Below are 144,179 nucleotides of genomic sequence, written 5' to 3' on the forward strand. Positions count from 1 at the left end.
CTTCCCTCAGTAAGAGCATTGAAGATGGGTTGTGGCTGGGTCTTCCAGCATGACAATGACCCGAAACATACAGCCAGGGCACATAAGGAGTGGCTCCATAAGAAGCATTTCAAGGTCCTGGAGTGGCCTAGCCAGGCCTGAAAAAATCTTTGGAGGGAGCTGAAACTCAATGTAGCCCATCGACAGCCCTAAAACCTGAAAGATCTGGAGAACATCTGTATAGAGGAGTGGGCCAAAATCCCTGCAGCAGTGTGTGCAAACTCGGTCAAGAACTACAGGAAACGTCTGACCTCTCTAATTGCAAACAAAGGTTTCTGTACCAAATATTAAGTTCTGTTTCTATTATATCAAATACTTATTTCATTCAATAAAATGTTAATTAATTATTTAAAAGTAATACAATGTGATTTTCTGGATTTTTTTTTTTAGATTCTCTCACAGTTGAAGTGCACCTATGATAAAAATTACAGACCATTTTTTTGTAGGTGGGAAAACTTGCAAATACTTATTTTCCCCGCTGTAGATTTGAAATGCCCTATTCATTGCACAGGAATAGTTTTCCGGGAATAATTCCTTTAAGGGTCCAGTCACACATCCGCAATTCTGTTCAGCATTTTGCAGGGCCGCATGATGTGCTGCCCGGATCCGGAATTGCAGATCAGCACTTCCTGGTCCGCAATTCCGTTCCCGAAAAAAAATAGAACATGTCCTTTTCTTGTCCGCAACTGCGGACAAGATCAGGCATTTTCTATTAAGTGCCGGCCACAAGCGGTCCGCAAAATGTGGAACGCACATTGCGGGGTCTGTGTTTTGCGGATCCGCGGATCTGCAAAACACACGGACGTGTGAATGGACCCTAAGAAGAACTATACGTTTCACTCACACAGGTCTGGACGCCTGGGGAAGAACAGGTGATGCCAGCCTGTAGTGCCTTAGTACTGGTATGGACCAGTGTGTTTGTTTCGAGGTAGCAGAGGTCAGCCTTTCACCCTAATAGCCAAGTTACTGGCCAGACAGTCTAGGATTTTCACGGTGAATATGAATCGCTTTGTCTGTGCATAAGGCCCCATTCACACAACAGTGTCACAGCCGTGCGGCTCGACAGAACACGGGCACCAGCCTGTGCACCCTGCATGCTGCGGACAAAGATAGGACATGCCCTATCTTTGTCCACAACATACAGATTGTGGACCATTGAAGTCAAATGGTCCGCACTGAGGTGCACATGGCCGATGCCCATGTTTAGCGATCTGCAGTCCGCAAAATGGGGTCTTAAGCAAATAATGTTGGTTAAGGCCAGTTTGAATAAGAAACCTCTGCTTTGAGCTTCTTGGTGCTGTGACCCCGTCTAATCCAGGAGATGAGGATCCCCAACATTTTCCTTTCACTCCATCACAGGTACTTGCCTCATGAAAGGCATTATAAGGGTGGGCAATACGTATAGAGGACGGACCTTTTAGACTACTCGAGCAGCCACAGGATGGGGATAAATGATGGAACGTGGTTAAGCGTGTGCACAGCACACCGTGTGCTATCTGCATCCGTATGTCCGATCCATAAAAAAGATAGATTTTGTCCTATTCTTGCCCGTTGTGCAGACAAGAATAGGCATTTCTAACACAGGGAGGAATGTGCGGCACCGCCTAACGGATATGGTCATGTGAATGCCCCCTAATGTTTTTTTCTTCAGTTTCTCCTGTTGCCCTAGAGAGGGGAGGTGGGTTGTTAATTGTTAATTTATTCCTATGTATTACATAAAATAAAAAATATATTTAAATAAAGGTGCAGAAACGAGGAAAAAAGATTGGTGGTTGGGGTTAATTATTGTAAGTTTACGAACATGATATGAACATAATTAAAGGATTGTCCCATTAAGACAACTTTTCCAAAAGATCCGTCATAGGGGCTTAATACCGGAAAAAAAACACTTCCATTTTATGCCCATTCATTGTCAATGGGGAGAAAACTGAACTGAACAGAATGGAATGCTCCAAAATGCATTCCGTTCCGCTTGCGTTCCCATAGCGGAGAGCAAACCTCAACATGTTGTAGTTTGCTTTCCGTCCTGGGATGCAGAGCAAGATGGATCCGGCATGACTCCCAATGCAAGTCAATGGGGACGGATCTGTTTTCTCTGCCACAATAGAAAATGGATCCGTCCTCCATTGACTTTCAATGGAGTTCATAACGGATCTATCTTGGCAATGTTAAATGGGTTCTGCAGTTTGCTTAACCTGATGATCTAGCCTCTGGATAGATCATCAGCATCTGATCGGCAGGGGTTCCGACACCCGGGACCCCTGCCGATCAGCTGTTTGAGAAGGCAGCGGCGCCCCAGGAGCGCCGCTGCCTTCTCAGTTTACCGCAGGCCCAGTGACGTCACGACTGGTATCAACTGGCCTGGGAGCGGCTAAGCTCCATTCAAGTGAACAGAGCTTATCCCCGCCCACGCTAGTTGATACTAGTCGTGATGTCACTGGGCCTGCGGTAAACAGCAAGAAGGCCGCGGCGCTCCTGGAGAGCCGCTGCCTTCTCAAACAGCTGATTCGCTGGGGTCCCGGGTGTTGGACCCCCGCCGATCAGATGCTGATCTATCCAGTGGATAGATCATCAGTTTAAACAAACTGCAGAACCCCTTTAACGATAACACCACGCAACCTATACTAAATCGAGTGTGCAGATTACAAATCCGAAGTCAGAATTGTTGTAACGCGTCACGTAATTTTGCTATGCATAAGTAGGCCTAAATGAATTAAGCACTTGGAAAGCATTTAATAATTGTTTTACTCCAACAATTCCCTGATCTACATCAAAGTTTGCGTAGTAAACAGTGTATGAAAATGTAATGGGATAACAAAATTTCAAAAAGTCTTGTTTTTCAGTTTAAAAGTCTTGAGCAAGGCCCAGTAGTGTTAAAAGTGCTTCAGGTATCTGCTTTTGCGAATGGTCATATTTTCCCGTTGCAAAAACCAGCAGTAGTCCCCCATCATGTTGGGATTCCAGCAGCCTTGATACCTGTTCTCCATTGTAGAAATATCTTTATAGAACCGCTCTTCATGTTCGTCACTTACATGTCCCAAATTGGGTGGGAAAAGTCAAGATGGGAATGTAAGAAATGCACTTTCAATGACATTCGGCAGCCAAGTTGTTCATATGCTGTAAGCAGGTTGTCTACTTATTCAGCATAGTTTACAGCTCGTCTGTTCCCAAGGAAGTTCTGCACTACTAGCACAAATGCATCCCAAGCTGCAGACGCACTCGCTTTGTCAGATTCTTGCATTGATCATAAGTAGTGTATTTGCCACATATGTAGCAGACATTGTCTGTATCGTTAACCAGGGGCGTTGCTAGGGTCTCAAAAGATCCGGGGCCAATATGGCCCAATTATCTAAGTTGAACAACCGCACCACATTCCCCCTGCAAACACTAGCACTGAAGACATTTTACTGTACTTGCTATACAGCAGCACATACCTGTCACATCCAGGGTCTCCCAGGTGACATCTTCTCTGATGTAGATATTCTCTGTCATCATCATCTCCATTTAGTTCAGACACTTCTCTGAGCCGCCTCGTCTCTGCAGTGTGTGACGCACAGACATCTTAGCTTCCCTATTTTTGTGTACCCCCAAATACTATCCTTAAAGGGATTCTGTCACCTCGTTTTAGCCTATAGTGATGCGGACATACACGGCTAGATCGCCACTAGCATGTCCGCAATATACCTGTCCCATAGCACTGTGAAGGAGCCCAGCACCGCCCGCATCCTCCGAATCTCCTTCTTGCTCACAGTTAGATTGCCATAATCTCGCGATGCGCAAGCTTGCGCATGCGCAGTGCTGGCATAGTGTTCCTTCCCTGTGCTGGCATCAGTCTCAGGGAAGGAACTGCACATCGCGAGATTACGGCGATCTAACTGCGAGCAAGGAGGAGATTCGGAGGACGCAGGCGGTGCTGGGCTCCTTCACAGGGGGGCATGGCTGGGCTCCAAAAAGGTTAGTACAACCCCTTGGGCTCCTTACCATGCTCATTTACATTTCTATAAAATCATTTTGTAAACACAATAGAAGGACACCGCGCTAGGGGACCGGTATATTGCGGACATGCTAGTGGCGATCTAGCCGTGCATGTCCGGATCTCTATAGGCTAAAACGAGGTGACAGAATCCCTTTAAGAAAAATGAGTGCCCCCCTAGTAACCGTACTCCTCATAGTCCCACCAATAGTAATTCTCTTCTAGAATGCTCTCATTAGTAATACTGCCCCCTACTGGACCTAACAGTGATAATGCTCCTCAAGGGTGCCTCCATTAGTAGAAGAGCCCTCCAGTATTAATAATATCCTCACAGAGCCCCAGTAGAAATAAGGCCCCCTATTGTTCCCCCAGTGGTAATAAAGCTCTCTACAGACCCCTCAGTAGTAATAAGGCCTCCCACAGTGCTCTTAGTAGAAATAATGAGGATCCCGCCTATAGAGCCTCCAGTAGTAATAAGAACACCTATAATGTCCCCTGGATTTAAAATGCCCCCAGTATTTATACTGCCCCCTACTGTTATAATGCTCGCCCCTGAAGCGCCCCAATATTTATAATGCCGCCTGCAGTGCCCCCTGTAGTTATATTCCTCAGTTTAGTGTCCTCAGAAATTATAATTCCTCAGCACCTCCGCCATACAGTCCCATGTAAATAACACTATTCCCCTCCCTCCGCCATAGAGTCCCATATGAATACCATCATACCAGCCTCCTCCAATATACAGTTTCATGTAAATAACATCACACCATCTCTCCTGCCCCTTCCAACATACAGTCTCATGTAAATAACATCATCCCCTCCCCAGCCGCCTTCAACATACAGTCCCATGTAAATAACATCACCTCCTCAATATTCAGTCCCATATAAATAACATCACTCTCTCCCCCAGACACCTTCAACATACAGTCCCATGTAAATAAAATCACCCCTTCTCCAGCCACCTCCAACATGCAGTCCCATGTAAATAACATTACCCCGTAACATTCAATCCCATGTAAATAATATCACTGCCTCCCACAGCTGCCTTCAACATGCAGTCCCATGTAAATAACATCACCCTACCCCAGCCACTTCCAAATTTCAGTCCCATGTAATTAACACGGGAGAACAAAAATGCTAATAAAAACAAGGTGCAATGACTTGCTGATCTCATAGACCCATACTTTATTCTCAACTAGCAGAAGGACCTTGTTTCGCACGGGTATATTTCATCTGTTTCATTTAATGTTTGTGTGCGTCATTAACAGATAGACAGTATCCACTATAACAGTGACCTCTACAGCACCCCGCCCCTTTAACAGTAAACTCCACAGTCCCCCACCCCTTAACACTGCCCCCTACTTTAAAATGAGACCTCCACAGCAGCCCATCCCCTTAACTTTGACCTTCACAGAAGCCTGCCCCATTAACAGTGCATTTCACAGCACCCCACTCCCTTGACAGTGACCTCCTCAGGGGCCCACCCCCTTAACAGTGACCTCCACAGTACCCTGCTGCCTTAAGGCCTCGTTCACACTTCAGTGTTTGGTCAGTGATTTCCATCAGTGATTTGTGAGCCAAAACCAGGTGCAACTGTAAACACAGAACAGGAGCAGATCTTTCCCTTCTACCTCATGTCTGTGGAGGCTCCACTTCTGGTTTTGGCTCACAAATCACTGATGGAAATCACTGACCAAACACTGAAGTGTGAACGAGGCCTAACAGTGACCTCTACAGTGTCCACCCCTTTAACAGTGACCTCCACAGCGGCCTGCCCCTTTAATGCTAGGGCTACACGACATGTGTACCGCGACATTTTGTCTGAACAATTCTTATAATTATAGGCTATGGCAGTGATGGCTAACCTTGGCACACCAGCTATAGTGGAACTACGACTCCCAGCATGCTCCATTTATTTCTATAGAGTTCTGAGAGCAGCCAAGCAAGGGGGGGCATCTTGGGAGTTGTAGTTTTACCACAGCTGGAGTGCCAAGGTTAGCCATCACTGGGCTATGGTGTCGCACTGTGACATGCTGCGACACGACAGTTGCAAAAAATCCATCCAAGATGGATTTTTCTGCAACTGTCGCATCGCAGTATGTCACATGTCGCAGTGCAACATCATAGACTATCATAAAAATTGTCACACGACATTGGTGCGACATCAATGTCGCGCGACACATGTAGCAGTGTAGTTGTGCCCTATGTGTTGTGTAGCCCTAGCCTAAAGCTGACCTACAGCAGTGAAGAATTTATTTGGACTGGCAGTTAGGCTTTGTAGTGGGAGCTGCCGGTCCACACCCTTCCAGCACGGGTATTCCCGCATACCTGAGGTGAGCGCAGGTGAAGCCTACCCTAATCAAGGCGACAAAGCCCACCCCAGGCTGTCAGTCTGGGGGAAGTGTGTGTGAACCTGGAGCAGAGGCTCGGTGTCTGGTTTCAGTCAGGAGGACTAAGGGGCCTGATCGCATTCTGGTGTGGAACCGTATTTGTTGAGCGGACCGACTGAGACTTGGAGCCTGAGGCCCTGAGCATAAATCTGAGATTATAGGCGAGTCAGGGAAATCATAATTCTGTTTAGGTAGAGCCCAGCCAGGCAGGAGTTTATTTTGTATAACTGTTTATGCGGATGTGCCGCAATAAAACACAGTTTGTCCCTTAAATCCTGGTGTCCGTGAAGATATCTGTGAGTGTGACCCCCTGAAAGAAGGCGATCCCTAACAATTCATACGACCTTCTTTATAGGATTGCTGATTGTGTCTATATCCATTTGCCCGTTCCGCAAAATACATAACGCGTCCTATGCTTTGCCGCACAGTGTGGACTCATTGAGGTCAATGCCACATGGACCGCATCCGTATTTTACGAATCTGAGGTCATGTGACCGCACCGTAACACTGTATGCAGATTCTTTAGGCAAACTATAAAACGGTGTTCAATAGGTAATCACTTTAAGGAACCCATTTTTTTGTTGTATGAGGGGTATGTTCACAAGGGATGGGTATGCTGTGTATTTTCCCACAGTGGAAAACCCTCCGGGTATCTGCTAAAATTCTGCAGAAGCAAAATCTACACCAAATGGCGCAGACCTTGTTGTGGAATACACAGTATAAATGCTACAGGTTTTCTACTGATTTCACCCACAGCACTGCAAATTGTGAGATCTGCAGCATTTACTGTATTAACAGTATGGATTTAAAATCTGCCCCGCAGGTCGAGTTATGTTTGGGTTCCTTGGTGGATTTCATACACGGTATGGGCAAGATTCTGTAAAACCTCATCCACTTTGCAGGTACTCTAATACAGGCAGGTCTGCAATTGAAAATACGCAGTGTACAAGCAGGGTGTGAAATATATCCTGTTGGGGTATGGAATAAAAGCCTTACAAGTTCTATACTGACTAAGCCTACATACTGGATATTCAAAAAGGACAAATGCACAAAAGTCTGCAAAATACAATGGTACACCCACAATCTCTGATTTCACACAATATAAGAGGAAAATTTAAAGTCAACATCGCCTTTTTTTTTCCTAAGTTGGGAAGCAAACTGCAGGGAATAGACCAAGAGAAGTTGCATGAAATATTTATTAAGATCTACCCCCATTGCAAACACGAAAGCTTCAGTCATATTTTATTTAGAGAACGAAATAAGCCACTGTACACTTTTTTTTTTCTCAGCTGTTCATATCTACCCGTGAATTTCAATGTGTCCAAAACAGTCTTATTCAGCATCTTTTTTTTTAAAGGGAACCTTTTATACTGTACATGCAGTTCTATCTATGGGCAGCATGATACAGAGTGGAGCAATTATTATTATTTTTTAACATCCAATCTGGGGCTGATGGGATCTAATCTGAGGCTGATTGAGGGTCTGATGGGGAGCTGATCTGAGGCTGATGGAACTGATCTGAGGTCTAATAGAAAATATTTTTTTCTTATTTTCCTCCTTCAAATTCTAGGTGCATCTTATAGTCTAAAAAATACGGTAAGAGGAAAAAAAAAAAAAAAAAAAAAAAAAAAAAAAAAAAAAGACTATACAGATTTTGGTGTCAATTTGCAAATTTAAAGGGTTTGCTCACCTCCACTTCCTTCAGTTCCCCACCGCCTTGCTCTGGTCTCCATTTGTCAGCATCTAGTTTGATGCGGATCAAGTGGCCGCTGCAGCCAACCACTGGCCACAACGGAGACATGTGCCCATGAGTCATATCACTGGGTGATGGATACCAGAGACAGGGAGCAGCAAATATGTTTCCCTCCACAGGTCCAGCAACATGGGGGGGGGAGGGGGGGGGCAGAAAGGCCCCCCCCCCCCATAGCCGATCATCCCCTTTACAGAATAAAGCTATAGTTTGAGAAAAAAAAAAAAAATGTAATATCTTTTGCAGTTTTCCCCAAATAAAATAAAGAGTTAGGGATGTTAAAGCGACATGAGTAGTCTGGGACAATAAAAATTGGAGATGGTCGGGCATGGTGTGTAATGGGATAAAGGGATAAAAAACAAAATCTACAATCACCTGCTCTGGTTGTGCTGGTCCCACCTGTCCGGAAGTGTGATGTGCTGACTACCTGGATGTCACCACTACCAGTGGCCTCAGAGGTCATGTACCATGCCTGCAGACAGCACAGCTTATTGGATGGCAGAGGTGACATGGGAGGAGTTGGTAAGTCACACTTCTGACCAGGTTGGAACTGGAAATAGCGGGGACAGAGATGTGCCATGGGAACCAGTTTTTTTGGTGTAATCACACATCATGCTTGGCCATTCACACGGATCAGCTGTTTCATCAGCTGACCAAATCTAAACAGTGAATGGGTCAGGCAGTGCCATCCATTTCAAAAATTCTTGAAAAAATAGATTTACCATAAAATGGGATTTAAATAGCTCATTTTCTGAAGACACATACCCTTAAAAATCAAATAAAAGATAAAAGGAATATCTGGGTATGCATGACTACCATTTACTGGTGCTAAATAAGCAGAAATGGCTTTACTTTGGTCTGAAGTGGAATCATAGAATCTATCAGTCAGTGCCCATACAAATAGCACTCATGCACATCAGGTAGAATTGCAATTACCTTATTTTTTTGCCCTTTAAGACACACCCTTTCCCCCCAAAGTGGGGGAAATTGTCAGTGCATCTTATAGGGTGAATGCTCAATAGTACAGCAGGACAGAGAAGAGGTGAAAACAGCTCTTCCTGTACTCGCTCTACTCACCGCTTCCCGGTGTTCTCCTGCAGGTGTTGCGCGCTATGCTGTAACTTGCGTACAGAGTATGTCGGCGCGTTGTGTGACCTCACGCTGTGTTATGACAGGTCAAAGCACAGCAGGAAGAACACTGGATCTCAGGAGCAGCAGTAGCTGGAACAGTAGAGGCGAGTTGATTTTGCCTGATCTGAGGTCCGAGCTGTGGTCTAATCAGCATTGGGGTCTGACCTGAGGTCTGACTGGGGGTCTAAGCTGCAGAGTAATTAACATTGGGAGACTGATCTGAGAATTCATTAAGATTGGCGAACTAATGTCTGATGAAAAACAATTTATTTTCCGCCTCTAAAACCTACTGTAGGTGCGTCTTATGGTCATGCATCTAATAGGGCGAAAAATACAGTACTTTTATAAGCCAAAGAAAAGAATAAGTAAAGCTCTACGGAATATAGTAGCACTATATAAATGCGTGAAATAAATAAAATAAAACTTTAGACTTTATTGAAAAACAGGATAAGTGTTTATTGTTGCAGAATTACATTTTTTTTATACATATTTCATAAATGATACAGGATTTTACACATCTATATTTTGCTTATTTATAGGACATTCCTCCATGCTCCAAATCTCCCCGCACACTCACACATACCAGACCCTTTAGACATGATTCCTGTGTTTTTACTGTTCTTATAAACCATTTATACAAACAGGATCAGGCTCTTTGCTGCTGAAGAGGTCTAAGTCACTATTTCCTCTAGCTTCTTCAGCATCAGAAGTGCAAATGGCAAAATAAAAGCTTTCGATTTTTTTTTAGTGTTAAAAGAAAAATCTCCTGTTCAAGATCACAGTTACCCAAGCAGAAAACTTTAGGATTACGCTTTGGCCATCACCATATTAAGATGTCTTGTGGTGTTAAGCTGTGATGACTTCAGATAACCAAAGATCTGTGTAGTTTTTAGGGCCTCTACATGTACATGATTGTCGATCAGATTTGCTCCATAGCAGACATTCACGCCTAATAGACTACCATACTATAAAGATATGGATGTCATATTAAAGGCATGGCAGAACTTAAGAAAAACCAACCTCACACATCATGCCTGGAAGTGGTTTATTGCCAATCTCCTGCATGGATCTACAATCTTGGGATAATTACAGGACACAATAGAAAAAGATAGAAAGAAAAATATGGAAAATGGATTCAATCCACCTGAGAGGAGAGCCTTAGGTTAGAGGCAGTTACTTAAGACTACAGTTGGCAGCATAGCCAGCTATGTTCCACATGGGCACAAGATTTAGGCTGGAAAGGAGTCCATGGTAACGTAACTGCCAGTCAAACAATGCATGAAGAGAACATATATGTACTCTCCTCTCTCAATATATGCAAGGCACCAGTCATCTGGCTTCACTTCTTTAGTTCTGTAATCCTTTTCCCGAAGTAGGAGCCTTTCACAGTGGGGAGTCCTTAAAAAATTGTCTCTGCAAAATTGAAGCCCAATACCACCCATCATTACCCCCATGCCAACCCCAACAAGAAACTGCACCATTTTGATATATAAAGTCTGTGGAAGAGCAGCTTATTCCAAAGGAAAAAAGGCAAGAAAACCCCTGAAAACTTTGGAGCAAAAGATAGAGGCGATATTTCAGCCGTTGCCACTCTCCAATCCTTTAGTGGTATGTGGATACTGTACACAAAATGTAGACAAGGCTGGATATCAGGTAGGGCATCCAGGAAGATGTGGCACTTCTATCAACAGGGGATGAACCAGGAGATGTCAATCTTTATGAAGAGATTTGATGTTCATTGCATTAGAATAAGGTGGTAACCCTTCATGCAACCCTGATTTTCTACCCTACTGATCCTCCATTTAAGAGTGCAGAACAGGGAAACAACTCCCTCCCCAAGAAAACAAAACAAATTAAAAGAGAAAAAAATAAGACATAAAAACCTATCATGCACTGAGCCCCTGAAGTTTATATATAGCAAAGGCAGTGGGGAGGAGAGGGATGGGGAAAGGGGCATTTAATAAAGGGATTACAAGGGGGGCAAAAAAATTACATGCAGTTTCTTAAAATGCATAGCTGAAATTTGCACTGTGGTTGGGGCTTGGATTAACATTGAACAGCTTGCATGTGAACATAGAAAGGCATGAGCAGGAACCTGAAGTGTGTCAGGACAGCTAGGCACCAGATAAGAGACAAGCCTGGTGCTGAGGTTACTACTGGTCCAATGATTCTCCAAATGGCATAAATTGTGCGCTGTGTTAGTCATGTGTCTCCACTGAACCAGTGGACCAACCCAATGTGTCCTACAGGCCACATTCTAACTTTCTGTAAAACCATAGAAAAAAAAAAAAACATAAAAATGGTCAATCATAGTTCAGAACCTTTATCTTGTATTTATCATCCTTCTGCATTCATTGACAAATAAAACAATTGATATGGATTAAGTAAGAAATTTTCAAAGCCTTAGGAAGTCAAGGCTCCAAGGTCTCTTTAAATTCACTTCTTAAACAGCAGCTTAAAAAGTTAAAAAAAAAAAAAAAAAAAAATATATATATCAAAAATGTATGGAGGAAACACAAAAGAGGGAGAAATGGTCACCCATCCCAATACCACATCCCAGCTACCACCAATAATGCTTTAATTTCAAAGGCAAAAAGAGATCCACAGGTTTTGCTGGGGATTTAGGAGTCCTGCAATGATCTATCTTTGTCATCAATTTGTTGGATTGGGAGATGCATCTGCAGGGGATCACGCAGTCTTTTAAGATCCAACTCAACCTTGAGGACAGAAGGTAAAAAATACAGTGTTTTAATTTTGCGTTAAAAATTGCAGAAACTGTTATTGTACAACATGTAGGATTTTTTTTTTATTGATCCCATATGTAGAAGAGTGAAAAGTTAAAAAGTTGATAGATTTGAACTTTGTATTTGATTCAATTTACAGTTGGTGCTTGAAAGTTTGTGAACCCTTCAGAATTTTCTGTATTTCGGAATAAATTTGACCTAAAGCTACATCAGAGTTTCACACAAGTCCTCAAAGTAGATAAAGATAATCGAATCATATACAGGAGTAAAAAAAAAATAATTACAACATTTTTTAATTTATTGAGGAAAATGATCCAATATCACAAGTCTGAGTATGTAAACCTTTGGGATTGTCAGATACCGGTAATTTGAATGTGAAATTAGAGTCAGGTGTTTACAATCTATGGGATGACAATCAGGTGTGTGTGGTCGACCAGATTTGATTTAACCCCTTCCTGACTCTGGAAGCTGGAAAAATAAAAAAAACAATTCCGCCACAGTCTTATGGGTTTTGTTTTACAGCATTCACTAAGCAGTAAAACTGACTTGTGCTCTTCATTCTCTAAGTCAGTACAATTACAGAGATACCACAGTTTCATAGTTATTATTCTTGCATTTTAATAATAAAGATATTAAAAAATCTTTTGAAAAATACATATTTTTCTCATCATCGCCGTATTCTGACCCCAATAACTTTTTTATAGTTATGTCTCCGGAGATGGGTGAGGGATCATTTTTTGCCGAATGTCTGTAGTTTTTTCTAGTTTTAGGGTGTGTGTGACTTTTTGATTAAAAAAAAAAAAAAACTATATATTTTTTCCGTTACGCTATTCACGGTATGGGCGATGCCCATGATGTTGTTTTTTTTTTTTTTTTATTGTTTATTTCTATTTCGGGGGGGGGGGGGGGGGAGTGATTTGAATTTTTTTTATTTAAAAATAAATAATTTTATGTCCTGAAGTGGATCCCAACTTGCAATCATCAGAATGGGGGGGGGAGAGTGATTTGAATTTTTTTTATTTAAAAATAAATAATTTTATGTCCTGAAGTGGATCCCAACTTGCAATCATCAGAATGGAATTTCTTTAGAATAATGGTATTTGGTTCATTATTCTATACACAAATTGCTATATTACAAATTCAGTGCTGACACCTGGTGGCCCAAATTGTAAGATACAACCTGGCAGCCTAGTACATTACCAGCATAGAACGCTTTCTAAATCGCTCCTGCCCCAAAAGTGTATGCTTCCAGGTTTATGACTTCTCAGACGCCCACAGCATCTGAGGGGGTTAAATATCCGTGGTCGGCATTACCGCCTATCGCAGACATTAGCCATGGATGTCTGCTGGTGGCTATGGTGCGCGATCTGCTCCAGAGCAGGCACCATCCTTAAAGACCCGACGTCTACCATTGTGCAGATGTCATGAAAGGGGTTAGAGAAAAGGGATCAGTCACATCACATTTGTGAAAATATATCATGGCACAAAGAAAATTCGATTTCTGAGGATATCAGAAGAAAAGATGTTGATGCTCATAAAGCTGGAAAAGGTTACAAAACCATCTCCAAAGAGTTTGGACTCCACCAATCCACAGTCAGGCAGTTTTCTCCCAAAAAAAAACATTACTGCCCATCTCCAGTTTTCTAAAGAATACCTGGACAAGCCAGAATGCTATTGGAATGTTTTGTGGATGCATGAGTTTAAATGAGAAGCGTTAGGTTTGCAGAAAGGAAAACACTACATTCCAGCCCAAAAACCTCACCCGCCTGTGAAACACTGTATTGGTAGTATCATGGTTGGGGCCTGTTGATGCATGTGGGCCAGGATGGCTTGCCATCATTGATGTAACAAAATAATTTTGAATTACCAGAAATATTCAGCTGCCGTTTTTGCTGCACTAGAGGGTCACACCAGATACTGAAAGAAAAGGTTTACATACTTTTGCCACTCACAGACATGTAATATTGGATCATTTTCTGCAATAAATAAATTACCAAGTCTAATATTTTAGACTGATTAGTTTGATTTGCTTATTTTTATCTACATTAGGTCAAATTTATGCAGGAATCTAAAAAATTCTTAAGGGTTAACAAACTTTCAAGTTCCATTGTACATGATACAGAATCAAGCAGTCACTGTGCCACTCAATGTATTCTAGATTCCCTACATTGTGCCTTCACTACTACTGGACCACATTAATACCTACTGAAAATAACATGCCATCTATGTGACAATCTCATCCTGACAAACAGAAAAACGTTCGATGAGGTTAAAGGTCCATTCACATGTCCGTATGAATAGGTCCGCATCTGTTGCGCAATGGATGCGGACCCTTTCATTTCAATGTAGTTCTGTTCCGCGGCCCTGCAAAAATACTGAGCATGTCCTATTCTTGTCCACAGCCATGGACAAGAATAGGCATTTCTATCACAGGGCCGGCCAGGTGCTGTCCGCAAAATGCGGAACGCAAGACACTTGTGGACGTGTGAATGGACCGTTATTTGGAAGAATGCTCAACTGATTAATCAACATTAAAGGAATGTTGGCCAAACCCGATGATTTCGTTGGGCCCAGCCAATCAATGTGTATGTGGTCACTTAACTCTTCCCAATAGCAAATGTCAGGGGAAAGAATTAAAGGGATTCTGTCATCAGAATTTAGGCCTATAACCTAAACATACGGCCAGGTCCCTACTAATACACAGAATCCTAAAGTGACCTTATCAAATGTGCCTGTGGCTCTATAATCATATAAAATAGGTTTATATAACCTGTCACTCACGTCATAAATGTGTCCAAGGGGACGTCTCACGATGCAGGGAGCCCAGCTGCAGCCATCTCCTTTCGGTGCCCAGTGCCGCCTTCTGAATTTAAATCGCCGCCCTCCCTCTCATTAGATCCGCCTACCTAAACATACGGCCAGGTCCCTACTAATACACAGAATCCTAAAGTGACCTTATCAAATGTGCCTGTGGCTCTATAATCATATAAAATAGGTTTATATAACCTGTCACTCACGTCATAAATGTGTCCAAGGGGACGTCTCACGATGCAGGGAGCCCAGCTGCAGCCATCTCCTTTCGGTGCCCAGTGCCGCCTTCTGAATTTAAATCGCCGCCCTCCCTCTCATTAGATCCGCCTCCCTCTCATTAGATCCGCCTACCTCTCTAATGTCCGCTCTCCTCAGCCAGATCCCGCGCGTGCGCACTAGGCATCGCCTATACACCCGTGCGGACTCCTGGTAGCAGCCTCGTTATGCGAAGTGCGCATGCGCCGGCCCGCGCACTTCGCATAACGAGGCCGTTGCCAGGAGTCCGCACGGGCGCATAGGTAATACCTAGTGCGCACACGCGCGGGATCTGGCTGAGGAGAGCGGACATTAGAGAGGCGGCGATGACTGAGGTAGGCGGATCTAATGAAAAGGAGGGCGGCGATTTCAATTCAGAAGGCGGCACTGGGCACCGAAAGGAGATGGCTGCAGCTGGGCACCCTGCATCGTGAGACGTCCCCTTGGACACATTTATGACGTGAGTGACAGGTTATATAAACCTGTTTTATATGATTATAGAGCCACAGGCGGATTTGATGAGGTCAAATTAGGATTCTGTGTATTAGTAGGGACCTGGCCATATATTTAGGTTATAGGCCTAAATTCTGATGACAGAATCCCTTTAAACATGTCCTATCCTTCTTTTCTCAAGGGAGATAAGTTACTTCCAGAGCTTTGTGGCAGCAGCTTATTCCCCTCTATCAATTCAGAACACCTACACACTCAGCCAAGACGCGTGCATGTGTATGGCTGGGGGAGACATGAAGAACAGTAGTCAGCTGAACGCAGTGTATGGGCACCTTAAAGGGCTTCTGTCACCCCACTAAAGTGATTTATTTTTTTTGGGCTGGTGAAATTAGTTATATTGCGATATATCACAATATAATTGTGTTACTTACTTTGATCCAGCAGTTTCTTCAAAAAACGAAGTTTTATCATATGTAAATTCGGTCTCTACCAGCAAGTAGGGCGGCTACTTGCTGCTAGCTGCTGCAGAAATCCGCCCTCTCGTCGTGTTGATTGACAGGGCCAGCCGGGATCTCCTCCTCCGGCCAGCCCTGTCGGCATTTCAAAAATCGCGCGCCTCTGGATTCGGCGCAGGCGCTCTGAGATGAGGAGGCTCGTCTCCTCAGAACTCCCTCAGTGCGCCTGCGCCGATGACATCACCGAAATAGAAGACGTCATCGGCGCAGGCGCACTGAGGGAGTGCTGAGGAGACGAGCCTCCTCATCTCAGAGCGCCTGCGCCGAATCAACAGAGGCGCGCGATTTTTGAAATGCCGACAGGGCTGGCCGGAGGAGGAGATCCCGGCTGGCCCTGTCAATCAACACGACGAGGGGGCGGATTTCTGCAGCAGCTAGCAGCAAGTAGCCACCCTACTTGCTGTTAGAGACCGAATTTACATATGATAAAACTTCGTTTTTTGAAGAAACTGCTGGATCAAAGTAAGTAACACAATTATATTGTGATATATCGCAATATAACTAATTTCACTAGCCCAAAAAAAAAAAAATCACTTTAGTGGGGTGACAGAAGCCCTTTAAGTCATCAATGCTTGCAGTTAAATTAATCTCCAAAATTATATCAAGACAAGGTATACATAGACAATATACCAAGAAGTATGACACAAAAGCATACCTGAGCAATATCATCCTTGAGTCGATTGTATTCTAAATAATTAAAACCTGTTTTATTGGCCGTTTTATGGAAAAAATTTAAGTACTGTCTGTCTGTGGCATCTGGATAAATATATTCCTGCAACAAAAGAAAAAAAACAAAATAAAAACGTTACATCCAGCGGTGTCAGAATGTCCATGATCCTTATTAAGGGGTTGTCAAATTGTTTTTAAAATACTCAAGGGGGCAGACAGGCTTAAAAGAAAAATAAATAAAATCAGTATGATTTATAAAAGAAATTAAAAAAGCTTAACTCATCTGCTGAAGGGCCCTCAATTCAAGCACTGCAGGTCTGGTCCACATCGGGTTCTGGAGGCGATGATGTCATGTCCATCGTTCACTTGACTGCTCTGCCAACCACTCACTGGTCACATGCATATGAAGGGCAAGTGACTGCTGAAGCCAGGGACTGGCTGAGCAATCACATGACTGATGGACATCTCCACTTTTGGTCTGACCAAAAGCCCTGAGGGCTGCACTTATAGGGCAGGAACAAAGACTTTTAGCAGATTGTATTAAGCTTTTTTCGGTTATAATTCTTTTAAAAACAGTTGGAAAACCCATTTAATTATACTCTCTACTAGGTAACATGGCCAAGGCAAGAAGTCATGAAATACAATTACTATAATACTGCAAGCTAAGTGACAAAGTGGGTATTCTTGGTGCTGCTTCACTTGTTATCAGCTAGAAGTGCTATGGAAAAGACCCTCCAGTGTATGTGCCAATGATCACTCCATGAAATGACAGTTCCGCTCCTGTATTTCCCTGTCCTGTGCTCCAGTAGTTTAGCATCGTCACTAGGACATTGTGTGAATTTAAATCACATCCAGACTTTGACAAGACAGAGTCAATTGAACAAGCTGTCTTTGGTTATGGCTGCAGGCATCGGGCATGTAACTTCAGACCGTGATGACAGGCATGTTAAATGGTTTTCAGATTTTTCAGGTACAGAAACGGCCTTTTCTACAAATAAAATATTATACAGTTCTGGTAGTTTTCCTTTAAATGGGTCAGAATCCCGCTTAGGCAATCAAAGGATGAACCAGATAACCGCTGCAGCCAGCGACTGGACGAGCGGCTGGCATTCCCATGCCTTTTCTTGCTGCATCGGGACTGGATCTCAGGGGGCACTGTTGGAACAGCGGTGGGTGAGTATACTGACAGTGGTTTTATTTAGTTTTTTAAACCATATGCAGCTCATGGGTAGAATCATTTTACATGACTCAAATATCCCTTTAATAAAGGGGTTGTCTGGGTACAGAGCTGAACCCGGACATATCCCAGTTTTCTGTGAGCATGAATTGCGCAGGGCAAGGGCTTTTTTTTGGAGATTTGGTGACATCACCGGCACTAATGGGCAGGCCTTAGCACTGCCCTAGCCTGTAAAACGGCTTGGGAAGCGCTAAAGTCTGCCCATTAGTGCCGGTGACGTCAACGGGAACACTGCTAGGCGGAAGCCAAACTAACAAGCCCTTGCACCCTGCGCAAACCAGTGCAAGGCAAGGGACAGCATCGGTGCATGAAATACTCCGATGCTCATATCAGAGGGCCTGTCTGGGTGAAAATGGGGATATGTCCGGGTTTAGCTCTAAACTCTGACAACCCCTATAAGTAAACTCTCACCATTGAGGAACACGTTGAAGAATATTCGAAAACTGGAATAGAAACTATTTCCTAATATTAAACTTAAAATAGAATGGGAGCTCTACCTATGATATAGAGATAGTCATTTAACTGAGTAGGCAATGGAAGATATTCGATGTTTCTATGGCTGTCCATCTTTTCAGATTACTCTGGGTTTGGTCCTCGCAGATAATCCCACTTTATCTATGGTTCTGATGAGGGGATCCCTTCAGCCGCTTTCCTCCTTTCCGGGGGGGACATCTAAAGGGGCATGGCTTAAGTATATCAGCTTAAGAGACTTCTTGTCCTCCTTAGGCCCCAACAACACTATCTAGAGACCTCACCCCCTTTGAGGCGCTGTGCACCCAAACTCCCCCCCCCAACACACGCTTAGTGTCTCTGGTTTACGGGCTACTCCAGGGGAAAGATGATACCATCTCTGACTTACCCTTTGTAAGGGCTTGGGAAAGAAAGAGAATTAGGGAAATCTTTTCCTTCTGACCTATGGGAGAAGGCATTCGAGTTATCTCATAAGTCATCTATAAGCTGCGGTCTCCAGGAGAAGAATTTTAAGATTATGTCCAGATGGTACAGGACCCCGGTCCTGCTGCACTCTTTCCTTCCTTCCTGCCCTAGCTCTTGCTGGAGATGTGGTCGTGAGGAGGGCAACATGTCCCATATCTGATGGTTCTGCAGCAAAATCACTCCTTTTTGGGAAGCTATGATCTGTATGACATGGTCAGCGGTACCTCCTCCAGATAGACCCCTGAGGGCGCTTTGCTCTCCATGTTTTCTAGCTCAATCTCTGCTCTGAAAAAGGGTCTTCTGAGATTCTTTGTTCAAGCAGCACGCCTGGTTATCCCTAGATTCTGGAAATCCACATCCGCCCCTCTCCCTAGGGACTGTCTTATCACTTTTGAAAAAAATCTACAGAATGGAGGAACTCTGGGCGGAGGACATGGGTGACTCCACTAAGTTTTTAAAAATTTGGACTCCTTGGATCCTGTTCAAGGGATCTCCTGATTTTATCACGTGGCTGAATAGAGAAGATGTCGCCAGTTCCTAGGGAGACTACACCTTGCATGCAGAATTCCATTCTCTTTGCCTACACCAATAGTTGCGCCTAAGCTAGGGAGTATTCCACCTGCGTTCCGTGCGCCTTGGGAATTATCCTACATTGTCTATTATACCTCTACTTGTATTGTCAGGGATTCCCCTCCCCCTTTCCCTATGTGGTCCTGTCCTTGTTTGTTTTCTTTTGTTGTGTAGTATAAGTTGGAGCTTTCTATACCTCTCCACCCGTAACTGGGATTATGCGATACCTTTACAATGGAAGCTGGGATCACGAGTCATATTTCCACATCTATATCTCTAAAATGTATTTGCTTACATTAAATGTGATCGCCTGAATGTACACTTCTACTGTACACAGCTCGACTTGGAATAGGGCTGTTTTTCATTGCAATGTGCTTATATTGGCCCTTACTAATAACATCTTTTTAGATTACTTACACTACTGGATCATTCCACATCAGTCTATAGACACATCAGTATCTTTAGTCTGACACAGGCAGACTGCCAACAGTCTAGTCGCTGGTAGATGGGCAATCATCAGGATTTTCTAGTCCCACAGTTGCCCCTCAGTAGTGAGACAATTTTATTACAATGATAGAACTTATGTACTCATACATGTACATTAGGAAATGGCTACAAACGAAAACTGTATGAACACATTTTACTCTGTATTCATTCAGAGGTTGTCCCACAAAAATATTCTACACAGTTTTCAAACCAGCACTTGGATCAGAATATTTTTGTAATTGCAAGTAATTTATTGTAGCCACAGAGTTGTTCAATGAAATCTACCTGTACAGCGCCACCTGCTGTTTGCTCTTTTTCAAATTTCTTTGTCCTGCTCACAGAGATGGAAGCACATGCTCCATTCCATGCTTCATCTACCACCCATCGCATCAGACAGGACATGCCCCCCTAAGCTTGAAATAAATCCAGCAGAACAACTGTAGCAATGAATGGGGGGAGGTGTCTCTGGATCCACGTGAGGTACAGGGCTGGTTCTAGCTTTGTTAGAAAGAGGTGGTTTTCATGTACTGTATGTTGTCCGGTTTTCATTCTTTACATTAATCAAGGGATAACCCTTTTAAATGGAAACCTACTATAGGGACATGATTATTAGGATCAGTTTATGACAGGAGGCTTTACTCACCTTGCCTGTAAGTAGAAAATAACAATACATTCCAATGATACCGCTATAAGTAATGAAGTAAGTGACCGGCTCCATGATATCCCAAGAGTATTCCCACCACGTCAGGCGGGCGAGGATTCCAAACTGTACAGACATATAAGCTAAGCCGCCCCACTGGACAATCCTGGTCATTTTCGCCGCTTTCTGAGCAGCCTGAAGCCGAGCCTGTGCAAGACATTGGTTCACACATTACTTTATGTATGGCAACAGCAGATACACAATGAAAAAAAATAATACAAAGACAACCCCCAAAACTAAGGCTACTTTCACACTCTCGTTTGGTGTGGATCCGTCATGGATCTGCACAAACGCATCCGTTCAGATAATACAACCGCATGCATCCGTTCAGAACTTATCCGTTTGTATTATCTGTAACATAGCCAAAACTGATCCGTTTTGAACACCATTGAAAGTCAATGGGGGGGACAGATCAGTTTTCTATTGTGTCAGTGAAAACGGATCCATCCCCATTGACTTGCGTTGTGTGTCAGGAAGGATTCGTTTGGCTCAGTTTCGTCAGACAGATACCAAAACACTGCAAGCAGCGTTTTGGTGTCCGCCTCCAAAGCGGAATGGAGACTGATCGGAGGCAAACTGATGCATTCTAAGGGGATCCTTTTCTATTCAGAATGCATTAAGGGCAAAACTGATCCATTTTGGACCGCTTGTGAGAGCCCTAAACGGATCTCACAAACGGAAACCAAAAGGCCAGTGTGAAAGTAGCCTTATACTCCCTTTTCACAAAGAGAAGAAAGATGACTCTCAAAACATCAAAAAGTTTAGTTTTTCAACTGCTCTAACAGCTGTAGGTACCACCTATGGTTATAACTACCACCAGCATCATCAAGGGGGTCAGTCATCCCGGTCCTCCAGGTTGCTGGAAGTCCCTATCAGACATTTATTGCATATCAAGTGAAACGTTTGTTTGAATCAGACATTTTTATGGAACATCAATGAACGTGTATACAGTATCCAGAACTCCAAAATGGCCAAAAATATCTTGTTTTCCACAATGCAATTGATGTTTTACAAGTCCAGGGAAAGACATGAAATATCTACCAATGAAGATACTGCACTAGGATATTAAAAACTGTGGAACAATATCGATCCCATTCCAAATGTTGATCCCAAAGGTTATTCTTGAGGATTAGTAAATGATTACTTGTTGAATACCACCATCTCTAAAAGCTACCTACTCTCCATGCATCAATATTGTAAAAGAATAGTGAAGCGGAATAGTGAATGTTGTGCGGTATAATTTTAAAGGGGTTGTCCAGGATTTCACTATTAATGGCCTATGCATCCCCACAGATCAGCTGTTCTGCAGTAGCTCCCGCATCGGGGGTGGCCACGTGATCTACACAGCACAGCTAGTGGATAGAGCTGGTTACTGCAGCGTTGCTTCCAATTAAGTGCGCCTGTCAGTCCGCCATTCACTTCTATGGGGAAGATAGAGTGCTGTCAGACAGAAGTGAATGAAGCAGTGGACTGACATGTGAACTACTGCGCCATTCAGAGAGGGGACTCAGGGATGTCTTGGACTCGTAAAATCACCAACACAGCACTTTTGTGGGAAATGCCATATTTTTCATGGTTTTTTGTTCGCATTGTCCCCAAAACGCTTCAAAATAGAAATACAAAAATGCACTGTATAAAAATGTGTTTTGGTTTGTGGCTTTTTTCCTTTTCAGTGATTTTTTTTTCATATTGCAGCATGCCCTGGTTATGGCATTTTGCATAGGCTCTCCATGGATCTTGAAAAACAGGAGAAAAAAAGTTTTTTTTTTTTACAAAATGACAGAAAAAAATAATAGATAAAAAAAAAAAAGACACCAAAACCGCTTGTAGAAAATGCAATGAAAATTGAAAGTTAAGGCTTTTTCTTTTTAGAAGTCTTTGAAAATGCTGAATTAAAAGGGGTGTGAAGAAGCCATTACATACCTTTTCATGAGGTTCAAGTTGCTCCTGAAGCTGCTCTAGTCGACTGCAGAGCTCCTTCTCCCTGTTGACCTGGAAATCATTGATATGCATAGAAGTGTGCAACTGCTGCACAAGATGCTTCATATCATTCATGGTCGATGCATGTTCATGGCTTAATAGTTCTGGATAAAGATGGAAACCAAAATGTTACATGATACACAGAACTAATAAAATCCACAGTTATTTCTATACATATTAAAGGGAACCTGTCACCAGGATTTTGTGTATAGAGCTGAGGACATAGGTTGCTAGATGGCCGCTAGCACATCCACAATACCCAGTCCCCATAGCTCTGTGTGCTTTTATTGTGTAAAAAAAAAAAAAAGATTTGATACATATGCAAATTAACCTGAGATGAGTCCTGTCCCTGACTCATCTCAGGTTAATTTGCATATGTATCAAATCTTTTTTTTTTTTACACAATAAAAGCACACAGAGCTATGGGGACTGGGTATTGTGGATGTGCTAGCAGCCTTCTAGCAACCCATGTCCTCAGCTCTATACACAAAATCCCGGTGACAGGTTCCCTTTAAGTGAATCGGGCTAGCTCCATCTGTCTAAACATGGACAACTGCACCAGACAAGCACACTACATGTACAGTCAGGTCCATAAATATTGGGACATTGACACAATTGTAACATTTTTGGCTCTATACACCAATGGATTTGAAATTAAACAAACCAGATGTGCTTTAACTGCAGACTGTCAGCTTTAATTTCATCCAAATCAGGTGAACTGTGTAAGAATTACAACAGTTTGCATATGAGCCTCCTACTTGTTAAGGGGCCAAAAGTAATGGGGCAATTGGCTTCTCAGCTGTTCCATGAGCAGATAAAAGGTCCAGAGTTCATTTCAAGTGTGCTATTTGCATTTGGAATCTGTTGTTGTCAACTCTCAAGATGAGATCCAAAGAGATGTCATCAGTGAAGCAAGCCTCATTAGGCTGAAAAAACAAAACAAACCCATCAGAGAGAAAGCAAAAACATTAGGCGTGGCCAAAACAACTGTTTGAGACATTCTTAAAAGGAAGGATCGCACCGGTGAGCTCAGCAACACCAAAAGACCCAGAAGACCATGGAAAAACAACTGTGGTGGATGACCGAAGAATTCTTTCCGTGGTGAAGAAAACACCCTTCACAACAGTTGGCGAAGAACACCCTCCAGGAGGTAGGTATATGTGTGTTAAAGTCAACAATCAAGAGAAGACTTCAGAGTGAATACAGAGGGTTCACCACAAGATGTAAACCATTGGTGGGCCTCAAAAACAGGAAGGCCAGAGTAGAGTTTGCCAAATGACATCGAAAAAAGCCTTCACAGTTCTGGAACAACATCCTATGGACAGATAAGACCAAGATCAACTTGAACCAGAGTGATGGGAAGAGAAGAGTATAGAGAAGGAAAGGAACTGCTCATGACACTAAGCATACCACCTCATCAGTGAAGCATGGTGGTGGTAGTGTCATGGCGTGGGCATGTATGGCTGCCAATGGAACTGGTTCTCTTGTATTTATTGATGATGTGACTGCTGACAAAAGCAGCAGGATGAATTCAGAAGTTTTTTGGGCTAAATTATCTGCTCATATTCAGCCAAATGCTTCAGAACTCATTTGACGGCGCATACTGCAAAAGCAACCAAAGAGTTTAAGGGAAACAAGTGGAATGTTATGGAATGGCCAAGTCAATGACCTGACCTGAATCCGATTGAGCATGCATTTCACTTGCTGAAGACAAATCTGAAGGGAAAATGCCCCAAGAGCAAGCAGGCACTGAATACAGTTGCAGTAGAGGCCTGGCAGAGCATCACTAGGGATGAAACCCAGCGTCTGGTGATGTCTATGCGTTCCAGGCTTCAGGCTGTAATTGACTGCAAAGGATTTGCAACCAAGTATTAAAAAGCAAAAGTTTGATTTATAAATATTATTCTGTCCCATTACTTTTGGTCCCTCAACAAATGGGAGGCACATATGCAAACTGTTGTAATTGCTACACCGTTCACCTGATTTGGATGTAAATACCCTCAAATTAAAGCTGACAGTCTGCAGCTAAAGCACATTTTGTTTGTTTCATTTCAAATCCATTGTGATGGTGTATAGAGGCAAAAATATTAGAATTGTGTCGATGTCCCAATATTTATGGACCTGACTGTATGTCACAACTTCATACACATTAGTCTAAAGTTTATCAAAATGGCCGATTTCAGCCAAATGATTGTCTGTCGGGTGAAATTTAACAATAAACGATTGTTTTAGCTAGGGTTGAGCGAAGCGCGCTTCGGATCATAGATCTGAAGTCTCTTTATTCAAAACTTTATTTGAAAGCTTTACAGAGACCTGTCTCCCTACAGCATTCAAATATAAGGGCTGTGCGGAGGTAAAATTCTTCCAGTCAGAAGTCTCACAAGACTTCGGTGAAGAACTTCCGACTTCGATTGTACAACTTAAAAAAACATTTCACGAAAGCAATCCGAGACTTCAGACTTAACAAATTTCACATCCACACAGCCCATACATTAAAATGCTGTATGGAGACGGGTCAAACTAAGTTTTGAACAAAGAGATTTCAGATCTATGATCCGAAGGGCGCTTCGCTCAACCCTAGTTTTAGCAAACTGATGACAGACATTACTGTCTGAAAAGAAATCGGCCATGTTTAATATTTTTGTCCAATAGTTGGATAAAAGATCTTTTATTTAAAAAAAAGATCATTTGTGAACAAAAGATCTTTCTTTGAAAGAAGGTTCCCAGAAAGATCTTCTGTTCATCGCCCAGTTTCTTTAATGTGTATGGGCAGTCTGCACAGCTCTAACAACCAGTATGGACTACTATATGTATGGCCGTGTCCAAAAGAAATGATCGTTCAGATTATTGATTGTTCAACTGCTGTTCAACCATCAACCAGCTTCGATCTAATGTGTATTTGACCTTGTCCACGTTATTAGCTGAAAGAAAGAAAAAAAATACTAAAAAATAAATAAAAAAAAGGAACCATAGGATAACAAAAACTAAGGAAAGGCAACCCATGTTTTTCCAATATTGCAACTACTGCTTAAAGGGTTACTGAGCCTTCAAAAAAAACATTTCATATGTCATAAGTAGAGATGAGCTAATTTCATATTTTGAAATTCGTTCACGCTTCGTTTGGTGGTAAAAGCAGAATTGAGTTAAGGATTCCGGACCACGGACCATAACGCAATTCTATGACGGAATGCATAATGGAAGTCTATGGCCTGCATAACGGATCTGTCCCATTTCCGTTATGCAGGGGAGTCCTCTCCTGCATAACGGAAACGGGACAGATGCATTATGCAGGGCATAGACTTCTATTATGATGGAATAAATAACGGAATGCCTCTAAAGGCATTCAGTTATAGAATTGCGTTATGGTCCGTGGTAATGGAATCCATAACACAATTTCTGCTTTTACCACCAAACAAAGCGTGAACGAATTACATCACATGTCTAGTCATAAGGTTTTCAATGGTGGGAGTCTAAGGGCTGAGACCCCAACCGATCACTAAAACGAGGAGAGAGTAGCGATAGCATAGTGTGCTCTGTTTCCTCACTGCAGCAAACAGGTCCAGTCTGAGCCCATCTCTATACCATCTCCTGCAGTGAGGAGAAAGCACACTATGCAATCAGTTCTCTCTCTCCGTGTTTTGGTGATCAAAGGGGGTCGATGCACTCGTACCCTACTGATAAACTTTGGTATGTCACTATGACATATTAAAAGTCTTTGGAAAGCTCAGTGACCTTTTAAAAGAAAACAGTTCAAGGCACGCTACCTCTTTTTGGTGTCCGTACATCGTACATTTTTTCATTAATCGACAGTTTAAAGTCATCGAGTAGAAGAACGTCAATCCCTGTAGAAGAGGCTACACGGGCTCCATCTGAAAAAGACAATGAACCATATAAACGCCAAAATTAGTGGCTATGTATAATAGGGATCGACCGATTATTGGTTTTGCCGATATTATCAGCTGATATTCAGAATTTTCTAAGTTATCGGCAGCTAACCTTGCCGATATGGAATCGAGAACATGGATTGCGCTGCTGTCAGCCCAATCCATGTTGCCTCAGCAGCACAGGGGAGAAGGAAGCAGCGTCTCCCTCCCTCTGTGCCGCTGCCACCAATGAGAGGAGAGAGGAGAAGCTGTGGCCACTGCGCCACCAAGGATGTTAACTCACTCATTCAAATTCAACAGGAGGCGGGAGCTGGCTGCAGAATCATGAGGCTGCACCCGACCGCTATGACAAATAGCTGCGATCCGCGGCAGTTAACCCCTGTCGTACCTGATGCGTTAACTGCCGCGGATCGCAGCTACCGCTCATAGAGGTCAGGTATGGCTATATGAATCTGCAGCCAGCACCCGCCTCCTGTATTTGAATTAATGGGCGAGTTATCTTCATTGGTGGTGCAGTGCGCCTCCCCCCCCATCCAAACCCCAGTATTAAAAACATTGGTGGTGCAGTGCACCCTCCCACCCAAGCCCCCCTAGTATTAGTCATTGGTGGCAGTGGCCACAGGGTCCCCTCCCCCTCATTGGTGGCAGTGGCAGCTTCTGATCGGAGCCCCAGCAGTGTAATCCTGGGGCTCCTATCGGTTACCATGGCAGCCAGGACGCTACTGAAGCCTTCCATAGCTGCCATAGTCAGCTCCCTGCTGCTGTTTGCACAAAGCACAGGGCAGCAGGGAGAGTGTAAAGTCCTATTCACCCTAATAGAGCTCTATTAGGGTGAAAAGGACAAGGGTTCTAGCCCCCAAAGGGGGACATAGTAAAAATAAACTAAAAAATATTAAGTATAAATTAAAAATAAAGATTTACAACAAAAAAAAAGTTCAGATTATCGGTAACGGCTCTAAAAAAAAAAATCAATATCAGTCGATCCCAAATGTATAAGAGTTGTATATATTTAATAGAGAGGAAGGAGGGGGCATGTGGCAGAGAGGTCTATACATTACAGAGAAAACTATAGGTGGACTGGAAAGGTCAGCTGAGCCCAAAGGGTTCCTTGGCAGGAGGACTTTCCATATTCAGCTAGTCATACGGGGATCAGCTTTATTAAAAGAGGAAGTCCATAGAGAACCCTCCAATACACAGGAGTGTAAAGCTGAAAAGCGTCCCTGAACTCTTTCTTACTGATTAGAACACAGTTCTTTCGGAGATCAGATACAGAAATGTGCTGTCAAACCTGTGGAGTAGATGGCTACTCTGTCAATCCCTCGATCTTCATTCTGGAGCTGCAGCAGAAATACTCCCACTGAATCTGAAATGGGCTTCAGAGTGAATCGACATTTCTCTTGACGGGATGGGAGGTTGACGGTGATCACAGGAAGCCCGTTTTGGTAAGTCACAGTGACATCTAAAAAAAAAAAAAAAAAAAAAAAAAAAAAAAATTAAAAAATAAATCATTACAGAAACTACTGCATCATGATATTAGTATATTCATCATAATCACTTTTGGATGATGCAAAAAAATAAAAAATAAGACCAACAGCACAAATAGTAATACTCCTACTCACCATCAGAGGGCGATGCTGCACTGCAAAAGGCTACTTTTTGGCAGAGCCATGCAGGAAGTCTCTGGTGCACCTAGAAAACAAAAGCACATATGCCATTCATCATTGGGGTTGTTATTCTGCAATTTAACTCTATTAAAAGGTCCGTTACACATAACGTCAACCACTGGTAAGAAATGGTTAATATACAAGGTCCCAAATGCTTTTAAAATAGGATATATATGTTATATATACCACTAAATAATTTCAAACGTATTGGCTGCTCTCTACTTCCTGGTCCCATCTCAGCAACACAGAAAAAATGAGGAGATGCCTGATCCGACAATCATTAACTGTGGTGATCCACTCCTGGCTTTTCCCGTATTTCAAGACAGGACCAGGTACATACATAAGAACAGCAGGGAGCTGATCGGAGTCAGAACGGGAGAGTCCGTGAGTTCCACTTCTATTATTAACCCACTGTAAATTTTTTCCTAAAAATTCCAGCTAGAAAACTCTTTTAAAATTGTTCCCCGGGTGAAATAAAGTCACATGACGGTGTGCACCTCCTATCACTCACATACTGCAGACCCTTCATGGTTAGAGTAATATTTCCATTTAATGCATTGCAATAAGATGTAACGGATTCGGATTTACTGACAGAATAAAGGGTTAACCCCAAGTTATGCCGGGCATCAACTTCACCCCAGTTGCATTAGTCATGACCGGGGAAGCACTCCTTGGTCACCGACTAACATCTTCTATAGGCCACGTCCAGAAATCTCTGCAGCGTCAGAAGCCACTAAAGGGAGCAGCACATCCTAAGCAAACATTTTCTTATCGCGCGCCTGCAGCCCACAGACTCTGCAAGCACAATGAACGCTTTATATCTGATCACCTTTGGACTTGGAGCAGTCCCACAATGGCTAATAATTGCTAGGAGTCCTGATAAATATGGGAACTACACAAGACACAACATGTCTGGAGACTGCGGGCCTCATCATGGCACCCCAATACTTTTGTAACTGCATGTAATTAAACATTTAATAGAGCAAGTTGAGCTATTCAATAAAATATATCTTTATAGTGCCACCTGCTGTTTAGTCTTTTCCTTATTTTTTTGTCCATCTCACTGAGGTGGTCGCACGTGCTCAGTTTACATCTTCAACCGCCACCAGCCATATGTTCCGTTAGAAGCTGTGGCAGTTACAGGGAGAGAGCTACAGCAGAAAGAACATGCTCCCTTACCATCTAATATCTATGAGTATGCCCTGACAGGAGATGTCAGGGGAACGAAGGACTGCGGAAGAGAAGCCACCAGAGGTCACTCTCTTCTCCCCCATTCAGATCACATGCACATGTAGCTGAGCCGAGTGTGCACGTCTATTCGGGGGGAGCGGCTTTAGAGGAATCAGCCTTGGCAAATTGTATGGCCAGCTTTAGAATAGCAGAGAAGCTTTAAGATAAAACAGTAGCTCTCTGCTTATATATAGATATATCCAATAACTTCCCATCAACACGGTCGACCATGCATCCATGTATTTTCAATGGGGATAGGGAGACAAACTGCTGCCTAACCCCTATTGCGGCAAGATATCTCAACCAGGGACAATGATGAGGCATGTTGAAAGCCAACATGCCCAATCCTTCTTTCTACCGACATCTGCCACTGGGTGGAGGGTGTGGAGATCCCCATACACAACAGATTGTTGGTCAACATCAACCTAATATGTATGGGCACCATTAGTGAGCAGAGGCTAGAGGTGCCTTTAGGTGCAGCAACCCTCTCCTCTATATGGTGCAAGTGATGATTACTGTGATCTCTTGTCCCTATATAGATATAGATTCATTGTGGATGCTGTAGATTTTGGATGCTGGCCTAAAGATACAATCAATCAATGATCCCTTCGGGTGATCGGCAAAACATTTACACACAGCAATTATCGGGAACAAGAGTCATCCCCAATAACTGTCCCAATGGTCGCCCTGGGTAAAATAACTTTACACTCAACATACTTGTATTCAGTCTCCCCAATGCCTCACTGCTGCTGCGCTTCACTGTAGATGCTTTTTCTCCTTCATTAAAACCAACCATTTATAGAAAACCAACAAGCATTTCATGAGCCCCGGACGCACTAAATGATTCCAGCTGCGGAGAGAGGAACTGAGAGCCTCTTTATATTAATATTCAGAAGGTGTTCACATGCAAGAGGAATGTTCTCAGGAATCCCCAGCATATTGGACGCTTGTCAATGAGGGATTTTCTTCCTCACGTCACCCAACAATTCATATGCTGGGGAAACTATGCCCTGAACCGGCTCATTTAACCCTTCATAAGGTTTATGAAAACACAGCAACTGCTTTTGTAGGCTAGGGTCTGATTTGAGATTACTGTACAACGCAGGACAATTGGCATTTTATTATCTTTGGAAGGCAGAAACCAATTTCCCCCCTCCCAAAAAACAAAAACAACCCCCTGCAAAACGAATATGGACAGATACAATAAGAATGAAGTAAGGCAGCTTCAGATGAGTGTGCCCTGTGCAGGAATCATGCTCCGTGTGTGAGCACGATTCCCTGTTATGGACACAGCAATTAGCGCTCATGCACACTGTGTGCTGGCAGGGCCCGTGCTGCTGACCGCGGACCCATTCACTTCACAATGGGGTCCGCGATCCGCATCCGACAGTCTGCACCACAAAAAAAGAAATGCATGTACTACTTTTTTGTGGTGGGGAGGCATGGACAGAAACACCATGGAAGCACTCCGTAGTGCTTCCGATCCATGCTTCCGCACCGCATGTCCCGGTTTGCGGACCCATTCAAGTGAATGGGTCCACATGTGTGATGCGGAGTGCCCCATGTAAGGCCTCCTGCACACAAACAGTGTGGCCTTGCTGCGGGCCGCAATGCACGAACACCGACCGTGGGGCAGCCGCAGTGGATCGCGGACCTATTTACTTTAATGGGTCCGCGATCCGGCCGTTCCGCAAAATAGGACATGTTCTATCTTTCTGCGGAACGGAAGTACGGGACGAAACCTCACGGAAGTACTCTGTAGTGCTGTTCCGTGCTTCCGTTCTGCACCATTCCGCATTTCCGGACCCATTGAAGTGAATAGGTCCGCATCCGTGATGCAAAATGCACACAACAGTGCCAGTGTATTGCGGATCAGCAAATGCGATCCGCAATACGGCAACGGGGCACCTATGGTCATGTGCAGGAGGCCTAATACAGCCACAGCGAGGACACTGCTGTGTAAATGTGCCCTTAGTGATTTATAATGCTGCGTGTCTCTGCATGACCTGTATGTGCTGAATTATACAGACAGCATTGTAAGGTCATGGAGAGATACACAGCATTATAAAATCAGTAAAATTCTGTGTGCTCCTGAGAAACAAGCTGTGTCCATAACAGGAAACCATTCTCACACACGGAGCATGATTTCTGCACAGGATGTGCTCGTCTGAAAGATCCCTAAGGCTATGAGCCATTTATTGGAGGTACCGTATATAACAGGATGATTACTCAGCATACAGCTCAAACTAAAGGGTCCGATGTCGATTGCCCATTCACTCCAATTGTGTAAAATAAATAAATAAATAAAAAAACACAACTTTATGCAAACAAAATGTAAAAAAAAAATATAACAAGGTATACGTTTTGTGTGGCGCCTTCTTTACAGTAAAGCATACTGAAGTATAGCAACCCGATGGTGGCCAAAATGACAGGCTTTAAGCCTCGGGTGAATGGTGCCCTTTAGATACATTTGATGTTTATGCAGTTAACTTTCCCCAGTGTACAAGCCAAATGAAAGGGCTGGAACAGCACAGAACCTAAGATTTCGTTCACATTTCCACGTCCATTTGACGTCCGTGGAAAATCTGGATGTGTTTCATCTGTGAAGATGTCCGTATGTTCATTTTTTGCCCTCTGTGTGTCATTCGTATGTCACAGACACTGCCCGGCTGAAAAGTTAATTTCCAGAGCATCTCCACCCAATGGTCCGTGAACAACCACTGATAACACACATGCCATCCATGCTGGGTCAGTGGTTTTTCCCAGACCCAAAGACTTCAATGGGTGTGTTTGGTCCTCATTACGGACCAAAGAGGTGCATGTCTCCGCTATTTTACCACTGACCCAACAAACAAAAGGTTGTGTGCTGTCCATGGAAAATGCGGACAGCACATGTCCGCGAAAAATGGAAACGTGAACAAGGCCTTAGGTGCATGTACATGCTATACAATTTATTCTTATTAACTGCTGCTACGTAGCAAAACATTAGGTGTCGTATGTAGTGCTGCCGCCAGCAGTGACATGTCCCAAAGCAGCACATCCCACTGAAGCCAGAGAAGTGCATGTGACAGACGGGATGTTCTACAGGGACCTGAAACACCAGGGAAGAGACCGTCGCCATTTATGCAGTCCTCAAATTGCGGATCCGCAAAACTCTGATACTGGCCATGTGCATTGCGCATTATGAGGAATGGAACATCCTATCCTTGTCCATAGTACAGACAAGAATAAGGCGTTTTATTTCGTTTGTGGGTGCCGTGGAACAGATATACCAATGCGGACAATACACTGCGTGCTGTCCACATCTTTTGCGGCCCACTGAAGTGAATTGGTCCGCATCCAACTCATGCAAAATGCGGGTTGGATGTGGACTAAAACAATGGTCGTGTGCATGAGCCCTTATTCTGGTTGCCTTATTGGAGGTGGGACGTTTTTCTCCCTCTAATGTGGAAAATTGGATTCTACCTTATGAATGTTTTTTTTGCCATCCTCTGGATCAACTTTGCTGGATAACAGGCTGAACCGGATAGACAGAGGTCTCTTTTCAGCCCTACAAACTATGGGGGTCATTTATCAAACTGGTGTAAAGTAGAACTGTCTCAGTTGCCCATAGCAACCAATCAGATTCCACCATTTATTTTGGACAGCTCCTTTGGAAAATGAAAGGTCTGATTGGTTGCTATGGGCAAAACTTAGCAAGTTATACTTTACACCAATTTGATAAATGACCCCCTATGTTACCAAAGCAGCGTTCAACTCCTTTCCTTACGACCCCCCAGCAGGTCATGTTTTCAGCATTTCCGGGACTTATCACAGTCTATGGAATATATTCTCAAATCATGACCGGTAGGTGGGCCCTGAGCCACTGGAGTTGAGGACTAAAGGACTACACTGAACGCTGGAATTAAAAGATCTCAAAAACTTGAAAAGTGCAACAAGAACTCAGGCCAAGTCTACTGAACTAAACTGTAGGCGCACAAGTCTGCTAAACTGTAGGCGCACAAGTCTGCTAAACTGTAGGCGCACAAGTCTGCTAAACTGTAGGCGCACAAGTCTGCTAAACTGTAGGCGCACAAGTCTGCTAAACTGTAGGCGCACAAGTCTGCTAAACTGTAGGCGCACAAGTCTGCTAAACTGTAGGCGCACAAGTCTGCTAAACTGTAGGCGCACAAGTCTGCTAAACTGTAGGCGCACAAGTCTGCTAAACTGTAGGCGCACAAGTCTGCTAAACTGTAGGCGCACAAGTCTACTAAACTGTAGGCGCACAAGTCTGCTAAACTGTAGGCGCGCAAGTCTACTAAACTGTAGGCGCACAAGTCTACTAAACTGTAGGCGCACAAGTCTACTAAACTGTAGGCGCACGGCATTATGTGACTACAGTTTTGCAGGGGAGGAATGGACATCAAAAATCATTATGATACTGCAAATCCACTCCAGATGAGCAGTGTCCATCACAGGAAATACAACCCACAGTGATCAAAGTGAACATGCTCGACTGAGACTAGCTGCAGACAATCCTCATGAACACAGCCCTATTTATAAAGGATTTTGTGCAACTTTTCTGCAGTTTGGTGTAGATTTTCTGTCTTTTAACAACCTCATTGAAGTCTATGGGGAAATCACAATACATCAGCCGCGGAGTTGCACAAACAATTGACATATTGCAGATTTTATAAGCTGCGTCACAGGTCAATTCCCACCCTGTGCATGACATTCAGCGAATTTCATTCACTTTTCTGGTACTGTATTACGCTGTAGACCCTTAGGCTGTGTTCACACAGGCGATATTTCTGCACGGGTGCAAATGCGTGACGTGAACGCATTGCACCCGCACTGAATCCGGACCCATTCATTTCTATAGGGCTGTGCAGATGAGCGGCGATTTTCACGCATCACTTGTGCGTTGCGTGAAAATCGCAGCATGGTCCTCTTTGTGCGTTTTCCACGCAACGCAGGCCCCATAGAAGTGAATGGGGCTGCGTGAAAATCGCAAGCAAGTGCGGATGCAGTGCGATTTTCACGCACAGTTGCTAGGAGACGATCGGGATGGGGACCCGATCATTATTATTTTCCCTTATAACTTGGGTATAAAAGGGAAAATAATAGCATTCTTAATACAGAATGCCTAGTACAATAGGGCTGGAGGGGTTAAATTTTTTTTATTTAACTCACCTTAATCCACTTGATCGCGCAGCCCGGCTTCTCTTCTGTCTTCTTTGCTGTGCACAGGAAAAGGACCTGTGGTGACGTCACTGCGCTCATCATATGGTCCGTCACATGATCCATCACCACGGTAAAAGACCATGTGATGAGCGCAGTGACGTCATTAACGGTCCTTTTCCTGTGCACAGCAAAGATGAAGACAGAAGAGAAGCCGGGCCACGCGAACAACACCTAACCCAAACCCGAACTTCTGTGAAGAAGTCCGGGTTCGGATCTGGGTACCAAACATGCCGATTTTTCTCACGCGCGTGCAAAACGCATTACAATGTTTTGCACTCGTGCGGAAAAATCGCGCATTTTCCCGCGACGCACCCGCATCTTATCCGGTCCAAAAACATGACGCCCGTGTGAAAGAGGCCTTAGGGAGCCTTAATAGGCAGCAGCAGATTTTGTTGCAGAAAATGTTGTGACTGAAGAGCAGCTGCATTCACCCGAATGTGGCTTGCAGAGATCCATGTGCTTCCCGCCAAAACAACCCCATTCAGATGAAGAATGAAATTCAGATTGGCAGGGGTTCGACTCCTTACATTGGTCATCAATTGTAAAGTCCCAGAAAACTCTTTATTGCTATGAGTGACAAATACCGCTACCAAAAAACTGTTCTCCTTTCAAAAAAAATAAAAATAAAAAAGTCTACCAATTTGATAAAGGCTTTACAAGTAGGCATCCTTGGCACACAACTCTAAACATACCCAAGACGCTGGAGAGGCCTACATCTTCCATACTGGTAACACTAATCTCTGATAATATAATTATGGCCGGAACACTACGGAGACATTTAATGTGCTTTCACACATCAGTAGAATATTAGTAAAGTGTCAAAAATTAACATAATCCCTCAGGCCGACTGAGGCAATGAGGTGACAAAAGAACTCAAGGTGAAAAGGCTGAAATTGTGCTGCTCTGGGACTTGTACCAAAATCTACTTCCCTGGAGTGGCTGCCTTCTAAAGTCCTCCTCTTATTAGAAGAGCTGCACCTCACTTAGTTTAGAACGGTGCAGGACACTTAACATAGCAATTTTACAGAAAAGATTACTGAAGATGCTTACAACAAGCACAAGCACACACACAAGGCACTCTGTAGAGTGAATCAGTACAATATGCGCTCAACGGAGATTGTTATGCAAAGTAGGATCAACTCTGATTACAGCATAGTTGTCCGGGTGCAGCTACGGTGTCCGAACACAATAGCCAAACCAGTAAGGCCTCGTGCACACGAGCTGCCCCATGTTCCTTCCGCAATTTGTGGAACGGAATGGGCGGCCCATTGTAGAAATGCCTATTCTTGTACGCAAAACGGACAAGAATAGGACATGTTATCTTTTTTTGCGGGGCCACAGAACGGAGCAACGGATGCGGACAGCACACGGAGTGCTGTCTGCATCTTTTGCGGCCCCATTGAAGTGAATGTGTCCGCACCCGAACCACAAAAACTGCGGCTCGGATGTGGACCCGAACAACGGTTGTGTGCATGAGGGCTAAGGCTGAGTTCACATCAGCGTTCAGCCTTTCCGTTCTCCTGCTCAGTTATAGGAGCAGGAGAACGGAAAGGACTGCTTCAGCATATAACTGAACCGAACCAGCTTACGGACCCCATAGACTATAATGTGTTGTGCGCGCAGGACTTTTGTCTCAGATTGAAAAATCTTCCTCTGAGCGGAAACCTAACGGACACCATTATAGTCTATAGGGTCCGTAGGCTCCGTTCGGCTCAGTTATGTGCCGAATCCGTCCTTTCCGTTCTCCTGCTCCTAAATGGAGCAGGAGAACTGAAAGGCTGAACGTTGATGTGAACGCAGCCTTAAAGAAGACCTTTCACCGATTATGACACTGAACTAAGTATACAGACATGGAGAGCGGCGCCCGGGGATCTCACTGCACTTACTATTATCCCCTGGCGCCGCTCCGTTCTCCTGCTATGCCCTCCGGTATCTCCGGTCACAAAGTTATGGTAGGCGGAGTCTGCCCTTGTTCTTCTGTAGCGCTGGCCAATCGCAGAGCAGAGCTCACAGCCTGGGAGAAAATAACCTCCCAGGCTGTGAGCTCTGTGCTGCAATTGGCCAGCACTACAGCAGAACAAGGGCAGACTCCGCCTACCATAACTTAGTGACTGAAATCTCTGCCTACTATAACTTTGTGACCGGACCTATTCATTTCTATGGGACTGTGCACATGAGCAGTGAGAAAAAGGACCTTTGGTGACATCAATGCGCTCATCACATGGTTCATCACCATGGTGATGGACCATGTGATGACCGCAGTGACGTCACCAAAGGTCCTTTTCCCCCAGGTCATCAAAGAAGAAGAAAGAAGACGAGCCGGGCAGCGCGAACAAGTGGATGAGTTGAGTTTAATTATTAAATTTTTTTAACCCCTCCATCCCCAATTTACTTTGCATTCTGTAGTACGAATGCCATTTTCCCTTATAACCATGTTATAAGGGAAAATAATAAAGATCGGGTCCCCATCCCGATCGTCACCTAGCAACCATATGTGAAAATCGCACCGCATCCGCACTTGCTTGCGGATGCTTGTGATTTTCACGCAGCCCCATTCACTTCTTTTTTTTTTTTTTATTCTTTATTTATAAGTTTCAAGAGTATTATAAAGCTTGCAACATGTTACATCACATATCACAAAAAGGCATAGCCGAAACCCGTCCAGCATACTACTACAGGAAACACACAGGTATCCTGACAATATAGTCTGAATATACATTGCATACGGTAACCATGATAGCGACCAAACAAAATAATAAAGGGCATGGCGGACAAATAAAGACTACACTCCAAAAGTAGCTAGTCTTGAAGTATTCCTATCAAGACATGAAAACAGTAATCAGACTGACAAAAAAGAAAAGACACACCACATACGGGAAGGGGGGGAAGGGTAGCCCCATTCACTTCTATGGGGCCTGCGTTGCGTAAAAAAAGGCAGAATATAGAGCATGCTGCGATTTTCACGCAACGCACAAGTGATGCGTGAAAATCACCGCTCATGTGCACAGCCCCATAGAAACGAATGGGTCCAGATTCGGTGCGGGTGCAATGCGTTCACCTCACGCATTGCACCCGTGCGGAAAACTCGCCCGTGTGAAAGAGGCCTAACATGAAGTGTTTGAGAAAGGAGACTGCCTGTCTCCGAAACGGGCTACACGTTTCACACATACACGTCTTGTATTTTAACAAATTCCTATATTGTCCAGTACGTTCTTGTACTTACTGGTTTGACTACAATCTTCATGAAATTTTATTTACGGTGGAGCATGTCACATGAATCCCACGTACAAGGGAAACATTTTTCTATGCGAATACATCATGTAAGCAGATGGCACAGACCTGTTATAAACTACATATCATTTTACTTTCATCTCAGGCAGAAGACACATGGATGACAGATTTCCATATCTACCAAATGCTTGAACAAAATGCAAAATGAAAAAAAATAACATTTCATTTTTGCCCTTTTCTAACAGATACAATACTGCACCCAACAGACTACTGATTACAATTGGGACATGGACCAATGACCTTCAACAAAACCAATTTTCATAAACCAGTACTGAATTTAAGGCCGAATTCACCCACTGCGGGGGAGATTTATCAAACTGGCTTAGTTGCCTATAGCAACCAATCAGACTTTTCCTTTCATTTTCCAAAAGACCTTTGGAAAATGAAAGCGGGAATCTGGCTGCTATGGGCAACTAAGCCAGTTCTCCTTTACACCAGCTTGATAAATCTCCCACTGTGTATTTAGGTAGCTGAAACCGCACTGAAATTCCAATGTAAGTGAATAGAGCTGTAACAAATTCCAACTCTGCAGCCGAATATATGCATCTACAAATCTGTAGTATGGGTAACCGGTTGTGGAAATCCTCATATTGTGACTGGGAATTGTATACATATGGATGGAATCATGGATTTTGGGTGTGGATTTGTATGACGGTTCAGTGTGTAAACCAGGCTTAGGCCTCTTTCACACTTGCGTTGTCCTGGATCCAGCGTGTACTCCACTTGCTGGAATTACACGCCGGATCCGGAAAAACGCAAGTGTACTGAAAGCATTTGAAGACGGATCCGTCTTCAAAATGCTTTCAGTGTTACTATGGCACCCAGGACGCTTTTAAAGTCCTGGTTGCCATAGTAGGAGCGGGGAGCGGTATACTTACAGTCCGTGCGGCTCCCGGGGCGCTCCAGAGTGACGTCAGAGCGCCCCATGCGCATAGATGACGTGCCATGCGATCACGTCATCCATGCGCCTGGGGCGCCCTGACGTCACTCTGGAGCGCCCCGGGAGCCGCACGGACGGCAAGTATGCTGCTCCCCGCTACACTTTACCGAGGCTGCCAGGACTTTAGCGTCCCGGCAGCCATGGTAACCACTCTAAAAAAGCTAAACGTCGGATCCGGCAATGCGCCGAAACGACGTTTAGCTTAAGGCCGGATCCGGATCAATGCCTTTCAATGGGCATTCATTCCGGATACGGCCTTGCGGCAAGTCTTTAGGATTTTTGGCCGGAGCAAAAAGCGCAGCATGCTGCGGTATTTTCTCCGGCCAAAAAACGTTCCGTTCCGGAACTGAAGACATCCTGATGCATCCTGAACGGATTTCACTCCATTCAGAATGCATTAGGATAATCCTGATCAGGATTCTTCCGGCATAGAGCCCCCACGACGGAACTCTATGCCGGAAGACAATAACGCAGGTGTGAAAGAGCCCTTAGGCCTCATGCACACGACCATTCCGTTTTTTGCGGTCCGCAAAAAACTGAAGCCGCCCGTGTTGCCTTCCGCAATTTGCGGAACGGGCGCCAGCAATATAAATGCCTATTCTTGTCTGCAAAGCGCGGACAAGAATAGGACAGGTTATATTTTTTTTGCGGGGCCGCGGAACGGAGCAATGGATGCAGACAGCATCTTTTGCGGCCCCATTGAAGTGAATGGGTCCGCATCCGAGCCGCCAAAACGGCGGCTCGGATGCGGACCAAAACAACGGTCGTGTGCATGAGGCCTTAAAGACAACCTCTGATCAGCTGCTAAGTTAAGGAATATGGATGCAAGAGGGGGGAAACATTCGCTAGAGTCTTCTTTCTATCGGACAGAATGGAGATGTGCATGCCAGTAGTACTACACAGATATCCTACCGATTTCAATGTGATGCTCTATTCAGCATGCGGCATTACTATATAGCAAACGTACTGTCAGCTGCCAGGAGAAAAAGAGCCAGACAAGCAGAGAAAGAGGAATTTTCACTCTGATAAGTTATACTGCAAAGTTTCTTACAGTCACCTGTACAATTCATTTACGCCAAGTTGGTTGAAAGTGCAGTGACCAGTTAAGGGCTACTTTCACACTGGCGTTTCTGGGTCCACTTGTGAGATCTGTTTCAGGGCTCTCACAAGCGGCCCAAAACGGATCAGTACAGCCCCAATGCATTCTGAATGGATCCGTTCAGAATGCATTAATTTGGCCGAGTTTGGTCTCCGTTGCGTTTTTTAGACTGTCACTAAAACGCAGCTTGCAGCGTTTGTGTCCGCCTGACGATGCAGAGCCAAACGGATCCGTCCTGACTTACAATGCAAGTCAATGGGGACGGCTCAGTTTTTCACTGGCACAATATGGTGCAATTGAAAACAGATCCGTCCCCTATTGACTATCAATGTAACTCAAGACTGATCCGTTCTGAACGGATACAAGCGTTTGCATTAGTCTGTGCAGATACAAGAACGCCAGTGTGAAAGTAGCCTTAAGCATTTTTGGGGCCTATCCTCAGCACCCCTGATCAGCTGTTCTGTATTAGCACTGGAACTACACAGCTCCATCCATTTCTGTAATGGACTAAACTGGTTACTGTAACGCCGCTCCACTGAAGCACAGTAAATGGCGGCAGGGCTGCAGTTACCAGCTCTGTCCATGACAAAAGTGGACAGAGCAGTGTAGTTCTAGAGCCAGAGCTACTGCAGCAGAACAGCTCATCGGAGGGGGTGTGGGGTGTCGGACCCCCACCAATCAGATATTAATGGCCTATCTTGAGGATAGGCCATTAATATTTAAAGAATAATAAAAGCAATTTAACCAAGAATTCTCCAAATGCACTTTTTTTTTTCTGAACCACTTCACAGGTCAACTACATTTCACACCATCCATAAATATACGTACATGACAAAATATATGATATCTATAAGAAGAGCTGTTCATATAATGATTTCTGCCCTCTATCGGCATAATTTAATTGGTAGCTAAATGAAACAGTCTTGTATTGCATTTTTTCATATCTCCGTAGATAATTTGGATTTCCCTTTATCATGATGGAAGTACAAGAACCGAACCAGCTTCGTGTTTTTTTTTTTTTAATAACGGTCCCCAGATTTCTGTCTGTATACTGCTGACTATGCGTTTCCATAATTTAATACAGTGTGAATAATGCTATGCCGACCCATACCTAAACACATGAAGAAATCTGCCCCCATCATGTAGTGTAAGCCTTAGAGTCAAACTGTTCCAATATGAAATATCTGTATTGCCAACCAACAGATCACCCATAGTTGCCAGAAGTCCTGAATTTGCGGCAAATATGGCTCATCCTGGATTGAAAATGGACAATACATATGTAAACTCTGTCCAGAAGCGGGTGTTACCGGACAGGTTGTGGAGCATGGCCAGGTATATAGGTGTAGATGCCCCAAATTTACAAACTAAATTTACCAACACCTCACACCTAGAATCCGATTTGTTACAATGGGGAACAATGACCATTTCTGTTGGGACAGCCTTTACGTGTACAAGTGTGACTGTACTGGAACACTCTTGATTTAAAGTTTCTGGGACATGCAGCAAGTATAGGCAGATATTAAAGAGGTTTTCCGGGATTTTGATACTGAGGACCTAACCTCCGGATAGGTAGTCAGTATCTGATCGGTGGGGGTCTGATACCCAGGACCTCCAATAATCAGCTGTTTGAGAAGGTACCGGCGCTCCTGTGAGCTCTGTGGCATTCCTCACACCTTACCAAACACAGTGCCGTACATTGTACAAGGGCAGTGCTTGGCATCATGCTCAGCCCCTTTCACTGCAACGGGGCTGAGCTGCTCCTAGGCCACATGAACGTATATTCACTAGCTTAGGAAAAGCTGAGAGAAGGCCGCGGTGGTCACAGAATTGCTGGCGCCTTCTCAAACAGCTGATCAGCGGGGGTGCCAGGTGTTGGACCCCCACCGATCAGATACTGATGACCTATCCTGAGGATAGGTCATAAGTATAAAAATCTCAGAAAACCCTTTTAAGTGGTTGACTCATGAATACCTATTAAAACTTCTCTCATTTTGCTGAAAACTGTTTTTCCATTGCATCCATTTCTGGCACATATGTCATGGTGCCCCCTGGTGTTTTTCCGATTCTCCCTCAGAACGTCCACCTATTAAGTCAAGTCCCAGTAAGGATCCATGTGATGGGATGACCTACTGGGCATGAGTAACCACTAGCACAGGACGTTAGGTGGACGCTCTGAAAGAGAATCAAAAGAGCACCAGGGGGCGCCATAACTTATGTAATAGCAACATGTAGACATGGAAGATTTTATTCAAAAGGATTTCAATTGAGAACAGAGAAATTTAATATTTAATCTTGGGACAAGTCCATTAAGGAAAATCCTTCATCAAGCAAAACCATTAAAGTAAGGAGGTCTAGTGGCTGGGGAAGTTAATTGGTGCGATATTACAATTACAAGGTACCTACTATCCAGTAGCATTATTCTGAGAGAACGAGATGAAATTGGATTTGCCATAAGGAAACCGCTTACTGGTCATTCCAGATTGTACAGTCACATGATAAATTATTAAAGCATTATATCTGAGCGATGCAGACAGATATAGGTTAATGTCTTCCTAAACACTCTTAGCTGTGGCGTTACAAGAGGAGAGATGTCCCGCCACATCTGCTGTGACATACACGGACAGCCTGAATGCAGAAGCCATGGTTTTACTAACGCAAATGTGACCGCTAGATGCATGTTTCAAGGCCCAGAAACGAAAAGTTCTCATGACCTGCAAGGGTCAAGAAGCTATACCGAGTAACTGAATAATATAGTTTCCGCTTAGTCTGCAGAAGGAACAGAGCCGAGTTTCTAAAATTCAGCATCCAGGCATTTCGCAGGACTTCAAATAAAGGGGAAATTCACTGAAGAAAACAGATAAAATTTTTATTTTATACCACTATTAGATCAGTGTGTGTGTGTGTGTGTGTGTGTGTGTGTGTGTGTGTGTGTGCGTGGGGGGAGAGATCCAAGTGTCGCCGCTCCATGCATTTCTATAGAACTCTATAGGAGTTCCGGAGATAGCCAAGTACACCTCTCTCCGGAATTCCCAAAGAAATGAAAGGAGGGACGCACACATGCCTGACAGGACACTCCATTTATTTCAGGGGGGGCTGCAGGGGGGCACAGGTCTTGTGATCCGTGGGGGTCCCAACGGTAGGACCCCCACCGATCTAATGGCTATTCCCTGTCCTGTGGATAGGGGATACCTACAAACTGAAATATGCCTTTAGGCCCTAAAACCGGATGTGCTGGTGAGTTCACATGTAGCAAAACTAAATACAGCCTTGCAACAGTAAGGGTCCATTCACACGTCCACAAAATGGGTCCGCATCCGTTCCACAATTTTGCGGAACGGGTGCAGACCCATTCATTTTCAATGGGGCTGGAATGTGTTGTCCGCATCCGCATTAGCTGATCTGCATCTGCATTTGCGGATCCGCACTTCTGCATCAGTTCTTTCGTTTCCGCAAAAAAATAGAACATGTCCTATTCTTGTCCGCAATTGCGGACAAGATTAGGCATTTTCTATTATAGTGCCAACAATGTGCGGTCCGCAAATTGCGGAATGCACATTGTCGGTGTTCATGTTTTGCGGATCCGCAAAACACTTACGGACGTGTGAATGGACCCTTACACAATGCAGTACTTGGCTGCTCTATTTTTACAGGTGAAACAATATACATGTATTTAAAAAATAAATATGCTGCTCACCATTTTTTATGCAATTTTACACACATCTCAACCAATACATGTGAATAGACCCTTCGAATATGGATTTATTGGGCCACATGCACAAGGTGGGCATCACATGTGGAAAATCTACAGCCTAGTACATTACCAACAAAGTAGATATTTTCTAAATCTAAACAGCAAAGTCATTTTCTGCACATCTACAGTACGTGTAACTGATCCATGAATTTGAAATCAGCAGCACGACAACTGATTTTTCAGAGCACAGTATATTACAAAGGGTGAAATCTGGGGCAAATCCCCTTAAAATCCGAATGCAACATACTACGTGTGGCAATGCGGCAAAATCCGCAAGAAAATCTGCATAAAAGTGTGCACATACCCGGATAGTTGGCTGCTGAACACCTTGAAAGGACTGCATAGGCCACCATGTAGAAAGGCACATCAGCCTCTAGAGATTGTGGAGCCGAATCGGGAGCGCTTTAAACAGGCGAGTGCTTTTATTCGTCATGTTACACCATGCCCAGGACAATGGACATTTATTCCTACACTCAGACAACCCTTTCACATTTTTTGGGGGACACTTTAAGGCCTCTTTCAGACGTCAGTGATTCACATACGTGTTCTGTTCGTGGTCCCCATGCACCAATCACGTACCCAGTAGGCATTTACAACCGAACTGTGGTTCTGTGGTGACACCACGGAAGCATGCCCTACTTTTGACCATGATTACGGATCCCTTATGCACAGGCAACGCAAAGGACATCCATGTTTGGTCCCTGGTTTTCACAGATTGTAGCCAGAATACGTCCTGGAAACCACTTTACAGCCTATCCAACCTGGAATATGTGGAGGTCAAAAAACAGACAGACATACAGATGAATGGATCCTTCACAGACGTCTTCATGGATGAGCCACTGACCATTTTGCCATGACTTCATCATAGACACAGACGCGAATGAGGCCTAATTGTCCAATGTCACTCAAAACAAGGGTATAGGATTAACAATTACAGTTAGCATGATTTCACATTACATTTTACATGCTGTCCAATAAGAAATAGAAAACACCCTACAAGCACGTTTTTTTATTTATTTTTTGTCGCTGGGTTTTAAGACCCGGAAGAAAAAAAAAAAAGAAAAAAAAAAATCACACAGAATGCCAAAAACATAATAAAAAGAGGTAGTGGAGAAGTAGCCATACTAAAGTCTTATCCTCGTACTATCGGCAAAGCCGGTTGTTGCTTTGACCAGGGTGACCGCTTTATTAATCCCTGCCTTGTCATTACTACAAGACTTCTAAAAATGTTATTTCCCCAGCCAAGATTATTTCCTTGAAACTAGATCCTTCACTACGTCTTCCACGCAGCGATAACCTTGGTTGGGACCACTGCAAGGTTACAGCATTACCACCACTCTTATGTTCTCCTCATCTGTGTGTGGTGATCGCTGGGGAAGGGGAATGCTGCAGAACACGACTCCTTCTGCATGCTGAGCACATCAGAAAAGAAAAAACATAGAAGCCACGGTAGTGAGATGTATCGTAGGATCCCTGAGCCAGATGACGAAACAAGGATTCCACCAGTGTAGAATCTGTAATACGCATTAGTCATAGGCCCCCAGGCAGGGATATTACTGAATACTCCCTGTAACTATACAGTCAAATATCACGCGGTTCAGGTAACGCAGACATATAATAAGAGCCACCTGGTTTCTACAAGTCACTGCCGCCAATTCGAAATGCAAACAGCGAGTCAATTCTCCTGCAAACTTCGTCTCATAGGGACCAGTGCACAAAGCAAACACAGTTACTGCCTGCTAATGCGTAGAGAAATATTTAACCATGTCCTGCCAACAAAACGGCGACTGGAAACCTCATTAAAAGAAAATCTGCTCCATGTGATCACCGGCCATTTCATCATACAGCGCAAAAAGCATTTTATAGATTGACAAAGAAATAAAGCAAGTATCCGTCCGTCTGAATGGATCGGTTTTCCCCGTGTACGTTACATTCATTACCGGGCTCCTGTCATGACTGTGAAAGCAGCTGTCAAATTTCTCCACCAGTAGAACATGGACTTGAAGGTTTCTGCCAAAAATATATCCACATAACGAATACATACAATACCGAACGGTCTTTTGAGGAAAAATGAGACAAAGAAAAAAGCCTACTGGACATAATTAGGTGAACTTTACGGTACATGGTCCATTATCTGAAGGGGCATACTTTTTGGGCACTAGTGACACTACAATAAATTTTCCCCCAAAATGAAAACGATCCTTAGGACTCATTTACATATGTCCAAAACTCCAGTCTTTTTCCTCTGGTAAAGAACAAAACGTCGGAGGGACACAAATGTCAAAACTACTTTATAGGGTTTGGCCAGTTTGCTGGTAACTTACAATAATTCCAGGGTCAGTAAAGGAATAAAGAGCCATCTTAGAAGATGTGGACGGAGGCAACCTGTAAAAGGATGGGGGCCCCATTCACACAACTGTATTTTTGGTCCGCATCCAATCTGCATTTTTTGCAGATCGCACACAGACCCAGTAATTTCTATGGGTTCGAAAAAACTAACAAAAAACCCCACAAACATCCGTATGTTCATTCCGCAGCCTTGGAAAAAAAAAAAAAATAATAACTTTTTGCAGACAAGAATAGGCATTGTTACAATGAGTCCACAAAAACGAAGGATGTAAAATACATATTTTTTTGTAGATTAGCGTTTTGTGGACCACAAAATACATACGGTCGTGTGAATGCACCCTTAGGGAATTTGCATAATTACTTAAGCCTCATTACCATTGCATGTAGGTAGGTAAAAGGGGTTGTGCAGCCAGTAAATACAGATGACCAATCTGATCGTTGGTGGTCCAACTAAGGGTATTCTGACGAACAGCAGTTTGAAACTGAGGCGGCACTTGTATGAGCACTGCTTTCTCTTCAAGACTAGCTCATCGATAGGTAAAAGCGCTCCACCGATACTATAGATACAGCCTGGAATTTGCCCTGCCTAAAAAAATAAAGCCACTTACTCAACCACCACAGCTCCTTTTCAACATTAAGGGTCCCTTTTTTTTTACTGTATGCTCACACCATGTTTGTACCATATTTTTCTGTTCAGTATAGTAAAATGTATATCTTGAGACCAATATTCTTAAGGCATTGCATACAAGACACTGGAAGCAGCACCACTACAGGACATCAAGACCAGCCAAGCAAGTTGAGATTCAACCAGAATGCCAAGTAATCAAGTGGTGTTGTTGGCTTACAAGTTGTTAATTTGGTTTAATTCAATTTCAAAACCAGTATCAACCTTGCAAAACAGGAAAAACAAAACAAAATAAAAGGTAGATCATTTGACAACACTGTCCAAGAGAAGAATAATAATGCAATCACTCTTCAAAAGAGGAACAACCAGGAAACATCTGGGCTTTTGGCAAGGTCTTCTCTGCATCACTCAACAGATTAAAACAATGGCATGCATAATCACAGATGACTCCAGCTACATAAGAAATTGAAAATAGAAACAAATTTAGTGCATAAAAATCCTAGATATTGACTTCAAATGTAATTAACATGGTTCCAAAATTGAGGAGAAAAAAATAAATAAAATATGACCGTAGTTTTGCTCTGCATCTGGTCAGAATTTTTTGCGGATCGAATGTGGACCCATTCATTTCAATTGGGCTGCAAAAGATGTGGACAGCACACAGTGTGTTGTCCACATCCGTATTTCCACTCTGCGGCCCCACAAAAAATATAGAAAACATGTCCTATTCTCGTCCATGTTGCAGACAAGAACAGGCATTTCTAACAGAGGGCAGGACGTACCAATCTGAAAAATGCGGAACGCACACGGCCATTATCCATGTTTTGGGGGATCCACAAACAGGAACAATTAAAGAATGTATATTTACGACTATTCCTCTATACCAAGGATGTCAAACTCATGGCACTACATCTGTTGCAAAACCACAACTCTCAGAATTCCCTGATAGCTGAAGGAAGTTGTAGTTTTGCAACAGTTGGAGGGCCACAAGTTTGACATCCCTGGGCTATACGGTATTAAGTCTGTTTACAAGTGAAAAGGCGCCATACTGCGGTTACTAGGTATGGCCACTATACGGCGTACTGAGCTAGTTCTGGTACCTGGTTCTGTCACCGCAATTAGTGATAACAGCTATCAGTGGGAGTGCCGAGAGTCAGACCCCCGTCGATCTGATATTGATCTCCCCTCCTGAGGATAGGTTATTGTGACGAATACCACACCTATTATTACCCTAATCAAAGGGCCCTTCTCCTGGTACACCGCAACCTCCTATACTGCCCCTAAATATGTCCCTGTGCAGTGCTCCGACTGCCCAGCTTCGTCCTGAAGGGGTAGGAAAGGGGAGGGGGGGGGGGGAATCCATAGTGACAGATCATATACCACCCACAGATACGCTCCCAGAGCCCTGGGAAACGACTGTGTAAAGCAACACTAGACCAGTGAAGACCTATGTCCTGCAAGAAAAATGTGTATTCGGGTGTCACATCCGTGAATCACCCGACACTCATGTATTGAATATGCTGAAAATAATCAGTAAACATAAGATGGCCCGACGCGTTTCTCTGATGTATTTCAGTTCGTCAGGGGCCCACAAGGATTGATATCAGCATCAGTATCAATGACTTAGCCTCAGGTGGGGGCAGGTCACTAAGTTTCACAAAAATGCTCAGCAGTGGTTAATGACAACAACTGTATAGATATAAATCAGGCTTCATAAACTCCCATTGTGTGGCAGTGTAGCATTAGCCACAATCACAAATGGGGGTTTGCGCAGAAGGATTCTACTCATCTCGTTAGGAGCGACCGGTCAGTGGACCTGTTCCCACGATACAAACTGGTTCCTGTTCCTCACCAGTCTGTGCGCTAGATCCCGCGTGTGGCAGTACCGCAGACAACGCCGTTACAGCTGCACCATTTAAAGCCGTCCGTGTCATCATGACTCCGCCCATCCTCCCGATCACCTGTCCCTTTTTCTGGACTGGCTGCAAATGACCCACAAAACACTTTATGGTTCATAGCTCCAGTCCAGAAGGTCACGGGGAGATGGTTATGGGACCAACGGATCTGCCTGGGTTCCGGGTACAAGTAGAGTCCAAATATGGTACTGTAGTTGGTTTCTGTAGGGAGATATGCATATCTCCCTTCTCTGGCACCCCACTATGAAACCAATAACATGGCCACTGTTCGCCTGCGATGGCCGGGCGAATCATAATTCCTTATGAAATGTAGGTGCCAACATGTCTGGGAGGTAGCCTTGATCCAGGGCAAGAGCCGAGACCCCCCCCCTGCTGGGGTTTTATCTGCAGATTTGGTTGCCTCCAAACTGGCTGGTTAAGGTGTGACATTATCCACCTGGGGCCTCCTAGAAGCCTGGACCCCTGGGGCTTTCTCCCTTGCTAGCTGACAATCAGATGGCTGGGGGGTGGGAACATATTTTGCAAGCACACTGACTGGTGCTTTTCACCAGAATGAAGGAGCCAATCACTATGTGAAAGGTAACATTACATTCAGCAAAGCTAGACCTACAGGACGTTGTGCCTGGTTTAACAGTGAATTTCCTGGTGACAGATTCCCTTTAGGGTACAGCTACATGACAACATTTGCTGTGTGACATTTCATGTAATGTATTTCAATGTTGTCGCAATGTGACATGCTGCAACTGCAGCAACTGTAAAAAATCCATCCAAATCGAATTTTTTTGGTGACTGTCACATCGCATTGTGACACCACTGAAATAGATTACAGGAAATGCTGTGTGACTATCGTGCGACACTTGTGCCTGTGTAGCCATACCTTTAAGAGGAATCGCCGCTTTAAAATTAAACTTTAGAGTTATTCCTTAATCAAGCCAGGATTCAGGGTCATCACTGGTTCAAATCCACCTGAAGATCTGCAGTCTGCTTCCTGGATTTTACGTGTCAGCTTTGCTGTGTAGATTAGGACATGTTTAGCAGAGAATGAGAGATTTAATGACTGCTCTATTGAATTGCTAGAGACCTCGATAAGGCAAGTGCAGATATACACACAGATAAGACTCTGTATACTCCCTGGTCTTTATTCCATTACTCTCTCTGGTCTGTAAAAGCCCCGTTTCACATGTGCAGAACAGCTTCATAGGAGTAAGTCCGGGTTACAACACAAAACTGGCCAGGATTTGTGGCCATAAAATTGCTGCATATTTCACTTACCTAACAGTTTAGTAATTTTCTAGCAATTCCCATTCATTTCTGCTGCCATAAAGCACAAACCCTGCTGCGTTGTCTACATAAACAATATAAAGACTGGCTACAACATGGCCACAAGTTTTTTTTGTTTGTTTTTTTTAAGATAAAAAAAAATAGCTGCAAGATAAAATAATTTCACTACTACATAAACGTAAGGCTACTTTCACACTCGAGTTTGGTGGGGATCAGTCATGGATCTGCACAGACGGATCCATTCAGATAATACAAACGTCTGCATCCGTTCAGAACGGATCAGTTTGTATTATCTTTAACATAGCCAAGACGGGTCCATCTTGAACACCATTGAAAGTCAATGGAGGACGGATCCGTTTGGCTCAGTTCCGTCAGACGGACACCAAAACGCTGCAAGAGTTTGTCCCTCCAAAGCGGAATGAAGGCAAACTGATGCATTCCGAGAAGATCCTTTTCCATTCAGAATGCATTAGGGCAAAACTGATCAGTTTTGGACCGCTTGTGAGAGCCCTGAACGGATCTCACAAACGGAAAGCCAAAACGCCAGTGTGAAAGTAGCCTAATAAATAAAATTAAAATATACCTTCACTTTAAAATGCACTGTCTACACCATTGCAACTCACAAACGATCAATGTACGCCTAGTTACAAAGCAATGGCGATATACGGTATGTACTTACAAACCGCCCACCACACCAGACTTAATTTATTCATACTACATCCCCGCCATTCATCACGTCTGACAGAGGCACTTCTCATCTGTCCGCCTATACATCCTTCCACAGCTGAGTGGAAGAGTTAATGTCCCAAGAAGCCCAAGGAAGAACATAAATACATATTTCATTAAAAACTTGGAGTTAAAAGAGGAAACCCCAAGCTGTGAATCAGCTCGTCTCAGTCATCGCAAATGCTGATTAATAGGATTCCGCATTTATGGACGACGCTATTCACTGGTAACACTTTTCATGGACTAGATATTGTAACCGGGTTCTACTATTCAGGAGTCGTTGCAGAGCCTTAATTTTAAGTAAATCGTGAGAACCAGGGCTTCGATTTGCCAAAAGCATCAGGGACCAATATAAAAAACTCAAACAAAAAAGATTTTATGATTACTTTGCATTATTTTACCCAAAGGACAGATCATTTCCATGAAACAGTCCTCCATCAGAATGATGCAACTGTCCAATAGTCCATTGCCATAGCAAAAATCAAACCCCAGTGAAATGAGTTCATGCCCGCTCAATACAGGAAGCTTTAGCACCCGTGTGATAGGTGGCATGATCCGTACGATTATTCCAGTGTGGTGATACACAGTGAATTTTTATGGGCCCCTATTGAAGCCCCTCACATACTCTGATGCCCACAAAATCATGTTTTCTCCTGCCTTAGGGCTCATGCACACGACCGTATGTATTTTGAGATCCGCAAAAAATACGGATGACGTCCATGTGCATTTTGCAGAATGGAACGGCTGGCCCCTAATAGTAATGCGTAAGGCGGACAATAATTGGACAGGTTGTATTTTTCAGCAGAACTGACATACAGAAACGGAATGCACACGGAGTAACCTCAGTTTTTTTTGGGGCGGACCCATTGAAATGAATGGTTCTGCATACGGTCCGCAAAAAAACCTGGAACGGACACGAAAAGAAAATACGTTCGTCTGCATGAGCTACATTCACATATGCGTTTAGAAATCAGGCAAAGGAACAGCGTACTGGATTTCACCAGATACAGCCTAGTCGGAAAATGCAGTGCACAGCAGGATCCTTACTGACTATAATGGGATCCAGCTGCTTTCTGGCAAAATGCCGGCTTTCTTCCTGACAAAAAAAAAACAAAACAAAAAAAAAAACACAACAGTAAAAAGTAACGCATGCACAAATTTCTGTCCGGCCGGTGATTTATGCCAGAAAGCGTCCTGATCCCCACCAGATCCCATTATAGTCAAATGGGGTCCAACAGTGCACCGCATTATCTGAGCTAGGCTGGAGCTGCAAAAAATAAAAAAATAAATAATGTGGTTTTTATGCTTTTTTTTTTTTTTTTTTTACTTTGTGGCGTTTTGCCACTATAGGGAAGGAGATGTGACAACATTGGAAAAAACAAAACAAAACAAAACAAAACAAAAAAAAACACCAAGAGCTACAGCATTCTGTGTTTTTGAAAAGATGCATGAAACAACAAGAAACAACAACACAACAACAAGAAAACACACAGCACCTAATTAATAAATGCAGAAGCAAGAAAAAAAAAAATCCTTGTGTGTCCTACATTTCATATTTCTCAATCTGGAGCAGCAAAAAGAAAAGAAAAGAAAAAAATGCACCAAAAAATGAAAAACACGCAGAAAAGTGCCAGTGCATGAACCCACTCTCAGAGACAATTTACCAGAGGTGCTGTCACGCAGCTTGGGAGCCACATGCTTTAATGAATCACGACTCGCAGGGCTATAAGCAGCATCAGTCAATGATATGTTCCAGGAAAAGACAAGAATGTCTTCTACTAACACGTTGGATCTAGTGCGTAGGAAGGAGGGCGAGCGGCAGCCGCACGCAGAGTCTCATCAGCGCGCTTACTGCAGCAGCCTGGCTCAGCTGCAATCCCCACATGCAGGGGGCAGGAGGTCCCTGGGGAACCACCTCAAGAAAGGCAAAAATAACTATAACTGATCTATAATCAGGGTGCAGGGTTTGGCAGGGGTCGGATTTCAGTCAGTAATCACTTAGGAATTCCCAACGGTAAAGAAAAAAAAAGAAAAAATATCAGAGCAACATAAACAGATGGCGGCATAAGCAATGAGATTTCTACGACTGTAAGAGCCAATTTTCTGCCAATACCAAGCATGGGCAAATGACCGCGGGACGTCAGAATATACCGTCTGCAGTAGGACAACTAAGGGTTATTTTTCCTTCTGGAAAGCAGGTCAAGTTAGTGATGATTAATAATAATATATTCAGTGAAACTGCCAGGTAGATAGATGCAGCCGGTTCAGCAGAGGACTAGCACGTCACAAGCCTGGCCTTTGTGAAGCATCATTCATACTAGCGTACAGGCATCCGTCTGATCTGGGGGAAAGAGGTTGTGCAGTTTCCTGGAGGCCGTCTGACACCACCTGAGAAAAAAGGATCAGGCATGCTCAACCTGCGGCCCTCCAGCTGTTGCAAAACTACAACACCCAGCATGCCTCAACAGCCTACAGCTATCAGCAGGGCATGGTGGGAGTTGTAGTTTAACAACAGCTGGAGGGACGCAGGTTGAGCATCCCTGGTCTAGGAGATAACTTAGCAAGTAGTAATGAGCATCAGTCAGTAGGATCAACCATGTTAAATCTGGTATAGCATCTGGTAAGGCTAAGCCTGCTGACTAAAAGCATACCTTTGTATAGCAGATCCATTGTGCCATTACTAAGATACCACTGTTTTGTTTACTTAGTATTCAAATGAGGACTTAAGTGCACTGAGGGCAGGCTCTACCCACTCAGTGCACCATAGCGCCTCGACTCCAACAGATTGACATCATCTTGCCTGCTCCTGTCAATCATGTGGAGGGGACAGTATCCAGGGCTGCAGAGTAGCTAAGTTGCATCAAGAGGTTAAAAGGGTTGTCTGGGCTTTTTCATAATAATGACCTATCCTCAGGATAAGTCATCAATATCAGATAGGCAGGGGTCCAACACCCAACAACACAACTGATCAGCTATTTGAGGAGACGACGAGCGCAGTGCACAAGTGCTGTATCCCTTCTCTCTTCCTGCTCACTCCTGCACAGCATTTGCTATTTGCTCAAACAGCTGATCGGCGGGGGTGTTGATCTGATATTGATAGGTGATCAATCTGAAAAAGACCGGACAACCCCTTTTAGGCTGTTAATGAACATTAAAGGGGTTATCCCACCCTTATAATGACTCCCCCAGTGCCATGGCACCTCATAGATTAAACTTAGCCCACTCCGCCGCAACCCACGTCGCTCCTGACCCCTGCATCTCACCACCCACAATGCTAGGGAGGCTCAACCCCCTCGCGGTCTACCATTGACTGCCCAGGCCCCGCGCCTCCCAGCCGCTGGATGTTTTGATCCGTGTGACGGAGAGATGCAGTGGCGCCCATGCGGGAATCAGTGCTGGGGAGCAGGGCAAGTATGACCTGGGGGGGGAGGGGGGGGGGGCATTATAGGGGTTAGATAACCCCTTTAATTAAAATAATGATTTCTCAGTATCAGGTGTAATGGATCTGCTGCTAAAAAATTTTTTTTATTTTTTATAAAAGTACGCTTTTAATCAATGGGAGATGCCCTACCAGGCATTACGAACGCTTTATCACTTTTAATCCTGTTGACAGATGCTTGTTAAAACGTTTGTCTCATCCGAGACATTGGTGACATAATCGCTAGGACATGCCACCAATGTCAGACAGGAGCCGATTTCCCCTCTGGGACCTGCGCCTAACTCTAGAACGGGGTTCCCAAAGTGAACAAGACTGCACATTCGCGGCATGCTCTCCATTTGCTTCTATGAGAGTTCAGAGACTAGCCGAGCCTTGGCTTGGCTATTTCTGGCAGTCCCATAGAGGTGGATGTTGTGCTCTCTATTCACTTCTATGGGACTAACGAAAAAAGTGGAGCACAGTCAGCCGTTTTCGGAACTCCCACAGAAATGAATGGTGAGGATGCTGTGCGCTCTTGTTCACTTTCAGGTCCTCGTTCTAGAGATTTTACCCTTTTCTAATGAAGGGTGAGATCTGCGGCAAAACCGCATAATATGCGCACTGAAAAACACATCGAAAATTTGGTTTTTGGTGCTGTTTGAGGGCAGGAACACAAATCTGCACGGAAATTCATGCCGATCTTCTGCACTTTGACCTTCACCCATGTGCAGGTACCCTTAATGTGGTCACCTACACAAGAGTAAAGTCCAAACCATCCTTTTGCCAACCATGTTTATGGGGGTGCACCAACTCTCCCCTAACAGATGAAGTTGGAGAAAAGAAAAATCAGGCATGATGCATTCCAACACTGGTGGTGGAGGATTTATCAAGCCCTGCATAGAGCACTATGCCTTCCAGTGCCACCTGTAGATTTGGAGAGAAAATTTGGTCAGAATTTACAGAGTAGATCACGTTTGTGACACATTTCTGAAGTGTGACCTTTCATAAAGTAGCAGCTCCATGCCAGGAAGTCCTTGGACGTACCTTTACTGAAATAGGCGTGATCACATTGCAAAGATTTCCAAATTTAATTGTTACTGTGCATCATTTTCATAAAATTCACCTACAATGATGAATTCCCCCCTTGGTCCTTTTGCTCTCAAGGAAAATAAGACATCCCCAGATGTCAGACAGCAGCTCCCTCCAGTCTCCCGACTGATAAGACATGTAGGGTCCAACAACTAGGCACAGGTATGAGGGAGTCAGGAAGAAAAGCTGTGGGCCATCAACTATCGAAGCTGTATGGACACCTCCTCAGAGGCTGCCGCCAGTCATGTACCCCGTCTTCAATCACAAGAAGATTCCAGCTACCCATATATTTGCGTTCAATGAAAAATTCATATTTTCTTTCCGTGTCCATTCCATTTTATTTTTTTTGCAGACCATATGTGGAACCATTCATTTTAATAGGTCCGCCAAAAACCCTCCCAAGAAAACGAAGGTACTCAGTTTGCATTCCGTTTGTCAGTTCCACAAAAATATAGAACATGTCCTATTATTGCCCGCATTACGGACAAGGATAGGACTGTTCTATTAGGGGCCAGCTGTCCCGTTCTTAAAATACGGAATGCACACGGATGTCATCTGTATTTTTTGAGGATCACAAAAGACATACGGTCATGTGCAAAGGTCCCCAGGCTTTCTATGGAGTGGTGTGAGAGATTGATTTTTGCAGGATGACTTGTAGTTTTTATTGGTATAAATTTTGGGGTAAATTCCGCTTTTTGATCGCTTGTTACGTTTTTTCGGTAATGACCAAGAATAAATGAGCAATTCTGACAATTTTTATGGTGTTCACTGTAGGGGATAATTTACACAATATTTGTGCAGTGCGGGTTCTTATGGACACCGTGATACCAAACATGTGGGGGAGATTTTATAATGTATAATATAATGGGGTCTGGTGACTATTTGGCCAGAAGAAAAATAAAAATAAAAAAATTTGCAGGACAAAAACCATAGTGTGCAGATTCCCAGAATTCTATCCGGAAACAGCCTGCCGGAGAGCTGTACCGCAAATATAAAAGAAGTCTTAGCAACTACTTTAATCGTTCTTGTAATAACAATTCTGGATCCCCCATTCTTATGACTGTCATGTGTCATACCTCTATTATTCCTACTAGAAGTGTCAATGAAGTTATGAATGGTTAGCAGTTTACAATGAATGTCCAGATGGATGTTACCAGTTTGGGGGGGGTCCCTGCATAGTCTAACACTACCCCAATCAGTACTGCCAGTGTCAGACTGTGAAGGGACACGCCCCCAACTAGTAACTTCTAGCAGGAATAATAATGGAATGACACATGCTAGAGTCATAAGAATCTATGCTCGAGGATTATTACATGGGGAATATACCGTAAGTAGTTACTAAACTAGACACGTCAGAGGGGCGATAGGTCCTCTTTAAGTGCAGACCTTTCACTACTTTGTCTATAAGCATCATTACACAGAAAAGAAGTTCCAGCATCCAGGGTTGTATATGTTGCCGTTATCTTTATTTGTCTTTGGTTAAAATACAGCTATACAGACAGACATTTAAAATAAAATATATAAAAAGGTATTAAAATAATTATTTTTTTAATCCATAAATGTATCATGTATAAGTGAAGGATCACGAAGCAAAGCTCTTTTGACCACTTGGACTAGCTACCATTAACCTATAACTTATTATTATTAATTTGAAGATGTTTTGCCTATTTTTGTATAATGGTGTAGGGTGTCTGTTCACACCATGCGGTTTTTGGATCCGGTATGCTTGACCAGGGGAGGCGGTGTTCCTTATGTGTCAGCAGGTATATATTCCGCTCTCTGTGATATCTTGATGGACTCTGCTGCATGCATGCTTTGGTGAAATGTATTTTAGTATTCAACATTTAAATGTGGGTGAAGCTTGGTGAATTTGAACATGACAAGTGGTCTATGGTGTGCAGTCCGGCCTTGGGGGGGATGGCGACTATTTCACCCCAGTAGCCGGACAACACATCAGGTTATGAGTAAGAACCGCCAAGTTCGAAACATGTGGACCGGGCAGTGGATGTCTGTATTTTAACCGAACAAATAAAGACAACGGCAACATACACAACCCTGGATGCCGGCACTTCTTTTCTGTGTTTGCACCAAGGTCTTGTCCGGTCTGTTCCGCGCAGTGGGATCATATAGTGAGCTGGAATGTAATCTGCTTATTGACTAAGCATCTTCACACTATACAGTATGGTGAACTTCCAAGAATAACAGACAGGATGGCAGATACAGAGAATTAAGGCTACTTTCACACTAGCGTTTTTCTTTTCCGGCGCTGAGTTCCATTCTAGGGGGTCAAATCCGGAAAAGAACTGATCAGTTTTATCCCCATGTAGGGCTGAAACGATTATTCGAATAACTCGATTAAATCGAGTCAAAAAATTCATCGATGCAGTTTCCCTGCATAGAGGAATCGTTTAGATCACGTGATCACGGAGCGGGAGTGAAATTAAGCGTCTCACTCACCGCTTCCGTGTCCTCCGGAGGCCAGAGAGGCAGGACTGAGCGGCCGGCACAGCTGAGGGAGGAGGAGGGAGTCTCTCCCTCCCCACTGTGCGCGGCTGCCGCTGAAGACCAAGTAGGAGGAGGAGGGGAGGGACTGTGGCCACTGCGCCACCAATGACTGTGCCGGCCATATCCCACAGGGTCCCCCTCCTCCCCCCCATCATTGGTGGCAGTGTCAGTTCCGATCGGAGCCCCAGCAGTGTAAGGCAGATCAGAGGCTGGGGGGAGGGGGGGGAGGCAGATCAGAGGCGGGGGGGAGGCAGGCAGATCAGAGGCTGGGGGGAGGGGGGGGGGGGGAGGCAGATCAGAGGCTGGGGGGGAGGGGGGGGGAGGCAGATCAGAGGCTGGGGGGGAGGGGGGGGAGGCAGATCAGAGGCTGGGTGGAGGGGGGGAGGAGGCAGATCAGAGGCTGGGGGGGAGGGGGGGGGGGAAGTCAGATCAGAGGCTGGGGGGAGGGGGGGGCAGATCAGAGGCTGGGGGGAGGGGGGGCAGATCAGGCTGGGGGGAGGGGGGGCAGATCAGAGGCTGGGGGAGGGGGGGGCAGATCAGAGGCTGGGGAGGGGGGCAGCAGATCAGAGGCTGGGGGGAGGGGGGGGAGGCAGATCAGAGGCTGGGGAGGGGGGGGGAGGCAGATCAGAGGCTGGGGGAGGGGGAGGCAGATCAGAGGCTGGGGAGGGGGGGCAGAGCAGAGGCTGGGGGAGGGGGGAGGCAGATCAGAGGCTGGGGGGAGGGGGAGAGGCAGATCAGAGGCTGGGGAGGGGGAGAGGCAGATCAGAGGCTGGGGGAGGGGGAGAGATCAGAGGCTGGGGGAGGGGGGGAGGCAGATCAGAGGCTGGGGGAGGGGGAGGGGGAGGCAGATCAGAGGCTGGGGAGGGGAGGGGAGGCAGATCAGAGGCTGGGGGGAGGCAGATCAGAGGCTGGGGGGAGGCAGATCAGAGGCTGGGGGAGGCAGATCAGAGGCTGGGGGGAGGCAGATCAGAGGCTGGGGGGAGGCAGATCAGCTGGGGGGGAGGCAGATCAGAGGCTGGGGGAGGCAGATCAGAGGCTGGGGGGAGGCAGATCAGAGGCTGGGGGGGCAGATCAGAGGCTGGGGGGGAGGCAGATCAGAGGCTGGGGGAGGCAGATCAAGGCTGGGGGGAGGCAGATCAGAGGCTGGGGGAGGCAGATCAGAGGCTGGGGGGAGAGATCAGAGGCTGGGGGGGAGGCAGATCAGAGGCTGGGAGGGGGGGGAGGCAGATCAGAGGCTGGGGGAGGGGGGAGGCAGATCAGAGGCTGGGGGGGGGGGGAGGCAGATCAGAGGCTGGGGGGAGGGGGGAGGCAGATCAGAGGCTGGGGGGAGGGGGAGCAGATCAAGCTGGGGGGAGGGGGGCAGATCAGAGGCTGGGGGAGGCAGCTCAAGGCTGGGGAGGCAGATCAGAGGCTGGGGGGAGGGGGGAGGCAGATCAGAGGCTGGGGGGAGGGGAGGCAGATCAGAGGCTGGGGGGAGGGGGGGGAGGCAGATCAGAGGCTGGGGGGAGGGGGGGAGGCAGATCAGAGGCTGGGGGGGAGGCAGATCAGAGGCGGGGGGAGGGGGGAGGCAGATCAGAGGCTGGGGGGGAGGCAGATCAGAGGCTGGGGGGGAGGCAGATCAGAGGCTGGGGGGGAGGCAGATCAGAGGCTGGGGGGGAGGCAGATCAGAGGCTGGGGGGGAGGCAGATCAGAGGCTGGGGGGGAGGCAGATCAGAGGCTGGGGGGGAGGCAGATCAGAGGCTGGGGGGGAGGCAGATCAGAGGCTGGGGGGGGAGGCAGATCAGAGGCTGGGGGGGGAGGCAGATCAGAGGCTGGGGGGAGGCAGATCAGAGGCTGGGGGGAGGCAGATCAGAGGCTGGGGGGGAGGCAGATCAGAGGCTGGGGGGGGAGGCAGATCAGAGGCTGGGGGGGAGGCAGATCAGAGGCGGGGGGGGGAGGCAGATCAGAGGCTGGGGGGGAGGCAGATCAGAGGCTGGGGGGAGGCTATCAGAGGCTGGGGGAGGCAGATCAGAGGCTGGGGGGGAGGCAGATGGAGAGAGAGTGGTTAATGGAGGCTGCAAGCACAACCTTGGCATGTATAAAGTTATTGGTTTAGAGAGGGGTTAATGAAGGCACCTCCAAGGTGCTTTCATTAACCTCTTCAAACCAATAACTTTATACATGCCTAATGCCAAGGTGCTTCCATTAACCCCTCCAAACCCAATGGGCATGTATAAAGTTATTGGTTTGGAGGGGTTAATGGAAGCACCTTGGCATTAGGCATGTATAAAGTTATTAACCCCTTCAAACCAATAACTTTATACATACCTAATTACGTACGTTATTTTAAGTAGCTTTTTCTTATTAGAGTACTCGATGAATCGAGAAATATAATCGATAGAATACTCGATTACAAAAATATTCGTTTACTGCAGCCCTATCCCCATGCATTCTGAATGGAGAGTAAGGCCTCTTTCACACTTGCGTTGTCTGGATCCGGCGTGTACTCCACTTGCCGGAATTACACGCCGGATCCGGAAAAACGCAAGTGTACTGAAAGCATTTGAAGACTGATCCGTCTTCAAAATGCTTTCAGTGTTACTATGGCAGCCAGGACGCTATTAAAGTCCTGGTTGCCATAGTAGTAGTGGGGAGCGGGGGAGCAGTATACTTACAGTCCGTGCGGCTCCCGGGGCGCTCCAGAATGACGTCAGAGCGCCCCATGCGCATGGATGACGTGTCCATGCGATCACGTGATCCACGCGCTTGGGGCGCCCTGACGTCACTCTGGAGCGCCCCGGGAGCCGCACGGATGGTAAGTATGCTGCTCCCCGCTCCCCGCTACACTTTACCATGGCTGCCAGGACTTTAGCGTCCCGGCAGCCATGGTAACCATTGAGAAAAAGCTAAACGTCGCATCCGGCAATGCGCCGAAACGACGTTTAGCTTAAGGCCGGATCCGGATCAATGCCTTTCAATGGGCATTCATTCCGGATCCGGCCGTGCGGCAAGTGTTCCGGATTTTTGGCCGGAGCAAAAAGCGCAGCATGCTGCGCTATTTGCTGCGGCCAAAAAACGTTCCAGTTCCGGAACGGAAGACATCCTGATGCATCCTGAAGGACGGACTGTCCATTCAGAATGCATTAGGAAAATCCTGATCAGTAGTCTTCCGGCATAGAGCCCCGACGACGGAACTCTATGCCGGAAGACTATAACGCAGGTGTGAAAGAGCCCTAATCCGTTCAGGATGCATCAGGATGTCTTCAGTTCAGTCTTTTTGACTGATCAGGCTTTTCAGAAAACCGTAGCATGTAGTATTTTTACCTCCGGCCAAAAATCCTGAACACTTTGACTGAACGCCGGATCCGGTCTTTTTCCCCATTTACTTGCATTAACGCCGGCGCCGTGTGTTCAGTCAAAATGGATCCGGCTTTTGAATGTTAAACCCGAAAAATAGGAAAAAAAAGTTAAAGTCCATAAATGGCGGATCCGTTTTTTTCCAATGCATTTTTCCATTGTGATCAAAATCCTGATCAGGATTCAAATGTAATCAGTTTTCACACGTTTTTCCGGATCCGGCGGGCAGTTCCGGTGTCGGAATTGAACGCCGGATTCAAAACAACGCCAGTGTGAAAGTAGCCTAAGAGATGACCTCATATTGGCTCATGTACAAAATTACTGATCATTGTGACCAGAAAGAAAGCAGAGCTCATGTGCGCAGACAGTGCTATAGAGAACGTGTCAAGGGTTAACCCTGAAGCATCCCTATTCTATCTAACCTAACCACAACAATCCCAGGAATCACTGAACAGGTTTCAGCCTGACCATATGACCCAGCGGGCCTCCGTAAATAGGAGTCGCCATGGTAACGACACAACACAGCTGTATACCTCCAGCGGAGGCCTTGGACTACGGCAGTATGTACTATCCTCATTACCATATATGGAAGTTATGTAATTCCCAAAGACAGCACCAGACGAAACGCAGGACGCGTCATTCTGATTAACTATAGGATGCACGCATTATTCATTCACGGACTAACTCCTTAAAGGGAACCTGTCACTATGAAAACACAATGTAAGATACAGGTAGCACGTTATAGAACAGGAGGAGCTGAGCAGATTGATATATACACAGTTATGAGAAAAGATTCTGTAAAACCTGTAATTTATACCTCTGCTCATTCTGGGCTTTGACGTCAAGGAGGCGGTCCCATCAGTGATTGACAGCCTTCCCTCTGACTATGAATACAGAGCTAGCTGTCAATCACTGATAGGACTGCCTCCTAAAAAGTGGAATCCGATTGGTTGCTATGGGCAACTAAGCCAGTTCTACTTTACACCAGTTTGATAAATCTCCCCTTGTATATCAATCTGCTCAGCTCCTCCTGCTCTATAACATGCTGCCTGCAGCTCAAATGCCATGTTAAACATGACAGGTTCCCTTTAAGAGCCTTGAACCTGCTATAACATATTTACAGCCCCAGTCTTAGGCCTCATGCACACGGCCGTAGCAGTTTTTGTGGTCCGCAAGTTGTGGATCCGCAAAACACGGATACTGGCCATATGCGTTAAGCATTTTGCGGAATGAAACATCCGGCCCATAATAGAACTGTCTTATTCTTGTCCGTAATACAGACAAGAATAGGATGTTCTATTTTTTTGTCGGGCCATGGAATGGATGCGTACAGCACGCCAATTGCTGTCCGGATCTTTTGCGGTCCCGTTAAGAGCTCATGCAGACAACCGCACCGTTTTTTGCGGTCCACAAACCGCAGATCTGCAATTTGCAGAACAGAACGGGAGGCCCATTGTAGACATGCCTATTCTTGTCTGCAAAACGGACAATAGGACATGCTATATATTTTTTTTGTGGGGCCTCGGAACAGAGCAATGCATGCGGACAGCACACAGAGTGCCGTCCGCATCTTTTGCTGCCCCATTGAAGTGAATGTGAATTGAATTGTGACACCAAAAACAGTTCTCAGCTGTCAAAGACTGCTCAATGATCGCGGTGTATAGAATACCTGATGACTATATCACATGATCACCGGTATACTGGTGGTAGAAGAAACCGAAAAAAAATTGAAAACTCAATGCTCCCGTTAAAGTGGATTTAGACAAACCAATAATCGTCTAGATCAGGCATGCTCAACCTGTGGCCCTAGAGCTGTTGCAGAACTACAGCCCCCAGCATGCCCGGACAGCCTACAGCAGGGCATGGTGGGAGTTGTAGTTTTACAACAGCTGGAGGGCCGCAGGTTGGGCATCCCTGGTCTAGATCATCAGGAACGAACGTTCCTGCGAATGCTTGTTCCCAACAATGTGCCCATCTAAATGGGCTGCCGGTAGCCCGTTCATCGGGTGTTCCTGTCGTTCGTGCAGGCATCATAGTTTCTGGGCAGCAGATTGTGTGGTCTAAACAGCAGTCTCCTGCCCAGGAAGAATGATTCTGTATGGGCTACTGTGATCCCTTATCCTCATACCGTGAAGGAGATCGCTACATGTAAATGCAGCGGTCTACTTCACTGAGCGAGCAGTCGACTGACGGGAAGAAGCGCTTCCTTCTCGACAATTGGCAGCTCCATCGCCCCGTGTAAATCCATCTTTAGTCATTGCCATACTTAAAGGGGTTGTTAACAATTTTACTACTGATGGCCATCAATACCTGATCAGCTGGAGTCCGGCACCCCTGCCCATCAGTTGTTTTAAAGGTAGGGTAGGGTGGGCAGGAAGGTCACAGGAGCGGCTCCCCACCAGATCTCTAGGTATACACAAATAGGCCACTTTCACACGAGCGTATCGAAATTCATCCTTATTCTGGCTCCAAAATATCCATGGATTGCAGAGGATACACCATCAGTATTGCTTCAGGATGCGTATTCCTTCCTTACTCCCATGGACTAGAATTTGGAAGTAAATATGCACAAAGCTCCGACATGGATTTCAGATACTGACGGATATTATACACCCATGTGAATAATCCCATTCATTAACATTAGCAGCGGATTCCGGCACATAAAATATGCGCCATATAATATATAGACTGCAAATACGCTCATGTGAAAGAGGCTACTGGGAGAGACCTGTCAAAGTCAAGCGGTTGCCCCCATGAATTTCCATCCCATTCCCAGAAGCTTTTTAAACATCAGTTGCTCTGAAATACCACCGGCTGGGGGCCACACAGCGATCTTGACTGACCAAAGATCGCTGTGCAGCAATTTAAGTAAATGGGGGTGCAGCAAGACTTGCAAGCTGCGCGCACACAAACCAAGAATTGCAAAAAATACAAAAAATAAAAAATCCAGCAGTGCTAGGGTATCCCCAGCCTAAAACATAGTTGAAGGTCATTTATTTAGGGATTTGCAACTATTAGTCAAAAAAATAGTTGCAAGTCCCATTTAAACTGGCAGTCTGACAATATTTATTCACACGGCCAGTTTTACACCATGTTTGACAGTTGGGCGAGATTGGGGCGCGCCAGGGGGACGTGCCAGGCTACGACTCCGGCTAATTCACTGGATACAGGCATAAATGTTGGTGAATGACATACGCCAGCCAGGGCTGCCATAGATGCTTCTAATTTAAGACTAAGCACACGCCTCGTCATAAATTTGGCGAATCTTACGACAGCGCAAGGTGGAAACTGCGTAAAAAGCCCCTAAGGGGGCCCTCTTAGGATTTTATACTGGTTCGGGCAGCATAAAGCCCCTGACAGGTTCACTTTAAATCAGGTGGATCGGCACACTGAGGCTTATGCAGAAATATGATAGGGGAAGTTAGCTCAATTTTGTACGACGCCATAATAGGTGCTTCCTGTACCGCCATATACCTACTTACTATGATAGGACTGTTTGGTCAGATTCCACATGAATCAAATAGAAAAATGATAGTGGCATATTCAATTGGAATCCGTATCTACAGAGGAGCAATGCTTCTAGGGAAGAGTATTGGTATACGCACAACCTGAAGCAGCAGGGCTCAGAGGCTATATGGGCAGACAGCACACGTCAGTGAAAAATGGAAATGTGAACGAGGCCTCACGAGTTTCTGTCACTGTGGTTACTTACAGCAAAGGCCAAGGGAGCTGTTAGAAAGGAATCTTCAAGAATCAAGGAGGGTACAATCAAAAGGATCTTCTTGCCAGATGTCTGAGGCTTCAATAGTAGTTGCGCCTTCTGTCTATCTGGCCCTTTAAGAGCTGGTGTTTTGTAGCACACAATTGAAATCATGCGGGCACTCAATAATTTACAGCCATTTACATTACCTCCAGCATTTTAGGGAACTTCCACTACACCATATGGCGAGTGATTAGACCGCAACTAGACTGTAGCTAAACAGGACACATTTAAATCCAATCAATAAACAGCAGAAAATATAAAAAAAGAAAAGAAAATAATTTCTTCCGTATTCGTATGATATATCCATCAACTCACAGGGGCGTAATACTTTTGGTTACCTACAGTTACTAAACATTTACAGGAAGGGGGTGGGGGGGCTTAAATTGAATTAGGAACGACAAATCGATGGCTTTAATTTTCATTTAGTAATATTGATGGTCTTACTCTAGGCACCATATAAATAATGACCCCACTAATTCAATGGTAATCTAGAATGGAAGGCAAATCTTACTGTTACATGGAAGCCTCTATTAACCCATTCATACGTGCCTGATGGTCTGCACATACGGCACTGCAACAATGATGCCATCATTTCTCCATCTGACAAGGTGGCGAGAGATCCTGCTCGTTTCTGTTCAATAAAATCCTTTTCAAGATTTATACATTCGTTCCAACCACTGAGGTTTCTTTATGGAGAAGCTCCCATTCACATCTCTGTACGCGCAGTATCTCAGCATCTGTGCTCAAGGTCACCGTATTTATCGCTGAAATACGACAACGTGGAAGGTATTTTATCCCTGCAACACATTCAAGATGACCGAACAATAAAAAGGGGAAAAAAAAGTATTACATGACGTATATCACTAGTAGTGCTACCACAAAGTGACAGCAAATAGAAAAAGGTGTACCTGTATATTGCACTGCCCCCCCCCCCCCAAAAAAAAAAAAAGTGGAGGAAATATATATAGAAGTGCGTCTTATAAAGCGAATAGTAACAAGCCCTTCTATTATGGAAGCGCTCGTTAGTATGCAGGAGGCGCAGAGAGTGTAGCACTGCTCGTGCTGGCTATACTCCCCTCTCCCCAGTTGTGTTTCGTGCCCTTGCTGTCCTGACTGCGCGTGTCCTCACTGCACATAGGCGTGCACTACGACGTCAGGTCACAGTGCAGAGTGATGCCGGCAGAAGGACCTTCTATCTTCATTCAGAAGGACCTGCACCGACGTCGCAGCGCTCACCACGTGATAATGTCAGCGAAGGTCCTTTTGCAGGTCCTGCAAGAAGAACAAAGAAGAGGATCCCAGCTGCGCAATCAAGTGGATGAGGCTTTTATTATTTTTTTAACCCTCAATTGACATTATACTTAGCATTCTGTATTAAAGAATGCTATTTTTAATTATAACAATGTTATAATGGGAAATAATAAAGTTAATTGGGTCCTGGGTCATACATCCCTTGCCTCCTTAGCAACTATGCGTGAAAATCGCACCGCATCCGCACTTGCTTGCGGATGCAATGCAATTTTTACACAGCCCCATTCATTTCTATGTGGTCTGTGTTGCGTGAAAAACGCAGAATATAGAACAGGCTGCTATTTCCACGCAACACACAAGTGATGCGTGAAAAACATTGCTCATGTACACAGCCCCATTGAAATGAATGGGTCAGGAGTCTGTGCGGGTGCAATGCGTTAACTTCACGCATTGCACCCGCGCGGAATACTCGCCCATGTGAAAGGAGCCAAAAAAAAAAACAAAACACTACCATATAAATAGTCACCAGTATTCTAAATGGCATATGGGGGACATTTACAGATTTTAAGGCTACTTTCACACTAGCGTTTTTGGGCAGATCTGTCATGGATCTGTAAAAACGCTTCCTTTACAATAATACAACTGCATGAACGGATCCGGTTGCATTATGTGTTCTATAGCCATGACGGATCCGTCTTGAACAGCACTGAAAGTCAATGGGGGACGGATTAGTTTTCTATTGCGTCAGAGAAAACGGATCCGTCCCCATTGACTTACATTGTGTGCCAGGACGGATCCGTTTGGCCCTGCTTAGTCGGGCAGACACCAAAATGCTGCAGACAGCATTTTGGTGTCAGTCTCCAGAGCGGAATGGGGACTGATCGGATGCAAACGGATGCATTCTGGGTGGATCCTTTTCCATTCAGAATGCATTACGGCAAAACTGATCCGTTTTGGGCCGCTTGTGAGAGCCCTGAACAGATCTCACAAACGGAAAGCCAAAATGCGAGTGTGAAAGTAGCCTAAATTGGAGCCCCTGTGACTGCAGACCACCACTGTTGAAGCTGAACCTCCATTGGCAAGGTTAAACTTTAATTTGGCCATAAATAATGGTGGGTTTACAAGAGGCAATTGTCAGGGCTAATTATTGGGAACAAACGTTAGTAAGAACGTCCGTTCTCAGTACTCGGCACATGTAAAGGTTCCGCAGATCACCCAAACAACAAGCAAAATACGTGTTCATCTGGTGAAATGATCGATCATGCAGACACCTCAATCATTTCTGGGCAGCAGATCATGCTCTGTAAAGAGTGATCTGCTGCCTCGGGACAATGACTTGTTAACGTAGAATCGTTCGTTAACATACAGTGTCCGTCACCCGGGACCCCCTCTCTGCTCAGCTGTTAGAGAAGGCACCGTTGCAGGATAGGTCATCAATAAAAATAACTTGGACAACCCCATTATGGATGGTTCAGGTAGGGTTGAGCGGTAAACCGGTGTCAACGATATACAGTGGAATTAAGAAACAGCGAAATGGCAATATCGCTGTCTCCAAATAACCGCTGTATTTGGTGACATCATAGGAGCAGTCATATGCGTACTGACCGCTCCTAAATCTGTGTCAGCCCACCCCTGCATTGTGCATATGCGTACCGTACATATTCGTTCCTGCAGTGGCCGCCCCCGGCTCCTTCTCGCTCCCATATTAAAGTCTCTGCCCACTGGCCGAGCACAGGAGCGAGGCGGGCAAAGTGAGCAGTCCATGTCCAAGCCAAGGTGGGAGAAGAGAAGAGAAGAGGAGTGAGAGGCCCTAACGGCCCAGGTGTCATAAATAAAGGTTGTACTGTCCAGGTCTTCTGCGGCCCTGGCCCTGCCTGCAAGCTGCACTGCACATGGTGATGGCACTTGCTAAACTATAATGTCTCCCTGTTGCCCCCATACAGAAGCAACAAGAAGACATTACTGTATGGGGGCCACAAGACATTATTATACTGATGGCGGAGAGGTTACAAATTGTTGTCCTATGCTGTATAATGTCTCTTGTGGCCCACTGCCTGCCATGCCCCGCTGCGTCCCCATACAGTACAACACGTCTCCTTGTGGCTGCGTCCCCATACAGCACAACACGTCTCCCTGTGGCTGCGTCCCCATACAGCACAACACGTCTCCCTGTGGCTGCGTCCCCATACAGCACAACACGTCTCCCTGTGGCTGCGTCCCCATACAGCACAACACTCTCCCTGTGGCTGCGTCCCCATACAGCACAACACGTCTCCCTGTGGCTGCGTCCCCATACAGCACAACACGTCTCCCTGTGGCTGCGTCCCCATACAGCACAACACGTCCCTGTGGCTGCGTCCCCATACAGCACAACACGTCTCCCTGTGGCTGCGTCCCCATACAGCACAACACGTCTCCCTGTGGCTGCGTCCCCATACAGCACAACACGTCGCCTTGTGGCTGCGTCCCCATACAGCACGGAACAAGTATACATGTGGATGCGGTCCACAACCAGCGAACACGTCTCCCTGTGGTCTGCGTCCCCATACACGCAACACCGTTCCCTTGTGGGCAACTGCGTCCCCATACAGCACAACACGTCTTCCAGGTGGGCTGCGTCCCCATACAGCACAACAGTCCCCTGTGGCTGCGTCCCCCATACAGGCACAACACGTCGCCCTTGTGGCTGCGTCCCCATACAGCACAACACGTCTCCCTTGTGGCTGCGTCCCCATACAGCTCCAAACACGTCTCCTGTGTGGTCTGAGCGTCCCCCATACAGCACAAACACGTCTCCCTTGTGGCTGCGTCCCCATACAGGCACAAACACGTCGCCTTGTGGCTGCGTCCCCATACAGCACAACACGTCGCCTTGTGGCTGCGTCCCCATACAACACAACACGTCTCCTTGTGGCTGCGTCCCCATACAGCACAACACGTCGCCTTGTGGCTGCGTCCCCATACAGCACAACACGTCGCCTTGTGGCTGCGTCCCCATACAGCACAACACGTCTCCTTGTGGCTGCGTCCCCATACAGTAAAAAGCTACTTTTACACTGGCGTTTTGAATTCAGTTTGTGAGATCCGTTTCAGGGCTCTCACAAACTGTTTAAAACGGATCAGTTCAGCCCCAATGCATTCCGAATGGATAAGGATCCGTTCAGAATGCATCAGTTTGCCTCCGTTCCACTCTGGATGCGGACACCAAAACGCAGCTTGCAGCATTTTGGTGTCCGCCTGGCGATGCGGAGCCAAGCGGATCCGTCCCGACTTACAATGCAAGTCAATGGGGGACGGAACCGTTTTCAATTGCACCATATTGTGTCAGTGAAAACGGATCCCCGTTTTGACTTTGTTCTTCATAATCCAAACGGATACAAATCGTTTCCAGTGGCTGCCCCCGTACAGTATAGCGTCTCCCAGTGGCTGCCCCCGTACAGTATAGTGTCTCCCAGTGGCTGCCCCCGTACAGTATAGCGTCTCCCAGTGGCTGCCCCCGTACAGTATAGCGTCTCCCAGTGGCTGCCCCCGTACAGTATAGCGTCTCCTTGTGGCTGTCCCCGTACAGTATAACGTCTCCTTGTGGCTGCCCCCATACAGTATAATGTCTCCTTGTGGCCCCAAGTGTTTTTTTTTTCTTCTTCTAAATGGGTATTTATCGCGATCTAGATCATTATCACGATAAATTTCTTAATATGGGAATATTTTTGATATCGCCCAACCCTAGGTTCAGGAGAAATGGCTGCTGGCTGAATTTGTATATGACCTGCCGCTATCTAAGATCTACAGCCACCCTAATGTTTCCATACCACACCACAGGGAACAGCACAAATCAGAAAGTTTAAAGGAGCTTTGCTAGTTCCGGATATTAATGGACTATCCTCAGGATATGTTGGATTGCAACATTCATGATCCAATTGGTCTGTTAAGGAATAAGAAATCTGGCAATGGTTTCTCTCCTCTTTGAAAATAAACCTGCACGCTTGGCCAAGAGAAGTGTGCATGTTTATAGGAAGGTCAAGGGAGACATCTGTCTGTCAAACGAACTCTTGGTCCAACAAGTATCTTCCCTGTATGGCTCGCCTAAATTATTTCTGCAAAAGAAAGCTGGTAATCCCAGTTCAATAAGAGGTGGCAACTGGCAAAATCCTGAGCTTACTGGTCATTACTCAGTATGCCAATTTTTAAGCAAATAGAGAACTCTAAATATGGATTCTGGTTTCTAGGTCTTAGGCTTTACAATCAGTGCAATTTCTGAAGTGAAATAAATAAGAGGATAAGAGGCATAATATATTGCCAGTCTAAGTATCTAAACACTAATCTATGGAAACAGTCAACGTTGCCAAATGCACAGCATTCTCCTATCGGTTTCTTGGCACATACACGAGGTCTTTGGAACAGACAAACATTTATCATAAAATGCAAGGAAAGGGATTTATTAGAAGCCAGGAACGTGATGAAGGTCATGAAGAACCAGCACATTAGTATACTTCAGGCATTAGTGACACCACAGAAACTACATTTCAAACACGCAACCAAAGAAGTAGCCAATGTTCAACTGCATTCTTGCTGAGGGAGGAGGAGTGATGACAAATTCAACAGATTATAGAATTGTAACGAAATAGAAAAGTAGATTGTATGCCAAATACAGGACTGGAAACCATCAGGGGAATGGATGGGAACCTTTCCCAGCCCTATCCTTCGCGAAAAGCTTCCTGTCATTTACGCAGACCTTTCAATGGGTCGTGTGAATAAAGTCCATTACATGAGAAAGCACTGGACAAATAGTTATGCTTCAGGGTCTTCATACACTAGGTTAGTCCCAGCAGCTGTCGCTCCAGCTAGCAACAAATTGGTGGGGTGAAGGGTGTTGGACCCCCCCCCCTCCCCCCGATCTGATACCAATGACCTGTTCTAAAGTATCACTCCCACAATTTTTTTTTATTCTCTAACCCTTTAAAAAGGTACATGATGTAAACTGTAATGAAGGTAATTTTCTTACGTGGCTGTAAATGTGAGTAATAACCTTCCTTCTGATCCTCAGCTGTTTAATGTCACCGACAATCTGACTTTCCAAATAACAGCATCTTTTATGTGGACAGGAAGCTAGTTTCTCTATGCATTCTCCTATGGGAGCCTCAATGTCAGGAATGAATAGAGAGGTAACGGACTTTCTGTTCTGTGTCAGTTTGAGATCACAGTGTTGGTCACATGACACAGCTGAGGACTGGAAGGGAGGTTAGAACAACTCACAAATACAGTCGCCGGTAGGAAGATTGACTTAAATAAAAAAAGGTACACAATGTAAACTGCAGTAAAGGCAGAAAATAAAAAAAAATGTCCAGGAAAAACCTTTTAAGCAGTCAAGAAAATATTTGTTCAAAAGGTAAATCTAAACTTCATTGAAAAACCTATTTATAGAAAACATTAAATATTGAAGTTCTCTAGATTTTTTGAGTTACTGTCCAGATCCTTAGTAAATCAACGTTTCCAAAAGAAACAACACATGACATCTAGCGTACAGCCAGTGATGGACTCGCCACCTGTTGTAGCGTGTGCGGTCACAATGAAAAAGGGACGGTCAACAACAGCTGAGTGGAGACAGAAGTGCTAGATCATGGTCACCCGGTTGTGAAGGGCATACACACATCTTACCAGGGATTCTTTCTAGAAGAGTGAACATTACAAAGACATTTGCTTAAAAGGGCATTAAATGAGGGGACGGAAAAGATTAGTTCAAGCCTGGATCTGCCTTCTGTGCATGTGTCCTGACCACATGAAACCCAATCTGGGTACATTCCCAGTCAGATATTCCAGACTGACGTCACGTTTGCTGCTCATAAATCTAAGGTTTCTTGCCATTTCAGCGAAACATTCCATACGCAAACCAAACATATAATACAGTCAATGGGCTGGGATCTCGCCAGGGGTAACCTCGTGGTCAAGACAAGAAAATAAACGCAAGCTACTGTAACCGGGTGGCTTTACTTTCTTTAGCAGATATTGCCCCAGTAGAACACTCCAAACCTATATGTTTAGTCAGGGCATAAGGGCATCAATTTGGGGGGGGGGGTCTGACTTCTGCTCCAGACATAATTTTGCAAGGGTACAAATTTGCTGGTACAAATTAATGATATGGAATGTGGTTGAATTACAACCAGCAAGTTACAGAAGACAAGGGAAACGTACAATGCCCTCCAGGTATCTTGGATGTTCTAAATAGACAACTGTGCCACCTCAAGTGCAGATGTGTGTCTCTCAGATAGAGGTACCCTTCAAATACTGTCAGGAGGTTTGAACCACAATGGTCTAGAGTTGCCAAGTCCCTAGCGTGGAGAACATATTTCAGCAGCCGTTAAATGATACTACTTAGGCCGGTGCAAATTTAATATATTTTTTTATTTTTTAAATATCTCTTTGGGGGATGACGCTCATTCTAAGCTTAGTAGTCATGCTCAATGATTGAGTAGAGGTTTAGATGAATAAAATGTATTTTAAAAAATTGCCCATGAAACTACAAATCATTCTGCTCAGCTCCTCCTGCTCTAGAACATGCTTCCTGTAGATCGCACAGCAGTAGCATGTTGACAGGTTCCCTTTAACTAAGGCCTCTTGCACACAAACTTTGTGCGCCCTTGGCTGTATTGCGGTCCGCATACGGAGGGTCCGCAATACACGGGCTCTGGCCAGTGTGCACTCCGCAATGCAGACCCATTCACTCGAATGGGTCCGCAATCACGGATCGGAATCCCATGGAAGCAAGCACTACGGAGTGCTTCCACAGTGTTTCTGTCCGTGCCTCCGCACCACAAAAAAAAATAAAAAAAAATAATAGAACTTGTTCTATTTTTTCGCAGTGCGGACGGATCACGGATCCATTCAAGTTGAATGGGTCTCGATCCATCCCGGCAGCCACACGGACGTTGCCCGTGCATTTTGGACCGCAAATTGCAGTCCCCGAAGCACGGAATGGATGCACAATGTTTGTGTGCAAGAGGCCCAAAGGCCATACAATGTATATGTCACTCTACTGGAAAGACGGCTCCTCCTCACCAGCCCGGCAGCATACCTGAGCAGGGCGGACTGTTTCCAGTCAAACAGAAAAGTATAAAAAGACGAAGACTAGGGTGTAGAGAGGAGTGATTTGTCATCCTAAAGACTATAACGAGGAAACAGTTTTGCCTTTTATTTTTCTTAAAATTTGGCAGAAGAGTTTCAGGTGAAAACATTTAACAATCTGTACCCCAGAAGGTTAAAACAAACAAATGTGAATTCATTGCACGGAAGTATTTGTATTCTCTAGCCTTTGTACAAGACTATTGGGGTTATTTATCAAATGGGTGTAAAGTAGAACTGGCTTAGGCTGCTTTCACACTAGCGTTCGCTGGTCCGCTCGTGAGCTCCGTTTGAAGGAGCTCACGAGCGGACCCGAACGCAGCCGTCCAGCCCTGATGCAGTCTGAATGGAGGCGGATCCGCTCAGACTGCATCAGTCTGGCGGCGTTCAGCCTCCGCTCCGCTCGCCTCCGCACGGACAGGCGGACAGCTGAACGCTGCTTGCAGCGTTCGGGTGTCCGCCTGGCCGTTCGGAGGCGTGCGGATCCGTGCGGATCCGTCCAGACTTTCAATGTAAGTCAATGGGGACGGATCCGTTTGAGGATGCCACAATGTGGCTCAATCTTCAAGCGGATCCGTCCCCCATTGACTTTACATTGAAAGTCTGGACGGATCCGTACTAGGCTATTTTCACACTTAGCTGTTCTATGCTAAAAATAATGCAGACGGATCCGTTCTGAACGGAGCCTCCGTCTGCATTATTATGAGCGGATCCGTTCAGAACGGATCCGCCCGAACGCTAGTGTGAAAGTAGCCTTAGGCTACTTTCACACTAGCGTTGTTTAAATCCGGCGTTCAATTCCGACACCGGAACTGCCCTCCGGATCCGGAAAAACGTGTGAAAACTGATTACATTTGAATCCTGATCAGGATTTTGATCACAATGAAAAAAATGCATTGGAAAAAACGGATCCGCCATTTATGGACTAACTTTTTTTTCAGATTTTTCGGGTTTAACATGCAAAAGCCGGATACGGTTTGACTGAACACACAGCGCCGGCGTTAATGCAAGTCAATGGGAAAAAGGCCTGATCCGGCGTTCAGTCAAAGTGTTCAGGATTTTTGGCCGGAGGAAAAATGCTGCATGCTACGGTTTTCTGAAAAGCCTGAAAGTCAAAAAGACTGAAATGAAGACATCCTGATGCATCCTGAACGGATTAGGGCTCTTTCACACTTGCGTTGTCCGGATCAGGCGTGTACTCCACTTGCCGGAATTACACGCCGGATCCGGAAAAACGCAAGTGAACTGAAAGAATTTGAAGACTGATCCGTCTTCAAAATGCGTTCAGTGTTACTATGGCAGCCAGGATGCTATTAAAGTCCTGGTTGCCATAGTGGGGAGCGGGGGAGCGGTATACTTACAGTCCGTGCGGCTTCCGGGGCGCTCCAGAATGACGTCAGAGCGCCCCATGCGCATGGATGACGTGCCATGTGATCACGTCATCCATGCGCGTGGAGCGCCCTGACGTCACTCTGGAGCGCCCTGGGAGCCACACGGACGGTAAGTATACTGCTCCCCCGCTCCCCACTACACTTTACCATGGCTGCCAGGACTTTAGCGTCTCGGTAGCCATGGTAACCATTCAGAAAAAGCTAAACGTCGGATCCGGCAATGCGCCGAAACGACGTTTAGCTTAAGGCCGGATCCGGATCAATGCCTTTCAATGGGCATTAATTCCGGATCCGGCCTTGCGGCAAGTCTTCAGGATTTTTGGCCGGAGCAAAAAGCGCAGCATGCTGCGGTATTTTCTCCGGCCAAAAAACGTTCCGGTCCTGAACTGAAGACATCCTGAACGGATTTCTCTCCATTCAGAATGCATTAGGATAAAACTGATCAGGATTCTTCCGGCATAGAGCCCCGACGACGGAACTCTATGCCAGAAGAAAAGAACGCAAGTGTGAAAGAGCCCTTACTCTCCATTCAGAATGCATTAGGATAAAACTGATCAGTTCTTTTCCGGATTTGAGCCCCTAGGACGGAACTCAGCGCCTGAAAAGAAAAACGCTAGTGTGAAAGTACCCTTAGGATACTTTCACACTTGCGTTTTTCTTTTCCGGCATAGAGTTCCGTCCTAGGGGCTCTATACCGGAAAAGAGCTAATCAGGCATATTCCCATGCATTCTGAATAGAGAGTAATCAGTTCAGGATACATCAGGATGTCTTCAGTTCAGTCGTTTTGACTGATCAGGCAAAAGATAAAACCGTAGCATGCTACGGTTTTATCTCCGGCAAAAAAAAAAAATGAAGACTTGCCTGAATGCCGGATCCTGCATTTTTCCCCATAGGAATGTATTAGTGTATTCAAAATACTGGAATGCCGGACCTGTCCTTCCTAAAAATAGGAAAAAAAAGATACAAGACGGATCCGTCTGTCCACATGACAAGCGGAGAGACGGATCCATTTTTGCTATGCATTTGAGAGACGGATGCGTCTCACAAATGCTTTCAGTCACATCCAGATCGGCGGATCCGGCGGGCAGTTCCGACAACGGAACTGCTTGCCGGATCACACTGCCGCAAGTGTGAAAGTAGCCTTAGTCGCCCATAGCAACCAATCAGATTCCACCTTTCATTTTCCAAAGAAGCTGTCAAAAATGAACATAGTTAATACGGTTGATCCTGACTAGTATCAGTTACTTTTATAGAAAGGACTATCTACTAGAAAGCTGTCTATACATGCTAGATAAAACAGCAGAATCCACCAGTTTGATAAATGACCCCCATATTACTAAATTGATTCTGCGGAGCCATATGAGGCAACAAATCATTCATCACTAATCGACTAACCGATAATGCATTAGATCTGACAACAAATTGATAGATCTGGTATAATCTTGAGCTGGTCATACACATTAGGGCGCATATACACGACCGCGCCGTGTTTTGCGGTCCACAAATTGCAGATCTGCAAAACACAGATGCCGCCCACGGGCTTTCCGCAGATAGCAGAACGGAATGGGCGGCCCATTATAGAAATGCCTATTCTTGTCCGTGATTGCCAGATTGCTTGTCCGCTGAAAACGGCAGGTTCAGCCGACACACTAATGTGTATAGGGAGCTCCCAACACCGATATGGGGAGAGAGACAAAGATTGGTCGAAATTAATATTTGCGCCCAATCCTTTTGATCTCCCAGGAGATAAGCCGCCACCAGAACTGTCTGATAAGCAGTTTTCACTGCTCTACCCATGGCATACACAGGCACAGACACGTTCATCTGAGCCGAGATAGAGACGGGAGAGATAGCCAATGGCCAAACGATCAATTAAACGTGTATAAAAGAATAAAAAAAAATAATAATAATAATAATAAGTCAACGCCAAACAGATCGTGACTGGTAGCAGTTACTTTATAGAATGAACCATCTATTATAAAGCTGGATAAAACAGCAGAGTCAACCAATTTAGTGTGCATGGGTGCATCCTGAACGTCTGATGGCGGGTAGGGTTTTATATTAACATGGCCGATCTTTGTTCTGCGAGGAGATAAGCTGCGGTCAGTACCGGGCAACACCTAGTCTTCCTCTTTCCTAATGAATAAACATGCAAGTTTGGAAGACGGTCCACGCATGGAATATGGTGTACAATTTTGGTTAAAGGTGTATAAGAAAGACATAGCTCAACTACAGTGGGTGCAGTGGAGAGCGACCGAGGCAGTCAAGAGAATGTCTTGGTACTTCAAACCACCCAATTTACTCATTAATAAATGCCAGGCAGCTCATCATGGTACAAGATGCACATCTCAGCCTAGCACAGTACAGTTTCCATAATGAGAACATACCGTAGTTTGTATCCCACAATACTTAAAACAACCTGATCGGTCAAAGGAGTGGATGGCGTTGCATGCATCTCCATACATCATACCACAGATGGTATGGCTATTGATACCACCTATACAGATTACGGTAAATCAAGCTGATCCTCTCTTCTGTGTAGGGATGCTGGCTGGGCATTTCACGCACATCAGATGCGGCGGACTGTCCTCTTCAGCCGACCCATGTCTAACTTGTATGGCCATCTTTATGGTGTAGAAAAGGTCCTTGATCATACAGCAGATGTCTGGAATCCAGATCACCACAAACCGGGTGGTCTGCATACAGTACTGTGCAAAGACCATGTTTATTTAACTTGAAGCTACAACAACCCATCCGCCCACACGCGGACAGCTCTCCTCATATACACATCCATACAGGGAATGCTATCATTCAGTGCGGGGGCTGGGGAAGCCAGAGTTATGGTCTCGCTGAGTTTGGACAATAAGTTAGTCTGCTTTTTACTCAAAAATATTGCATGAAATTCACATAAACCTATTTATCACAAAGCAGCACATCTTTCTCCTTTTCTATACGCTGCCTAAAGATAAGATAGCATAAATGGCCTGATACAGTAAGTTCATGGTGAAGGTAGCTACCACCCAAAACAGAGTAGACATGCCAACATGTGGGGAGAAGACTGCAGAGACCACCTAACACCTAGAAGGCTCAACCGCATTTCTAAAATTCAGCAAACTCAACCAAATAAAAAGAATAACAAAAAACAAAAACATACCTGCACCAGATGAGAAATGTCATGCAGCTCCTACGGCCGCCCAATGGACTAAATAAACTCAATAAAATTCTCTGTGCAAATCCCAAATAACAGTCCCCACCAACTATTATTTTTCCCCTGGAACAAAGACATGTCATACATCAATGTGAAGTTTACAGCCAATTGCTGGCCTCAGCAATGACATAACATTAGATACTAGCATCACCGCTGAAGCCAGGGACTAGCCTCAGCAGTCACATTGGTGCTTAGCACGTCATCACTCCAGAGAAATATGCAAAGGCCAATGCAGATCACCGGATAATCAATATCCTAGTGCTGCACGGGTTTAATATGTAACTGCTTGTTTCCGATAAATGCCTGATCATCAGCTGAGTTGAGAGCTGCATTTACATGTAGCAACCATCTCCTTTGTATCGGGAGTGTAACACTCTGTATCGCTCGTTCCCATAGACAATCATTGGGGAAGAGTTATCTCCCTGCACCAGTTTTGTGTAGTAAAAAAAAAAAAAAAAGCTGTGGACACCAGGTTTGCGATTTTTTAAGCTCTATTGCAACAAAATATTGTCGCAATTGGTGTTTATGCGCAGTCCACAGCGCTTTCTGGAAAGGGTGCGTGGAGATAGCTCAGAGCTGTCATAGCCTTCAGTCAGGTCTGCACCTCATATACGATGAGGCCTATGCGTCGCCATAAATTAGGTGCATCCTCTGGTAGCACAGGGGATTTCTAAGACCGGACTAAAACGCCAATCTATTATAATCCCTCCCCACCCCCCATTGTTCAGGACAGAGATAGCTGCTACACAGGTAGACTTGCCGCACAAAAATTATGATTTTTGAAGCTGGCAGATAGACACAATCACCTGATGAGTTGAGCGTTTGCCCAGCTGGCACTTTACATGGGCCAATTATTGGGAACGAGGTTTTTACAAAGACTCATGCTCGATAACTGGCTCAATTATTGGTCTAAAAAGACCTTTAGTTATATGCTTTCCAAGCACCCTCCTCAAACATATTATCTTAATATTCAGACATGGCTCATACATCAGAGTTTGTAAACTGTCTAGTGGGCAGCTTTCGTTCTGACTTTCACATATTGCTGTCCTCTTCAAGACATGAAAAATTCATTGATCTTCCTTGAAGATAAATGTTAGCCCACTTTCAAAGCAAGCATGCTGCAACATCCAATCAGTGTGGATCAGGCCGCTATCTAACATATACTCCCAGCTATAATAGATCCATTTGACACTCATGAAATGTACAATTTTTCACCTAAAAGGATTCTGCAAAGATATTCCAGTCTGAAATGTCAAGGTAGAGTGCAAAAGCAAACGGAACAAAAACCTCATCAATACCAACTTAACCACCTACACCAAGGATGCTAAACCTGCAGCCCTCCAGCTGTTGCAAAACTACAACTCCCAGCATGCCCTAATAGCTGTAAGCTGTCCAAGCATGCTGCAAGTTGTAGTTTTGCAACAGCTGGAGGGTCGTAGGTTGGGCATCCCTGACCTATACCAATCAAAAAACTGTATATGCAAGAAGGTGGCCACTAGGCCACCTAAATGTGTTTCTAGCAAAATCTAATTAGCCAGGAAGACAAAAGGAAAGCAAGATTTAAGTCGAACCTCCTTCCTCTTTTTTCCGTTTCCGTGTCAGTTTGGTCTTCAGCTGAACGCTTGTTCAGCCAAGCGTACATGTGTTCTCAATAGGTAGAGGAGAGGAAGCAGTTGCGAGATCTACAGCGTAAAAACCACTAGCCCAATCCTTCTCACACCAGACATCTGAAGTAGGGGGAGAGTTGGGAGGTCCCCATACACATTAGAAGGTTGGAAGGCCCCACTGCAATTGACAGGTTCAGCAAACATGCATGATCTAATGTGTAATGTCAGCTTTAGGCCTCATGCACACAGCCGTGACAGTATTGCGGCCCGCAAACAGGTCATCAATATCTGATTGGTGGGGTTCCACTACCCAGCAACGCCATCGATAAGCTGTTTGAAGAGGCCGTGAGTGCTGTGGCCTCCTCACTGTTCCACATTAAATATTTTTACGGACAGGACAGACAATATCATGTTCTCAACTGATGCCTTCGACAATTGTGAACTAGAGGACTTCAGTGCAAGAGAATACCTTAAAAGAGGTATTTGATTTCCAACCAAAAATAAAGGTCTATAAATTAGGAAGACCTCAGAAGGCAAATATACAGCTGATTTTACATTACGGTTGGATATCTTAGTAGAGAATGAGATTATACAGACAACAGATCAAACATTAAAATAATCATCGTTAATAATGTAAACCGGTACCAAACGAACTTGGAATGGGAATTAAACAACTCCCGCAAACAGCAGAGCCGCATGCAAGAAGCCGGTATGGCAGTGCATGGCTCCCTAGAAGAGGCATACCGCATGTACAAAGTTATGCTCCCCAAGAAGCAATGCTTACAGGGAAGAATCTCTCTGTTCATATGGCATCCAGTGAAGAATGGCATGAAAGGAATAAGGAGGGTCGGTCTTATCCTCAATATGGTCGTGTTTATGAGGCCATCTGTGTGCTATGCGCATCCATATGTCCTTTCTGCAAATTATAGCACATTTCCAATTCTGGTCCAATAAATGCAGACCACGGACCCAATGAGGTCAATGGGTCTGCAAAATTAAAAATAAAAATTCAGACAAAACAGACGCTTTTGTGAGCAGGAGACCTTATGGAGATATAGTAGAGGTCCGATTCACCTATATGGAAGACCAATTTTGGAATATGTCCTGTAGAAGACCTAAGGAATACTATAGTTGAGAATCAATTTTTCAGCTAAACATCTGATCCATTTAATGCCTTAAAGGACATCCCATTTCATTATGGTTTACATAGTCAGAAATAGTCAGAACAAGGACTGGTAGGAGCAGTTGATCTTTACATTTATGGCTGTAGCCGAGGGCCGACTACTATACACTTCATAAGAGTGACACGCTTTTAAATCCATTTTCGAGAATTGGATCTTGCTTTTCTATGCATGAAAACCCTTAGTCCTGTTTCTGTGTCTAATGGGCAGAACTAAACTGTATCTGCTTCTTAAAACCTAAGCGATTTCGAAGTCAAGGAAGCTAGGTTAATAGAAGAAAGCTGCACAAAACCAATCAAAGAAATTACCTCTGAAGCCTTGGGCTCATCATGAGGCCAAGTTCAGTTCAAACTCAACTAAACCAACTTGATAAAAAGAAGAAAAATAAATAAATAAAAAAGGCACCTGAATCACCTTGTATTAGAAACCCATAGCCACCTATGTTCTGCCGCCATAGTTGGGCAAGAGAAGAAAAAAAACCTCCATAAATATTAGTTGAAATACCATTGTTATAAATATGGAGACAGCAGGTTCAGCTGAGAATCCAACATTTATCAAGAGCTCCTGTCTCTCCCACTACATGATCATATTGGGGTGAACAGGATCAGATGCTTTGAATTTTAATGCCCCGATCCTTTTGTTCTTCAGAGAGAAAAGCTGCCAGAGGGGTCTGGCAGCAGCTTTCTCCTCTATCCCCATGAGGGGAATCTGGAGAGATAGATGTTGGCCAAATGGACGTTTGGCCGACAGCTTTAAAAATCTATGGACCCCAGAAGAACACAACCCTGGGAAGTTCATACACTCATGGTGTTCCTCCTGTCAAGTCACCATCCACGAAGGAAGTGGACTGCTCATGATAATGAGATGTCCCAGTTGGTCAATACGCAGTCTGGTTAATAATCAACAAGGAAGGATATAATGAGTGTTAAATGGGCTCCAGGCTCCCAATGATTTATGGTTGCCGATTTATGCGCCAGAATACACAGCAGCTGTCACTCATTGGTTAGGGAGGGCACTCTACTCAGTGCGGTCTGTGACAAATAGGACAGCAAATTCTGATGAGAGCTCCTTTTTACCGTACTTTTAAAGAAAAGATTTTAGTAATACAGAAAGCTTGCAACAATGGACTTCCCCATCTGGTGGAAGATGGCCCACCATCACTTGTACAGTCAAACCCAACGTCTTACAAAGAAGGCATAGCTGATAAAGGACTTGACCAAACACTATTTTCAAAAACCAATGAAGATTTAGTAGAGGAAAAATTTGTTCTTCTATTGTTATCAAAATCAATGCACTACGATCCATAAATAGTTTATTCTTCCTTTTCATTAAACCACAATGTAATGAAGTGAAGATTATTCAAAGATGAAGAGGAGCAAAAATTGTTATGTGTTACACTCTTCCATCAGCCTATAGATTAGCAAGAAAAGGGAGGGGAGTAATACTTAACTGCATGGTCAGACTACATACAGGGTATGTTTGTAGTCTGTAACCATGGAAACACTTACTGTGAATAGGGAGAAATATGTCAGTCATTCAGCAGTTGGAGGCTATGTAAAGAATACATTTGACACTTCCTTCATATTTGGGTGGGGTAGATTTATCAAAGGAAAACTGGCTTAGTTGCCCATAACAACCAGATCCCACCTTTCATTTTTGACAGCTCCTTTGGAAAATAAAAGGTGGAATTTGATTGGTTGCTATGGGCAACTATGTCAGTCTTCCACGGGGAGATTTAGTTTTGATAAATCTCCCCATGTGTCTGACCCAACGACACCCTAACCATAAATAACAGACTCATCGTCCAAACCTGCATGCTTGTTGCTACTGCATGCTGCTCTCAGAGAGGGCTACGGGCACAATTGTGTAGTAGAATTCATTTTTAAAGTGCTTACCGGTAATTTGGCTTCTGCAACTTCTACATTTCACAGCACATAGATTTATCACAGAATGGCATTCTGCAGCCATCAGATAGCTTGGGTCTCAGACTCCGTTCTTATTTGCTGAACAATCTTCCAAGTGGATTTTTGGTAAAATTAAAAGATCTAAATTTATTTGGTCATAAATCAACTAAGAAGAGATAGATTAGCTGGAGACAGCGCCATCGGACAGCCAGTTTGACAGATTTAGCACAGAATTGCATTCTGCAGATACTGTGTACTATGGAAACAAAGAAGCTGCATAAGCCAAAGCAAACTGTATGTTTTAGTCCAAAATCAGTAAAAGAAAGTAGGTACAAAGGCTTTAAAGGGGTTTTGCCATTGATAGGCCATCAATATCAGACCGATGGGGGTCTGCCACCCTGCCATTCTGCTGTGGCTCCAGAACTACACATCTTTGTCCACTGGGTAGTGGATGGGCTGGTATCTACAGCGCTGCTCCAATTCACTTCAGGTGGAACAGCGCTGCAGTTACCAGCTCCATCCACTAAGCAATGGATGGATCTGTGTAGTTCTGGTCCAGGAACAACAATGAAAAAAAAAAAACTGAACATCAGGGATGCAGGGGGCTAAACCCCCTGCCAATATGATATTGATGGCCTATTCCCAGGATAGTTTGAATGAGGCCTTCCTTGTACTACTTTATTTTTACTTTTGGTTTTCATGTGTCATCGGACTTGATATTCTATAATTCTGGATGGATATCTGGCGGCTATGTATAGTTATAATTGCAGCAGGGAAAAAAACCTCTTTTGTACATTGACTAAAACCTGGTACGATCACATAACAGACAAGCATTTTGCATTATTAAACCATTATTGAAAAGAGTAATCCACCACACAAAGATTATCTCAAAATGTTGGTTTTCTTTCATATCAATTGTAAAAAGGATTATAGCAGAATTTTAAAGAAAATATAAAAATAACCTGGATTTTTCCTTTCCCTGCTCACATCTACAGTGACTTCAGCTTCAAAGCCGAGGTAAGAATCCCATTTCTGCTCAGCCACACGCCTTTCACAGCAGACTGCATTCACACTAATGAGAACCTGAGTGATGATGATGCGAGCGGCACAAAGAATGAAAGGAGCCCTGGCACGCACCGAGGTCACCTACATGTTTGCACATCATCCTCAGGGAATTTAAGCAGGAAAAGTCCAGTAGATGAGAGGCTGTCAATATATCAGCAGAGGGTTCAATAAGAAAAGAAACTCCACGGCACTTCCAAATAAAGTGTGCTTATTTATTCACCAGATGCCGAGGGTTCAAGAGATTTTGTTTAAAGGGTAACAGGTTTTTTTTTTGTTTGTTTTTTTATGAAAAACATAACAATTTTAGCATATGTTACTGCTCCAGCAGCATGCATAAAGCAATCTTTAGTTTCTTCACATACCACTGTTTTCTTTGAGTTTTTCCCCAGAGTTACGGCTGTTTAAACATTTACAATATGAGGACCTTCACAAGATGGCTCCTCTGCCAGTTCTGAGGCCAAAACTGCTTTCCCTCACTTCCTATGCACACTTGCTGTAGCCAGCAGCTCCCTGCCAGCCAATCAGATTGGATTACTGAGAGAGACACGCCTCCTCACGCTGAAGCCTAATGCAGGCATGCGGTGTGAAGGACCGCCCCTCCGCCTTCCGGTCTTCTTAGCCAGAGACAGATGAGCCCTAGCAACGGTCTTTTAAAGGGAGCAGTAGAAAGGGACAGGGGATATTAATGAAAGCTGTTATTATAAGGCAATTACAGATCTTTTGACAATCATTGACAGACTAACTCAGGTATACATGCCTAGCTCTAATAAACTAGCAAATTAAATATAAAATATGACAGTTAACCTTTAAATGCCTGCCCCAGTGAATCGGCACAAGCATACAAGCAGTGCCAAGACCTTGCACATGCCCATCAGCCCCGTCAGGTTACTTGTTCCAAATGCTTGGCTTTAGTTTCCATGCAGAGAAGCCAGCTGCCCCTTACAGGGATAATCTCCGTTTCATTCATGGAGAAGGAACGGAAGTCTTTAGGAACTTTGAGATGGATAATTTCACAGCATATGTACAGGAAAAACAATATGACTCCGCAGTGCTCTTCATTTTTACTATACAATATGCCGTTACCAACTTGTAAGGCTACTTTTACACCCTAGCTTTGGCTTGGATTTTTGGTCACATTTTACAGTCTGATATGCAATGGACACATTAACGATACATTGGCCAAACCCATCGATTTTGGTGTGAAAAGTCAAACTAGTATGTATGGGGGCCTGCCAAAAATACTTTTATTCTTGGAAAGATTAGCGGCTGGTCAGACGTGACGGCTCGGGAGAGATAGGTTTTCGGTGGACAGCTTTCCAAAATGTATGGTCCAGGTAAAAGACAATCCTTGAATATCATAACGCTGGGATAGGACATTAACCCATTACCAGCAATACAGTGGACAGAGCTGTGCAGTTTTGGCTCAGATTTCCTGCGCCGGAGCTACTCAAATAGCTGTTCAGCGAGGTGGGAAAGTTAGACACAGTCAATCAGATATTAATGTTCTGGAATGCCCCCTTTAAGGCTATGTTCACATATGCTTCATGGCTTTGTTTAAAATAAAAGCTACACGACCGTGCCATATCCACTATAAAACCGATCCCATGCTACTCAATGACTTACAATGGGGTCTGAGACGACGGTATCTATAGCTTTAACTCCAAGAATAGCATAGTACAGTTTCTAAAAATACGGGGAGACACAGAGGGTCACTTACAAAGTGCGCCATGCCGCTTTTTGGCATAAAAACAGTCTCCAGACACTGCCCCAGCTGTTTTGCGACTTTAACGCACTAAGGGGGTTATTTATTAAACAGAAATCCGCCTAAATTAGGCTACTTTCACACGGGTGTTTCTGGGTCCGCTTGTGAGATCAGTTTCAGATCAGTTTAGCCCCAATGCATTCTGAATGGATAAGGATCCGTTCAGAATGCATCAGTTTGCCTCCTTTCAGCCTCCATTCTGATCTAGAGACGGACACCAAAACGCTGCTTGCAGCGTTTTGATGTCCGCCTGACGATGCAGAGCCAAACGGATCCGTCCTGACTTACAATGTAAGTCAATGGGGACGGATCAGTTTTCACTGACACAATATGGTGCAATTGAAAACGGATACGCCTCCAACTGACTTTCAATGCAAGTCAAAACGGATCCGTCTGCATCATCATGAAAATAAAAATTTATTTCATGGTAATGCAAACAGATCCTTTCTGAATGGATACAAGCGTTTGCATTATAGGTGCGTATCTATCTGTGCAGATACCAGACGGATCCTCACCTAAAGCAGGTGTGAAGGTAGCCTTAGGTGTATTTCTGGTGAAAATTGTGCCGCAAATGTCCTTCGCGCCGCAATCTGCGACTTCTCCCTGCTTATGCCAGGTCTATAAAAAATAAAAAAATAAATAAAAAAAAAAACGGGCAAGGCGTGGGTGGGGAAGAGGGTGGGCCGGTAGGCCAGTCACATTCATCATTTACTATGCCTGGAAGCTGTCTTACATTTAAAGTCGGCGGTGGATACGCCGAAGTTATGTAGAGGCTGAAGCCTCTTCATAACTCCGGTGGATCCACCACCAGCGCAGGATCTTAATGAAAGTGCCCCTAAATTTTGTCAAAATTTTATTTTTTCATACTGTCCTCGCCACTTGGGAGTGGCTGGGGAATGTCGGATGCCGGGCCTGCACCATCAGCCTTGGCATAGCTACTTACATTTACGCCAGTTTTAGGCGTAAAAGTAGTAAAAAACAAAAAACAAACAAACAAACTACTGCACTCAAGGAGCATCCTCCGCCAGAGCAAAGGGGAAACAGAATGATGTAAAAAGCCGGTCTTTGTACATGACTGCCATAGTGTTTCCTGCAGAGTTCCTATTCTCAAAGGCGGTAATGGTCTATAAAAATTATGCAGAAATAGTTGTGGTCAGTTGAGTAAAGTATTGTGTTCAGGGATAAATTTCCATATACCAAACGCTGTCCCCTGGGATGTACGCATTTTTGTCTTTCATGTTAGTCAGATATGAAGAAGCTTTATACGTGGAAATCTGGTACAGGATCAAACTGCAGATGTCCGTGCATAAGTGACAACTGACCCTACATCATTTTTTGGAGATTAAGAAAAGCTGTTGTAAATGGTTGTATTACGCTGTTATGTGGCCAATTTATGTTTAGCCCAAGGCCCGGATCGGATACCATTTTTGGATGCATATAAACAACTACTATGCGGAGCAGTAATACAGCTACCAGAAAAGGCCTTGGATTGTGATCTTGGAACAACAGGAATCTCTCGCTTTAGGCTTATTTTCTGTTTTGTATTTTACCAGTAAGTCACACTATGTAGATGTTATATGCTCAACATGTAGAGGTTCAGAGGCCACCAAAGAGACAGCTGCACTTTACAACCAGTTCAGACCGACAGGAAAACACTGCCTATGATCAGATTTCATGGTACAGCATACTGAGCTCCACTCCTCCTTACTGCTCCACGTAAAGGAAATAAGAACATCCATTTTAGGTAGGAGGGGGGGAATATATATATATTACACACACACTGAAACTAAGAATCGGGTTGGAGTCAAAACCAGAGATCTACTAAGATTTCCGTACCCACATTCAGGGTTGCGCAGGGTCGTATTTAGGGCAAGGTACATAAGGGCACGTGCCTAGGGTGAGAGATAAAGAGGGGGCTGCACTTTACAGTAAAAATGTATACGGTAACTTATTTAATTTCCTGCACCCTATTGCTTCTGGTGAGTAACAGTTTAGATATACAGCAGAGGGGAAGGAGGTGGACAGGTCCGTGACAGACTACTGTCTCAAAGAAGGTTGTCGGGTGGGAGAGAGTTGCCGACACTTTTGAAGATGGGAACTGGCAGGTAGAGCTCTGAATGCAGAACAGCCAACGGCAGCAGAAAGCGCACACCTCTATTTATCGGTGCGCTGATAACCACCATGCGTCTGCTGTAAAGAGGTCCGTCTGAAGAGTTGGGACTCCTGTACCTGCAGGCGAATCAAGTGTGCACAGAGTGGCTTGGACCCGCCCTAGATGCACTTAACAGATCATTTGCATATTTATTTATTTTATGCACATGCATAGCGCTGCTATAGTCCGCAGAACTTTACAGACATTAGCATCAAGCTGTCACCAATGGGGCTTATGGATTAAAAGTCGTTTTTCTCCAGAATTAAGCATCGGATAACTAAGAGAAAGGTATCATTACATTCGGCCGAGCTAGTCCTACAAGGCATTGTGTCTGATTTAGGCCACTTTCACACTAGCGTTTTAGTTTTCCAGTATTGAGATCCGTCTTAGGGGCTCAATACCGTAAAAAAACTTCAGTTGACAATGAATGGAGAAAAAACTGAACAGAATGGAATGCTCCAAAATGCATTCTGTTCCGTTTAGTTGTGTTCCAATACTGGAGAGCAAACCGCTGCATGTTGTAGTTTGCTTTCCGTCCTGGGAAGCAGAGCAGAACGGATCTGGCATGACCCACAATGCAAGTCATTGGGGACAGATTTGTTTTCTCTGACAATCTGCCACAATAAAAAACAGATTATTCCCTCACTGACTTTCAATGGAGTTCATGACGGATCCGTATTGGCAATGTTAATAATACAACCGGATCCATTCATAACGGATGCAGACGGTTGTATTATCAGTAACGAAAGCGGGTTTTTTTTTTGCTGAACCCTGCCATATCCAGTGAAAACGTTAGTGTGAAAGTAGCCTAACCGGTATTCGTAAATTAGAAAATAGTGATACTAAACATAACTGTTATGGCGGAACAATTACTCTGTATTTACAGGAAACTGAAAGGGTTCCCAAAACCACACTTCTAAAAAGGCAATTAGTTCATGTTTTTTTTGTCAGTAAAAAGATAAAAGCAGTCTGCAAACACACTTACTCAAGTAAAAAAATATTAAAATGACTAACTCGGCAGGCATGAACACCGAGCTTAGACCCTCTTCAAAGTATATATATATTAGGGGTGCACCGAAATTTCGCCGGCCGAAAATGCACCTAATCTGTTTCTGCCGATATTTTTACATATCGGCCGGAAATAGCGGGGAGGGACTGGGAGGAGGAGCTGGGGGCCGGTGCGTTCACTGTGCTCCGGCCCCCAGCTCCAGTAGTTATAAAATGTGTACAATTAATAAGGATTCTATTCATGAGGCCCCCTCTGCAGTAGAACATTCAATACAGCCACATCCTACTCACAGGGCTGTGCTGGCCGGCTGGGCAGACGAGCGGCAGCGTCACGACTGACGTCACATGCCTGCGCCGCCTCCTTCATTCAGAAAGTAGGCCGGGCACATGACGTCAGTTGTGACGCTGCCGCTCCTCTGCCCGGCCGGCCAGCATTAAGATAACAGCCCTGTGAGTAGGATGTGGCTGTATTGAATGTTCTACTTCAGAGGGGGCCTCATGAATAGAATCCTTATTAATTGTACAACATTTTATAACTACTGGAGCTGGGGGCCGGAGCACAGTGAACGCACCGGCCCCCAGCTCCTCCTCCCAGTCCCTCCCCGCTATTTTCTATTAATTGTACAATGGGGGGGGGGGGGCTGTGGATGGCACTGTTATGGGGTGGGTGGGGGTCTGTGGATGGCACTGTTATGAGGTGGGGGGGGTCTTTGGATGGCACTGTTATGGGGTGGGGGGTCTTTTAAAAGTATTTGGGCAAAAAGGCAGTTTCGGTTAAGGGGTATCCTGAATTTTCGGTTTCGGACCAGAATTTTCATTTCGGTGCACCCCTAATATATATATATATATATATATATATACACACACACACACACACACACACACACACACACACACACACATACACTTTGAAGAAAGTGAGGAGGCAGCACACTGTATAAGCAGGGGGTGCACGTCCGGCCAGTGTGGACCAGCACCTAGGTCCAATGTACTAGAAGTGAAAAATAGCCAGCAGCACTCCAAATCAATTCAAATGTTGAAGATTTATTGGACCCAAAATCAGGCGACGTTTCAACAGCTTGTTGCTGTCTTTATCAAGCACAGTGCACATGTGTTACAGACACACTTTAAATAAGAGCATCAATCAAAAATAGATTAACATCAATTAAACATCATACAGTGAATGTACAGTGATCGAACAATACATGTGATCATGAAAAATACATATATCAGATTGGCCTCATTTGGCAAAAACAGTGCATCGGACTAAAACATTAATTCCACATATCGTGATTTATATGAAATATATCATAATGAGTGTCAGTGATTACCCTAATGAGGTGAATTAAAAAAACTCACTGTCAGGTGGGCAGCTGCATGTTTGGCGTTGATTGTGCTCCTTGGCGTCCCCATACACGATTTGCGCATGCGTGGAAATACTATACATAATTAGCGCATGCGCGAAAATATCAAATATCGCGATATCTCCGTCCTCGAGCGGCTGACTAACACCCACAGCTAAGATGGGCGAAACTGGATCAAATGCACTATGCGCATGTCAGAACGGTACTGGGTGCCTCCCAACAGATACCACATGATCAAAGTCATCTGAATAGGACTATTAGTCCATGGAACCCGATATTATAAAAAAATTGGGTCCTAGAGCAATGTCGCACGGCCATCCACATGTCACAGCACGTATGATAGCCGGGCACAGTGTCCCGTAAATCCAAAATCTAAGCTATGTGCTTGATAAAGACAGCAACAAGCTGTTGAAACGTCGCTTGATTTTGGGTCCAATAAATCTTCAACATTTGAATTGATTTGGAGTGCTGCTGGCTATTTTTCACTTCTCCCACACACACACACACACACACACACCTTGTATATGCACACAGCATCTCAGTAAAGCAGGTAGAAAGACTCATTTACAAGGCAGATTGAAATAAATTTGCCTGAATGTAAAGTGGCCTACAGCCAACATCTTACATGCTTTTGTGAAAGACATTTGTACGTGACATCTGCACTGCTCAGATCAGACATCTGCCTGGTTTTGGCATATGCTCTTGACACTTTAAAATTAAAACTTTTAATTATGAAGTACACCATCCTGTACACAGAACATGTTTCCATTACCGTGAAGGTTATAGGTCGGTGGCCTCCAAAAGCCTCCACAAGACCTGAACTCCATGTGTAATTTATCATTTTGAACTCCTGCAACCAAGTTTGATCCACAGTCAGCATGTTATAGAGCAGGAGGAGCAGAGCAGATTGACATGTAGTTTTTGGAAAAAGATTTAGTATAACCTGTATTTTTTTTTGCATTTTAATCCCTGCTTTTTCTATGCTTTGGAACCCACGATTGATTGTTACCACTGTATGTACGTGTATTCAGGCTGCAATTCACTGAGAAGGACCACCCACTGGAATCCTAATCCCAGAATGAACATGAAAACCATAACACACACACACACACACATTATATATATATATATATATATATATATATATATACATACACACTCCTCCTGCTCGATATCTTGTGGCCTGCATGTCCAACATGACTTGTTCACTTTAAGGAACCCAAATCTAGTCTATGGTGTTAAAGGGAACCTGTCACCGGGATTTTGTGCATAGAGCTGAGGACATGGGTTGCTAGATGGCAGCTAGCACATCCGCAATACCCAGTCCCCATAGCTCTGTGTGCCTTTATTGTGTAAAAAAAATGATTTGATACATATGCAAATTACCCTGAGATGAGTCCTGTACGTGAGATGAGTCAGGGACAGGACTCATCTCAAGTTAATTTGCATATGTATCAAATCAGCTTTTTTACACAATAAAAGCACACAGAGCTATGGGGACTGGGTATTGTGGATGTGCTAGCGGCCATCTAGCAACCCATGTCCTCAGCTCTATAACCCAAATCCCGGTGACAGGTTCCCTTTAAGTAACACCAGGTTTTGAAGTGGAGCACCATCAAGAAATGTAGTTCCTATAATAAATGATAGCTTTGAGGGCCATAACCATAGCATAATCACACAGGGTCAAACTGAAAAGCTATAGAGATCAAAATCCTACAACTTTGGTTCCCTAAAGCCATCTCTACAAAAGCTGTTAAATGGAGTGGATGGAAACCCACCTACATTTGGCAACCATGTCCAAAGACATGCATTTAAAGTTTTCTTTTTACAAATGGCTGTGAGGGAGATTGACTATTAGTGGGGCACCGTATGAACCTGTTGACTCATCTGTGGTGGGAGAAACAATGTCAGGTCAGACCTGTTGTAGACCTGCAGGTGAGTTGATTGTCAGGAAGGACATGTTCCTCAGTCTCAGCCAGTATAATACAGGCCTAAAACTCTTGTTCTGAAGTCGGCCAACCTTTTCTAACTCATTACTTTGTGGTGCAAAAAGTGACAGTGGTCTGTAAATATGGCTTGTGCGTGTGGTTACGCAAGAAAAAACGGTGAATATGCGTTGATTTATCTGCCCTTCTTCACTGTTGCCAGGAATGTGGCGTCCCTGGTGGTCATGAAATTCAAGCACCACATGAAACTAGGGGTTTCAGAATTTGGAAGGCAAGGCCACATTTTGGGGGGAGGAAAAAAATATATACGGTATATTCTTTCGGGCCTTCCCATTCAAATATTCCAACCTCAAATAAATTGGGCCACTGCATATACAAATTTCCTAATAATGCATTTATACATATACATTTTATTGAATAGCTCAGTGGCTATACTATATTTTTGATGCCATGCAATTACAAAACTACTCAGATCCAGGTGCTGGTTTGAAAAATGTAGAATATTTTTTGTGGGACAACCCCCACCAAAGAAGGTGGCACCACCTTAGAACATCAGAAATGACAAACTATAATAAACCTTCCACTCCTTTGGACCCTCAAGACAAAAAAAAATTCTTACCGTCCCTCCAAAACTATACAAGTCCATATGAACATGAAGTAGACCTGCTCATATGGCTTTATTTCTGGGGCTAGTCTCATATTTACCAGTAATGATTGTCCTGTCTAGGCTTCTCTAGAGAAATGAGAACCTATATTGCAGATGCTTGCTGGGAGGAGAGCGATAAGGTTGCAGACCTATATCACAGACATAATTCTTGTCGCTGTCAGTACTAAATGCGGTTCAGCGCTAGAGGTCGGGAAGCTCTTACCTAGCACGCATTCATATTTATAGTATGAGCAGAGAATCCCCCCCACCTTTATCCTAATATGTGAAGACTGAAGAGAGGGAATATGGTAAGTAAGGCAGCGCCTGACCCAAATTTCCATACTCTCACTACTTTGTGTGTAATGCATTCGCTCTGTTGTCTCGTCAGCAGCTGGCAGCGTCCCAAGGAGGCGAAGAGCAGCAATAAAAGTGTGAACGGATTTCAGCATGTAAGGAGGGGCTCAAAGGACTCGTCCTAGTGTGAACACCCACTTACCAAGATATATGCAGCAACGAGGTTCGCCTGGTTATCCCAGATAACAAGCATGTCATGTTTAGAGTGGGTTTACATACATTTCTGTGCATTTTTCCCATGTGTGAGACATTACACAGGAATTTAAGGAAACCTGTCGCCTTCAAAACACATTTTAAACCGACATCATTATCTTACAGTAGCCCCCAGTGTGTTCCTAATCAGGTTTTTCATTCCTCCACTGGATGTTGTATACTTTATAAAAAAAAAGCTGTTTGAGGCTACATAAAACAAGAACGTTGTTTGTTTCCATTCAGTTTTTTTGCGGATAGGATGCAGACCCATTCATTTCAATGGGTCCGCAAAAAATGTGGACAGCACACCGTGTGCTGTCCGCATCTGTATGTCTGTTCCGTAGCCCCGCAAAAAAAAAAAAACAGAACATGTCCTACTCTTGTCCGTTTTAGGCATTGTTACAATGGATCCGCAAAACACATACGGTCGTGTGCATGTAGCCTTATTCAGTGTTTTTCGCTATCCTCAGAGTCAGCTTGAAGTCAAGGGGGCAGCGGCCGCCTCGCTTCTAGTCAAGCTAAGCCAGCTCCTTACCCGTCCTCCCTTCACTGTGATTGACATCCTGAAAGCCTCGCGTATGTGCAGTGTGCTCCTTGTCACTGCGCGATCCCGTATCCAGCTCCCGCACTCAGCCAGCCGCTTTCCTCTCTCTGCGCAGGGCTTCTCCATCGTGTGCACATGCGCAGAGAGAGTAAAGCGGCCGGCTCAGGTGCCACACCTGAGGGGTTAACTACTGCTGATCGCCCCTCCCTGCAATAAAAGGTCGGGCACTGGCTATGCGATTCTGCCGCTGGCACCCGCCTCCTTTATCTGTATTAAACGTTAATTATCTTCATTGGTGGAGCAGTGCGCCCCCACACCATTAAAAACACGGTAAACTCCCTGCTGCTGTGTGCACTATGCAAAGGACAGCAGGGACAGTGTGAAGTCCTATTCACCCCAATAGAGCTCTATTAGGGTGAAAAGGACAAGGGATTAAAAGATCCCAGGTTCTAGCCCCTAAGGGGGGAAAAAGTTATTAAATAAAAAGTAAAAAAAATAAAAATTAAGTATAAATTGCCCCCTTTCCCAATTTTACATATAAAATATATAAACAATAAATAAAACACATTACATATCGCCACGTCTGAAAAGTCCAAACTATTAAAATATAAAAGCCGGGGGGAGGGGGTATTGTATGTTAGTTATTGGTATTACATGTTCAGGATATTATTTGTAATACATTGTACACATGATGACTGTCCTGTATATTATGGATCATTGATGATATTGCTTTTAATAATGATCATTACTTTTGGGGGGGGAATAAATAAAAAATTATATTATATATACATATATACACACACATACACCTGTTTTTAAGTCACCTTGTCCCCCCCAAAAAAATAGGCTAGCACTGTTCGATTATGGGCCGTACGTTCCATAAAATGCGGAATGCACACAGCTTTTTTGTGTGGTATTGAATGGTATCAAGTATTGCAATACTTTTTTATGGTATCGAATCAAAATTTTGGAATCGTGACAACTCTACGCTGATCTGATATTGATAACCTATCCTGAGGATGGGTCATCAATAAAAATAACTTTAACAATATCTTTAACATAAAGCCTTCAAACATTCACAACCAGAGATACCCAGTCTATAACTTTGTGTATTACTCGGAATAGATAGAAATGTTTCACTAATAAGGATGATACTCTGCAGCCATATATGTACAGATATATATGGTATCACAGGAGGTAGGAGTGAGTGATAATAAGGGACTCCAGTGTCATAGCTGCAAGCGATAGCAACGTTCAGTATAAATGGCACAAACACCCATATATGTTAATGCTACATTGGTACAGTGGATATTCTCACTTTTGAGTTCTGCAGCTGAAAACAGCAGGGAGGAAGTAAAGGGCTGCAGTAAATCTGTCTCCTCTTACTCCCCATAGTAAAATCAATGGATTTGTAGACTGCAATTTATTGAATGAAGCTGCTAAAAAGCACACAGCACTCAACTGTAAATTTCACATTACAAAGTCAAAATTAGGGGCTGAAAGCTACATCCTAACAGGCTTTTCAAGTGGATAGCTGGATGCTCAGAAACTGCTGTATAGCAATACTGCCCATGGCCTGCAAGTGACAAAGGTAGATTAACATGCATTTTTTAAAGAATTTTAGGGAATGAGGCTCAGATATTAGTCAGAAGTCCATGGCTCCTAGTAGAATTCTCTTTTAATTTCAAAGATATGACCTGAATGAGGTCCGCATCCGACGAGCCGCAAAAAGTACAGCACGTGATACTTTTTTGCGGTGCGGAGGCACGGCCAAAAAGACCACGGAATCACTCCGTAGTGCTTCCGTGGGGTTCCGATTCATGCCTCCGTTCCGTATCTCGGTGATTGCGGACCCATTCAAGTGAATGGGTCCGCGATCTGTGATGCGGAATGCACACGGCCTGTGCCCGTGTATTGCAGACCCGCTGTATGCGGGCTGCAATACGGCCACAGGGGGGCACACTGTCGTGTGCATGTAGCCTTAAACAGTATATTGTGGGCACTACATACATCTTTGATGTTCTGTTTTACAGTTTTAGGCTATTTTGCCATTTCCATAGACAAGTAATGTACAGCATCCCTTGGTCAAAAATCAACAAAAGAACTCCTATTTCCAAACAATTCTTTTGACTTCCAGTGCAAGCACCCTTTAATTCTTAATGCCTTTAAAATATTAAAAGGTCCACAGCAAATGGACACGAGAGAGCCTAAACTGAGACAATGGCAGCTATAAGATGCCAATTAAGAGACTGGTCAGTCACCAGTCCACACAACATTAAGGAGATTGCTCTTGAGGACAGCCACTCAGGAATTCAGCTGAGCAAGGTTAAAGTGGTGCATAGCCGGCCCACTGGCTTCTAAAGGATCAATTCACACGTCTGCAAGTGTGGCCCGCATCCGTTGCGGACCCATTCATTCCCTATAGGGGCTATGTGCTCTCCGCATCCGCATTTACGGTTCGCGGCCTCCGAAAAAAATAGAACATGTCCTCTATTCTTGTCCACAATTGCGGACAAGAATAGGCAGTTCTATGGGGGTGCTGGCTTTCGGATCCGCAATACACTACGAACATGTGAATGGACCCTAAAGAAGACCTGTCACCTCTCCTGACATGCCCGTTTTATTAACTACTTGCATTCCCCAGTGTAATAATTCTGGAGCATCTATTCTTATGACTATGTTGTGCCATTGCTGCTAGACGTTACGAGTGAATTACTCGCAGTGTGCAATGAAAGTCCAGGAGTGTTACCAGTTGGAGGTGTGTCGATGCACAGTCCGACACTATCCAATCAGGGTTTCCAGTGTCATACTGTGCAGGGACACGCCCCCAACTGGTGACACCCATCTAAGGGCTCGTTCACACCAACCTATGGGTTTCGTTCCGTGCATTGAGGCCGCAATGTACGGAGAAAGTTTGTGAGGCCTCCGGGACAGATTCAGACCCATTCAACTTGAATGGGTCTGCATCCCTCTGCTCCGCAAAAAGATAGGACATGTTCTATCTTTGTACGGAATAGAACCCCACAGAAGCACTTTGTAGTGCTTCCGTAGGTTTCCGTTCCGCATCTCTGGATTTGAGGACCCATTCAAGTGAACGGGTCTGCATCCATGATGCGGAATGCACACAGAACGGTGTCCCTTTATTGCGGATCCACATAGGCGGTCCGCAATACGGCAACGGAACCCATACGTTCATGTGAACAAGCCCTAAACCGGTATTGTAAACTGCTAGCAGTTCATTTGTAACTTCTAGCAGAACTAATAAAGGAAGGATCACATCATAGAGTCATAGGAATAGATGCTCCAGAATTGTTATTACATGGGGAATGCAAGCAATTACTAAAACAGACATCTCAGGAGAGGAGACGGGTCCTTTCTGCCACTAGTGTCTCATGACAGTGGCACAAAGTGGACATAATGCAAATGAAATAGTCTCCCATTAAGTTTAGAAGGTTTTAAGGGGTTGTCAGAGTTATTTAAAAACTAAAACCACCCATGTAAATGGTCTCAAGCAACAAATGAATAGATACTCATGCATTTTTTTGCCGCTTCTTTCTGCTCTGAGCCCCGCTTCTCACGGCTGTGGTCAGAGGTCGCAATAAAGCCTGTACAAGCGTCATTCAGGCGTTCAGGCCATATTACTCCCTGGAAAAAGTCTGTGCTCGAGATGACCAACAGCAAAGCTTACTATTGGTTGGTTTGGGCAGGCGCCGGAGCACAGTGCCGAGCAGCAGGGGAAGCTGGAAGGAGGAGGGGCCGGCTGCCCGGAGTTTCTAGAGCAAGGAGAGCGGGCGCGCTGTGGACAAGGACCCCGGGAAACATGGTGGCGGAGGAGCTGAAGGACTCCTCAGAGGTGACAAAAAGCCCCGGACACCAAGGTGACAGTAGTGTGTAATGCAGTGTGTGATCATCACTGCACCACATACATCTCACACTGATAGTGAATGCAGACAGGCTATTACACCCAAGTGATAAAGTACAGGGTTTATTCCACTATATTGGACTGGACTTTATCACTTGGCTAGAATTGCCTGATGGCATTTAGATTAGTAATGGTTCCCTGCATAAATATCCACCTCTTACGCCACGCTGACATCGGCGCCATTTATTTCTGTTGTTCCAAAAACCGTATAAGATAACTTTTTTGCAGAACTCTGCAGGATGGGAAAGCGTTTTGTACCACGTTTTTCCATCCTGCAATGTTCAGCAGACTCCGCCGACTATGATGAGATCCATTCAGTTTCTGTTCTGGATCCCGGCTTTTTACCAGACAAAAAAAGTGCTGCATACAAGGCTTTTTTGTGTGGCCTTTCGACAGTATCTGCAACAGAGGCTCCAAACGCAGATGTGAGCAAGTGTAGGCCTACGTATTATGCATTTGAATTATTTTTACTCATCTGGAAAAAACATAGTGCGACCTCTAGCTGCGGTGATGTTCTGTGCACACAGGTCACGATGAAATCAATCACTGGTCTCAGTGGAGATGTCCTGCGCACTACTGAGGCCAGTGATTGGCTGCAGCGGTGACCTATGTGCACGGAACGACGCCGCTGCAGCCAGAAAGATGACATCAGCAGCGGGAGGATGAAAGTTCAGCACTGGAAGAAGCAGGGGAGAAAACGGGCAAGTAAACATTCATTTGTTATTTTAAGCCATTTACAGGGATGCTTGAGTTTTTATATAACCCAGACAGAACTCCTTAAAATGCAGAACATTAAAAGTAGAAAAATAAATAAAAAAAATCCAAGAATAAAATAATTGATATTTAGTATATTTTTTTGGAGTGCTTTGAATCACACTTTCAAGAAAACCCTGGCAAGTTCCTTTCAGCTAGACTTCTCTTGAACAATTCCAAGGTAATGAGCAGCGGTGTCTTTTGTAAAAGTGCTAGAGCGCAAGCCCTAGAGATGACAGAAACCAGATTTGCAATAATATAGGAAATGTACATTTTCCAATATGCTCATTATGTCAACACTGCTTTAACTGGCATAGAATCCAACACGCCAGAGTATAATTGCTCTGCTCTGATTTTCCATTCAAGTTCAATCCCGCAAGGATTATTACAGCATTTCATAATGCACCCACACATTAGAGCAGTATAGAGAGAGGAATACAATGTACTGCTGAAGAGACAGGCACTCTGCATTGTGTGTGCGGGAAGGCAATTGTGATCTATGGGCAGATAAAGGCCTCTTGCACACGACCGTATGGCGGTCCGCAAAAAATACAGATTATGTCCGTGAGCATTCCGTTATTTGCGGAACGGAACAGCTGGCCCCTGATAGAACAGTACTATCCTTGTCCGTTATGCAGACAATAATAGGACATGTTCTTTCTTTGAACGGAACAGAAAAAGGAAGGCATACAGAGTACCTTCCGTTTTTTTGGGGGGCGGAGCCATTGAAGTGAATGGTTCCGTATACGGTACGCAAACGGAAATAAAAAAGGCAAGAAGCCAAAATGAGATGGAAAGTGATGCATTATTATATAGAATCAAAACAAAAAATACAATTCCGATGGCAGGGGTTACCTACTAGAGACAACCACTATCAATGTGCGAATAAAAAAAAAATAAAAAATTTTCACCCCATAAGACGCACTCCTTTCCCCCCAAAGTGGGGGGGGGGGGGGGGGGACATCACTGCATCTTATGGGGCGAATACTAATGAGCACTTTCATTATGGAAGTGCTCACTAGTACTGGAGGACCAGGAAGCAGCAGTGCTCTCCGGCCTCTGTACTCACCGATTCCTGGTCGTCTGCTGTCAGCCTTTCTGTGACTGCGCAGAGTGGGGACACTCTGTGACTGTCTGTTCACAGCACAGCCGCAGCAGGAAGAAGAGAGAGCGCTGGATCCTGGGAACCCACAGCATCCGGAGTAGGAGAGATAAGTTGATATTTATTTAATTATATTTGCTCTGAGGCATGGGGGTCTGATCTGAGCAGTGGCGGTCTGAATGGGGGGGGGGGGGGGGGGGGGTCTTCTTTATATTGGGGCTCATATCTGAGGTTTGATCGGGGGACTTTCACTGCTGTGGGGTCTGATCTGATATCTGATTATGGGTCTGATTGGTGGTCTTATTAACATTGGGGGTCTGACTGGGACTGTGAGCTGAGGTCTGATTAACATTGGGGGTGCGATTGTTGATCTGATGTCTAATAAAAAAAATATTTTTTTCTTATTGTCCTCCTAAAACTAAAGAGACCCCAGGAACAGGGTATAGGGAATTAAAACTTATACTATTAATCGCATAAAACTATCTCCACACCAAAAAGACATACAATACACAAATAATTCAATGTACGCCTGGCTGAGACAGCATGTAGCACACTACCCAAAGTAAATGGGACCAAAGAAAATAATGTAATGGGAAAAAAAGAAAAGGAACAAATCTCACCAATCCAGACGTGATGGATAGTTGGTAGGATGTGGATCATTCACAGACCCCAAACTGAAACTGGTACCCCAGTGTGCTCTCTTGGATACGTAGTCTGTATACAGCTGGGCGAATTAGAGGTTCTTGATTGTAACACAGGTAGACGGACGGGTGATTCCTGGTGACTTGTAACAAAGCGGTAGCAGGAACAACTGGCCCTATATTACCCTTTAAAGATGGAGAGAGAGCTAGAAATGCCCTACCTATCTATACAGAGCACCTGCCCCAAAAGGGGCGACCCCGTCCAGGTACCTGTCCCTAGACTCTGGCAGAATCCCTAATGTACCCTAGAAAGATGTTCCCGACGTCCCACGTTTCGTTGGAATAACTCTTCTGGGGAAACAGGCAATCTAAGGGTATGCTGAGTATATAGTAAGCTAAATACACAAAAAAAGAACAGGACTAAGGGTGTAATTATACTAGACTCAACCCATGGTTCAGTGGAATCAAAGGACGCAACAAGACCCCCAAAGAAGTTGCCCTGTAATGAACAGGGACTAATGATAAACAATGATAAAGACGACCTGCCTGCCAGTGGGTAGGGGCTGCATGACTTAGCGCCAAGTGTATCCTCCTCCAAAACCTAGGTGCGTCTTATGGGCCAGTGCGTCCTATACGGTGAAAAATACTGTAGATCAAATCTAAAAAGGCATCATTAAGCCCCCTGAAAACGAGCCCAGTAAAAATATAGAATAGAAAAAGGCATGTTTCGTGCAGATTAATCGGGAAAGATTGTTGGTATGAATGTTCATCCTCGATAATCAGGTGGTGTAAAGCCACCATTTTTGGAAACTGCCCTTAGAGTGAATCACACCAGTGAGCTCCTTATCACCCAATTAAAATGCTGTCTTCCGTTTGTTGATCCGAGGCTCAGTTTCCAGAGTTATGATACTTTTTCTTACTACATAAATTAGGCTTTTGGTGCAAGGAGGGTGTCACCATTGCTCTTGTTGCACCCAAGCTCTTCTCCTAACTGCTTTACTACTGCCTGACCGTTTCCATCAGAGCAACGAGGGAGAGGCAGGCCACAGAAAGGAGTGGAGTTTGAGTGCAACAATGACGCCTTTGTTGCACAACGCTTGGTATTACACTTTTTTGTGATGCGATAAAAATAAATAAATAAAAATGGCTTTTTTTTACACCGTTTTTAGTTTTTGTTCACCTGAGGGGTTTGGTCATATTTTTATAGTGCAGGTTGTTACGGACGCGGCGATACCTAATATGTCTACTTAAAAAAAAAATCATGTTTTAGTGTCTCCATTGTCTGAGAGCCATATTTTTTTTTTTTTTTTTAGTCGATTGTCTTAGGTAGGGGCTCATTTTTTGCGGGATGAGGTGACAGTAAGATTGGTACAATTTTTTATTGCTTGGTGTTGCACTTTTTTTTTTTTTTTGTCACCTTACATCACTAAAAGTTTTTTTTTTTAGCACAGCTTTTATTTTATTCTTTTGACGGTGTTCACCTGAGGGGTTAGGTCATGTGATATTTTTCTAGAGCTGGTCGATACGGATGCTGCGATACCTAATATGTCTACTTTTCTTTTTTACTTTATTTTGGGAAAAGGATGCTTTTTTTTTTTTTTTCTTTACTTGAAATTTATTTTTTTGTAAAACTTTATTTTTTTAACTTTATTTTTTGTCCCACTCTGGGACTTCAACTTTTAGGGGTCTGATTCCCTTTATAATGCATCACAATACTTCTCTGTTGTAATGCATTGGATGTAAGTGCATTAAACACTGTAATACACTTACAGCCTGCTTCCTGTGAGATCCAGGGGGCTGGATCTCACAGGCTGTCACGGAAGGCAGCCACGATGCCTAAGGAAGGCATCGGGCTGCCTTCCCTGCCATTGGGTCCCGATGGCCACACCGCAGGATCCTGCATGTGCCGCGGTCGGCGATGCGAGGGTTAATGCACCGGCATCAGCGTTTTCGCCGATGCCAGCGCATACAGCAGGGGTCCAGCTACCAGTGACTGCCGGACCCCTACAGCTGATCAGGCAGGAGCTGGTCCTTAAAGGGTTAATCAGGTTAACCACAGCTACGAGTCTATGCAAACAGTTTGATAGGGAGGTCACTGGTGACGGAGCCCCTTTGACTCACACAATTGCAGTTGACTATGATGCTGTAAGCTTAGGTCTGTAAACCCGTCGTCGGGCCAGGAGACTTGCCTGAAATACGGATGCATAATCTGTCTGCAATATGCTCGTGTGGACCATATCTATCAATTTACAAATCATTGCTTTTTGCAGGAATCAAAAAAGTGTTGCTCCAAAAAGGGTCATTGTGAAGCCCTTATCAAAACCCAACACAGCAGAACCTAACCCAAGCCCTCTCCTCAACCAAAATCCAACCTCACTTGAAGATCTTTGGCAAAATCTCAGTTTTCTCCTTGAGCAACAACATGAGGCTTACCAAACAGATGAGGCCCTCAACCCAAGAGAGCAAAAGCAACCGCCCGAGCATTACAGGCTCTTCTTTACATCAGATGATTAGTCAAGGACCTCAATGCTTGGCTTCTTCCGAATAGTCAGAAATAAGGTGATCTCTTATCTGGTCCTTTACACCAAAAGCTAATATCTCTATGGTCCACAAGAAAACATGTGAGAATGGGTTAGCCAACCTTCCTTATTACCCTAGTGTACAGAGCGAGTCTGATGGAAGTAGATGTATCTGATCATTTTAGGACTTCTTTTGCTCTACCTAAAATATTTCTACAAATGGCATTTCTCGGTCAACATGTGTTTTTGATGTGTTCTACCGCAGCCCACGGAACAGAAATGAAACCTTCTGCCAGTTCCAGTGACATCAAGGGAATACTACGAGGAATTTCTCCTGCTCAGGGTACAGACATGAAAGTGCACAGCTAACCTAGTTAGGATATAAAATTGGGCAAGGAGGAGACTCATTCTCCTGTAGACTGATGCCAGGTTTTGCATCCTAGCAACTGCCTGCTCCAGATCCTACAACAATATACTTTCCTAAAATGCCTTGGAGATTCCTTCCACCTGTATTGAAAACCTGTCTCCAATGCGTAACATGCAAAACCGCCGCAGTAGGATTTGCCAACCTTTATTGCAAAAAAATAAAAAAATAATAAAAAAAAAATGCAACAACGCCACACAATTCTGCTGAATGTTGAAACTTTTTTTTTCTTGCTAATACAGTAACAGATGTAATAAAATACAGATTGTACTAGTTTAGCTTTGTGCTGTGTGATCCTTTCACATGTCCGTATGCGTTTTGCGGATCTGCAAAACACAGACACCGGCAATGTGTGTTCCACATTTTGCGGACCGCACATCGCCGGCACTCTCATAGAAAATGCCTTTTCTTGTCTGCAATTGCGGACAAGAATAGGACACGTTCTATTTTTTTGAGGAACGGAAGTGCGGATCCGGACAGCACATTCCGGCCCCATTGAAAATGGCAAAATCGCGTAACGGATGCAGACACATTTTGTGGACTTGTGAATGGACCCTAAGGCTACTTTCACACTAGCGTTTTTGCTGGATCAGGCAGGCTACGGCTACTGATAATACAACCATCTCCATCTGTTATGATGGATCCGGTTGTATTATTTCCATTGAATGTCAATGCAGGACGGATCAGTTTTCTATTGTGGCAGACAAAACTGATCCGTCCCCATTGACTTGCATTGGGGGTAATGCCGGATCAGTCTTGCTCCGCATCCCAGGACGGAAAGCAAAATACAACATGTTACGGTTTGCTCTCCGGTATGGGAATGCAACTAAACGGAATACATTTTGGAGCAGTCCGTTCTGTTCAGTTCAATTTTGTGCCTACTGACAATGGGGATAAAACAAGCTTTTTTTTTTTTCGGTATTGAGCCCCTATGATGGAACTCCATACCGGAAAACTTAAATGCTAGTGTGAAAGTACCCCAAAATCGCAACCCAATGTGACAACCTCTATAGCAACAATTGGATCATGGACATGTGCTGTTGATAGTCCCCACAGACAGCACTGACTTAAAGAGGACCTGTCCCCGTTCCTGACACGCCTGTCTTAGTAACTACTTGCATTCCCTATGTTATACCAATTCTGGAACATCTATTCTTATGGCTCTATGTTGTGCCATTCCTTGCAGTAAAGGTGTAGATGGGTGTTACCAGTTGGGGGTGTGTCCCTGGACAGTGACACCTGCAGCACTGATTTGACAGAGTAAGACACACCCCCTACTGGTAACACCCAGCAGCACCTTTGCAGACTGCTAGCGTGGATAGGAAGCCACGGAAGCCATTAATATTTCATGTTTGCCAGCGGAAGGAGAGAGGTGGAGCACACATAGGTAATCCACTGCCAGTTATAGGGGTTATTAAGACTGGCGTTCTAAAAACGCCAGTCTTAATAAATGTGTTTTTTTTTTTTTAAGCTGGAGTTGGTACCTTTTTTTCCAACTGACTCCACAACCCTGGATGAAGAGCAGCAATTTACTGGCATTAACACTCTATGATGCCAGTTGTATGGCACATGACCTCTGATTGTAGCCAGCATATGACCACTGCAGTGCCAGCGCTGGATTGGCAGAGAAAATAAGAGGCGAGCACCGTCTCCATTTTGAGTTGCAACATTTGCAGCTGTTTTTATAATTTTCTTCAGAAGTTAGATAACTAATTTAACATCATATTTGCAGTTTTGTCACAATGTCAGTGTGTAGATAAAAAACATCAAGTACAGGATGCAGGCGTACATCCGATATAATCTAATCTCTGACAAATGCATAGGAACTCATTCAGCAATTTATACTGGCCCATTCATATAGTCCCTGGGGCTGGATGTGCATTAAGCCTTTACTGTTTAAGTGTTCTTTGTACACTACGTCTGATTCACTGTAGACTTCCCAATCCTTGGAGGACCCATTCATCAGATAAGCATGCAGATGGACTGGTAATAGGTACTATATGACCAGCTGATGGCCATAGGGTCTGGTTGAGACTTGTAGCATATGTTCCTTAAAGGGGATGTCCCACCTCCAACATTGATGTCATATTGCTAAGATATGCCACCAATGTCAGGCGCGAGTCCCATAGGTAGGGGTGCTGAAAAGAGCAGAGCTGTGCTCAGCTATCTTCAGAACTCCCATAGAAATGAATTAAAGGGAACCTGTCACCGGGATTTTGTGTATAGAGCTGAGGACATGGGTTGCTAGATGGCCGCTAGCACATCCGCAATACCCAGTCCCCATAGCTCTGTGTGCTTTTATTGTCTTAAAAAAATGATTTAATACATATGCAAATTAACCTGAGCTGAGTCCTGTCCCTGACTCATCTCACATACTCATCTCAGGTTAATTTGCATATGTATCAAATCAGTTTTTTGACACAATAAAAGCACACAGAGCTATGGGGACTGGGTATTTGGATGTGCTAGTGGCCATCTAGCAACCCATGTCCTCAGCTCTATACACAAAATCCCGGTGACAGGTTCCCTTTAAGGGTGGCTCTGCAAGCGCGGTGAGCTTCTGTTCACTTTGGGAACTCCATTCTAGAGACAGATGTGGGTCCCATAACCATCAGACATTGGAGGTAGATATTCCACCAGTGTTAGAGGAGAGAGACAACCCTTAAAGGGGTTGTCCGGGTTCAGAGCTGAACCCGGACAGACCCTTATTTTCACCCAGGCAGCACCCCTGAGGCTAGCATCGGAGCATCTCATGCTCCGATGTGCTCCCTTGCCCTGCGCTAGATCGCGCAGGGCACAAGCTCTTTTGTTTATCATAACACACTGCCGGGCGGAGGCTTCCACCCAGCAGTGTGTTCGGTAATGTCACCGGCTCTGATGAGCGGGCTTTAGCGCTGCCCTAGCTGTTTTACTGGCTAGGGGAGCGCTAAAGCCCACACATCAGTGCCAGTGAAGTAAGCGGGCTTCCTGGCAGCCCCATGGAGAGCCCCAGTTCGTCACCGGAACTCTTAAAAATGCCTTTGCCCTGCGCGATTTAGCGCAGGGCAAAAGAGAGCATCAGAGCATGAACTGCTCCGATGCTCATGTCAGGGGGGCTGCCGGGGTGAAAATGGGGATATGTCCGGGTTCAGCTCTGAACCTGGACAACCCCTTTAAAAGTGAATCTCTGGTTTACAGTAAAAAAATTCTAGTAGCGGTAGATCATTAATATGAGATCAGTGGAGGCCCAACGCCCAGCAGCCCAACCGACAAGGAGTAAGCGCCAGCAGCAGGTTTCAGAAGTAAAGTGTTTGGGTCAACACAATGTAGTGGCCATTCTTTGGTACGGCTTTCAGTTTCCAATCACTTTTCATCTATGCGCTGTCCCAATTCTTTTTTGGGGGGGAAATTACACTGACCCATTCATTTATATTGGGTCAAAGATACATTCGTATTTTTTGGCAGATCTATGTGGCCCCTCCACAAATTATAGAACATGTCTTATTCAGGTCTGTTTTGCAGACAAGAATAATCGCGTTCAGTAGAAAAAAATGCACACATAAGGTAACCATATTTGGTGGACCCGTTTTTTTTTTTCAGACATGACAGGGTGCATGATGATGGCACTGTATACTGATTACTTACAGAACCTGCAGCTAACAGCTGATTTATAGGTGTGGCGGTTGGTGGACCCCCATGATTTCATATTGATCACCCATCATTCTGTTTCCAGTTCCATCCACTGTTAGGTTTCCAGCTGATGGTGGAGGTGCTGGGTGTCAGACCCAATCAGATACTGATGAACCTGGGATAGGTCATCAACATCTAAACCCTTAGGCTAGGGCTACACGACGACATGTGTCACGTGACATTTTGTCGCACCAATGTCGCGCGACAATTTTTTATAACGACAGTCTATGGTGTCGCATTGCGAAATGACAGTAGCAAAAAATCCATCCAAGATGGATGTTTCTGCGACCATCGCATCGCAGTCACAGCATGTCGCAGTGCGACACCATAGACTATCATTATAAAAATTGTCGCGCGACATCATGCATTATGTTGCAGTGTAGTTGTGCCCTATGCGTCACGTGACACATTTTGCCGTGTAGCCCTAGCCTTAGGCTAGTTTCACATCTATGACTGTGCTCTCCAGCAGGCTGTTCCAGCCAGGAATCGGTCAGACAAAAGACGCTGTGTGCGGCAGGGTAGCGGTCAGATCTCTGCCGGACCCCATTATAGTCAATAGGGCCAGGCGGCAGTATATGGCTATGCTGGATACGGAGAACTCTGGCAAGCTATTCTCTGCTGGAACAGCCTGCCGGAGAGCTCTGCTTATAAGGGTTTTCCAGGAATAAAACCTTTATGGCCCATCCTTAGGACTAATCTGAGATCATCACTGATCGGTGCAGGTCATGGAAATAAAGTTCTGACGTGTCACTATCATTTACCACCTTGTGCTCGCTCACATGTTCCATCCAAAGTCTCAGTGGTATCTAATAATAAAGACTACACACCCCGCACAGACATCTTGCTAAAGACGTCAACAGTACACAAGTCACAGCACAAGTCACATCTCCAGGAGGTTCCAATCCAACCATCCCAGGTCACGTTTGCTCCTCCTGCGGTGAGAGCAGCCACTGGATGGGAGATGGAGGGTTACAAGATCTGTACACATCGCACATTGTAATCACAGCTCTGAGACAAACAAACGTTTCCGTGTTCCGTAGTCACAATTAGCCGGGTAATGAGATGCCACTTGGATGTGACACACAGGCACTTTCTCGCCAGGCATGCAGGTGTCATCCTGACATATAGCAGATTACCTCTACAGTGCCAGCTTTACACATACGGTATCAAAAATGGTGCAAAAAAAAAAAAATGGAGGAGTTACTCATAGCAACCAGTCAACGTGTATCTTTCATTCGTCAAATGACCTGTTTTATATACACTTTAATCAGTCTTTTTTTAAACGGATGCCATTATTTTCAGTAGTATTCGTTTTTACCTCCAGACCACAGGGGTCAGCAACTTCCGGCACTCCAGATGTTGTGAAACAGCACCCAGCATGCACACTGGCTAGTCTGTTCACAACATTCTCATAGAAGTGAATGGAGCATGCTGGGAGTTGTAGTCAGAGGTGCCAGAGGCACAAGAGTGTGTTCAGTCGGGGAAACATGCTTCATGTGATGGCCACATTTCCCGAAGTGAGCACTCCTCCAGAACTCACAGGATCGTCACGATTTATGATGCTGCGAGTTCCTGCCTGACTGCAGGTCTACTGAACTGTAGTCATATATAGCTGTGATTACAGTACAGCAGACTGGAAGTTAGGCAGGAAATCAGAAGCCATTGGGGGTCATTTATGAACATCAATATGCCAGCTTATGGCAGTAGTCTTTATAGCAGGCGCATGGTGAGCTAATCAGACTAAGTAGAAGGGAAACAAAGACTTGCGTAAAAAGTTGGTCTTTGTAAATGGGCAGAGTTCTGGTCAGACAAGCAGTGGTCGGTTCAGTAAATGTGGCCACCACATGGAGCTTGCTTCCCAGAGAAAACTTGTGAGAACCTGGCCTTAAACTATGGACAACTTTTGCAGATAAGCACCACCACTGTTTCATGAATTGGACTTGATGGACCATATTCACTTATACGGGGGTCAGTCGGGTTCTGTTGAGTTGTATGCCATTTTGCCAGAAAAAAAAAAAAAAAAAAAAAAAAAAAAAAAAAAGTCCTGCATGCAGCATCATTTTTATCCATCAAATCTGATGGAATTGGCAACAGAGGTCCCTGAAGCCTGACGCAGAAGAGAACGGAGCCTTAAAGGGAACCTGTCACCAGGATTTTGGGTATAGAGCTGAGGACATGGGTTGCTAGATCACCACTAGCACATCTGCAATATCCAGTCCCCATAGCTCTCTGTGCTTTTATTGTGTAAAAAAAATGATTTGATACATATGCAAATTAACATAAAAGAGTCATATCTTACTTGTGTGACCAGAGAAGAGTCATTTTTCAAACTCTGACTCATCTCAGGATAATTTGCATATGTATCAAATCAGTTGTTTTCCACAATAAAAGCACACAGAGCTATGGGGACTGGGTATTGCGGATGTGCTAGCGGCCATCTAGCAACCCATGTCCTCAGCTCTATACACAAAATCCCGGTGACAGATTCCCTTTAAAGTACTGTAGTATCCCGGTTTAACAAGTTATCCCCTATCCACAGAATAGGAGATAAACATCAGATTGGTGTGGGTCCTGCTGCGGGGACACCTACCAATCATGAGAATAAGGGCTATGTCCCCTCATCGAAATGAATGGGGCGAATAACTGCTTTTCCAACAAGCCACTCCCTCCATTTCAGATTGGCTCCACAGGGTATGGGTACAATGTTCTTGTGATGGAGGTCCACAGATCTGATGTGGATAGGGTATAACTTGTTATAAATGGAATACCTATTTAATTCTGCAGCGAGTAACATATACAGAGACCTAGCAGCTGATCCAGGAGCTAAAAACTCCCATCAATAAAGTTCTACCCACAAAGCACCATCTACCTTGCCAGTCCCACGTTCTATCATTTAGGGGCCCAATGCCAAGGGCTTTTATACAATAAACTGATGAGACAAAAAACAGAACATCTCATGGATGTGGGCATGGCCTTGGGCACTGTGCACACTAACTCCAAAGCTTTGGTTTATAACAGAGCAGAGACTGAACCAGGCGGGATGAGCTTGGGGTGCCCTGCCATGATTTGGGTATACCCCCCCCCCCTCCAAGGACACAGTTCTCCCATTACGTATCTGGGATTGAACCAGGCGGGATGAGCTGTCATGATTTGGGTATACCCCTCTAAGGACACAGTTCTCCCACCATATATCTGGGATTGAACCAGGCGGGATGAGCTTGGGGTGCCCTGTCATGATTTGGGTATACCCCTCTAAGGACGCAGTTCTCCCAACACATATCTGGGATTGAATCAGGAAGGATGAGCTTGGGGTGCCCTGTCATGATTTGGGTATACCCCTCTAAGGACACAGTTTTCCCAACACATATCTGGGAGGACATTTACGTTTATGCACTGGTGGCCCAATGCAAAAGGGGCAACCTAAACCTCTCCATGCCCAACCTGTGAAGATTTATTATACTAGAATGCAGTAAAAGGTCCAAATATGTACCCAATATTCTGCTGGGCCATGACCACAGACAAGAAGATGCTGAGTAGCCTGCCCGGCTCTGGGACGCGTCCCTCTTCCTGTCCACAGCAGCTCCATCTGCAGCACTCTCCTCATTCACGAACACGCCGCCAAAAAGATATTCCATATTAATACTGACATATTTTATTAATGAGATGCTTCCTACCAGAAATAGCTCAGAGATGCAAGTCTGCCAGAATGCAGACAGGAAAGTGCGAGTACAAAATCCCAGCACCTGGACAGCGCTACGCTGGATTTACGGACGTCGATTGGTCTCCGCCAGCTGTCCTGTAAAACCACACTGACACATACAAACAGTGGGAGACTACAAACACATCCTGCCCACGCCGGGTTACTTCTAGTGCATCCCTTACTTAAAGGGGAAGCCCACTAAAGAAAAATATATATTTAAGCGCATCACAACTGACTATCCCTTTTCCGACACCATCACAGGTGTCTTACATTAAGGCGCTATTCACACGACCGGATCCTTTTTGCTATAAAAAAAACACACCACACACACCCACCTGAAAAAAAAAAAATATAGGATGCGGTCCGTGTGCATCCTGTGCTTTTTGCAGGTCCCATCGCATCAACGTATATTCTTTTCCGCAAAACAATCAGTATCTGATTGAGGGTCCGACAACCAGGACCCTCACCGATCAGCTGTTTGAGAAGGCAGTGGTGCTCCTGTGAGCGCCGTGGCCTGACCTCTGCTTTTCCTAAGCCAATGACGTCACATTTATCGATCACGTGGCCTAGGGGCAGCACAGCCCTATTCAAGTGAATGAGGCTGAGCTGCTATACAATGTATGGCGCTGTGCTCACAGGAGCTCCGCTACCTTCTCAAAACAGCCGATCGGCGGGGGCTCCGGGTATCGGACAACTACCGATCAGATACTGATGACCTATCCAGAGGAAACCCCTTTTAATACTGACGACCTATCCTCTGGATGGGTCATCAGTGTCTGATCGGTGGGGGTCCGCCACCCGGGACTCCCACCGATTAGCTGTTGGAGAAGGCACCAGCACTCCTGTGAGCGCCGCAGCCTTCTCCGTGCTCACCAAGCATTGTATAGCTGTACGTGGTCTATGGGGCTGAGCTGTGCCTAGGCCACGTGACCGCTGAACGTGTCTTCACTGGTCTAGGAAAAGCTGAGAGAAGGCTATGGCGCATAGGTACTTGATAAGAAAACGTTCCGGATAAGGCCTCACGACCGTATGTCCGTTTATCCAGATCGGATGTGGACCCATTAATTTCAACGGAGCCGCAAAAGATGCAGACAACACACCGCGCACTGTCCAAATCCGTATGCTTGTTCCCCTATTACATGTCCTGTTCTAGTCCGTTTGGAGGACAAGGATAGGACATTTCTACAGATGTTTGACGTGCACCCATGAGCCCTAACAGATGTAATGGTACTACTACTTCAATTATCCGTCAGGGGGCTCCAAATTTCATAGTCTCCATTAATAAATTAAGATTACATATTCATTTTAATCAAATATTGAGAAATTCCATTTACGCTGCTGGATTTTCGCTCTAGAAGACATATCCTATGTGACTCCTCAGACATGGATGGTTAGCTACAGGGGAATCCGACATCCGATAAATGACAGGGGGCGGCCCCAGAAAACTCCCCCGTCATCTGTCCTGAGCAAGGGACAAGCCAGCAGGGTTATCTCATCCAAACGTGGTTAGCTACACATTTATCTGCAGCCGCACATTCACCGGTCTGTCCGCTTGCTGCAAGCATGGCATGTGAGCACAGGGCACACAGCAAATGCCAGGGCTGGGGCTGGCACCTTTTACTATACAGCGGAGCAGAGGAGGGTGGTATTGCCCCTTGATCGTGTTTGTCCTTAAATGACATACATGCCAACATAGACCACGGTGCCAACCGCCTCCTGGGAAATTATTATTATTAGGTGACTGGCATCATAGGGAAAATCAATGACTGAAGCATGGGGCGGGTGTAATCAGCGTGTCACCACTGACAAGGTGAGGAGAATACTACTCCAGGGTGGGTGAGGGGCACAGGGATGTCCTGGCACTGCAGTAGAAAGTTGTCACACTGCCTGTCACACAGCACATGTGCGGGGGCAATGAACTGCACTGCAGAGCGCTGTCACTGAAGAGACACGGACTGTCAGCGGATCCCCTGCAGCAAGGGAGCCTCCCCTCCCCAGCCTGCGCCCACTCACCGGGGAGGAGGGGGGACACCGCCACTAGTTACTAAAGCAACCAGCGCTGCAGCACTAGACGGGAGTTCCCAGGACACCCCGCCCCGGGCGACTCCCTCCTTCTCAGGGCACAGCGCATACACTTTCCTTCCTATCCCGTCAATGTCGCCTCTGACTCACCGTCCTGTGAGGCCGCTGTCTGCTGACTCCAAGTCCGGGAAAGCCCGTGGTCAGCCCCGCGACGCTCCTTGAGAGCACCAGCAGCCGAGATCTACCTGCCGTAGCCGCCATCTCTCAACTGGAAGCGCTCGGGACCTCGGCGCTCAGCCGGCGCTGAATGGGCGTGACTAAAACACGCCGCTCAAAAGTGACAAGGCCAATGAAACGAGCGGACCGCCAGGGTGGGCGTGGCCAAGAGGCACTTAAACCGCCCGGCTTCCGGGATTGGGGTGGAATGGGCGTTGATTTGCGCCTGTCAATCTTCTTAGGGCCCTCCTACAAGGGGGCGGTATACATGAGCTGTCAAGGAGCCCCGGTCTTAGGAAGTGAAGGTTGAGTTTGTGCAGACACTCAGCCTGTCCTATTGGAAGGCGTGAACTCAGGGTATAGAGATAAGTACCGGTACTTTCACACTAGCGTTATTCTTTTCCGGTATTCAAATCCGGTAAAGGGTCTCAATACCGGAAAAAAACGCATCAGTTTTGTCCCAATGCATTCTGAATGGAAAGCAATCCATTCAATATGCATCAGGAGCTCTTCCGTTCCGTCCCTTGTATGGTATTTGACCGGACAAAATACTGCAGCTTGCTACGGTATTTTTTTCTGCCAAATTCCCGGAACACTATCGCACTTCCATAGAGATGTATTAATGCCAGATCCGGTACCAAGTGTTCCGGAAATTGCCGCGTTGCCGGATCTGGTTTTCCAGTCTGCGCCTGGACATAGGAGGAGCTACTTTTGCTTTTTGATCTTTAAAAATTTTTTAATACCGGATCCGTTATTCCAGGTGATACCGGATAAGACGGATCCGGTATATTTCTGGATCCGGAAAAAAATAATTAACGTTTGCAAGGGTTTACCAGATCTGGCAGGTAGTTCTGGCAGGAACTGCCTGCCGGATCCGGACAACGCTAGTGTGAAAGTACCCTACCTGAGGTGGCAAAGACTTAGGGTCCATTCACATGTCCGTAGGTGTTTTGCGAATCCGCAAAATACGGACACCAACAATGTGCGTTCCGCATTTTGTGGACCGCACATCGCCGACACTCAAGACACACAAGAATAGGACATGTTCTTTATTTTGCGGAACGGAAGTGCGGATCTGCAAATGTGGATGCGGATAGCACATTCCGGCCCTATTGAAAATGAATGGGTCCGCATGTGTTCCGCAAAATTGTGGAACGGATGCGGACCCATTTTGCGGACGTGTGAATGGACCCTTATGGCGCTCATACCTGGGAAGTGCTCCCTCATGGCTAAAGTTAAGGCTTTCCATAGTGATCTGTCCAAAATCTGGACCAGCACCTAAAGGGAGTCTCTGCGATTTTATCCTCAGGACAGGTCGTCAATCAGATCAGCAGGGATCCAACACCCTGCACTCCCTGCCAATCAGCAGTTTCAGGAGACTCTAGGGAGTGCTGAAGCCTCTTCCTAGGGAAGTGATGTCGCGTTCAGTCACATCTAGACTAATAACAGGGGAAAAAAAACTGGGAATCTATCACTCCGTCCCTAAGGACCCTTCATTGGCTACCCATGAAAGATCGGATCACATTTAAGACCCTCTGCCTCACCCACAAATGTATACAAGGGAAAGCCCCCCAATACCTCTGCGACAAAATAAAGCACTACACCCCAGGTCGCTCCCTCCGGTCAGCTAACCAGAATCTCCTCCATATCCCCAAGACCCGTTACAAATCAAAAGGCGAACAAAGTTTCACAGTCCAAGGACCCCGGCTATGGAACACCCTACCCGCAAAGACCCGCTTGGAAGAAAATCATCTGGCCTTTAGGAAGAAGCTTAAGGGTACTTTCACACTAGCGTTTTTCTTTTCCGGCATAGAGTTCAGTCACAGGGGCTCTATACCGGAAAAGAACTGATCAGTTTTATCCCCATGCATTCTGAATGGAGAGTAATCCGTTCAGTTTGCATCAGGATGTCTTCAGTTCAGTCGTTTTGACTGATCAGGCAAAAGAGAAAACCGTAGCATGCTACGGCTTTATCTCCGGCGAAAAAAACTGAAGACATGCCTGAACGCCGGATCCGGCATTTTTTCCCATAGGAATGTATTAGCGCCGGATCCGGCATTCAGAATACCGGAATGCCGGATCCGTCGTTCCGGCATGCGCAGATCGGTAAAAATGAGAAAAATGTACAAGACGGATCCGTCGGTCCGCATGACAAGCGGAGAGACGGATCCGTCCTTGCAATGCATTTGTGAGACGGATCCGCATCCGGATCCGTCTCACAAATTCTTTCAGTCAGCAGCAGATCGGCGGATCCGGCGGCCAGTTCCGACGACGGAACTGCCCGCCGGATCACACTGCCGCAAGTGTGAAAGTAGCCTAAGACCTACCTCTTCTAAAGGCACAGGCAGAAAATGGCTGCAAAAGCGCCCTGAGGCGATTCAGTTCGCAAGTGTAGCGCTATACAAGTCATTCATTCATTCACATGGCCTATGTGCAGCTCTGTCCCATTCAAGCGATACCAAGCATAGCCGCTATCCAATTGCTGGCGCTGTGCTTGGTAAGCTGTGAGGGGACTGTGACTCTCACAGGAGCACCAGTGCCGTTTTAAACAGCTGGGCGGCGGGAGTCTAGGTTGACCGCAGCCAATCAGTAGCCTGAAGCAGTGCACTATGTGTTGTCATGTGATGTCACCACTGTAGCAGAATGGGATTACTGAGAGAACCGGAGCAGAGTCACGGGATCTGCTAGGTAAATAAAGGTCTATTTTATTTTAAAGGGAGTCTGTCACCTAATCTGAGCCTTTTAGACCGCTCAGATCAGGTTATAGACTCCTTTGACCACATTGCAATGGTACCTTTATTTGTGCTGTCGCTCGCCTCCTCTTATTACTACCTCCTCCTCTCCCTCACAGATCTCGCGCCTACACCGCCCCACCCTTTCTTTGGCTTTACTGCAGTCCTCTGCTGCGGCTGGTTACTTCCACGGCTAGATTTCGAGCTATCGACCCGCACATGCGCAGTCCAACTCCCTGTTCCTCTGCCCATAATGGGCACAGCAGTGCGCAGGTGTGGGACAAGTGTGGAGCTGCGCAGGCGTGAGATTTGTGAGAGGGAGGTAATAATAGGAAACGAGGGCGGGCCGGAGGGGTGAAATAGGTGTGGTTTTCTGGGCACATTGCCGAGGGGCCTGGGCACTTGCTGCAGTCACGCTGCCTCTGGGCACTTGCCAAACCTCATTAGCATTAGTTTTAAAAGTCTCTTTTTGGGATATTTCTCAACCAGGGCTTGCGATGGCAACTTTTCATATCTATGTACCCATTTACATCTCCTTCTTTAAAAAACGTTTTTGTCTTCAATCTTCCATCCTCTATGACTATAGTTAAATCCAGAAAATGTATTGCCTTATCACTTATGCTGCTAGTAAATTTTAAATTCCAATCATTTCTATTGAGGTTACAGATAAGCATTTGCAGACCCTCTTTACTCCCCTCCCACACTAGCAGACAGTCATCGATATATCTTCGCCATACTTTTAAAATCCCCCACTGTGTACATTTGGAGAGGATCGGGTCAATGTACCTTTTTTCCCATGCTGTCATGAAGATATTTGCAAAACTGGGCACGAATTTCGCAGACTAACTGAATATATAGATTATTTTTTTATTTTTTTGCAACTGTATGTGGTGAAGGCACTGTCTTATTTAAAAGATACAGGGAGCACTATTGAGTTAATAAAGGAGTTGGGACCATGTGGTGACAATGTTTGGTTGGCGACAGCCGACGTCACCTCTTTATATACTATCATTCCCAAAGATTTGGGTTTGAGTGCAGTCAAGGAAGAATTAGAGGGGGATCCACATATGTCTACACTACAGCATATACTGTGCTACACTATTGGTGCACTTTTCCTACAGGAGCTGTAGTGGAAAGAGGAATATTTGGAGTATACGGCATCCCACTAGTGCTTGCATAACTGGAGGATCTTTGAGAGAGGAGTAAGTAGTGAATAATCGCGTGGACCAGAAAAAAACACATTCTAAGAGCGAAGCCTGTCATCTGCATGTCATACTGACTCACAGTATTGTTTCACTACCACAGCAGACTCCCTATGCGTGTTACTGCAAGGCACAGTGTTCTACACCACTATAAAGGCCCCCTGCAGCCAGGAAATAGACGGTTTTTTAAAACAAAATTCGCCACAAATAAATTCAGATCAAACCAAATTATTTCCCCATGGGAAATGAAAGGTGGAATCTGAATGGTTGCTATGGGCAACTAAGCCAGTTTTCTTTTACACCAGTTTTGATAAATCTGCCCCTTGTTATTTTCTCATTAATTTCTAACTGCATTTCACCCAATCTACTATCAAGGAGCATCTTGAGGGTAGACTCCGACGACCATGATGAAAGTCACATAATTTTGACCCAATCAATAAATTCCGGAGCTGTGGAACTTCTCCAGCCACGAGCTATACTTCTTCGAGAACAAAATAACTTCTACGTATATTATTGATCTGTGTTTCTTCAGATTTTCCTAATCTTCACACCATGTTTAATCTTCAAAGGTTGTCTCACTTCAGCAAATGGCATTTATCATGTAGAGAAAGTTACTAAAGTACTGTGATTATCCATATTGCTTCCTTTGCTGGCTTGATTCATTTTTCCATCACATTATACACCGCTTGTTTCCATGATTATGACCACCCTGCAATCCATCAGCATTGGCCGTGCTTGCACACTATAGAAAAAAGCGCAGGCCTCTCTGGTGGCTGGGATCATGGAAGCGCACATACTGTAGGTATGCATACCCAGCGGCTCCTGTCCTAGCCACCTCATATCTGCACTGCAACAGTGGCCATAATCCCTGGATACAAGCAGTGTATACTGCGATGGAAAAATAACTCCAGCCAGCCAAGGAGGCAATATGGACAATCACAATACATTAGTAAGTGCCTTGTATTAACTTTATATGGTAAATGCCATTTGCTAAGAGAGACATTTACAGGCTCCTGAATCAGTGTTGAAAAACATCTGGCATAGAAAATAATAAGGGTCGTCATGGTCTATTCTAGCTTTGGTTAGGCACTGAGAGAGGAGGAGGTCTAGGTAAGAGGGCAGGGGCTGATTGGGAACTCGGCCTTGGGAAAAAAAAGTCTAAAAGTGGCTCCGTGTTGTAGGTCCAGGTTAGGATATAATGCGGTGTGGCAGAAGTAGATAGGAGCGAGGATCTGTGAGTATTCTGTGTAATGCAATAAATCCAATATATTTGGTATTCAGCTCTATTTGATCCCCCCTCATGTTGTGAAGGAAAGGGAAGCAGTGACAGTGGTTGGAGGAAGGAAGGAGGCACAATTTGTCAGGGGGACGCAATGAAGGGAAGGGAGATGCAAAGACAAAGGGGCACCCAAAGTGGAAGTAGGTGGCAATGCAGTAAGTGCTAGGGGGAAGGGCAGAGAAGATAGCCTTCATAGAAAGAGAAGTTAGTCAAGTACCAGGTGTCCAATGGTTTCTCACTTCCTCCCGCACAGTCCAGTCACGGGTCAATAACCAGGCCTGCATCCTGCTATATGATTGGCCAGAGACAGGTATGTGCTCACAAAAATTCATAGGGATAGTCAGGAATATGTGTACAGTCACAAACATAGGGACAGTCAGGGACAGGCATACACTTATAACAAGTACACACATATAGTTTATTCAACCACAAAAATAAAAACAGATCTCAGACCAAACCCAGACAGCTCTACAGACTCTCTAAATCAGTACCATCCCCGTTCTAGACTCTAGACCATTTCTGAAATGCAGACTTCGGACCAGACCCCAGAATAAATACAGTCCCCAGACTCCCAAAACAAGTACAGACCCTTTAGGGTACGTTTACATATGTGATCCGGATCCGGCAGACTGTTCCAGCAGAAAGCAGCACCAGTGATCAATCCTAAATTCAGTTTGACCCATTACATTGAATTTACTAGATGTGGTATACGTTTCAATGGTAATTTTGGGTATTCAGATGTATACCGCGACGGAAAGCCCAGTGGAGGGGTAAAACGCTATGTGAGCCTGGCCTAAGGTAAGTACAAAGCCATCTTTTTGGCACTTTTATATACAACTGATTTTTTTCTATTGGTTCTTTGTTTATGTAATGTAAAGTGAATACAAAAGATTTGAGAATGAATAAGCTTACGCAGGCTACGTGAATAAACACTGTATATTTACTAAGTGATTAACTATACAATAACACAAAGAAATCACATATAGAATAATAAAGAGTAAATAAATATCAAACATCACTAGCCTAAATGGGGTGGAGACTACGACGATCATACTATAACCCATGGCTGTCTACCCCGTTATAACACATGACCGACACCCCAGGGTGTACAAAAGAGATGGGGCAATCATACTCACATCCTAACTAGAATGGAGGGCCTTTTGGAGTCTGCTAATAAAATGTGTGTCATAATGTTTTAACCTGTTAGCCCCTCCTCCAGTGTGCAGCATGTGTAACATCCCGGAGTATGTTACCAAACTCTTTTTCCCCGCTACCACATGTTAAGTGTAATTATATTGTCATTATTGTCATTATATGTATTTTCTAGGCCTGTTTTATGTATTATGCTGTAATTTCCATGTGCACCAGCAGGTGGCAGCAGTATGTAGCAGGACCTTAGCCAGTTTAGTATTGCTAGACTGGAATAGTTCATTCCAGTTTAGCTCCCCCCTCTGTAAGCAGAAATGGGCCGATCCCATGTCCTGTCTCATCGGGAGAGGAAGTTCTAGTTAGTGTACCAGCCACCCCAGCTAGGGGAAGGTTGTGTTAGTAGGAGCTCCCAGAAAATAGGGATCCCAAATCAGGACCCTGTCTCATTTGAGACCCGAGAACATTCCCAGTCTGAATAGAAAGTGATACAGACCAGCGGCTCAACCTATAGACCGAACGGATGTGGGTGCTCACCTCTCGGTCCACCCAGACCGCACGGTAGACAAAATTGGTAATAAAAATAGAGGGGCACTCTGTATAAGGGAACAGGAGACGGCAGTAAAGACTAATATTTAATCTAAGATAAAAGACATCGCATCAAACAATCATAGATAAAAACATCCATATAATATAACAATGCACAATTACAATAAAAAATCAAAAATATGCCCATAGGAGAGGGACCCTGGAGATGGCCAGATGGTAGTAAGAGTTCAAAGGTTCATGAGTATAGACACTCCCCACAATGAAAATCAGTCCCAATAAGTCTTGATGCACCTAGACAAGGCTCCAAACAGCAATATCTGACAGCGTCAGATGAAAGGTATAAATATTGCACACTGTCCAGCTCCAAACTTCCAGTATCGAAGGACAAACAATTGTATCCAATCTTAGGAAGAGTCTCTTTTCAGATGTTAGAATAGTAGCAAAACATCTCTTACCCTATGCCGTCACTAGGCTCAGTGAAGTGAATCAGAGAAACAGCCGATCACAGCTCAACGCGGCGTCCCACGTGGTGTGGAGTCTGAGCGTGACGTCTCACGTGACTCCTCGGCTAGGGCAATGATGACGTAATCAGTTTTTCTTGGAAGCACCGCCTCGATGCGAGACTAACTGTGCAGATCACCCCGACCGACGTTGTTTCCTCTCGGTCACTTGTGGTTGCTTGGGGGGAATGGCTCACTGTCCTAACTAGCCCAAACGCGTTTCAAGGAATACACCCCTTCCTCAGTGGTGAAGACAGTGAGCACTTGGCAGCATTTTATATCCTCCCAGGAGACCAGCCATGGGTGGGACTGATCCAATTGGGACATCATGAAAGCCCGGTATGGAATCCTATCATCATCAGTATCCCAAGCCATATAAAGCATCAAATCCTGCAAAACTGACATCATGGATAGTGCAGACATATTAAAAAACATATAAGCATAACAATATGAATGTCAGAATCATAAAACAATACAAACGCACAAGAAACGCATATGTGATCACATGCGTCTCTGATGCATCTTCCATGCGCTTTGTCAAAAAAATATAAAAAAATAAATAAAATCCTCTATTTGGGAAGTCCAGAGGGTATATACAGTGGTATCCCAGATCATACCACCATAAAATGTTTAATCATAAAAATATCTTCATAGATATTACAAACATGTCTAGAACATATAAATAACAATACGGATGTAATAATCATACCAAAAAATAAAAAACGCACAAAAAAACGCAAATGCGGTCAGATGCGTTTTCGATGCGTCTCTGATGCGTTTTTCTCAAAAACTGTAAAAATCTAAATTTGGGAGGTCTAGAAGACATACAGGGTCATAGATTTTCCTCAAATCAGGATCTGAAAAACTTCTATTCGTAGGGAAGCATAAATCTCTATCCAATTTCTACAGAAGGTCTATATGTGTCAGAAAGGGGAGGGGAGCAGGGCAGGGAGGAAGGAACAGAGTGCTGAGGAACAGCCAAACTCTGAATCTACATCACCACCCGGCTCACCCCCCGTCCCTCAGAGGAATCCAAACAATTCCCATTCAGCATCAAGCCCCTGGGAATCAGGGATTCAAATTTGAAAATACGGCGGGACTCCTGCCTGGACATAGCGGCCACATGGTTACCACCTCTCCACGGTTTCTTGACCCTCTCCAATGCAAAAAATGTCAAGGACGAGGGATCACAGTGATGTATGTCTTTAAAATGTTTTGAGAGGGAGTGTAATATGTAACCCTTTTTAATGTTGGCCAGGTGTTCTGCCACTCTCTTCTTTAGTGTCCTCTTGGTCCTCCCTATGTATTGTTTCCGGCATCCACATTGTAACAGGTAGATGACATCTGTCGAATCGCAGGTCAGACATTCATTAATGTCAAACCTGAAAGAGTTCTGAGTCGAGGTAACACTGGTAGTTTTCCTCGCAAAGTTCGTCACCTTGCAATTCCCACACTGCCCACATCTATGGAAGCCACCAGTTGTTAGCCAATTGTGGCCTTCAATTGAACCTTTCTTAATACTTTTCAATGTGGGTGCTACCTTTGCTGCCAGCGTAGTGGCTCTCATATAGGTGATTCTTGGATCTCTAGTGAGGGATGACCCTATAATCTTGTTATCTAAGAGGAGATACCAGTGTTTCCTAATAATTTTTTCTACCTGTCTTTCTTCACTGTCTGGTCTGGGTATTCTTCATCCAGAAACTGCTGACTGAGAGTAGTGGCTTCTTCTTCAAATTGCTTCTGGTCGGTACAATTACGCTTCAGTCGCCTGAATTGGCTGACTGGTATATTAAGTAACCACTTGGGTAGGTGGCAGCTGGAAAAGCGAATAAAGCTATTCCTAGCTACCTCCTTCACAAAGGTACTACATTTGATCGTACATCCCTCTATCACTACCCTAATGTCTAGAAACTCAATTTCTTTGTAACTGATCTTCGGGGTAAATGTCAAATTTCTCTCATTCGTATTAATTTCCATCAGATCATCTAGAGTCTCCTTTGTACCTTTCCAAATGAACAGGACGTCGTCAGTGTACCTACGCCATAGCACCAGACTCCCCCCCAACCTAGGCCTGATGGTCTCATCCTCCCACTGAGCCAGGAAGAGATTGGCATAGCTGGGGGCGAATCTGGTGCCCATGGCGGTCCCAGTCAGCTGGAGATAGAAGTCCCGCTCAAATGCAAAATAGTTGTGTGAGAGGATGTATTCAACTCCCTCCAAAATGAACATTTGTTGTTCACTTTTCAAAGTATTATCCCTTTGAAACTGTTTCATTAGGGCATCAATGCCCATTTTATGTTCAATCACAGTATAGAGGGAGCTCACATCAAGTGTGCATAGCAGCCAGCCCTCCTTCCATTCCAAAGATTCAAGTAGTTTGACAATGTCCGTGGTATCTTTAATATAGGAAGCAGTGGTCCTGACCAGGGGCTGAAGCCAGCGGTCAATATACCGCGACAGATTGGATGAAATAGAATCAATTCCCGATACTATTGGTCTTCCTGGGGGACATTTTAGATCAGCTGCCACCTACCCAAGTGGTTACTTAATATACCAGTCAGCCAATTCAGGCGACTGAAGCGTAATTGTACCGACCAGAGGCAATTTGAAGAAGAAGCCACTACTCTCAGTCAGCAGTTTCTGGATAGAGAATACCCAGACCAGACAGTGAAGAAAGCTTTGGAAAAAGTCAGGAATATGAATAGACAGGACTTTTTCGTCCCGAAATGCACATCCCCAACAGATGAGGTACTAAGGATGATCCTACCCTATCACTCACAATACGGACAGGTAGAAAAAAGGGGGAGGATGAGACCATCAGGCCTAGGTTGGGGGGGAGTCTGGTGCTATGGCGTAGGTACATTGACGACGTCCTGTTCATTTGGAAAGGTACAAAGGAGACTCTAGATGATCTGATGGAAATTAATACGAATGAGAGAAATTTGACATTTACCCCAAAGATCAGTTACAAAGAAATTGAGTTTTCCAGACATTAGGGTAGTGATAGAGGGATGTACGATCAAATGTAGTACCTTTGTGAAGGAGGTAGCTAGGAATAGCTTTATTCGCTTTTCCAGCTGCCACCTACCCAAGTGGTTACTTAATATACCAGTCAGCCAATTCAGGCGACTGAAGCGTAATTGTACCGACCAGAAGCAATTTGAAGAAGAAGCCACTACTCTCAGTCAGCAGTTTCTGGATAGAGAATACCCAGACCAGACAGTGAAGAAAGACAGGTAGAAAAAATTATTAGGAAACACTGGTATCTCCTCTTAGATGACAAGATTATAGGGTCATCCCTCACTAGAGATCCAAGAATCACCTATACGAGAGCCACTACGCTGGCAGCAAAGGTAGCACCCACATTGAAAAGTATTAAGAAAGGTTCAATTGAAGGCCACAATTGGCTAACAACTAGTGGCTTCCATAGATGTGGGCAGTGTGGGAATTGCAAGGTGACGAACTTTGCGAGGAAAACTACCAGTGTTACCTCGACTCAGAACTCTTTCAGGTTTGACATTAACCACTTCAGCCCCGCTAGGTGAAACCCCCTTCATGACCAGGCCACTTTTTACACTTCGGCACTACACTCCTTTCACCGTTTATCGCTCGGTCATGCAACTTACCACCCAAATGAATTTTACCTCCTTTTCTTCTCACTAATAGAGCTTTCATTTGGTGGTATTTTATTGCTGCTGACATTTTAACTTTTTTTGTTATTAGTCAAAATGTAACGATTTTTTTGCAAAAAAAATGACATTTTTCACTTTCAGCTGTGAAATTTTGCAAAAAAAACGACATCCATATATAAATTTTTCGCTAAATTTATAGTTCTACATGTCTTTGATAAAAAAAAATGTTTGGGCAAAAAAAAAAAAATGGTTTGGGTAAAAGTTATAGCATTTACAAACTATGGTACAAAAATGTGAATTTCTGCTTTTTGAAACGGCTCTGATTTTCTGAGCACCTGTCATGTTTCCTGAGGTTCTACAATGCCCAGACAGTAGAAAACCCCCACAAATGACCCCATTTCGGAAAGTAGACACCCTAAGGTATTCGCTGATGGGCATAGTGAGTTCATAGAACTTTTTATTTTTTGTCACAAGTTAGCGGAAAATGATGATGATTTTTTTTTTTTTTTTTTTCTTACAAAGTCTCATATTGCACTAACTTGCGACAAAAAATAAAAAATTCTAGGAACTCACCATGCCCCTCACAGAATACCTTGGGGTGTCTTCTTTCCAAAATGGGGTCACTTGTGGGGTAGTTATACTGCCCTGGCAATTTAGGGGCCCAAATGTGTGAGAAGAACTTTGCAATCAAAATGTGTAAAAAATGACCGGTGAAATCCGAAAGGTGCACTTTGGAATATGTGCCCCTTTGCCCACCTTGGCAGCAAAAAAGTGTCACACATGTGGTATCGCCATACTCAGGAGAAGTTGGGGAATGTGTTTTGGGGTGTCATTTTACATATACCCATGCTGGGTGAGAGAAATATCTTGGCAAAAGACAACTTTTCCCATTGTTTTATACAAAGTTGGCATTTGACCAAGATATTTTTCTCACCCAGCATGGGTATATGTAAAATGACACCCCAAAACACATTCCCCAACTTCTCCTGAGTACGGCGATACCACATGTGTGACACTTTATTGCAGCCTAGGTGGGCAAAGGGGCACATATTCCAAAGTGCACCTTTCGGGTTTCGCCGGTCATTTTTTACACATTTTGATTGCAAGGTACTTCTCACACATTTGGGCCCCTAAATTGCCAGGGCAGTATAACTACGCCACAAGTGACCCCATTTTGGAAAGAAGACACCCCAAGGTATTCCGTGAGGGGCACTGCGAGTTCCTAGATTTATTTATTTTTTTGTCACAAGTTAGCGGAAAATGATGATTTTTTTTTTTCTCTTTTTTCCTTACAAAGTCTCATATTCCACTAACTTGCGACAAAAAATAAAAAATTCTAGGAACTCACCATGCCCCTCACAGAATACCTTGGGGTGTCTTCTTTCCAAAATGGGGTCACTTGTGGCGTAGTTATACTGCCCTGGCAATTTAGGGGCCCATATGTGTGAGAAGTACTTTGCAATCAAAATGTGTAAAAAATGACCGGTGAAATCCGAAAGGTGCACTTTGGAATATGCGCCCCTTTGCCCACCTTGGCATCAAAAAAGTGTCACACATCTGGTATCACCGTACTCAGGAGAAGTTGGGGAATGTGTTTTGGGGTGCCATTTTACATATACCCATGCTGGGTGAGAGAAATATGTTGGCAAAAGACAACTTTTCCCATTTTTTTATACAAAGTTGGCATTTGACCAAGATATTTATCTCACCCAGCATGGGTATATGTAAAATGACACCCCAAAACACATTCCCCAACTTCTTCTGAGTACGGCGATACCAGATGTGTCACACTTTTTTGCAGCCTAGATGCGCAAAGGTGCCCAAATTCCTTTTAGGAGGGCATTTTTAGACATTTGGATCCCAGACTTCTTCTCACGCTTTAGGGCCCCTAAAAAGCCAGGGCAGTATAAATACCCCACATGTGACCCCACTTTGGAAAGAAGACACCCCAAGGTATCCAATGAGGGGCCTGGCAAGTTCATAGAATTATTTTTTTTTTTCGCATAAGTTAGCGGAAATTGATTTTTTTTTTGTTTTTTCTCACAAAGTCTCACTTTCCGCTAACTTAGGACAAAAATTTAAATCTTTCATGGACTCAATATGCCCCTCAGCAAATACCTTGGGGTGTCTTCTTTCCAAAATGGGGTCAGTTGTGGGGTGTTTGTACTGCCCTGGCATTTGAGGGTCTCCGCAATCATTACATGTATGGCCAGCATTAGGAGTTTCTGCTATTCTCCTTATATTGAGCATACAGGTAATGAGATTTTTTTTTCCGTTCAGCCTCTGGGCTGAAAGAAAAAAATGAACAGCACAGATTTCTTCATTCGCATCGATCAATGTGGATGAAAAAATCTCTGCCAAAAAAAAAAAATGGAGGGGAAAGGCGTCTGCCAGGACATAGGAGCTCCGCCCTACATCCATACCCACTTAGCTCGTATGCCCTGGCAAACCAGATTTCTCCATTCGCATCAATCGATGTGGATGAATAAATCATTGCCGGGATTTTTTTTTTTATATATATATTTACAAAGTGTTTGCCAAAGCATAGGAACGCCGCCTCCTCCTCAGCTCGTATGCCTTGGCAAACCTATCTGTCACTGCAGAGGAGAAAATCCCGTCTTGCAGCGCCGCATACACTGACTTGCGTGTAATCTGACAGCAGCACAATGCTTCTGTCAGAATGCACATCGGTGCTGCAGCTAGTAGATCGGTTGGTCCACCTGGAAGGTAAAAAAAAAAAAAAAAAAAGAAAAAACCAGGCCACAACGCAATAATTTTATTAACTTTGGAACAGAACATGTAACTTTAACTTTTGGAACTAAACATTAACCTGTTTGCTTACTGGTGTTTTTTTTTTTGTTTTTTTACCTTTATAGAACAAACCTCTCCTTCCCCATGGGTCAATGTGCAAAGCGCAAATCGCCCAAAGATGTGGCGAAGTGCGTTATGCACTTTGTCCCATGTGAAAGGAGACGTTTGCAGCAGCTGTGAGTGAATGGGCCCTAATAGCCCTGTGTGCCTATCCTGGTGAGATGATCCCTATGCTAGGTGTACCTGTGTGTGGTACTTTCGGAAACACTCCCCTAAGCATAGGGCAGGGTGGTCGGGACAGTCAGGACAGAAATAGCGGGTGTCACGCCTTATTCCACTCCTGCTACAGACACGACATTTTTTTCGGGGTGGCGGTCGGTTTGAGGTACCAGCAACGACACTGGGGAAGTGTCGCTCGTGTAGACGGCTAACTACACTGGTGGATGGGGCCACGGAACCTCCTGGATACAGGAGGTTCGCGATGATCTCTTCCTGAAATTTGAGGAAGGATCCAGTTCTCCCAGCCTTACTGTAGAGAACAAAACTATTGTACAGAGCCAATTGAATTAAATATACAGACACCTTCTTATACCAGCGTCTGGTGCGTCGGGAAACTAAATACGGAGCCAACATCTGGTCATTGAAGTCAACCCCTCCCATGTGGAGGTTATAGTCGTGGACTGAGAGGGGCTTTTCAATGACACGGGTTGCTCGCTCAATTTGGATTGTCGTGTCTGCGTGAATGGAGGAGAGCATGTAAACGTCACGCTTGTCTCTCCATTTCACCGCGAGCAGTTCTTCGTTACACAGTGCGGCCCTCTGCCCCCTTGCAAGACGGGTGCTAACGAGCCGTTGGGGGAAGCCCGCGCGACTAGTTCGCGCAGTACCACAGGCGCCAATCCGTTCTAGAAACAAATGCCTAAAGAGGGCCACACTTGTGTAGAAATTGTCCACATAAAGATGGTACCCCTTGCCGAATAAGGGTGACACCAAGTCCCAAACTGTCTTCCCACTGCTCCCCAGGTAGTCAGGGCAACCGACCGGCTCCAGGGTCTGATCTTTTCCCTCATAGATCCGAAATTTGTGGGTATAGCCTGTGGCCCTTTCACAGAGCTTATACAATTTGACCCCATACCGGGCGCGCTTGCTTGGGATGTATTGTTTGAAGCCAAGGCGCCCGGTAAAATGTATTAGGGACTCGTCTATGCAGATGTTTTGCTCTGGGGTATACAAATCTGCAAATTTCAGGTTGAAATGGTCTATGAGGAGCCGAATTTTGTGGAGCCGGTCAAAAGCAGGGTGGCCCCTGGGACGGGAGGCAGTGTTGTCACTAAAGTGCAGGAAACGCAGGATGGTCTCAAATCGTGTCCTGGACATAGCAGCAGAGAACATGGGCATGTGATGAATCGGGTTCGTGGACCAATATGACCGCAATTCATGCTTTTTTGTCAGGCCCATGTTGAGGAGGAAGCCCAGAAAAGTTTTAAGTTCGGAAACTTGGACTGGTTTCCACCGGAAAGGCTGGGCATAAAAGCTTCCCGGGTAAGCGGTGAGAAATTGTGTGGCATACCGGTTTGTCTCTGCCACGACTAAGTCTAAAAGCTCCGCAGTCAAGAACAGCTCAAAAAATCCCAGGGCCGAATCGATCTGAGCTGTCTCAACCCGAACTCCAGACTGGGCGGTGAAAGGGAAAACTACAGGTGCGGCTGAAGTTGGGGACTGCCAATCAGGGTTTGCCAGCACCTCAGGGACTCTAGGGGCTCTACGGGCATGTCTTTGCGGTGGCTGCGACGGGGTCACTACTGCACGTGCCACCGTACCAGCTTCAACTGCCCTTCTGGTGCTCGCTACTTCACCAGGTTGTACGGCAGTGCTGGTACTAGGTCCAGGAAGGGCTGGGCTGCTGGTGTATGCCTCACCACGTAATCCGACAGCACCAGCCCCACTCTGCTGCTCTTGAAGCGGATCCTGCGCAACCTGCGGTCTAGCGACACGGGGCCGGGTACGCCTGCTGCTATCAGGGACCTCAGCCTCCTCGTCCGAACTTTGGGTCAGAGAGCCACTGCTTTCTACAGGTTCGTATTCTGACCCGCTGGATTCATCAGATGAGGGTTCCCACTCCTCATCCGACTGGGTCAGAAGCCTGTAGGCCTCTTCAGAAGAATACCCCCTGTTAGACATGTGGGCAACTAAATTTAGGGGTATTCCCTGAGACTACCCAAGAAAAAAAAAGCAAGCCTGTCTTACAAATGGGAGGCTAGCGAAGTACCGGAGGCCGCTGCGGTTGATAAAAAATATCAAAACAGATTTTTTTATCGCCGCACTGCGGTGGGGCGGGCGTGGGTGTACGCACGTGTGGGCGACCGATCAGGCCTGATCGGGCAAACACTGCGTTTTGGGTGGAGGGAGAACTAAAGTGACACTAGTACTATTATAGATCTGACCGTGATCAGTTTTGATCACTTCCAGATACTATAAAAGTACAAATGCTGATTAGCGATACGCTAATCAGCGAATAACGGACTGCGGTGCGGTGGGCTGGGCGCTAACCGATCCCTAAACTACCTAACCAAGGGGCCTAAACTATACTGAAACCTAACGGTCAATACCAGTGAAAAAAAAAAGTGACAGTTTGCACTGATCACTTTTTTCCTTTCACTAGTGATTGACAGGGGCGATCAAAGGGGTGATCAAAGGGTTAATTGGGGTGATCTGGGGGCTAAGTGTGGTGTAGTGGGTACTCACAGTGATGTGTGCTCCTCTGCTCCTCTGCTGGAACCAACCGACCAAAAGAAGGAGCAGAGGAGCACAGCAGCCATATAACCCCATCATATTTACTAATATGTGGGGTTAAATGGCTGCTGATTGGATTTTTTAAAAATCAGCAGCCTGCCAGCCAATGATCGTGGCCGGCAGGCTGCTGACAAAATACTGTGCTGCGAAATGCCGGCCCGCGATGCGCATGCGCGGGCCGGCTGTGACGTAATCTCGCGTCTCGCGAGAAGACGCGCCGATGCGTCCAGGAGGAACAAATCAACCACCTCCCGGACGCATCGGTGCGTACAGCGGTCGGGAGGTGGTTAATGAATGTCTGACCTGCGATTCGACAGATGTCATCTACCTGTTACAATGTGGATGCCGGAAACAATACATAGGGAGGACCAAGAGGACACTAAAGAAGAGAGTGGCAGAACACCTGGCCAGTGGCCAACATTAAAAAGGGTTACATATTACACTCCCTCTCGAAACATTTTAAAGACATACATCATTGTGATCCCTCGTCCTTGACATTTTTTGCATTGGAGAGGGTCAAGAAACCGTGGAGAGGTGGTAACCATGTGGCCGCTATGTCCAGGCAGGAGTCCCGCCGTATTTTCAAATTTGAATCCCTGATTCCCAGGGGCTTGAATGCCGAATGGGAATTGTTTGGATTCCTCTGAGGGACGGGGGGGTGAGCCGGGTGGTGATGTAGATTCAGAGTTTGGCTGTTCCTCAGCACTGTTCCTTCCTCCCTGCCCTGCTCCCCTCCCCTTTCTGACACATATAGACCTTCTGTAGAAATTGGATAGAGATTTATGCTTCCCTACGAATAGAAGTTTTTCAGATCCTGATTTGAAGAAAATCTATGACCCTGTATGTCTTCTAGACCTCCCAAATTTAGATTTTTACTGTTTTTGAGAGACGCATCGAAAACGCATCCGACCGCATGTGCGTTTTTTTGTGCATTTTTTATTTTTTGGTATGATTATTACATCCGTATTGTTATTTATATGTTCTAGACATGTTTGTAATATCTATGAAGATATTTTTATGATTAAACATTTTATGGTGGTATGATCTAGGATACCACTGTATATACCCTCTGGACTTCCCAAATAGAGGATTTTATTATTATTATTATTTTTTTTTGACAAAGCGCATGGAAGATGCATCAGAGACGCATGTGATCACATATGCGTTTCTTGTGCGTTTGTATTGTTTTATGATTCTGACATTCATATTGTTATGCTTATATGTTTTTTAATATGTCTGCACTATCCATGATGTCAGTTTTGCAGGATTTGATGCTTTATATGGCTTGGGATACTGATGATGATAGGATTCCATACCGGGCTTTCATGATGTCCCAATTGGATCAGTCCCACCCATGGCTGGTCTCCTGGGAGGATATAAAATGAAGTTTGGAGCTGGACAGTGTGCAATATTTATACCTTTCATCTGACGCTGTCAGATATTGCTGTTTGGAGCCTTGTCTAGGTGCATCAAGACTTATTGGGACTGATTTTCATTGTGGGGAGTGTCTATACTCATGAACCCTTGAACTCTTACTACCATCTGGCCATCTCCAGGGCCCCTCTCCTATGGGCATATTATTAGTTTTTTTTATTGTAATTGTGCATTGTTATATTATATGGATGTTTTTATCTATGATTGTTTGATGCAATGTCTTTTATCTTAGATTAAATATTAGTCTTTACTGCCGTCTCCTGTTCCCTTATACGGAGTGCCCCTCTATTTTTCTTACCATTCCCAGTCTGAGCCTTCAGCCTCAGCTGGTTGACAAGCAAGCAGCACCTCCAGTCCTCCAGGAAGAGCATTCCCTGTGAGTACATATCCAGAGACCAGGAGAGGCCAAATTCCTCCTCAGCTAGTCAGGCCCACACCAAGCAGAACATAGACAGAGCAGAAGATAGATACCTGCCATATTCTCCAGGCATATGATCAGAAGCAGAAGAGATATTGATCCCTGCCACATATTGCCAATACCTGCTGGGACCCAAGACTATTGCTGTAACTCGTATGGATTTATGCTGCCATTCAGTAAAGACAAGTTGAATTATATCACAAGTCTGGACCTCATTTACTACTACCAAGTTCCTCAATTACTCCTACTAGCAACACTCAATTTATTGCAAGTGAGCCAGGATCCAGGAGTCCAGCCGTACCCAGGTAGAAGACACCGTTGATATTACACAGAGACACTATCCCCACTCTGGCATTCCTCACCTGGTACGTGAGTTATTACATCGTAAAGGGCCCTGCAACAGTACCCTACGCACATTGCAATTGGCATCACGAACAAACCATAGACTTATATACATCTATCCTGACACACTGCATGGTTGGCCACCGTACCACGGGCCTGCTCATTGCACATGCATGTCTCCTGAGATCACACAGGATTGTGGTCTTATAAGCACAATGGGGGATGGGTACTATATGTAACCCACTTCATTACAAGGGAAACGTATAAAGTATTAAACATAATTAAAAGGGAGAACCAATCAGTCACTTAAAAATACCCTTACAATACACTCCACCCCTGGTTCTTCCACTTTAATAAATTTTCAACACCCAATATTAGAACCTATTCTACATATATAGCCTAATCATTTGACAGAACCATTTGACGGGACCATTGGATCTCTAAAAAAAAACAAAAATAATGGCGTCACAAACAAACCATAGACCTATATACATCTATCCTGACCCACTGCATGGTTGTCCACCGTACCACGGGCCTGCTCATTGCACATGCATGTCTCCTGAGATCACACAGGATTGTGGTCTTATCAGCACAATGGGGGATGGGTACTATATATAACCCACTTCATTGCAAGGGAAACTTATAAAGTATTAAACATAATTAAAAGGGAGAACCAATCAGTCACTTAAAAATACCCTTACAATACACTCCACCCCTGGTTCTTCCACTTTAATAAATTTTCAACACCCAATATTAGAACCTATTCTACATATATAGCCTAATCATTTGACAGAACCATTTGACGGGACGATTGGATCTCTAAAAAAAACAAAAATAAAAAAAACGTGTGTTGGACTAACAAAAAGTGTCTCACTGAGATCTTCACTTATCATGGTTAACACAATTTTTGGTTCAAAGTCAATTGTGCATTTCTTGATGTTCTGTGCACCTGCATGGCCGTTTTTGTGCTGTTGCAAAGTTCAGTCTATTACCCCTCCTTATTTATGTGAAGGGTGTTTTGCAGGTGGTGGTAGGCGTTAGACAGTCAATTACCTTGTCTGTAGGATCGTTGCATCAGCCCTGCTGGTTAGTCAGGAAGTCTTGGGCAGACGATTACCGTTGAGGTCCACCCCTGGACAGCTGTAGTACGAGCAGCAAGGCCTTGTTCATCATGGCAGACCAGTGGTTGAAGCCTTTTCTTGTTGGGTGACAGTCAGGTCACCGAAAACTGTGTCTTACACCTGGTGTCATTGACTTAGGCAGCCCCTGGACTTTTCTGAGGTTGCCAGTCCCGGCTCTGTTTAAAAGCTGATACAACCTGCACTTAGGGAAGATGTACTTGAACAGTTCCACACAGTCTAGCCTAGCAAACTATATGTCTATTAAGTCTGCTCTGTTTAGGCTGGGGGATGGAATCAGCCCACCACAGCCATCAGACCCCCTTTCCTGACTCTTATCTCTCAAGGATTCATCCAACTTTCCTGAGACTTCAGCAAAGGAGGGAAACAGAGCTAGACAGACTAGGGGCATGGGGCAATAGAATACCACTATCTGTTTGTCTATATCCCTTAATAGCCCAGACACACCAACTCTTGTTCCAATGTAGGGAATTGTTCAAGGTTCAACCTTCTTAAACCTTCTTCAAGCTTTTTCAATTTTTCACATATACCAGACAATACTTTATCATTCTGACCAACATATCTTCTCACACTCTAGAAAGTAGAAGTATTTCAACAGATATATTTTGAACACCTTCATATTTTTTGTGCCAGCCACACATCTATTGGCACACACTAAGTGCAATACTTATTTATCAACTGACCATCCTTTACTGCTCTAATCTCTAATGCTATGGCCACCGGTCTTTCCAACTTTAACACACACATAGCATTAAGGTAACAAAACAGTTCATTTCTGAACATTTAACACAAGTCCCTTTCTGATTGTAGATAGTAAGTGGTTGGATCACACTCTAGGTGGGGAATTTTTCGTGGGTGTCAGGAGACGGTTCCCAGGCCGAGTTGCAATGTAGAACTGGAAAACATCCTATGCAATAAAGTACTGCACTTAAAGCATACAAGTGGTTTTCAGGAGTCTTTCTCCACCTTTCTGATTGTAGACACTTGGGTGCTTTTCTCTCTTGCCAGTGCCATAAATTAACATCCTGACACCGCTTTGTTTTCTAACTCATCAGAATCCTCCTCAACATCATAGGAGCTATGATGTCCACAGTCTGCAAGCTCTAACTTCACAGAGTCTTACAGATTTTTACTAGAATCTGCTCAATTCTACAACTTTCAAAAGAACTTTACTAGATTCGACCAAACCTACTACAATATTTTCTCCGGCAAGCGTCATATATCTAGCCTTTATGTATATATTCCCTGATGAGAGGACGGTTTCTGCCTCAGAAACGTGCATGTCGGGATCTTTTCAGGGCCAATTAGGGAATGCAATTCCAGGGTTAGGTTCCGGACGGGGGCCCAACTAGTGGGATACTCCGTGGCTAGGCCAATAGGGCTATTGTAGGATCCCTAGGGTCATCCAGGGATATATAGGAACATCCTCCTGCTATTCTCACATTCTTTAAGGACCTCGTACCACCAAAACTGGACCATCCTATCAAGGAATAACGGAACTGAGGTGTCTGAAGAACCTATCAACTGTAGGGTAGGACCCTGGGTTTCTTCGGTGCCGCCGTGCACCTTTTTGATATAGGTGCAGCTGTGCATTTATTGTGTGCGATGATATTTATGTAGCCAATCAATGCGTATACCTATCTTTGTATGCTGCTGTGCATCTTTGTATATATTGCTACATCCATTCACATCACTGAGTGTATAGGGTGCTGTGATATATATTGATTCTTGCTACCCTGCTTTCTGTACATTTAGGATGCTTGTGTATATCGGCTCTTGTCACGCTATAGTGTCTAACACTGAGAATATAAGTGTAGACACAACTGCTTTTTGTTTCCAAGGAGTCCTCCTCTGTGTGTGACTGTGGAAAATTGTAAGGGGATTGGGCATAACTGCTCCTATCACCCTCTAGTGTTTGACACTAAGTGTAGACACGGTTTCCGTTGTTTTAAAGGAGTCCCCTGGAATGTGGGACTATGAAAAGATGTACCTATATTGAACCATTTTGAGGGATATATTTTATAATGTATAATAAGTAAAAGTGAAGTCTTAAACAATCCAGATCACTATTCAATACCAAACCTACTACAGCTCCACTCACAGCTAATAGCAGATTTGCACAACACGTGCAACCCTAATAATTCACCCACTCGGAATGGTGGGTCCAAGCTACCCTATCTCTATGTAACACTCTAACAACTGTAAGCATATTAATTTGCTAAAATCCCACCACTTCCACCATTTGTAACTTAAAGTTAATTCAAAAGATTTTAGAATGAATAAGCTTACGCAGGCTACTTGAATAAATATATTTACTAAGTGATTAAATATACAATAACACAAAGAAATCAAATACAGAATAATAAAGAGTAAATAAACATCACTAGCCTAAATTTGGGTGGAGATTCCGTCGATCATGTCACCCACAGCTCTCTAAGAGAAATGGCAATCATACTCAAATCCTACCTAGAATGGAGGGCCTGGTGGAGTCTGCTAAGGAAATGTGTGTCATAATGTTTTAACCTGTTAGCCCCTCCTCCAGTGTCCAGCACGCATATCTCCTGAGATCACTCAGGAATGGGGGATGGGTACTATCTGTAACCCACTTCATTACAAGGGAAACTTATAAACTATTACACAAAGTATTAAACTGAATTAAAGGGGAGAACCAATCAGTCACTCAAAAATACCCTTACAATACAGTTTCCATATGTATCATAAATTATGAAAGTACTTGAATATTTGTCCCGGAGTCATGGACAGATAAAAGACTCATGCGAGTCATATGTATTCAGTATCTCTGTCAATAGCTGCTACATCCATGACATGGCTAATGAGCACAGAATACAAATGTGCAATTCTTCCTCAAACAACAGATTTATGGACAAAAGCAGCACCTGCCACATTACATGGAGAGATCCTGGCTTGTTGCATACACGGCAGGTCCAACAAATCCAAGGAGGTCTGTTTTATGTGTAAGGGTTTACTCTTGGCTTAAAGGGGTTCTCCGGTAGTTCAATATTGATGATCTACTTTCAAGATAGGTCATCAATATCTGTCGAGAGGTGGTCCAACACACCGCACCCCTGCCAATCAACTGTCTTCCTAGGCCAGTGACCTCACATTTATCAATCACATCAGTGGTCTATTTTCAGCTCATTCTGATTCTAATGAATGGGCCTGGGCTGCGATACCAATCACAGCCACTATACAATGTATGGCGCTGTGCTTGGTAGGCTGTAAGGAGGTCACTGCGCTCACTGAAGCTGATTTGTATCAGTGCCAGGTTTTGAGCCCCAACTGATTAGATATTGATAACCATAAATCATGAGATTAGGCCATCAATATTAAAACCCTGGAAAAAAAACATTAAATTTCACATGAATTTCAGTGCGTTTTCCACACCAAATTCTGCATGAAAACCATGACAAATTCACGTCTTATCATTTCCCATGGGCAGATTTGAAATCAAGAAAGTACACGCAAGAGTGTGTACTGCCACATGGCGAGGAATAAGGAGCTGCAAATGATTAATTATGTTGGACTTGTCCAAACTGACACCAGAGGACAGCTCAGCTGCCCCATAGATAAACACAAGGTCCTCCAATATTAATTTAATGTGTACGAACAGCTTTGGTCCTCGTCTGAAGGAAACTATGACATTTTTTCAATTCTCAAATTTAAAATCTGGATGCAGATATGTAAGGATAGGTGAATCTGGTAGTCTGTTTTGGCAGAGGAGCAGACTACCTGTCACTGCCTGCCCTGTGAGAGATCTGAGAAGATCTGATAGACTTGCAGCACGTGAGTCTAGCTGACAGGTCTTTCTGATCCTACCTCTCCACAGGTTCTGCTGGTTAACTGTTTAAGAGGCTCTATTTATGTCCGCCTCTTACTGCTGACTTTGCAGTTGATATTTTCCTTCTGGAGTTCTATACTGGTTGTTTGTGGATCCTCTACTTCCTGCTCGTCTCAAGCTAAGTCCTCCTGTTTCCTCCTTTGTGCGTGTGTTGCTGCTAGGTTTCAGGGAGACGCTGGTCCCTTCACGGTGGAAGATACCGGCTGTCTCATTCCCCTCTCCCTAAGTTAGGGTTTGCTACAGTGTCAGCAGGGCTTAGGTTCCAGCGTATGATTTTGTTCATCATCAGGACTTGCTCATACTGTCAGCAGTCAGGGAGAGGCTCAGGGATTGTTAGGAGGTTACATTCCCTCCTCCCTAGCTTTGGGGCCTAGTCTGTTTACCTGTTGTTTGTTTACTTGGTGTTCCTCTTATCCCTACTTGCCGTGACACTAACAGAGTTACCGTATCCAGCATAGCCAATCACCACCAGATCCCTATTCACTAGAATGGGATTCAGTGGGTTTCTGGCAGATGTGAACCTACTGTAAGATGAATCTATGTAAACCCATAATTAAAAGCACTGGTGTGTTCATATGGACAGCAGGACCTTTTGGTTTTCACCAGGAGCCCCATTTTAGGTTCTACACTGGTGTAAATATTAAATCTAAATACACAATAACATTAAAGGTTATGATATGCAAGCACTTAGCACTCGTATTCATTTTAAGGATCTTCAAAAGCAACCAAGATTAAAATTGTCCAGTTCTCATTAATTAGTGTTTTATGACATCAATGTATCAGGGTGATAAATTAATAAACACTTTTATGGGAAACACTCTTGTGTAATTTATACATTAAAATGCTAAACCTATCCCTGCATACTGTTTGTATTGTAATATACTGCAGTACCAGAAAATGGAAAACAACTAGAAGTTAAAGGGGTTGCCTCACTTCAGCAAATGGCATTTATCATGTAGAGAAAGTTAATATAAGGCACTTACTAATGTATTGTGATTTTCCATATTGTCTCCTTTCCTGGCTTGCTTCTTTTTTAAGGCCCAGTAGCGACTGCTACCTCTGCATCCCCTATCGCTATGCCTCTGAACTGGTGGTTATCTGTCACACATTCTTTAGATAGTTGACAACTATTTGCTGCCTTTGATAAGTTAATGGTCCTTTGTCCAGATGAACAGTACCTGCTCATACTGGTTTTGAGTAAACACTAATTAACAGAAAGTTGCTGAAAACCTTACGCACATACAGGATACCAATATGATATATGGCTTACATTATTTTCCAAAAATAAAAAAAAACTGTATTTTTTACATATGGTAATTCCTGTCTGGTATTTGTGAATGGAACATTGACCAGCCTTTAGTATGTCCAGGACATCGTGGAACCAGTCCTACTGCCTTTTTTGACAAAATTAGGAGATGTGATGTTCCAACAAGATAATGCCCATCCACATACTACGCTACACAATGCACTCTTCAGGGTATCCAGCAGCTCCACTGGCCAGCTTGATTGACAGATCTCTTCCCCAACAAGATTTCCTGGGGCTGAATGAGGCAATGGGTCTCATGCACAGCAGCCAACAACCACCTTGGATGAGTTATGGGGCCAAGCTGACATGCCACAGGAGGATATCCAGCATCTGTATGACTGTTACCATACCAGAGTGAAAGCCTGTATCCCAGCAAGGGGAGATGCCACCCAGTATTAATAGGACTCTGCATCAACATACACCCTGCTGCAGAACCCAAAATAAAGAGCACACCACCTTGTTTGTGTGATTATTGACCAAGTCCCACTAGAAGTTTAAACTTAGTCAATCTCAGCTCAATTGCATTGTTTTCCAGATGCTCTTTTTTCATTTTCTGCCAGTCTACCATCAAATAAATTAAAATTATACCAAATACATAAAAAAGCTGTAATAGCATAAACATCTTATGGTCACAATCAGGGATGGACTCTGAACTTAAAGTAGCCCTGAAAAAAAAAACTAAAGGTAGCCCCATGTTGTATGAAGGACCACCAAATTGACAGAAGGCAGAGCCAACATAAGTAGGCGGGGAGATCATTACCATATTGCAGCATATATCACCCCAGTAGAGTCAACTACCACAGTGCAGCACAATACACTGCGCCAGCAGAACGAAATAACACAGTGCATTACAAAATAATGCTCCAGCAGCACAAAATACCTCCTCAGTAATTTCATCAATGTTTTGGTCAGCGCCAGCTTCCATGTTCTGTCCACTTACTTCAGTTCCCTCAGGATGGCAATAAAGTTGAATTGAAAGGTCAGGATCATTACTTACCTGGCTGGCAGTCTTGAGGAGGGCTCAGGGGCATTCTGGGTATCGGCCCACCAGGAAGTTTCCCTGTAAGGTCTATGGCCAATCCTCCCCTGGTCATAACAATCTTTTGAGTTATAAGATCTGAGGTTTGGGACAGTCATGCCTCCGATCCGCAAAAAAATATTGTCCTTTTTTTTGTGGTGCTGGACATCTCTTGTGGATCGCAGATCCATTGAAATCAATGGTTCCGCATCCACAAACTGCGTGCATATTGATGATACCCATGTATTGCAGACTGCTATTTGCGGTCGGCAGCAAGGGGTACATGCACTCCTGTGCATGATTCCTAACTTGTAAGCAAGCTACAGAAGCAGTACAGTCATAGGCGTGCGCAGCCTATTGCATTAGGGTGTGCACCCTAAAGCACTAACACACACGCCGCCCACGCGTGTGTGTATTATATATATATATATATATATATATACATATACTCACCTAAAGAATTATTAGGAACACCATACTAATACGGTGTTGGACCCCCTTTTGCCTTCAGAACTGCCTTAATTCTATGTGGCATTGATTCAACAAGGTGCTGATAGCATTCTTTAGAAATGTTGGCCCATATTGATAGGATAGCATCTTGCAGTTGATGGAGATTTGAGGGATGCACATCCAGGGCACGAAGCTCCCGTTCCACCACATCCCAAAGATGCTCTATTGGGTTGAGATCTGGTGACTGTGGGGGCCATTTTAGTACAGTGAACTCATTGTCATGTTTAAGAAACTATTTTTCCAGTCTTCAACAGTCCAATTTTGGTGAGCTTGTGCAAATTGTAGCCTCTTTTTCCTATTTGTAGAGGAGATGAGTGGTACCCGGTGGGGTCTTCTGCTGTTGTAGCCCATCCGCCTCAAGGTTGTGCGTGTTGTGGCTTCACAAATGCTTTGCTGCATACCTCGGTTGTAACGAGTGTTTATTTCAGTCAACGTTGCTCTTCTATCAGCTTGAATCAGTCGGCCCATTCTCCTCTGACCTCTAGCATCAACAAGGCATTTTCGCCCACAGGATTGCCGCATACTGGATGTTTTTCCCTTTTCACACCATTCTTTGTAAACCCTAGAAATGGTTGTCTGTGAAAATCCCAGTAACTGAGCAGATTGTGAAATACTCAGATGGGCCTGTCTGGCACCAACAACCGTGCCACACTCAAAATTGCTTAAATCACCTTTCTTTCCCATTCTGAGATTCAGTTTGGAGTTCAGGAGATTGTCTTGACCAGGACCACAACCCTACATGCATTGAAGCAACTGCCATGTGATTGGTTGACTAGATAATCACATTAATGAGAAATAGAACAGGTATTCCTAATAATTATTTAGGTGAGTGTATATAAGTGCTCACAATGCCCCTCTATCATGGGGTGCAGGTCCCCACAATGCCCCTCTATCATGGGGTGCAGATCCCCACAATGCCTCTCTATTATGGGGTGCAGGTCCCCACCATGCCTCTATTATGGGGTGCAGATCCCGACAATGCCCCTCTATCGTGGGGTGCAGGTCTCCACAATGCCCCTCTATCATGGGGTGCAGGTACCCGCAAAGCCCCCCAATCAGGGGGTAGTGGTCCCCACAAAGCCTCTCTATCAGGGGTTGCAGATCCCCACAAAGCCCCTCTATCACTGCCACTTTATCAGAGGGTCGGGGTCACCCACTTCAGCAAAGCAAGTCACAATCTCCATATGACTACCCTCGAGACTATAAGAACAGCCTGGCTGCAAGGTGATCCCCAACTTCAGCGCTCATTCCGCTCCCACCCAGCTCCGCTTCAGCTCCCACTCATTGCAGTCAGAGGGGTGCACACCACGCACTTACCTGCTGGTGACACACCTGCTCCGGGTTCCCTCATACTCCACAACTAGAAAGTTTGCCAGGCGCCCATGCTTCCTGCCCTGTCTGTAGCATCACTCACCCCAGGGGCTGAAGGCGGAGACTGGATGCGGCCCGTGACTCCCGCTAGCTTAGCTCTGTAAAGATGGCCGATGAGGACGGGATCCACTCTAGTCAATGGAACGGGGACAGGCGGCCGGCGGCGCAAAGAAAGTGATTTATAAAAAAAGTTTCACAGCCACCGGGCCTGATTAGGGTGTGCCCAGGCACACCCGGCACACCCCGTGCGCACGCCTATGAGTACAGTATAGACTGCTGCGCTGTGTCCCTAATCTCAACCACTTCTGGATGCCACATCCTGGTGGGAGAAGGTAGGGGGCACATAATGGGAATACCTCTTTAATACATTTGTAAATTCATTATAGGATAGGTAGGTAATCGGGGAAATAACCAAACACAGGAAAACAAACAGAACAAATGACTAGGCCCAAAAGCTAGGGATAAAAGGATCACCTCCTAGTGATCCCTAAAAGTTTTCCCTAAACTGCTGTGCCCATGTGCATACCCAAATGGTGGATATGCACATGCCCTCATGCCTAAATCTATACACCCTGGGCAAACCCTAAGCTGTAGGGAAAAGGGAAGAGGCAACCTGCTTCTTCAAACCTGGAGGAAGCAAGCGTCTCCCTAGAGGCCTAGATAAAAGACACAAAGGGAAATAACAGAGATGACTTATCTTGAGCAGAGATGGAGCAGACGATCCTCCACACATCCAGAGCTCACAGGAAAGAACTATAACCTGCACAGGCCACTGGGGGAAGGAGGGATAAATAGCCTCACTAACAATCAAACCCAGTACACCTGAGGGAAGGTAGATCCAGCTCAAACCCAAACGAAAACAGAGAAGTCAGACATGTGCAGCCAGTCTGACAGACCTCCACACATTCACAGGGCAAGGCATGACAGTACCCCCCTTCCTTCTACGGGTGACCTCCGGACACCCTGGACCAATTTTATCCGGGTGTGCCCTGTGAAAGGCCCTCACTAGGCGGCTGGCACTTACACCCACATTATTTCCTCAGGGCCGTATCCCTTCCAGTGCACCAGGTACTGAATGGAACCCCGAAGAACACGTTGAGAATCCTAGAGATCTCAAACTCCAAATTGCCATCCACCAGGAAAGGGGGAGGTGGCAATGGAGATGGTTCCACAGGTTCCACATATTTCTTCAATAAAGACCTGTGAAACACATTATGGATCTTCCAGGCCTGCGGAAGATCCAGACGAAACGCCACCGGGCTGACAATAGCAGAGATTTTGTAAGGGCCAATAAATCTTGGACCCAATTTTCAAGATGGTACCTTCAGATTAATGTTTTTAGTGGACAACCACACCGAATCACCCACACACAGCTCCGGACTCCGGACCAGTCGTACGTCTCCTGTCAGCCATCCGTTTTTATCTTTCACCCATCTTTTCCAAATTAACTTGGATCTTCCACCAGATAGATGACAAGGCGGAAGAGAATCTCTCCTCTTCTGGCATCCCAGAAGATCTAGTCCCAGAAAAAGTACCAAACTGTGGGTGAAAACCATATGCGGCAAAAAATTGTGACTTAGTGGACTCCTGTCTATGGTTATTCAAGGCAAATTCGGCTAGAGACAAGAACGAGGACCAGTCATCCTGGTTCTCGGCAACAAAACACCTCAAATAGGTCTCCAGGTTTTGGCTAGTGAGCTCTGTCTGACCATTTGATTGGGGATGAAAAGCCGAAGAGAAAGACAGTTGAATTCCCAGACGAGAGCAGAACGCCCTCCAAAACCTGGAAACTAATTGCGTCCCGCTATCAGACACCACATCAGAGGGAATGCCATGTAGTTTCACAATGTTATCGATAAAAACCTGAGCGAGAGTTTTGACATTGTGAAAGCTAGGTAACGGTACAAAGTGGGCCATCTTACCGAAGCGGTCCACTACCACCAAAATCACAGTTTTCCTAGAGAAATTTGTTAAATCGGTAATAAGGTCCATGGACAAATGAGTCCAAGACCGAGACGGGATGGATAAAGGAAGAAGGGATCCCGAACGACAAGTGTGAGCCACTTTCGCACATGCACAGGTCTCACAAGTTGCCACATAACCCCCCACACCCTTGACGTTTTTAACCCCAGGGCGAAAGGTGACCACAAAATTCAACCTAGTAAAAAACTGTGACCATCTAGCCTGTCTAGGATTCAGGCGCTTAGCAGACTGCAGGTAAACCAAATTCTTGGGGTCATTATATACCGTAATAGGATGAGTAGCCCCTTCCAATCAATCCTACCAATCAATGACGCCATTCCTCAAAGGCCAATTTAATGGCCAGTAATTCTCTATCTCCTACATCATAACTTCTTTTAGCGGCCGAGAGTTTCTTGCAGAAAAAAGCACACAGACGCCATTTGCTAGGGGATGGACCCTGCGACAGAACAGCTCCTACCCCCACATCTAATGCATCAACCTCCACGACGAACGGTTGAGACACATCAGGTTGCATCAGAATGGGAGCAGACGCAAAGCATTTCTTAATAGCAGAAAAGGCTTGTAATGCCTCATCCGACCAGATAGAAAAGTCGGCGCCTTTTTTAGTCATATCTGTCAAAGGTTTTACAATAGTGGAATAATTCAAGATGATTTTCTGTCGTAATTGGTAAAACCCAAAAACCACATCAGAGCTTTCTGATTCTCAGGCCGGTCCCATTCCAGTACCGCCCGGACCTTTTCAGGGTCCATACAAAAACCAGAGTCAGAAAGCATGTATCCCCAAAACGGTAGCTCCTGGACAGCAAATACACATTTTTTCATTTTTGCATACAATTTATTCTCCCGAAGGATCGACAACACCTGTCTCACTTGATCCTGATGGGTCTCCAAATCGGGTGAGTAAATTAGTATGTCATCAAGGTAAATAACAATGAACCTTCCCACTAAATGATGGAAAATATCATTGATAAATCGCTGAAAGACCGCTGGCCCATTAGTTAAACCAAAGGGCATGACAAGATTCTCAAAATGACCTTAAGGTGTATTGAAGGCCCTTTTCCACTCATCTCCTTCCTTAATTCTGATCAGATTATAAGCTCCTCTTAAATCAAACTTGGAGAACACCTTGGCTCCTACAATTTGATCAAATAGATCAGAAATCAAAGGAAGGGGATACGGATCACGGACCGTAATGAGATTCAATTCACGGAAATATAAACACGGTCTAAGTGATCTGTCTTTCTTTTTTACGAAAAAGAAGCCGGCGGCCACAGGGGACTTAGATGGCCTAATATGTCCCTTTGCCAAACACTCTGCAATATACTTCCGCATACCTTCTCTTTCTGGTTGGGAAAGGTTGTATAGCCGAGATTTTGGCAGTTTAGCTCCAGGGATGAGATTGACCGGACAATCATACAGTCATAAATATTGGGACATTGACACAGTTCTAACATTTTTTGCTCTATACACCACCACAATGGATTTGAAATAAAACGAACAAAATGTGCTTTAACTGCAGACTGTCAGCTTTAATTTGAGGGTATTTACAACCAAATCAGGTGAACGGTGTAGGAATTACAACAGTTTGCATATGTGCCTACCACTTGTTAAGGGACCAAAAGTAATGGGACAAAATAATAATCATAAATCAAACTTTCACTTTTTAATACTTGGTTGCAAATCCTTTGCAGTCAATTAGAGCCTGAATTCTGGAATGCATAGACATCACTAGACGCTGGGTTTCATCCCTGGTGATGCTCTGCTAGGCCTCT

General features: G+C 44.7%; 1 protein-coding gene across 1 annotated transcript; it reads right to left on the minus strand.

The window, feature by feature from the left end:
• Positions 1-9,711: 9,711 nt before the first annotated feature.
• On the minus strand, positions 9,712-112,468 carry MCU (mitochondrial calcium uniporter). Its single transcript, XM_044298881.1, has 8 exons — positions 112,318-112,468; positions 28,137-28,206; positions 27,806-27,976; positions 26,398-26,502; positions 22,577-22,737; positions 20,597-20,800; positions 16,711-16,827; positions 9,712-11,997 (listed from the first exon to the last, which is right to left on the minus strand). Exons 1-8 carry the CDS (start codon positions 112,426-112,428, stop codon positions 11,902-11,904), a joined length of 1,035 nt encoding a protein of 344 aa, XP_044154816.1. The 5' UTR covers positions 112,429-112,468; the 3' UTR covers positions 9,712-11,901.
• Between the last annotated feature and the right edge of the window lie 31,711 nt (positions 112,469-144,179).

The sequence above is a fragment of the Bufo gargarizans genome, chromosome 6 (genome assembly GCF_014858855.1).
Source record: "Bufo gargarizans isolate SCDJY-AF-19 chromosome 6, ASM1485885v1, whole genome shotgun sequence".
In the NCBI taxonomy this organism is placed as follows: Eukaryota; Metazoa; Chordata; class Amphibia; order Anura; family Bufonidae; genus Bufo; species Bufo gargarizans.

What these genes read in the sequence shown, in the direction of transcription:
- MCU (XM_044298881.1), bottom strand. Translation starts at nt 112,428, where the DNA reads ATGGCGGCTACGGCAGGTAGATCTCGGCTGCTGGTGCTCTCAAGGAGC. An exon ending in AGTAGCCATCTACTCCACAG is followed by an intron (nt 26,503 to 27,805) that starts GTTTGACAGCAC and finishes TGTCTTTTTCAG; the next exon opens with ATGGAGCCCGTGTAGCCTCT. An exon ending in TCAAGGATGATATTGCTCAG is followed by an intron (nt 11,998 to 16,710) that starts GTATGCTTTTGT and finishes TCTGTCCTCAAG; the next exon opens with GTTGAGTTGGATCTTAAAAG.